The 144,179-nt window shown below is 34.8% G+C and overlaps 1 long non-coding RNA gene across 1 annotated transcript; it reads left to right on the top strand.

Annotated features, from left to right (window-relative positions):
* Positions 1-66,369: 66,369 nt before the first annotated feature.
* Positions 66,370-125,086, top strand: LOC113600795 (uncharacterized). The gene is made up of 4 exons (XR_003421887.2): positions 66,370-66,449; positions 114,560-114,631; positions 124,082-124,129; positions 124,775-125,086. It is a non-coding gene; the product is annotated as an uncharacterized LOC113600795 (long non-coding RNA).
* Positions 125,087-144,179: the final 19,093 nt, after the last annotated feature.

Genomic DNA, 144,179 nt, shown 5'->3' with positions numbered 1-144,179 from the left:
TGCAAAATTTGTATTTTTCATACCCCCAAAGCTGTAAATTTGGAGGCTCTCCGTCAATTTAAGATGGCAGGATATAGGCAGAGATGACTATTTTGGGAAACATTATTTCCCAATTATTCCCAATAATTTCCCAATTATTTCAAATTGATTACTTCTAGTCTGAGAGCAAATGTCTCTTAAAGGACTTGTTGAATTTGTTGATGAATCTACCTACACATTCCAAATTTTTTTTTTCCTATCATAGATTTTAGTACTACAGCCTTTCTCAGCCTATATTCTAAGACCCAAAGTATAGCAGTAACCGATAAAATGCTTCACCAGCACATAAAAAGGATACCAGTTTCTAGTTGGGGATGTCTATCTGTTCATTAACATTGTTGTATCATCTACATCCAATGAACTCAACATTATAGGTTTTGCAATTTGCTTCATTTCAGGTATGAAAATCGATCTTAACTTCCCTGCCTACAAGTTTTGAAAGGAGGTAATAAAAATCTCCATATAAGAGGATGGTTGTCAAGATTAAATGAATTTATCCGTATATATAGCCTTAAGACAGACCGTAACAAATGGACAGATAACCAACCATTTGTTATTCACTTGTATATTTAGAAATGTAGAGTTTCTACATTTAAATTGTTTAATTTTTAAACCATTAAAATATTGTTTAATGTATGTTCAAAAACAAATAGGTTAAATAATTTCTAATAATCAAGTGCTAACTGCACATCTCAAATAAAAAGTGTATGAATCAAGAAATCACTGAAGCAAGAATGTATCTAAATAATCTGTTTTACATATTTTTAAGAAAGTGTAATGCAAAAAAGTATTATTCACTAATAAATATTCACAGACTTAAATATAGCAACTGGAAGACACATAAATAATTATTTACTAACAACTTTTCTTGCTGGACTCTGAAATGACCTTGCCTTAGCAGGTTAAGCAGGGTATTTTTCTCATTTGGAGACATGGAATTTTGAGCCCTAACAAAGAGATCACATTAAAGTGAGGTCTAATGTCAATATTTATCCACTTAACATATATATTTTAACAATTGAATAGGAATATAGCACCAATTTTCATATTTTTAATATATTGTGAGATATAGTATACTATAGATTAGAGAATATCGTTTTTGACGTCCCAATTAAGAAATACAAATTGAAACATATAACCTCGTTATTAATCATCTTGGGAACAAAAGACAAAGGAAAGTCATTTCAAAAGGATACGTAGCAACAAGTTCACATTCCTGGTCCTGACAGTGGACAAACCTAGTTTTTGGAAACCTTGTAAGATCCATTTTTTTTGAACATCTATCTTCAGTTCTGCTTGAGCTTCTCAAGCATTTCAAAAAGTGAGAAATCATCAAGGAGGGTCTAAGAAATTAGAAAAAACAGGATCTGATTATCTCAATGTTACCTTGAATAGAAAATTAAGAAGGGCTTGTTGATAAACATTTTTGACAGCAGCTTAAATTCTGAACCTTTCCTTTAGTGCTCTATTTAAAAATAATCAAATAATTTAGGGCCTAATATTTGGCCAAAATGTCCTTTAAAAAATCATATTGTTTTCTACTCAGTGTACACAGGACTTTTAAAGTGTTGTTTGAGGGAAAAAATTGTTTTTTCCATTGAACTGTCTGTGCTTGAATAAACAGATTTATAGTCAAAATAAACTGGGAAGTATACAGATATTGATTCATTGTTCTTTGGCAAGTTACTATTTTTCCCCCACCTTACCTTTTATCTCAAAATCCTTACCACTTCTCACTACTGATTGGTCCCAGCTACACTGAAGGAAGAAAAACACTAATAACTATACATTGAGTTGTAGTGATACGATGTGTTATCTGTGTTAAACCTGGCAACAGTAAAATAAAAGAAGGGTAGTCAGTCTTATTGGTTTAGCTGTTTATTGAAACCATAATAAATCCATTAGAAATCTTCCCTGTATATAGTAGATATTAAAATATCCATAATTCAATAATGAATTGAAATACCAACAAAATAATATGTAAAGATAGTCGCAATTGGTGGATGTGATTGCTTATAAGAGTGAATACTCATTTTCCAATATGATATTGTGATAGACCAATAATTTATTCATCCATCATATGAACATCTAATGTGGGAATTTTTGGTACAGCAGTATCTCAATAGGGAGTATGATTTTGGGTAAAGACTATTTTCTAGGGCTTACCACATCTCATGTTCTGAATAGCCTGATCCCACATTTGGTAAAATTATTTCTTTACAAAATTGAATCAGTTATCAAAAATCTCCCAACAAATAAGAGTCCAGGACCAGATGGCTACCCTGGGGAATTCTTCCAGACATTTAAAGCAGACATAATACCTATCCTTCTCAAGCTATTCCAAAAAATGGAAAGAGAAGGGCAACTTCCAGACTCATTCTATGAAGCCAGTATTACTTTGATTCCTAAACCAGACAGAGACACAGTAAAAAAAAGAGAACTACAGGCCAATATCCCTGATGAATATGGATGCAAAAATTCTCTATAAGATACTAGCAAATCGAATTCAACAGCATATAAAAAGAATTATTCACCATGATCAAGTGGGATTCATTCCTGGGCTGCAGGGCTGGTTCAACATTCGCAAATCAATCAGCGTGATACATCACATTAATACAAGAAAAGATAAGAACCATATGATCCTGTCAATAGATGCAGAAAAGGCATTTGACAAAATTCAGCAACCTTTCTTAATAAAAACCCTCGAGAAAGTCAGGATAGAAGGAACATACTTAAAGATCATAAAGCCATTTATGAAAAGCCCACAGCTAACATCACCCTTAATGGGGAAAAACTGAGAGCTTTTTCCCTGAGATCAGGAACACGACAGGGATGCCCACTCTCACCGCTGTTGTTTAACATAGTGTTGGTAGTTCTAGCATCAGCAATCAGACAACAAAAGGAAATCAAAGGCATCAAAATTGGCAAAGATGAAGTCAAGCTTTCACTTTTTGCAGATGACATGATATTATACATGGAAAATCTGACAGACTCCACCAAAAGTCTGCTAGAACTGATACATGAATTCAGCAAAGTTGCAGGATACAAAATCAATGTACAGAAATCAGTTGCATTCTTATACACTAATAATGAAGCAACAGAAAGACAAATAAAGAAACTGATCCCATTCACAATTGCACCAAGAAGCATAAGATACCTAGGGATAAATCTAATCAAAGATATACAAGATCTGTATGCTGAAAACTATAGAAAGTTTATGAAGGAAATTGAAGAAGATATAAAGAAATGGAAAAACATTCCGTGCTCATGCATTGGAAGAATAAATATTGTTAAAATGTCAATACTACCCAGAGTTATCTACACATTCAATGCAATCCCAATCAAAATTGCACCAGCATTCTTCTCGAAGCTACAACAAGCAATCCTAAAATTCATATGGAACCACAAAAGGCCCCGAATAGCCAAAGTAATTTTGAAGAAGAAGACCAAAGCAGGAGGCATCACAATCCCAGACTTTAGCCTCTACTACAAAGCTGTCATCATCAAGACAGCATGGTATTGGCACAAAAACAGACACATAGACCAATGGAATAGAATAGAAACCCCAAAACTAGGCCCACAAAAGTATGGCCAACTAACCTTTGACAAAGCAGGAAAGAATATCCAATGGAAAAAAGACAGTCTCTTTAACAAATGGCGCTGGGATAATTGGACAGCAACATGCAGAAGAATGAAACTAGACCACTTTCTTACACCATTCAAAAATAAACTCAAAATGGATAAAGGACCTGAATGTGAGACAGGAAACCATCAAAACCCTAGAGGAGAAAGCAGGAAAAGACCTCTCTGACCTCAGCCGTAGCAATCTCTTACTTGACACACCCCCAGAGGCAAGGGAATTAAAAGCAAAAATGAACTACTGGGACCTTATGAAGATAAAAAGCTTCTGCACAGCAAAGGAAACAACCGACAAAACTAAAAGGCAACCAACGGAATGGGAAAAGATATTTGCAAATGACATATCAGACAAAGGGCTAGTATCCAAAATCTATGAAGAGCTCACCAAACTCCACACCTGAAAAACAAATAATCCAGTGAAGAAATGGGCAGAAACATGAATAGACACTTCTCTAAAGAAGACATCCGAATGGCCAACAGGCACATGAAAAGATGCTCAACATCGCTCCTCATCAGGGAAATAGAAATCAAAACCACACTCAGATATCACCTCACGCCAGTCAGAGTGGCCAAAATGAACAAATCAGGAGACTATAGATGCTGGCGAGGATGTGGAGAAACAGGAACCCTCTTGCACTGTTGGTGGGAATGCAAATTGGTGAAGCCGCTCTGGAAAGCAGTGTGGAGGTTCCTCAAAAAATTAAAAATAGACCTACCTTATGACCCAGCAGTAGCACTGCTAGGAATTTACCCAAGGGATACAGGAGTACTGATGCATAGGGACACATGTACCCCAATGTTTATAGCAGCACTCTCAACAATAGCCAAATTGTGGAAAAAGCCTAAATGTCCATCAACTGATGAATGGATAAAGAAATTGTGGTTTATATACACAATGGAATACTACGTGGCAATGAGAAAGAATGAAATATGGCCTTTTGTAGCAACGTGGATGGAACTGGAGAGTGTGATGCTAAGTGAAATAAGCCATACAGAGAAAGACAGATACCATATGGTTTCACTCTTATGTGGATCCTGAGAAACTTAACAGAAACCCATGGGGGAGGGGAAGGACAAAAAAAAAGAGGTTGGAGTGGGAGAGAGCCAAAGCATAAGAGACTCTTAAAAACTGAGAACAAACTGAGGGTTGATGCGGGGTGGGAGGGAGAGGAGGGTAGGTGATGGGCATTGAAGAGGGCATCTTTTGAGATGAGCACAGGGTGTCGTATGGAAACTAATTTGACAATAAATTTCATACATTAAAAAAAGTGATTTCTTTACAGAGGTAAAGAGTGAAATGCTACCTAGATGTAGCCATAGACGTATCTATATGTGGAATTCTTTCCTGGCATAGCAAGGCATTTTAGCATGAAAACAAAAAAAAAAAAAAATGATAAAAACAAATTAATTGTGGTGAATAGGATAGGTGAATTCCTGCTCTTCAGTATACTTAACTATGTATTTAAAATAATAAAAGTTAGATTGGTGTCATAATTGCTACTAAGATAGAGTCACTGTCTCCAAACTATAAGAAATGTGCACATTTCTCATCTCCTGCTATAATAGAGTCTATCTCCATTTTTTGATGGCTGATAAAGGCTTGAAGCTTCCTCTTTCCCTTCTGCCCCAAATCCAGGCAAGCTGACAAGAAAGCTGGAATGCAGCCTCTTCTGTTCCAAAAGGTTCAAACCATGAAATTTCATCCCCCTCACTCTTTCCGTACAGGAAGGGCCTTCACAATAGTCACATCAGTCTTCTTTCTCTGCTTTCTTTGCCATTTTCAGACCTGCTTTAGGGCTTCCCCTGTGCTGCCCAGAGAGTTTCATTATGTGAGTAATAACTCTCTTCACATTCTCTTGGTGCATACATGGCATTATTAGTTCCCATATCAAAATAAATTTTGCTAAATTTAGCTTACCAACAGTTTCACTAAGATGATGCTAACTAACTAGACCAAAATGGATCTGTGCTACATAGATACTTGAATGTCAAACCTGTATACTAGAATTGATAACAAGGATGTAAAGACACAAACAAAAAAAAATTTTTTTAAAGACACTATCTTTCGAAGTTTTCAAATCTTTATTTTTTTTTTCTTTGTAGAGCCTATCTTTGTTTTATATATAAAATGAGTGTTTATTGTAATGAAGTGTTTGGAGGCATAATTAAAGAAGGTGTTACTCTGGTTATCAGTTTATGTGCTTCTGTGAAAACATGACTGAGTCCAGAGAAAAATATTTTTCTATCATAACCTTATAAGACAACAGCTTTGCAAGTGAGAGCTAGATGCACAATTAGAGTCAGAGGAAAAATAACACAATCACTTTTGAATTTCAGAGAGCTAAAATAGAAGTTCATTTAACTACTTCAACGTGACAGTTATGAATTCCATGTTTTGAACACAGTTATAAGTTGGTGTTTTTTAAGAGTAGGATACAGAAAGTTGAGTGTACAGACCTACCTTGTAAAATCAGTATGTGTTTTTAAAGTTCAGTTTAGATGTTTTGGAAAAGAACATTTCATAGATACATAAATTCTTCAAAGAATGGTGTAGCAAGATTATCCTGTTACTCTAAGTTGATTCAGAACAATAGCTCTAAATATTATGATCACAGAGTAATTATGCCCGCAAATACTAGAATATGGTTTCTTAGATAATCAGAGTCTATTTCATCCAAAGCTTTCTTATTAGAAAACCAAATGAATCTGGGGGGGGGAAAGATGGTGGAACAGCATGGAAGTTTTTTGTGTGTCTCACATTCATAAAAAACAGACAAACCAACACTAAACCACCCTGCACACCTAGAAAACTGATTGGAGGATTAACACAACAATCTGCACAACCTGAACCACAGAATTCAGCAGGTACGCAGCACGGAGAGGTGAACTTGGGGAGAGAAGCTGCGGAGGGCAGAGAGGTACTTTTGCGGGAGGAGACAGGACGGAGATGGTGGGGAGAATACGGGAAAAGCACCCCCCCCCAAAGCAGCTGGAGAGAAAGTGGAAAATTGGAAACAGCTGCAGGGACGGAACTAAAAAGGGAGAAAGAGGAAAGGAGAAAGGAGAGGGTTTAAATTCCATTAAGACTGTAAACAAGGGGAGTACAAAGGCTGCAACTCCGCAGCTCCATACCTGGCGGTGCTCCGGTGGGAAGGAGGAATCTCCAGTAACAGAGTGGGGTCCGGGAGGTTCTCAGGCCACACGGGGAAAAGCAGTTCCACTGCTGGAAGGACATTTGGTAGAGACTGTTGAAGCCACCTGGTCCCAGCAGATTGCAGAAAATGACCACATTCGCTGGTGCTGGGGCAAGGTCGTTAAGGGTGAAGCCTGGTGCCAGATGTGTGTTGTGATTTTCCATAATCCCTGAAACGCTGCTGCTACACTTTCTCGAAAACATTTTCTGGGATGGGCTGGCACCAGGCTGCAGTCTCGGGGCACCGGCAGCAGCAGGGTCCATCAAGCGTTCCCGGGTGCAGCCAACATTCAGACATTGCTCATTCGGCCATTGCTGGGTGAGACCCTCCCGCAGAGGGGCGGAACGGGTCAAAGCCTCAGTCCTTCAGAAGTAAGGAGCCGGGGAAAACAGCCGCATCTGAGACAACACTTGGGAGAGACGTACTGCCTGGGGCCTGGTCACGGACAGTGAAAAACCGGGGAGTGGACGAAAGCTGAAGACAGAGGATGGGTACATGATTGCTGATATGAGGGAAAAGTTCCATGCGAGAGACTGGGTACCTAGGTGAGGTATTTCAACACTCCCGCGCATGTGCATACGCACCTAAAAGCACCAGGACAACCCACCTCAGTAGGCTAGCAGCGCCATCTAGTGGAGAATGGAGCCATTACACTAAGCCCACCCAACTGGACCAACCTCCCTCTTCAAGGACACAACTCTCACCGCCTGCTTAGTTTATGGACTATAAAGTGCTTGGTAGTCTGACTTCTAGGGGAAAACGAAGTAATTTCAGTCATATTTAAATCTGTTAGCAGTTCCATCTATTCAATTTCTTTTTCTCTTTTTCACTTCTTTTTTTTTTCCTGAATGCAGAAAGAGAAAAAAATCATTTTTATTTTCAGTTTTTATTAAAAATATTTTCTTTAATTTTTTACTATATTTTTTGCTTTTATGTAAATTTCTTCAAATTCTATTTTATTTCCATCATTTTATTTTAGTCTACTACAGTGTATTCACTTTTTCAAATTTTCAAGAATTTTTTTTCTTTTTTCTCTTTATCGTTTCTTTTCTTTTTCTTGAATACAGAAAGAAAAAAATTCCTTTTTATTTTTAATTTTTATTAAAATATTTTTCTTTGATTTTTTTCTACTATATTCTTTACTTTTGTGTAAATTTTTTCAAATTCTATTTTACTCCTGTCATCCCAATTTAATCTATATCAGTGTATTCATTTTTTCAAATTCTCAAACGATTTCCTTCCCCTCCCCCCTTTTTTCTCTAATCTGTCAAACCACTTTCAACACCCAGACTAAAACACACCTAGGATCTAGCATCATTTATTATTTGTGTGTGTGTGTTTAATTTTTTTAATATTTAAATTTTTTTTCTTAATTTTTATTTTTCTACCTCATTAATTCCTTTTCTCCCTCCAAAATGACAAAACAAAGGAATTCACCCCAAAAGAAAGAGCATGAAGAAACAAGAGCCAGGGATTTAACCAACACAGATACAAGCAAGACCTGTGAACCAAATTTAGAATCACAATAATAAGAATACGAGCTGGAATCGAAAATAGATTAGAATCCCTTTATGCAGAGATAAAAGAAGTAAACAATAGCCAGAATGAAATTAAAAATGCTATAACTGAGCTGCAATCACAGATGGATGCAGCAGCGGCAAGGATGGATGAGGTAGAACAGAGAATCAGCGATATACAGGAAAAACTTATAGAGAATAATGAAGCAGAAAAAAAGGGAAATTAAGACAAAAGAGCACGATGTAAGAATTAGAGAAATCAGTGACTCATGAAAAAGGAACAACATCAGAATCATAGGGGTCCCAGAGGAGGAAGAGAGAGAAATAGGGGTAGAAGGGTTATGTGAGCAAATCATAGCAGAAAACTTTCCAAACCTGGGGAAAGACACAGACATCAAAATCCAGGAAGCACAGAGGCGTCCCATTAGATTCAACAAAAATCGACCATCAACAAGGCATATCATACTCAAATTCACAAAATACTCAGGCAAAGAGAGAATCATGAAAGCAGCAAGGGAAAAAAAGTCCCTAACCTACACAGGAAGACAGATCAGGTTTGCAGCAGACATATTCACAGAAACTCGGCAGGCCACAAAGGAGTGACAGGATATATTCAATGTGCTGAATCAGAAAAATATGCAGCCAAGAATTTTTTATCCAGCAAAGCTGTCATTCAAAATAGAAGCAGAGATAAAAAGTTTCCCAGACAAACAAAAATTAAAGGAATTTGTGACCACTAAACCAGCCCTACAAGAAATTTTAAGGGGGAATTTCTGAGGGGAGAAAAGATGGAAAAAAAAAATACATACATATATACATACATCAAAACAACAAAGATTAGAAAGGACCAGAGAACACCACCAGAAAGTCCAACTCTACAAACATTATAATGGCAATAAATTCATATCTTTCAGTATTCACTCTAAACGTCAATGGACTCAATGCTCCAATCAAAAGACATAGGGTAACAGAATGGATAAGAAAACAAGATCCATCTATATGCTGTTTACGAGAGACCCACTTAAGACCTAAAGACACCTTCAGATTGAAAATAAGGGGATGGAGAACCATCTATCATGCTAATAGTCAACAAAAGAAAGCCAGAGTAGCCATACTTATATCAGACAATATAGACTTTAAAATAAAGACTGTATCAAGAGATGCAGAAGGGCATTATATCATAATCAAGGGGTTTATCCACCAAGAAGACCTAACAATTGTAAACATTTATGCACCAAATGTGGAACACCCAAATATATAAATCAATTAATCATAAACATAAAGAAACTCATCGATAGTATCACCATAATAGTAGGAGACTTCAAACCCTACTCACAGCAATGGACAGATCATCTAATCAAAAAATCAACAAGGAAACAATGGCTTTGCATGACACACTGGACCAGATGGACTTAACAGATATATTCAGAACATTTCATCCTAAAGCAGCAGAGTATACATTCTTCTCCAGTGCAGATGGAACATTCTCCACGTTCTCCCACATACTGGGACACAAATCAGCCCTAAGTAAGTACAAAAAGATCGAGATCATAGCATGCATATTTTCAGACTACAATGCTATGAAACTAGAAATCAGCCACAAGAAAAAAATTGGAAAGGTAACAAATACTTGGAGACTGAAGAACATCCTACTAAGGAATGAATGGGCTAACCAAGAAGTTAAAGACAAAATTTAAAAAGTATATGGAAGTCAGTGAAAAGGTAACACCACAACCCAAAACCTCTGGGACACAGCAAAGGCAGTCATAAAGGAAAGTATATAGCAATCCAGGCCTTCCTAAAGAAGGAAGAAAGATCTCAGATACACAACCTAACCTTACACCTTAAGGAGCTGGGAAAAGAACAGCAAATCAAACCCAAAACCAGCAGAAGACAGGAAATAATAAAGATTAGAGCAGAAATTAATGCTATCGAAACCAAAAAAACAAAAACAAAAACAAAACCACAGTAGAACAGATCAATGAAACCAGAAGCTGGTTCTTTGAAAGAATTAACAAAATTGACAAACCACTAGCCAGTTTGATCAAAAAGAAAAAGGAAAGGACCCAAATACATAAAATCAAGAATGAAAGAGGAGAGATCACAACCAACACACCAGAAATAAACACAATAATAAGAGAATATTATGAGCAATTTTATACCAATAAAATGAGCAATCTGGAAGAAACGGAAAAATTCCCAGAAACATATACACTACCAAAACTGAAACAGGAAGAAATAGAAAATTTGAACAGACCTATAACCGGTATGGAAACCAAACTAGTAGTCAAAAATCTGCCAAAAAACAAGAGTCCAGGGCCAGATGGCTTTCCAGGGGAATTCTATCAAACATTTAATGAAGAGTTAACACCTATTCTCTTGAAACTGTTCCAAAAAATAGAAATGGGAGGAAAACTTCCAAACTCTTTCAATGAAGCCAGCATTACCTTGATTCCAAAACCAGACAGAGACCCCACTAAAAAGGAGAACTATAGACCAAATGCCCTGATGAACATGGATGCAAAAATACTCAACAAGATATTAGCCAACCGGATCCAACAATACATGAAAAAAATTATTCACCACGACCAAGTGGGATTTATATCTGGGATGCAGGGCTGGTTCAATATCTGTAAAACAATTAACGTGATTCATCACATCAATAAAAGAAAGGACAAGAACCATATGATCTCTCAATAGATGTAGAGAAAGCATCTGACAAAATAGAGCATCCTTTCTTGATAAAAACCCTCAAGTAAGTAGGGATAGAAGGATCATGCCTCGAGATCGTAAAAGCCATATATGAACGACCCAATGCTAATATCATCCTCAATGGGGAAAAACTGAGCTTTCCCCCTAAAGTAAGGAACAAGACAGGGATGTCCACTCTCACCACTGTTTTTCAACATAGTATTGGAAGTCTTAGCCTCTGCAATCAGACAACACAAAGAAATAAAAGGCATCCAAATCGGCCAAAGGAGGTCAAACTTTCACTCTTCACAGAAGACATGATGCTATATATGGAAAACCCAAAAGATTCCACTAAAAAACTGCTAGAACTGATCCATGAATTCAGCAAAGTTGTTAGATATAATATCAACACACAGAAATCGGTTGCATTCCTATACACCAACAATGAAGTGACAGAAAGAGAAATTAAGAAATTGATCCCATTTACAGTTGCACCAAAACCCACAAAATACCTAGGAATAAATCTAACCAAAGAGGTGAAAAACCTATACACTGAAAACTATAGAAAGCTTATGAAAGAAATGGAAGAAGACACAAAAAAATGGAAAAAGATTCCATGCTCCTGGATAGGAAGAACAAATATTGTTAAAATGTCAATACTGCCCAAAGCAATCTACATATTCAATGCAACCCCTATCAAAATAACACCAGCATTCTTCACAGAGCTAGAACAAATGATCCTAAAATTTGTATGGAACCGGAAAAGACCCCAAAGAGTGAAAGCAGTCTTGAAAAAGAAAACCAAAGCAGGAGGCATCACAATCCCAGACTTCAAGCTATACTACAAAGCTGTAATCATCAAGACAGTGTGGTACTGACACAATAACAGACACTCAGATCAATGGAACAGAATAGAGAACCCAGAAATGGACCCACAAACCTATGGCCAACTAATCTTTGACAAAGCAGGAAAGAATATCCAATGGAATAAAGACAGTCTCTTCAGCAAGTGGTGCTGGGAAAACTGGACAGCGACATGCAGAAGAATGAACCTGGACCACTTGCTTACACCATACACAAAAATAAACAAAATGGATGAAAGGCCTCAATGTAAGACAGGAAGCCATCAAAATCCTTGAAGAGAAAGCAGGTAAAATCCTCTTTGACCTTAGCCGCAGCAACTTCTTACTCAACATGTCCCCAGAGGCAGGGAAACAACAGCAAAAATGAACTACTGGGACCTCATCAAAATAAAAAGCTTCTGCACAGCAAAGGAAACAAATCAACAAAACTAAAAGGCAACCGTCAGAATGGGAGAAGATATTCACAAATGACATATCAGATAAAGGGCTAGTATAGAAAATCTATAAAGAACTTATCAAACTCAACACCCAAAAAATAAATAACCCAGTGAAGAAATGGTCAAAAGACATGAATAGATACTTCACCAAAGAAAACATCCAGATGGCCAACCAACACATGAAAAAATGCTCCACATCACTGATCATCAGGGAAATACAAATCAAAACTTCAATGAGATACCACCTTACACTTGTCAGAATGGCTAACAGTAACAAGTCAGGCAACAACAGATGTTGGCGAGGATGAGGACAAAGAGGATCTCTTTTGCATTGTTGGTGGCAATGCAAGCTGGTGCAGCCACTCTGGAAAACAGTATGGAGGTTCCTGTAAAAACTAAAAATAGAACTACCCTATGACCCAGCAATTGCACTACTAGGCAGTTATCCACAGGATACAGGTGTGCTGTTTCGAAGGGACACATGCACTCCCACGTTTATAGCAACACTATCAACAGTAGCCAAAGTATGGAAAGAGCCCAAATGTCCCTCGATGGATGAATGGACAAAGAAGATGTGGTGTATATATATACAATGGAGTATTACTCAGCAATCAAAAAGAATGAAATCTTTCCATTTGCAACTACGTGGATGGAACTGGAAGGTATTATGCTAAATGAAATTAGTCAATCAGAGAAAGACAAAAATCATATGACTTCACTCATATGAGGACTTTAAGAGACAAAACAGATGAACATAAGGGAAGGGAAACAAAAATAATATAAAAACAGGGAGGGGGACAAAACAGAAGAGACTCATAAATATGGAGAACAAATTGAGGGTTACTGGAGGGGTTGTGGGAGGGGGGATGGGCTAAATGGGTCAGGGGCACTAAGGAATCTACTCCTGAAATCATTGTTACACTATATGCTAATTTAGATGTAAGTTAAAAAAAATTAAAATAAAGATTTATAGTGAGAAGAAAAAGAAAGCCAAATCTAATTAAGCTATAGGGCATGTACTATGGAGGGAACATCTTTTTATGTGCATATTTCACATATATTTTATATAACATATTTTATATTACATGTAATGTATATATTATATTTTATTAATTATTTTGGTTATTGTATATATGAATATATATGGTCAAGTGGTTGCATACATATAGTAAGGTACAATAATAATACCTTCATGAGCCACTGTAAACTAATAACGATCCTTTCCTGTGATATTTGAGTCATTTGGACAGAAGTAGCTAAGACATCATAGATTAGCGTCTGGGGTCATTACCCAAAGCAGCAAAATTGTTTGAATTTAAATGTTCTATATTTGATATCAGTAAAAATTAAAATATAGTCTATAATATGTCTGTGTAATGTAATATTTATTTAAATCATCACCAGAGGATTTTAGCCACATGTCCCCATGGTAAATTTTCAGAGATCATTCATTGACAATCTCATTTTTCTGAAATAGGCATCATTCATGAGAACTGATGCTAAATATCAGTGTTCCTTTTATTTTTGTTTTTTAAAAAAAATTTTTTTTAATATATTCTATCCCCAACATGGGGCTTGAACTCATGACCCTGAGATTAAGAGTCTCAAGCTCTATTGAGTAAGTCAGCCAGAAGCGCCATCACAGTGAGTGATTTTTAATCACTCATTGAAAATTAATTTTTAATTTTAAATAATACATATTTGCTTTCTGTTTCCTTAACTATAAACATTACACAGTATACCTTGATACCTGAAGGGAAGATTTAATGCCCCCATAATTTTTCTCTTCACCCCGTCTTTCACCAGCCACCTCAAAATACTACTTAATATATTATTTTTTTTAATATTCCTTTTTTGAAAGTTTGTTTGTTTATTTATTTATTTATTTATTTATTTATTTATTTATTTTAGAGTGGGGGAGGGGTAGAGAGAGAGGGAGAGAGAGAATCCCAGACAGAGTCCACACTGTCAATGCAGAACCTGACATGGGGCTCGAACTCAAGAACTGGGATGTCATGACCTGAGCCAAAGTGAGGAGTCAGATGCTTAACTGACTGAGCCACCCAGGAGCCCCTCATCAATACAGTATTAATTTTACATAATTAATATTAATGACATATTAGGTACCTTCTATACTTGTAATGTATACCATTTCAATATTTGATGTTAATAATTAATAATTAATTAAATTTCTATCATTTCAAGAGTTGAACACAGATGGCCAGATTGTATAATTGCCTAGGTATTAAATACTAGTCCTAGAAGAATCAAAAGGTATATTTGAATATAGATGAAGAGAAATATTCTACAACCTGTGTCACTAAAACTAGAATGTTTCATATAGAAATGGAGAAATGATTAGCAAGATGGAAGAGGGGTTAGTAAATTGCAACACACTTATTTGCTTTGTTATCCTTTTACTTCCTTAGATTATGCAGATTCTAGATATGTCACTTAGTACCTGAAATACATTTTCCCCCTTGTGATTTTTTTTTCTTTTCTCACAGCTTACAGATTTGCATCCTAATTTGAACTTTTGTCTTTTAGTCTAGAATTGGGTAATGCCAATTCCTGCTCGGTCAGTCATAACCTTTCTCTAAAGAGAATATATAAAAGGTCTTTAATTTGTTTTCAGATTGGGGAAATAGGCCACTGGACAAGCAAGGAGGACAAAAGTACTGTGAGGATGGCCAAAGAATATGGCCATTTTGAAGACAAAATTGTGTGTAATTTCACACTACTTTCTCTGACCTCAGTAACTCATCAGTATGGCCTCTGCCATGAACCACAGTTCACTCTGATAAATTCTGTGTTTCTCAGCTGTGGGCATCTTAGTTCTAAGGTATTTGTGTGGAATATCAGTATCATTCCAACTGCTTTCAGTCTTTGAGAATTTCACTAAAATAGTTCAGAGAATCTGACCCCCCCCCCCCATACACACACTATGGTCATCAGTATTTTTGTGAATATATTTGCATCTCTAATTCTATATTCTCATTTCAATGGCTTTTCAAAGGGAAGATAAATTATGTGTTCTCTTCTCACCATCCTCAAATAGATGTCTCTATTTTTAAGGGAGCTCTCATTCAAACTACACCTTCCCCTTGTAAGTCTTTTAGAAAACCTTAAATAGCAATTTTATGATATTCTATTTGCTTATCCCTGGTACTTAAATGTGTTTGTATGGTATTATGATGATCCCAGTCTTTTTTTTTTTTTGAACAGTGTTAAATTTACAGATAAATCACAAATAGTACAGAGAGTTCCCATACGCTTAGCACCGAATTTCTCCTATTTCCAACATCTTACATTATGATATATTTTTTTAAAATTAATGAAGTCAATACTGAAACCTTAGGATTAACTGAAGCCCATAATTTATTTAGTTACTTAGCTTTTATGTAATATTTTCTGTTCCAGGATCTTATGCACAATACCACATTACATTTACCTTCCTGAATCATTCTTAGGCTCCTTTTGGCTGTGACAGTTTACTCAGACTTGCCTTGTTTGGGATGGACTTGACTGTTTTGAAGAGTACTAGTCAGATGCTTTGTATAATGTTCCTCAGTGAGGATTTCTGTGATGTTTTTCTCATGATTAGACGAGAATTTTTGCTTTCACGGGATCCCAGTTTTAATGTTTATTTGTTTTTGAGAAACAGAGAGAGACAGAGCACAAGCAGGGGAGGGACAGGGAGAGTCGGAGACAACAGAATCTGAAGCAGGCTCCAGGCTCTGAGCTGTCAGCACAAAGCCCCACGCGGGACTCGAACCAACAAGCTGAGAGATGATGACCTGAGCTGAAGTCAGACTCTCAACTGAATGAGCCACCCAGGCACCCCTAGGGATCCCAGTTAAAACCATAGACCTATGTCAGTTTCTAATTTTTTTTTTTTTACTCTTCATTCTGTGTCTATAGTCTACTTGTATCAGTATGAAATTAACTAGTAACTTCTTTCAACTTAAGGCATTTTAAAACGTAACTAATTCTTCAACACTTGTTCTAAAACTTTACTTAAAATTTTAATCCTAAATTATATAAAATTTCTAGCTTTACTAATGCCTGAAGAGAATTATATTTTTGTGATTTAATATTTACTCTATAGTGATTTTTTTACAGCTGAAACTATGTAGATACAGCAAGTGTTCAAGAAGCAATTTTTTCCCATCCCTGATCCTACAAAATACTTTATATATTTTTCCCCCTTTAGGAAATGTCCACTCCAGGACAACTAAAGGTTACTGATGGAGGTTTCTAGCTTTGAGGGGAGCAAAAGGTGCCCTCATGTTGAGTGCTATCCTGTTCATTCCCATGGAATGTTCTAGTGGTTGCTGACTTACATTCTGCTCTCAAAATAACACTTTTAGAAATTATTTTAAATGCATATTTTTCTCATTATAAAAATGTGCATTCCTGTTTCTGTGAAAACATTTTGGAATATATGGAAAAGTTAGAGAAAATACAAATTATTTTAGCAATCAGATACGTAAACTGAATGCATATTTGAAAATTCACATGTATAAAAAACATACTTATACATATGAATATGTATATGTATATATATATATCAAACTGTATTCAAATGCACACTTGAATATATAATTATTATCATTTTCAATATAATTTTTAATACTTCTTTATCATATAACAGTATTTCATATATTTTCCTTTATTGAATATTATTCAAAAATACATTTTTACAATAATTGTATAATATACCATTGTAATGATGAGCTATTTTGTAGGACATTTTTGCATTCTCCATATTTTGAGATTTTAAATAATGCAGTGAATAGTATTCTTTTAGGTAAGTTTCTGGGATAGATTCCCAGAAGTGAGATTAACTTTTCAAAGTAAATAAAACTTCTAAGAACTTAAAACTTAAACTAATTTCATTTGACAAAAATTATACAAATTTATTCTATCATCAGAGTTGTCAAATTTTCTTTTTCATTGTTTTTCATCTTCAGTTTCTGATTATTTATAATTCCCCTCAGAATACAGTCATTCCCGAATGTTTTCATTTTAATGAGAAATAACTCCTTGACCTTAAACACACTTTGGCTATTTTTATTTATTTAATTAAAAAATATTTTCAGTGTTTATTTTTGAGAGAGAGAGACAGAGATCACGACCTGAGCAGAAGCTGGATGCTTAACCAACTGAGCCACCCACATGCCCCATAAACACACTTTAGCTGTTAACTCATTTGTTTACTGTCTCTCTGTCTCTGTCTCTTTCTGTCAGAGTGAGACTAAGATAAAATATCGCTTACTCTTTATTATATCTTTCCTTCTATTCTAAAAAAGTCTTATCAGACTTTAATTCTACTTCAAAAAAGGAATAGAAACTTCTTTTAAAGTCAGTAAATACAAAGATTACCTTTCTGTTCTTATCTTCCTTGACCTCTGAGTGGCATGTAACTAATTGATCATGTCTTCCATTTTGAAACACTTTGTCTTGTTTTGTATGACCACACACAACTCTGGAATGCTTCTAACACATTACCCAATATTTTGTGTCTCCTTTATTTGCCGTCATTCCTTGTTTGACCTCTAAATGTCAATCTCTGAATCTTCCCAACCTGAGCTTGTAGCATTCAGTATACAATTGGCTTATAACAAATTTTTTTTTTTTTTAACGTTTATTTTTGAGACAGAGACAGAGCATGAACGGGGGAGGGTCACAGAGAGAGGGAGACACAGAATCTGAAACAGGCTCCAGGCTTTGAGCTGTTGGCACAGAGCCCGACACGGGGCTCAAACCCACGGATCGTGAGATCATGACCTGAGCCGAAGTCGGACGCTTAACCGACCAAGCCACCCAGGCGCCCCATGCTTATACCAAAAATTTAACATCTCCACGATTCCTTGCTCTTATTCTCTCATCCCAAACATTTAATATTTCACCAGTTCCTTCTGTCTTTGCCTTCACCCAAACCAATGACCTTTTCTCCATCACAATTACTGCCACCCTAAGTAAGTCAGGACCACTGATCACTGGTTTTTTACTCTGCTCTGAAAATATACATGTATGGGGGCGCCTGGGTGGCTCAGTTGGTTAGGCATCCAACTTCAGCTCAGGTCATGATCACGCTGTTCGTGGGTTCGAGCCCTGTGGCGGGCTCTGTGCTGACAGCTCAGAGCCTGGAGCCTGCTTCAGATTCTGTGTCTCCCTCTCTCTCTGCCCCTCCTCTGCTCACACTCTGTCTCATTCTCTCTTAAAAATAAATAATAAAACATTATATAAATATATATAACATTTTATTATAACATTTCATTTTCAAATAACACTTTCATTTTGAAAACTCTCCATCACATTTAAGTAAAAGCTAACAGGTCCTGCTTAATTGCTCTCTTTCTGATCTCCTTTTCCATACTGAGCTCCAGCCCTGCTGGCCGTATTTCTGGGGATGCTCAAGTTGACACTTACTTAGATCCTGTGGTATAACTCCAGCTTTGGAAAACAACAGCAACAACTATTTTCTGTGCTTGCAAAAAAAAAAAAAAACCCACAAAAAATTCTTTCCTCAAGGCTGGTTTCTTGCCATTCACAACCCCCAAAATGTTGTCTCCTCAAAGAAGCTTTCACTGAGCACTCAATCCAAAGTAGCTCCTCCCAACTTAGTCGTTCTCTATTATACACTCTATTTAATTTTTGTTCATATAATTCTGATATTTCTGAATGCATTTTTATTGTTTATTTAGGTACTTGTTTTCTGTATCCTTTCACTAAAGTACAAATTCTACAAAAGCAAGTACTTTATCATGATAAGAGATGCACCTCTAAAATTTCAAGTGGGGCTACATAGAATGTACTCAAATATTTAACGGACAAAGAAATAAGCCATTTCTTCATCTTTTGTGTTTTTTATCAACCTTATATGGAAAATATGTGCCTGGTCTAGTTTGAATTTGTGTTACTCGTGGACTTGAATCATTTCTTATTTTTAAAAATTATGTGTATGTGTGTGTATGTATATATATGTATGTTTGTGTTTATGTTAATGTTTGGTTTAGTTTCGTCTTTTTCATTTTCCTTATATATCTGGTGGGTAAGAAGACAGATTAAAAACAAGCAAAGAAACTGTATGAAGACTCCCACTCACCCCACATATCACTAAATACAGCTGTTTTCCCCTCTAAATGTTTTTTTTATTTCCACTAAATACACTTTCTTTACTGATAAAATGTACATTTTGAAAATGGAAATTTTTTTATATTTATTGAAACCTCATACAGAAATTAGCTTAGATTGCCTTATCTGATGTACAAAAGGGGTATACTCTGATGATACTAAAATTTCTAATTAGACAATTTGCAGCATAGCCCTGGATGCCTCTCTTCATCATCAAAGTACCAGGATCGTGAGGAAGACAGTTGCTACTCAGTTAAATCAGTCAAAATCAAATTTATGCTTCAGTAGAAAATAAAAGCTAAATGAGGTGGTTTAGATAGAGACAGGAGACTGGTCTTCATTAAGCATCACAAAGAGGGTTGACACCAAGAAAGTAAAATTCTGAGTTTAAGAATTAGACTTTGCTGGGGCGCCTGGGTGGCTCAGTCGGTTGAGCGTCCGACTTTGGCTCAGGTCATGATCTCACGGTTCGTGGGTTCGAGCCCCGCGTCAGGCTCTGTGCTGACAGCTCAGAGCCTGGAGCCTGTTATGGATTGTGTGTCTCCCTCTCTCTCTGCCCCTCCCCCGTTCATGCTCTGTCTCTCTCTGTCTCAAAAAAATAAATAAACGTTAAAAAAAATTAAAAAAAAAAGAATTAGACTTTGCTGCCAATTTTTGGCTATCTCTGTTTGCTAAACCAAGTGACACTTCCACTGTGTCTGAGTCAAGGTGACGTTTTGATTGCTCTTAAATTTTCTCTTGGCACACTAGAAGAGCCATTGCTCAGAGACCAGCATCAATGCTGACAGCCACTTTACTATTCTCTTTTCATGGATATTGTCCCTGTTTAATATCCATCGCATTAAGAAGATATAACTGCAATGTTTTAATTACTTTATAATGCTAGATTTTAAAATAATAAATTACCAATGATATATTCCTTGTTGCTTCCTAACAAAAGAAAAGCATTCAGTCCAGGGATGCCTGGGTCGTTCAGTTGGTTAAGCTTCCTACTCTTGATTTTAGCTCAGGTCATGATCTCATGGTTCGTGACATTGAGCTCTGTGTTGGGCTCTGCGCTGATAGCGTGGAGCTTGTTGGGGATTCTTTCTCTCCCTGTCCCTCTGCCCCTACCCCCTCCAGCAATTAAATTTTAAAAAAAAGAAAAGAAATGCAGTCAGTCCAAATATGTGAGTTCAGAGAAGAAATGTTTATGCTCCAGATTTTTTCAGAGATTAATCAAAAAGTATGGCATTTCAAAAAGTGCAAAAGTGGTTTTATAGTGTTTCCCATGCTAAGGAAACCATACAAAGATGCATCTAATTTTAAGTACTGAAGCAAAACAGATAAAGTGTAGATCAACAATTATGATACGATATCGAATGCCTTAGTTTTGGGTAGTATAAACTGAAGATATATGCATCCATGAATATATACATACATACATATGTTCACATGTGTGTTTATGTGTTTATGTTTCTTAACCTTGGCTTCATGGAATTTTATGCAAAGAGTGTATATATATAAATGCATATATATATATATATGTATATATATATATATATATATATATATGATATATATATCATTTTAGTTGACCACAAATAACATTCCCAATATTCTCCAAGTAATTCATGAGCATACCTAAAAGCAAAAAAATCATATTTTTGAAGTTTCTGGCCCACCCAGAAAATTTTTACTCTATTGGTCATTTCTGTAATTTGAAGCTGTTCTGGAGGACATTGAGTTTTTTATGTTGTCATTAATTTTAGAAGAGAATAGAATGATAAGGAAGAAAGTTATCTTTTTGGATAGTTATCAGCATTAATTTAAATTTAATGTGTTCCTAACAATAATAAGAATATAACAACACAGATTTTAGCCACCACATTTCGAATGCTCACTATGTCCAGGAATTGCAGCTTGTGCTAGAATCTTAGCAGTTGAGTTTATTTAACTATCCTTATTTCACAAATATGGAAACTCAGAGAAGTTGGGTACTCTTCACAAGTTTACATCTGGTATACTGGCAGAGTACTTCATCTTTCATTTTCATAGGTAATGAATTCTGTAGAATGAATTCTGGCATTAAATCAAGGCCAATTTGCTGTCAGAAATTGTATATTTGGTTCAAAAATATCTTGGTGCTTCTAAATAAGGACAGCTAAGACATACATGATGGGTGTTGTTTATGAAGATCTTAAATATTACATAGTTTAATTTTACAGTAGACAGAAAACAATCAGTATGAAGTCTTTAATTCAAATTCCATTTAATAGTGTTCAGTTCTCAGAGCCATGCTGGGTTCCACTGGCAAGGTGAAGAGCCTCATCTCTCTGTTTCCCTGGACAAAACACTACTCTAACCCTATCAGAATATGTAGGAACTGGGAAGTACCTCTCTCTTCTAATAGATGGTGAGCTTGTACCACAGCAGGAAGTTTGTCATATTCATTTCTGTATTACCTCTGAGCACTACAGTGTCAGAGGCATCACAAAGTTTAATAATTAGTAGTTTAACTGATGTATTAATTGACATCAAATGCTGTAAGTTTTACATTTCTCATACATGTTAAATTCATTTGCTTAGGTGGAAATGTTATCCCATAAAAATATTTTGAAAGGATATTCCTACATAAGCATTTTAAAATACTGGTAGAGGGGTGCCTGGGTGGCTAAGTCAGTTAAGCGTCTAACTTTAGCTCAGGTCAGGATCTCATGGTTCAGTTTGTGAGTTTAAGCTCTGCATCAGGCTCTCTGCTGTCAGCACAAAGCCCACTTCGGATCCTCTGTCCCCTTCTCTGTGCCCCTCTCTTTATACCTTTCTCTCAAAAATAAATAAACATTTAAAAAATTTTAAGAAACCAAAAATAAAAATGCCAGTGGAAAAAAAGAGAACAAATCCAATGAAGAAAATCTGGATATTTACAAGCGCATTTATTTTTGCTTAATAAGAAGTTGACATTAAAAGTCTGCCATTTTGAGTGTCCTAAGCTAAATATTAGAATATTTTGCCTATGTGTTAAACATTTTTTAAAATTTAACATTTACAATTGCTGTTTTGTATTTTTATTCCTCAGTTATTAAGGCAAAAATATTAATTAAAGATCATAATAATAACAGAGTATTTACTGAATAACCCCCACATTTTAAATGATTCTAAGTGTAATATTCTAAGTGCTATATATATATATATATATTCTTCAGCAAGTCAGTGAGGTAGGTATTTCTCTAATTTTAGAGAATGGAAAAATGACATATAGCTCAGTGCCTCACCCAAAATCATACTGTTAATAAATATCAGAATGAAGAATTGAACCCAAGCAGAACGAATTTATATTTCTTGCTCTTCAACAAGCTATATTGCCTTTACATAAATAGTAAGTCCCATTTTATTCCAATATTTTTTCTAAAATTTTACTTTTATTATTCTTGATGGGTATATATTTTCATATGTTTTCTTACTCAAAGTATTCTGTTAATATTTAATTAAATTTCCCTGTGTTAGCTCTTATCAGTGATACATAAGAGTTAATTGCTTTAACTCATGGTATTAAACAGCTAATACATAATAATTTGTTTTCCTTTTCCTAGAGGATTCTAGCCAAGCATTTATTATCTAAGACTTAAAATCTTTTTATGGACCTACTATATAGGAGAGAGTTCATCAGTCTTTACAATTTAGATTGAAATAGATTTTTATTCTCATTTCACTGATTGTAAACAAATATCAGACTTTGAAAATTTCTTAATACAAAACTAATTCTAGGATATTTTTGTTTGTTTCTATCCCTCCTATTTCTTTCCTTCTTCACATCCATGCTGTCACCTAATCAGGGATAATGTATACTGGGTCAGCTCAACTTGAGAAGTTATTCTGACTCAATCCTGAGAGGTCTCTCAAGTATTTGGAGCAATGAACCAGTGTTCTAACAATCCTTATTGAACTTTATTGGTTCTATACTCTTCACATTTTCCCTAGCAAAATTGCTTTTTACAATTGGTACTTCACAGGATATAAAAATTTTATATGCTGGTATTTGTAGAATGTTACCCAGAAAAATGTTTACTGATTATAGCATACTGTATTTGTTTGTTTTCAACAGATTTAAAAAACTGAACTGTCCTTCAACTTCAGTATATGTATCATTGAACTTCAGGAACGTTGCAATGAGTAAAGTGAAGAACTGATAAAAAAAAAAAAACAAAGGAGAGAAGTCATTAATAAAATGAAAAGCAGTAACATTTTCTTTGATGATAAGTATCACAGCTCACTTCCCTCAACTTTTTCTCATATTTTTTGGAATGATTTTTCTATTCCAAACCCTTCACTGGTTTCCCTTTTTGTATGTATTACAGTCACATTAAAGTCCAAATATCTCATTATATATAGCCTACAGAAGTTCAAATTTTCAAAAACAGATGCAGAGACAAAGATTCAAATGCAAGTACTTATTTTTTAGGTTTATTTATTTTGAAAGAGAGAGAATGCAGGAGGGGCAGAGGGAGAGGTAAAAAGAGAGAATCCCAAGCAGACTGGTCACTGGGAGTACAGAGCCTATTGTAGGGTTTGAACTCCCAAACCTTGAGATCATGACCTGAGCTGAAACCAAGAGTTGGTCGCTTAAGTGACTGAGCCACCCAGGTACCCCTGCAAGTAATTTCTTAAGGAAGTACTACACAAAGAAACTGATGAGGGAGTGGAGGAAGCAGAAAAGGGAAAGGGAAGAAGTCAAGTGAGGATGCAATTTCAGTCAAAAACCCCTGTACAGCTAATCACACAAGGATCTCTGGAGCAGAAAATATATACTAATGTTTGTCCTACCTGAAGTTGAGGGTGCTACGCTTGGAGTGGGGAGGTACTTACAATCAGTATGAATGACACAAGGAATCAGATTGTCTAATTAGATGCATAGTAATCAAAGATCTTACCTGGTTGCAACATTTACTAATAATTTTAAGGATACATCAAGAGCTTTTGACCAAGTAGGGAGAACTCTGGGCTATCATAGATATCTACAAGGCATGCACCCTCTGGCACAGAAAAAGGGATGAAGTCTTTAAGGGAGGTTCCTGGTGTTATCTCACATAGAGAAGAAAACATTTAAATTATAAAACATCTAAGAGGCTGATAATTTATGTGACACTCATCAGGAAGGCATGCCTTATAGACTATAGTTCATTTACTATAAATAACCCTTATCTAAAGACATTCAACAGGGGTTGTCCTTCAAGCCTGGATGGCTCAGTTGGTTAAGCATCTGACTCTTGATTTCAGCTTAGGTCATGATCTCATGGATTGTGAATTCGAGCCTCATGGTAGGCTCTGTGCTGATGCTTGGGATTCTCTCTCTCTCTCTCTCTCTCTCTCTCTCTCTCTCTCTCCATCTCTGCCCCTCCCCTGACTGTGCTCTCTCTCTCTCTTAAAATACATAAAATAAATATTAAAAAATAAATAAATACATTCAATGGATAAGTCATTTTCCTCCTTGTAAACATCTTTAGTTTATTTACTTGGAAGGCTAATTGCCTAGAATAGTAGAACAGGTCACTTGCTTTTGTTCCTACCCCAGGGGTGAATGGATCACCACTCCCACCAGCAAATGGATCGTAGGCCAATTGCTTCAACTGCTCAGAATACAGGAGATCTAAAGATCTCCAAGAGATCTAGCAGAAACCAGTCCACAGCATGTCCAAAACCAATGTACAGTCCAGACTCTTTTCTCAAATACCTTTCTCCGTGCATTATGTTCCAATCCTAGCAAACCAGCTGAACTTCCCCAAATGAAATGTCTTTACACATATTTTCCTTTTTCCTCTTGAGTGTTTTTTGTCATTGTTTATTTGTTTGTTTTTGCAAATAGTATTGCATGGGGGAACTCCTACAGATTTCAGTGCCAGTATGATTTCCACTGTGGACTCCTCTTAAGACTCACAGAAGTGAGGTGGTAGTCAGCCCTCTTTGTATCATTGTCTTACATTATTTTTATTATATCACCTACCATGCTCTGATACAAATGTTTACTTACATGAAATTTAATTCTGAGTATATTAAGTTTTGGGGGTCACTGACTCCTTTCAGATTCTGAAAATTTTCATATGATACCATATGCCACAGATTTTTTTTTTTGCATTCAATTATATGGGGTCAAAGATCCTTGAATCCCAATTGTGGATACCAAATTGAGAAACCCTATAAAATATATGTTTACTGAGAATACATCCTTTTTTTCACCATTTCACATTTTGTTTTCACCTTAACACGATGAAATATATGTTGGATGTGGGAAGATTAATTTTTAAGACTTTTCATATCTCTTACATTGATCTCTCTCAGGCGTATAAACTACCCTCATTAGCAAACTTCCTACTTCCTCTTTGCTTTCTTCATTCACTCTCAAAAAATAGTTTATATTACTATATGCTGGGTACTGATCTCAGCATTTGACATATATTGGCCATACCAATTCTCACTGCAAACTGAAGAAGTATTTTCCATTATATCTCAATTTAAAAGTAAGAAACTTGGCACCTGGCTGGCTCAGTCGTTAAGCATCTGACTTCAGCTCAAGCCATGACCTCACAGTTTGTGAGTTTGAGTCCCACATCGGGTGAGTACAAACCCTGCATCAGGTGAACAGGATTCTTGCTTCAGGTAAAACATGAGCCCTGCTTTGGGTGAGCCTCACTTCTCTCTCTCTCTCTCTCTCTCTCTCTCTCTCTCTCTCTCCCCTTGTGGGATTCTTTCTTCTCTCTCTCTCTCTCTCTCTCTCTCTCTGTCCCTTGCTCACTTGTTCCCTCTGTCTCTCAAAAATAGATAGATAGATAGATAAATAAATAAATAAATGTAAGAAACTTGATGACCAGAGTGGGCAGGTGAATTGCTCAAGGTCACAAAATGACTGAATAGCAATATATAGGGATGCCACATAGGCATCTAGACTTCACTTTTTCTCAGCCTTTTATTTTTATTTTTTCATTCAAGTCATAATTGACATATAACACCATATTAGTTTCAGGTATAGAACATAATAATTTGATATTTGTATATATTGCAAAATGATCACCAGAACAAGTCTAGTTAACATCCATCACCTTACGTAGTTACAAATTTTTTTTCCTGTGATAAGAAATTCTAAGATCCACTCTTAGCAACCTTCAGATATGCAATACAGCATTATTAGCTATAGTCACCTTGCTGTATATTACATCTCCATGATTTATTTTATAACCTAATGTTTGTACCTTTGATGTTCTTCATCCACATCTACACTGCTAATTGCAATATCAAATTGACTCTGAGGGGTTGCTATACCTCTTTCAAAAATGGCACCTGACATTTTTGCAAATTCATTTCTCAAACAGCAATTTCTTGATGAGTGAAAAAAAAGAAAAGAAAAGAAAGAATTTCCTAGTTCTCCAAACACTTTGATTACTTTTTCGATGTCCTTTGAATGTTTCTAATCTTGGCCTATATCTTGGATATTGTACTTTCTCCTGAGTTTCAATCTTAGTCTTCATTTATCACTTTACATATTTTACTTACACAATCACTTTCATTCACTCACTTTAAAATGATGATTTCCAAATATACATTTCACAACATATTTCAAATAGACATTTAAACTAGCATTATATATATATACGTATATATATTATATATATATATACATATATATATGTATATATATACGTATATATATATTATATACGTGCCTGTGTCTCAAATGAATATGTTTAAAATTAAAACAAATATCTTTTCTCCTCATCTTATTTTGGTGAGTTTTGTCATTTACCTTATTTACAATAAAAACCAACCTTTCTCATCTTCCTTTCATTAATATCCTTTATCCAGTTGTTGTTAGAAGTTTGATAAATATAGTGCCTTAAAAATCCTTAGACATCTTACATCCTCTTTAAGCATGTTGATTCTTTCTCGGTCTAGATTCTCCTTAATTTAGCATGGGAAATACTACTTTCAGATACTTTTGTCCCCAGTCCAACATATTTCCTGGTAGTGCATAGATCCTTTTAAAACACAAAATCAATCATGCTATCTCATGGCTAAAAAATTTTAAATTACTCCTTACTTATTACACAGTAAGAACATGAAAGCCATACTATCATGCATCAGTTTTCCCAGAATATTAAAAGAAATATGTGCCAAAATAGTCCTTTATAGGTTAAATGAGTGACAAATGCCAAGAATATAGATTTTTTTTTTGTACTGGAAGATTTCCCAACTCTAAAAGCTAATGTATATTGGAAGTTTCTCAATGGAAAGCCAAGCTTTCTATTTTCCTTACATATCAGGACATCCCTCTCACTCTCTCAAGAAGTATTTATTTGCACTCATTGAAACTAGTTGCAATAGTCAGAGTCAGGGTCAGGTTCACCAGAGAAATAGAATATACATATACATATTTACACACACATGGAATATCTATTATTTATCCACTGAGAGAGATTGGGATTTATGATGAGGAATTTATTCGTGTGATTATGTATACTGAGAGGTCCCACAGTCTGTAGTCTGTAAGCTATAGACCAAAGAAAGTGGATGGTGTGGTCCAAGTTTAAAGGCCCAAGAGCCAGGAGGAAAAATGGTATGTGTTTTAGTCAAAATCTGAAGGTCTGAGAACCAAAGGACCAAAGGTGTAAAATCCATTCTGAGGTCTGGAGACCTATATTCAGCTCAAGCAGTAAGGTTGAGAGGCTGAATTTCTCCCTTCCTCTGCCTTTTTGTTCTATCAGGACTTGAGTGGATTGGATGATGCAAACTCTATTATGGAGGGTGATCTTTACCCAAGCTTTGAATTCAAATGCCAACTGCATCTGGAAATACCTGCATCTGGAAACGCAGACACACACGGAAATAGTCTTAACCAAGTATCTGGGCATCCCATGACTTAGTCAAGTTGTCTTATAATAAATCAGTCTCTCTCTCTCCCTTACTTTCTCCCTCCCTCCCTCTGTCCCCTCCTCCTTCCTACCTGTTGGTTCTATTTCTCTGGAGAACCCTGATATATCAGCTGAGGTCAAACAAGATATAACTCTGCTTCCTTATTTCAGCTTTCATATTGTAAGCAAGTATCTTTTGGTGGTCTACATAGTGCCACTTTTCTGCATTTTTGTGATCTTTGCTTGTGAGTTCACTGTTTAAAAGACCCCCAGGGGCAGAGCTGAAATCTATCTAGTGTTTCTAAGCGCAAGAAGCTGTGATGTGCCTTACAGAGAATATGTGTGTTAGACAGGCTTTGTTCAGCATGCTGTTGGACATGGTTCAATGTTAATTAGTTGACATATTAAATAAGATGTCGTTGAATAGAAATACACACAAAACAAGGTTATATATTGATCTGTTGATGGCAGCATGACTAGAAGTTCAGAGAAACTTAACCAAGTTTTCTCAAAGGAAATTTGTTAATTCAGTGTTTACATCAACTTTATAGAACATAACTACCAAGAATAATGAAAATTGCCTAAATGTTAATGTATGTATACTTTCACAAATACATATTTCAGAAATCTCAAGTTTACATCAATATCTCTAATTCTAATTCAGTTTTTTTCTAAATCTTCCTCTATCAAATATCTGTAACTCTCTTCCTCCAAACTGATAGCCCTGGCTCCCAACAATATTAGCAATTTATTTATTTGCTCAATCCTATAATATATCTAAAATAATTTCAATATAATATATATAAAATAATTTGAACATAACTTCATCTGTAAAACTAAATGTACATAGGGGAACTACTAAAAGAGTTGAGCATTTATTTGCAGTCTTCAAGTATTTCATCTTACTCAAAACTAAAGGAACATAGTCTATCACCATACTTATAAATTACTTTAATTAGTTCTTTTTTCTTTTTCTTCCCTATTCTTATTTTCATCACTGGAAACTCACTGTTCATTTTTAGGAAGTAGAATCATTTGTTTCAAGTTTTCTTCATAATTATGTTTTTGTTTTCCCCTCTCCATATCTTGTAATGTAATATATTTTTTGAATGTCTAGAACATTGAGCTGTTTCCAAAAGTTAACACTGTATAAACTGGTATTCTCAGAGAAATGTCATTTCCTTTATATCTCTTTCACTCCATTACTCAGCACCTGCAGTTAACCAACTTCATTGTTTTTCAGTTTATCCTTACTGTTTTTTGGTTGATCTGGACATGGAAAACTACAAAACATTGACTAAAGAAATTGAACAAGATACAAATAAATGAAAAGATATCCCATGTTCACTGATTAGGAGAATTAATTTTGTTGAAATGCCCATTTTACCCAAAATGACCTACAGATTCAATGCAATTGCTATCACAATTCTGATATTATTTTCACAGAGAGAGCAAAAAATCAAGCTGGAAGCACTACACTTCCTGATTTCAAAATATATTATAAAGCTATAGTAATTAAAATAGTATGATAGTGGCATAAAAGCAGACACATAGATCAATGGAACAGAATAGAGAGCCCCCCCTCCAAAAAAAAAAAACTTACATGTATACAGTCAAGAATTTTCAACAAAGGCACCAAAAATACACATGGGAAAAGGAAAGTCCCTTCAATAAACTGTGTTGGTGAAACTGGTTATCTACATGTAAAAGGATAAAGTTGGATCTTTTTGACATTAAAAAGCACAGGACATAAAAGCAAAGTAGATAGGTGAAATTATGTAAAACTAAAACATTTCTGCATAGCAATGGAAACGATAAAAAAAATGAAAAGGCAACCCATGAAATGGAAACAAAATTCTGTAAACCATAAAACAGATAAGGGGTGAATGTTAAAAATATATAAGAAACTAATACAAGAACATAATGGCAATAATAATAATAATAATAATAATAAATAACCCAATTAAAAATGGACAAAGGATCTGAAAAGACATTTTCCAAAGAAGATGTACAGATCCAGCAGGTATATAAAAAGATGCTCAACATTCCTAATCATCAGAGAAATGCTAATCAAAACTACAATGAAATATAACCTCATACTGTTAGCATGGCTTTTTATCAAAGAGTCAAAGATAATAAGTGCTGACATGGATGTGGAGAAAAAGGATCCCTTGTGCACTTTAGCAGGAATGTATATTGGTACATCATCATGTAAAATAGTATGGAAGTTCCTCAGAAAAACTGAAAATGAAATCACCATATGACTCAGAAACCCCACTTCTGAGTACATAGCCAAAGAATATAAAATCACTGCCTTGAAGAGATATCTACACTGACAAGTTTGTTGTAGCATCATTCTCCATAGCTGAGATATGAAAACAACTGAAGAGTGTATAAAGAAAATGTGGTTGAGATATATACAATGAAATGCTACTCACCCTTAAAAAGAGAGAAAATCTTATTATTTGCAACAACATAGATGAACCCAGAGAACATTATACTAAGTGAAATAATCCAGACACAGAAAGACAAATATTACATGATCTCCCTCATATGCAGACTCTTAAAAAAGGGGAATTCATAGTGACATAGAATAGAATGGTGGTCATGAGACGGGGTTGGGAAAAAAGGGGAGATGCTCATCAAGGATAAAAACATTCAGTTCTAAGATTAAGAAGTTCTGAAGCCCTAATGTACAGCCACGGTAATTAAAGTTAATTAAAATGCGTTTGAAATTTGCTAGGAGAATAGATCTCAAGTGTTCTCACTACAAAAGAAAAAATCAGGCAAATATGTCAGGTGATGGCTGTGTTAATTCATTTGTCTGTGGTCACCTTTCTGCAATGTATGCCTACATCAAAACATCGTATTTCACACTTTAAATGTACACAATTTTTACCTCTCAGTTATACCTCCATAAAGCTGGCAAAAATATTAACACCCCCCCACAAAAAGCTGTGTCATGGAATAAGATGCTGATGGAATGATTTAATTGGCAGAAGTTGAAAAACTTTAAGGGGCAATATAGTAAACATGTTAGGCTTTACAGGCCATATGTAGTCACTGTCACATATTCTTGTTCTTTTCCACAACCTTCTAAAAATATAAATTTATATTTAGCTCATAGTCTGTACAAAACCAGTCTGTGGGCCCTCAGCTAGTAGCTTGCCAACCCTTGGACTAGATAATTTCTGAATATTCTAGACTCTTAGAAATGGATAAACTCCAAATAAGACATGTTAGCTGAAGGCAAATTAAAAAGAGATAAAAGTAGCACATCCAAATAGTTCACATTCAGGTCTCTTTGCTTTGAAACAGAATTCCTCCCAAGAGAGAGAATAAAGTCTAAAGCAGATTTTTGTTTTTGTTTTTGTTTTTTTGGAACAACATCCTAACTTGCTTTACTAGGTAATACTCCAAGGAATTTCTAGAATTGCAGAGCAATGGAAGATGAAAATCTTTCTGATCAGGTAGTATTTGTGTTGAGCTGCGAGATACATCAAAGGTTTGCATTTTATTTGTAGAATAAAACTTACTCATAAGTAAATACCACGTCATTGTCTCCTACACTGAGGCAATAAAGTGCTAGTCTATCTCCTTTGAATTTGTACTTGAGGAACAGAAGTGGCAGCAAAGTTACCAGTACGCAAAAATTCCTGGACCTTTGTTGATAGCCTGTTTTTCATTGCATTCAATGTTGAGTTATTAAAATCCAGTGGCCTGTGAGTTATTCAAACCTAGTGGACTAGTAGCATGCCCAGCCGTCATCTACTATACTCAGTGCCTATGCTCAATGCCTGTAGTTCCATGTGGCACACACTGAAGTAAAACGGTGGAAGCCAGTCTTCCATCAAGAAGTGAATGAGTCTAAAAGAAGAGATATAGGTCCAGAGAAAAATATGAGAACCAGAAAATATACATGATGTGGCACACAATGCATATGGGTACCCATTACTTTGTCACAAGGCACACACATGCCCAAACATACAGATTAAATATATATTCAGGGCTAATCAGAGGAGGTGTTCTGGAAGTGTACATGTAAAGGTACCCATAAAAGCATGCATTCCATAATTTCCACATAGTAATAAATGATATATATCCCTTCAAGGACACAGAAGAGTATTCTATGTGACCTTGCCAGAATGGCTACTCAGACATTTTGCTGTTTTAGGAAATTGAATACTCTTGAGTAACTTGATAAAACACTGCCTTTCTAATATATTTCTGTGCCTTACACTTTGGCATCAGCACTCAACTTTTTTGTTGTTGTTCTTTAGTTTTCCTGTCTCTATAATGGAGATAATGTTAATTTTCCTCCCTTAGTTGCTGAAAATGTTGATTTATACTTGTAAAGCACTTTGAAGATGAAAAGCACTTGTGCTTATTATTAGCAGTAACATTGGCCAAAAGAAAGAGAAGAATCATTTGTCTGAAAAGGGCATTTACTTTAGAGCAGTGTGGGAGAAGTAGCAAGGGCAACAGTAGAGGAAGAATGGATTGAAGAAATAAATATAGGAAGAAAGCTTTTCAAAGATTGGTATTTTTCATGATTCAAATCTCCTAAAATGATTTGAGATTCTTTTTTCTTTTTTTTTTCTTTTTTTTTTTTTTACAGTGCTCGTAAGAGTAAGAGGCTTCCTAAAGTCAATATATAAGAGGGCAATTTCATTTTCTCCATTAAACCTAGAGAATCATTACCTTCAGCTGTAAGGAGGTTTCCTAGTTTTGGAAGTATCAGGTTCGATTGAGACTGAAAGAAACATTTAATTTTTCCAATGTGACTGTAGAAGAGCCTTCACTGAATTTAATTTAAAGCATATACATTACCTTTCATTGTGCTAAATTATTTAAACACTCAATGATTATAAACACAAATTACTAATTTCTCACTAAGACTAACAAAGTAAACAGAATTGAAACACCCATGATATGTACGGATTACATTTGCCAAAAATATCACCTATTAATCATACTCAGAGAAAATAACAATGGCAAAGTCAAGAGCCTGACATTTTATATCTTATATAATTTGTGTTATAAGTACTTGGCTACAGCAAAGGGAGCTGTCATTGTAGTTTCATAAATGCAGCATCTGATTGAATTCTTTATATAGTTCTACTGGTTTATTGTTCTGCTATTCTTTTTATTAGTAAGGAGGCAAGTTTATTTCTCTTAAAGTCATTGATCAATAAAAATAAATCTATTGTAGTAAAAACTTGATAGAATAGAATTCTATATTGAGCTCAGATGTAAAATTAAGCAGTAACAGAAAATTGCTTTCAGATAATAGTTATGCTCTATCTGTAAGAGAAAGCAAAACAGGAATTCAGCAATTGATCAGAGAACTTTATCCACAAAGACAGAAAAATAGAATATATTAAGCACTTAAGAACATTGAGGTATTTTTGTCAGGAAATTGTATTCACTTTCATTGTTGAATCTTCTAGTCTAAGAATCTAAATTCAGTAAATGTTGAGTATATGCAAATAAATTGATCCTATGGACTAAAAACATGGTGACAATTTTTAGGTTGATAAAAGTACTACTATTTCAGTGATAGTGATTTGCCATTTTACTTTAAAAAGAAAAAGAAAAAGAACATAAATTTCTTACCATGGCAGGTGGGTTAATGGCAATTTTTTCCATATGGTTAACAAACATGCTATAGGATGTGGAAAAACCACATGTACATGCCTTTGAGTTTATTGTGTTTATGTCTGGAATAAATTGGCTCTATACAGGAACAAAGGGATACTTCTCTTAACGTTCCATTTCGTTTTTGTTTTTGTTTTTTTCTTTTTAACTCTTCAACGAACTATTACAAGTGTTCTGAATAAATGGAATAACGACATCCTTGCTTAAAACATATGTAGCCAGTTGTATTCTTAATAATTAAAAAAGCCATTCAAAAAATTTTTTTTTATTTCCATGTTCTCTGACCTAAAAAATATCTGGGATCAGTAACTATGCACTTTCTACTGATCCTATTATTGATGGATATTCTACTGAGGAAAGTGAAGTAAGGGGTTATAGTAAATTGTAATAATTTAGAAGCATTTGGCAACCATTCAACTTGTAATAGATAAGATATTCCCATGAACATAAATTATGCATCTTCATTGACCATGTTGACAAGATAACTGCCAATTTTTATTTAGTGTTGACTCTAAAATTTACAGCATGATAAAGAACTGAATATAGATAAGTAAGGAAAGATATGACATATCAGATATACAAATATATATGATATATAATCAGCACTATATAAGATGTATAATCAGCAATGTATAATACATAATATATATAAATATATAATATACATAATTAGCAACAACCATCACAACACAATTACTAAACAATAATAAGAACAGTTTTCCTGTTCTATTCTATTCTAATAGCAAAATGCACAAAGGTAATTAAAAGATACAGACTTCCAGTTATAAAATAAATAAGTCCTGGGGATGTAATGTGCAGCATGGTGTTTATAATTAACAATATTATAGTGTATATTTTAATATTGCTAAAAGAGTAGATGTTAAAAGTTCCCATCACAAGAAAAAACTGTGTGACTTAATGTGGTGATCATTTTGCAACATACACATACATCAAATTATTATGTTATACACCTGAAACTAATATAATGCTATATGTCAATTATATATCAGTAAAAATTAATAGCCTTTCTTCCTAAAATTAGAAACATAGGTAACAAATTCACTGTTGTTAATATTATTTGCTTTATAGAGTCTGTCCACTTAGGTTTAGATATTTCTGTCTTGCCCTGTGTAACAATTAACTGGTTGGAAATCTATACTGGTATAATATAAATAAAAAGGTGTATTTTATGTATTATGGATTGAGGTTCATACTATAACCAAATTGCATGGTTTTCCTCATCTTTCTAAAATATAGCTTTTTCCTTTCTCTTCCTTCTACATACCTACCTCCTTTCCCCCTTCTCCCACAGTTATCTTCTATTGTAACTGCCATAATAGTGGATGTTGGGGGATTTTGCCATCATAAACAGAAACCTAATCTCCAAGTGAGAAAAAAATAGTTAATAGGCAATAATTAACTGCTATTTAGAAGAATTACAACCACCATCATCACAAAAATTTGAATGCTTCAAGTTATTTATTAGAAAAGAGTTAAAATGGCATGTGAACAAAGATATCCCAATCTGAGAAATCAATTGAATGAGTTTATTTCTTTCACGTTTTGAAAGAAAACTATTAGCAAAATATCTAAAATAAGACCTCTAACAAGATTAAATAAATTGAAGTATAATATTTATGTTAAATATATGAATTATAAAATAAAATTGTATTTCAGAAAATAATACTGTATATATGATCATCTTTTTAAAAGAGTAATATTGGTTTATCTTAAGAACTCATAATTGTTTTTACCCACAAGCTAAAGAACTGTATCCAGATTTTAATTAAACTACCTTGGTATTTTTGTTCTGTACTTATTTATTAAAATAACTCATCTGACATATTACAAAGGTTTACATAATTAAAATTTCATCATTTAACTAGAGGAGGAGAATGTATGCTATATTACCATAACGTAATACATTTTCAAAACGCCCTACTTACAAGTCAAAAAAGAAGTGTATGAGAACTCAAAAGAAAAAAAAAGGAAGAAAGAAAAGGTGTAAGTAATAGATGTATAAGTAGTTCCCCATTATATCTAATTTGACTTAATGAGAAATAGTTCTTAACTTTCAATCAACCTGAATATAGCATAATATTCAAAATAACTTTTAGAGGAATATTTTAAAGCTGGAATCATAGCTCTTTTGCATTTTATCCCCTTGATAATAGATTTTCTTATTTAGCTCTAAATTTTTGAGAAGTAATTATTAAAATACATGGCATGGAGTCCATTTTTTATTATAAAACTTTTATATTAACTAAGAGTTGTCTAGGTTGTCAAGGGAATTTACCAATTTATGTCAATCATTTGGGCTCATAATTAAACACAGTTCTTTTTTGAGATTTTTACATAAAACCTGCACCGTTTTCTATAATGGGAAAAGGGGAAACTAGGTCTTAGATACCTTAGATATCTTACATCACTAACTAACAAGAATCCTTACAAAATACTGTTAGAAGTATTTGTTTTATTATGAACTGTCTTCAAACATGCTGGCCAAGTAAGCCTTGTGATGCTAAATAGGAGAATATATTAATTATAGATACAAACCTCATTCATAGAAAATAAGCCCATTTAAGTTGGAATATTTTGTTCTCTCATAATAATTGCAAGTTCAGAAATAGGGTTGTGACAGCAAAGCAGAGGGAATCTAAGGTTACAAAGAGGAGTGGAGACAATGTGATGAGAAGGGCAAGTCACTTCTGCGATGTTCTCCATACAAATCCATAAATCCAGTGATTCATTAGAAAACAGCAGACAAACCCAAACAGAAAGACATGCAACAAAATACCTGACAACTAGTCTGTGAAAGTGTCGAGCTTATGAAACATAATTAAGTATGGAGAACTCGTAAATGGAGAACACTGAGAAAAAATGCAACATGGTATCACATAGTAAATGTTGGAACAGAAAAAAAAAACAAACAAGGAAATAATGGAAAAAGAAAACTGGTAAAATCTGAGTGAAAACTGTTGTTTTGTATCAGTGTTAACTTTCAAGTTGTGATTAAGTGTTATATAAGATGTCAACCTTAGAGGAAACTGAGTAAAGGGCAGGTAGGAAGTCACTGAACAATTTTTACAACTCTTCTGAAAATATAAAATTATTAAATAATAATTATAATATGAAACAAGAAAAATCAGCAAAAAAATGAATAAAAATAAGAAATGAGCGAATTTATAAGGAAACTGAAAATGAATCAGAGGGTACGAAAATACATGGACATCAGTTAAAACTGCATCATTGCCTACACACTTATTTCTTAATGATATTAAGCATTATATATGAAGATTATAGAAATTTATATCTGTATTGATCCTAAAGACATGGTATATATATTAAAACAATTTGGAGTTGTCATGAATTTTCTACATGTTTCTGAATTCAGACATTTCCAGGACGAAAAATAGTCTTTACTCTATAGCTCCTTAAGAAAGCTTGGAGGTATACAACGATATATTCTGCTAAAGTAGTCTTGCTTTAAAGTAACATAGTCAGGGCTAAGGGGAGGAAGTAAATACACTCTTCAAACTGCGTCCCTCGGGTTAGACTAACAGGGAGGATTACATGGGAGCAGAGATACAAGTCAAAGTTTTTTTTGTTGTTGTTACCAAATACTCATGACTCCAAAAGAATAGGAGACACCAGAGCAAATCGCTAAATAAGAACAACAATAAATCAAAAAAGATATCCTTCTGATTTCCACAACCAATAAGGCTGTAAACATCATCTGAGTTCAGAGAATGGATCCTGTAACCAAACACTGAGTAATATGAAAACAATCAGTGATGTGCAAACAGTGAATATTGAGGTAAAGTGTAAAATTTTCAAATCCTGTTTTACTGAAGATTTACTCACATCCTCAAAGATGGACGGGGGGAAAAACTTAATTAGTAAAAACATTTAGAAAAGATTGTTTTAAATTTTTTTTAATGTTTACTTATTTGTGAGAGACAGAGAGAGAGAGAGAGATAGCACAGTCAGAAGAGGACAGAGTGGTAGACACAGAATCCGAAGCAGGTTTCAGGCTTCAAGCTGTCAGCAAAGACCCAATGCAGGGCTCAAAGTCACGAGCTGCGAAATCAGGACCTAACCCGATGTCAGACACTTAACCGACTGAGCCACCCAGATGCCCCTTGTATGTTTTAAAGAAAGGTTAAACGGTTTCTTATTGAATACTCCTAGACTTTCAGATGACAATTGTTTTGTAAAGCTTGCTGCTGAAGGGGCTGGGCATCTGAAGGGGAAAAAAAAAATTAAATAAAATATTGTATTTATGAAATTATTTTGTGGACCAAATTTAGTTTTTTTTTCCTTTTTTCTAGGAAAAAAATAAATATTTATATATTTAAATAAAGATACACTGAACATTCACACAGCAATTGTATTTACTGTTACTTTAAATACATTTAGTGGGACTATTGCTTACATATTTGAGTCTTTGATTGCTGGATCTCTTAGCACTTTCATATTTCCGGTTCTCTGATTTCAATGCCTGCTAATACCCCTGGTTGCTAATCTAGAGAGGTCTTATGAGTTCTCTGGTTACTCTTAGGTAATGTAAGAACTCTACATCAATAATTAATATGTCCAAGTCAAAGAAATAAACCGAAGCATGTGTATAAACACACACATACACATGCACATACACATACACACACACACACACACACACACACATGCACGCACGTACGTACATGCACACACACATACATACCCTGAACTGAGAGTAAGTCCCCTTCCCCAGTCTGGACTACTGTAGGTAAGCCATCAGCAGGCAAGTGATGGGGATAACAGTAGGTTTTGGCCTCTTCCAGTCTGAATCGGAGAAGAGAGGACAAAAAAATTGCCGAGAGTATAGGAAAAAACTCTTTTTTTTTTTTCCGCTTAATAAAAATAAAACTTAGTAGCTCATATAAATGGAAATCCAGATGTAGGGCAGAATTCAAGGTTTGGTGATCTGTCAGCTTATTGTTATCTCAAAGAACTCAGTAGTTTTGTTTCTGTGCTGTGTCATCTGAGATGCCAGAGCAATTAGTCTCAGGGTTGTAGGACAGTGGCCAATAGCAATCAAATCTACAAGGTGCTTAATAACTATACAGTGAAAGAGAATACTTTTACCCAGAAGCCATTCTAAAATTCATCTTGATTGGCCCACATCTTTTCCCAAAACAACAGCTGTGTCTAGGAGAATGGATTACATTGATTGGTTTAAGCCTACAAAACTTGAACAATGAAGCAGGAGAGGGCTTGAAAGCAGTTTTGCCTGAAGGGAATGGGAGCTGTTATACAGTATTTGCTGTGCTGTTAACTTTCTGGTTTATATCAGGAATTTCTTTAATTCCCTGGATTTAGGTACTTTTTTTAAAGGTTTAAAGAGAGGATTAAATTAGACTTCCTCCAGGGAAGTTGGTGGAGTTGGAGCACCTCAAGCTCACCTCCTTCCATGGATACGACTAATTAACAGCCACCTCAGTGTAAATGATGCAGCAAACAAAAAGACTGGCAGAAAGAATTTTTCACAGCTAAATGTAAAGAAGAGGCCACATGGAAGAGGGCAGGAAGAGCAGAGATAATGGAGCTAAATGGACTGTCTACAGGAGAAAAGGGATGCCATGGGTACAGAGAGGGGGGACAGACTCTCATACCAGAGATCCTGATAGGGGAGACAAATCCCCATAACATCTGGCTCTGAAAAAGAGGGGCTGAATTTCACAAGTTCTTAAAATCAGCAGGGCTTAAAACCTGGAATTTAAAAAATCGATAGGCTCTGGGGAGACTCAGGAGGTCTAGAAGAAACTGAGTCCCTGCCCTTAAAGAGACACCACAACAAATGGCCCCACAAAGATACAGCATAGGAGTAGCAGTTTGAAAAATGCTTGGGACATATGGAAGGCAGATTTGTTTATTAATCTCAGAACTTGTGCTGGAGGGGCAGGGATTGTTGAGAGGTTTCTCCAGGAACAAAGCTGACAGGTACCATTTCCCTCCCCCACCCCCCAGCATAAACACAGAGACACATGTAGGAATCAGCATGGCTCCAACACTTGCTACCTAACTTGCTAATAGTGTGCCCCACCCACGTGCTTTCCCGTGCACATGCCCCCTCTGGCCGGCCCTCAGCTCTAGTTCTCCTCCCACAGCAGAGTAGCACAAATCTTGCTAACACCATATGTCCTGCCCCCTCATGACGCTGTGGCTCTGCCTCCTCCAACCCAGCCTGCCTGGGTCCCCAGTGGCTGCAGGTCCCCTCCTGCTGGCACAACCTTGCTGGTACTGAGGGGCCTGTCCCCACATTCTCTTGCAGTTCCATGCTACTTCATCTTTGGCAAATGCAGGTCTGACTCAACTCAAACCCAAGCAGCCCCAGACTGGCTCACTACCAACACAGGTAACAAATGCTGTCCACAAAAAGCAAAGATAGTCACTGCAGATGATGAGACTAAAGGCAAAAGCAGCTCAGCCAGGTGCACACACCACACATAGGAGACACCTCTGAAGTACCAGGTGCTGGGGAACAAGGGACATTGTACTACAGGGCACTACAGGACCTCTTTTTTATAAGGCCACTACTTTTAAAAGCTGGAGACAATTAAACCATCCCTACAAGAAATGTTAAAGATGACTTTTGAGTGGAAAGAAAAGACTATAAGTAGAAGAAAGAAAAGTAGGGACAGAAAGGCAGTAAAAATAAGTATATCTATAAAAATCAGTCAAGGGATTCACAAAATAAAAGGACACAAAATGCAATACCATATACCTAAAATATTGGAAGAGAGGAGTAAAGAATGGGTTCAAATTTAAATGATTATCAGCTTAATGTAGACTACTTATATGCATAAGATATTTATTCAAACCCAGTGGTAACCACAAATCAAAAACCAGTGATAGATATATAAAAACTAAAGAGAAAGGAATCAAAGTATATCACTGAAAAAAGCCAACAAATCATGAGAGATGAGAGCAAGAGAAGAAAGAAACAAAAAAAAAACAAAAAATAAGTGACAAAATGGCAGTAAGTATATACTATAATTATTACTTTAAATATAAATGGACTAAAAGCTCCAATCAAGACAAAGGGTGATGTAATAGGTAAAAAAAAAAAAAAAAAACCAAAAAACAAAAATATAATCCAACAAAATATATAATAATTATAAATATTTATAAACCAAATATGGGAGCACTCAAGTACATAAAACAGCCAATAACAAACATAAAGGAAGTAATTGATAGTAGTACAATAAGAGTAGGTGACATCAACACCCTATTTACATCAATGGATAGATCATTCAAACATAAAATTTACAAAGAAATAGTGGCTTTGAATGACACATATTACCAGATGGATCTATATATTCAGAACATTCCATCCTAAAACAGTGCACATGGAACATTCTCCAGAATAGATCACATATTAGGCCACAAAACAAATCTCAACAAATTTGAAATGACTTAAGTCATACCATGCATCTTTTCTGATCACAATGCTATGAAACTAGAAATCAACCACAAGAAAAAGTCTGGAAAGAACACATATATATGGAGGTTAAATAACATGCTATTAAGCAATAAATGGGTCAACCAAGATATCAAAGAGGAAATAAAAAAAATAGAGATAAATGAAAATGGAAACACAATGGTCCAAAACTGTGGGATGCAGCAAGAATTCTTCTAAGAGGAAGTTTATGGCAATACGGTCCTACCTCAAGAACAAGAAAAATATCAAATAAACAACTTAACCTTACACCTAATGGAGCTAGAAGAAGAACAAAAAACAAAACTCAAAACCAATAGAAGGGAGGAAATAATAAAGATTGGAGCAGAAATAAACAAAATAAAAAAACAATAAGACAGATTAATGAAACCAGGAGTGGGTTCTTTGAAAGATCAACAAAATTGACTACTCTTGAGCCAGACTCATAAAAGAGAGAGACAGAGAAAAGACTCAAATAATCAAAATCAAAATTGAAAGAGGAAAAATAAAAACTAACACCACAGAACACAGAAATACAAAGGATTGTAAAAATATTATGAAAAACTATATGCCAGAAATTTGGACAATGTAGAAGAAATGGATAAATTACTAGAAATATATAACTCCCCAAGACTGAATCTGGAAGAAATAGAAAATTTGAACAGACCAAATACTGGTAATTAAATTGAATCAGTAATTAAAAAAAAAAAAAAAAAATCAGCAACCGAAAATCCAGGACCAGGTGGCTTCACTGGTGAATTCTACCAAACATTTCAAGAATAGTTAATACTTATTCTTCTCAAACTATTCCAAAAAATAGATGAGGGAGAAAAAACTTCAAATTCATTTTATGAGGTCAGCATTACATAGATACCAAAACTAGACAAAGACATTACAAAAAAAGAAAATACAGGTCAGTATCTCTGATGAACATAGACGCAAAAATCCCCAGCAAAACAAACCAACAATGCATTAAAAAAATATTCACCACCATCAAGTGAGATTTATTCCTGGGATACAAGTGTGGCTCAATATTCACAAATCAATCATGTGGTACATGACGAGAGAAAGAAAAAAACATATGATCATTTCAATAGATTCAGAAAAAGCACTTGACATGGTACAACATCCATTCATGACAAAAACCTTCCACAAAGCAGATTTAGAGGGAACATATTTCAACATAATAAAGGCCATATATGAAAAACCTGCAGCTAACATCATTCCTTGTAAGGGACAAGACAAGGATATCTACCTTCACTACTTTTTTCAATATAGTACTGGAATTGTTAGCCACAGCAATCAGACACAAAAAAATGACAGATATCCAAACTGGTAAGAAAGAGGTAAGGTTTCACTATTTGCAGGTGACAGGGACTAATATATAGAAAATTCTAAAGAGACCACCAGAAAACTACTAGAACCGGTAGATAAATCCAGTAATTTTGCAGGATACATAGTCAACATACAGAAATCCATTGCCTTTCTATACATGAATAACAAAGTTGGAGAAAGAGATTAAGAAAATAATCCTATTTACAATTGCACCAAAAATAATAAAATACCTAGGAATGAATTTAACCAAAGATGTGAAAGACCTGTGCTCTGAAAACTATAAAACATTGATGAAAAAAATTGAAGGCAACTCAAAGAAATGGAAAGATATTTTATGCTCATGGATTCAAAGAAGAAAAAAATTGTGAAAATGTCCATACTACATAAAGCAATCTACAGATTTAATACAATCTCTATCAAAACACCAATAGCATTTTCACAGAACCAAAACAAATAATCCTAAAAACTGTATGGAACCACAAAAGACCTTAAGTAGCCAAGGCAATCTTGAAAAAGAAGAACAGAACTGAAGGTATCGCAATCCCAGATTTCAAGACATACTACAAAGCTACAGTAATCAAAACAGTACGATACAGGCACAAAAAGACAGACACAGATTGATACAGAATAGAAAACCCAGAGATAAACTCACAATTATATATATGGTCAATTAATCTTTGACGAAGGAGGCAAGAATATGCAATGGGAAAAAGTCTCTTCAACAAATGGTGTTGAAAAAACTATACAGCTACATGCAAAAGAATGAAACTGGACCATTTTCTTATACCATACCCAAAAATTAACTCGAAATGGGTTAAGGACCTAAATATGAGATCTGAAAGAAAGAAAGAAAGAAAGAAAGAAGCCTGAATCTATAAAAATCCTAGAGGAGGGCAAAGCAATAATTTCTCTAACATGGGCCATAGCAACATTTTTCTAGATAATGTCCCCTGAGGCAAGGGAAACAAAAGCAAAGATAAACTATTGGGACTACATCAAAATAAAAAGCTTCTGTACAGCAAAAGAAACAATCAACAAAACTAAAAGACAACCTACTGAATGGGAGAAGAGATTTTCAAATGATATATCCAATAAAGTGTTAGTGTCCAAAGTATATAAAAAACTTATACAACACTCAAAACCAAATAATCCAATTAAAAAGTGGGCAGAAGACATGAATAGACATTTCTCCAAAGAAGAACTGCAGACGACCAAAAGACACATGAAAAGATGCTCAACATCCACTCATCATTAGGGAAATGCAAATCAAAACCCTATCATCTCATACCTCTCAGAATGGCTAAAACCAAAACCACAAGAAACAATATGTGTTGGTGAGGATGTGGAGAATTCTCATGCACTGCAGGTGGGAGTACAAACTGGTGCAGACTGGTGCAGCCACTGTGAAAAACACTATGTAGTGTTCTCTAAAAGTTAAAAATAAAACTGCTCCATGATTTGGTAATTTCACTACCAGGTATTTACCCAAAGAATACAAAAACACTAATTTGAAGGGATACATGCAGCCCTATGTTCACTGAGGCATTATTTACAATAGCCAAATTATGGAACCAGCCCAAGTGTCTGTCTGTCTATATATATATATATATATATATATATATATATATATATACACACACACACACATACATATATATGAAATAAGTTAGAGAAAGACAAATCTCATATGATTTTCCTCATATGTGGAATTTAAGAAACAAAACAAATTAACAAAGAAAAAAAGAAAGAAACCAAGAAACAGACTCTTAACTACAGAGAACAAACTGATGGTTACCAGAGAGGAGGTGGGTGAGGAGATGGGTAAAATAGGTGATGGGGATTAAGAGTATACTTATCAAGATGAGCACTGAGTAATGTATAGAATTGCTGCATCACTATATGGTAAACCTGAAACTAATATAACACTATATTTTAATTATACTGGAATTAAGATTGAAAAAAGAGATAGTATTAAGTAACTTTAAAAATCTTTTAAAAGAATGATGCTGAAAACTCAGCTTCAGAGTGATTTCAGAATTTTATCCAACAACTTAACATTTTTTACCATTATTATGTGATAGATACTGTTGTAATATCTGGGTAATTAATGTTCATAAAGGCAAACGCTTTATTGTTTTATGGAACTGACTTCTCAGTGGAGGAGAAAGAAAATAAATAAGAGGGATTAGGTTTGTAGTAAACTGCTAGTGATATAGGCACTAAGTCAAAAAAGAGAGCAGGGTAAGAGATTAAGAAATGTCGGAGAGAGATTTTGTAATTGTGGCCAATTATCTCATTCAAGAGTTCACATGCGAACAAATATTTTGAAGATCATGGTGTGTTCAAGGGATTTCTTAATTGAGAATGAGTGGTCAATAAAGCAGGAGGGAAACCGAGGTTTTGGTATCATAAAAGACAAGGGATGACTGTGCACTGGGACAGAGAGAGAGAAACAGAGATGTACTTGAAATCAGAGGTAATAGGGGTACAGAGCTTTCAAGGCCTTACAGGTCATTTTAAAGCTTCTGGTAAATCTAGGTCTTAGAGAAAGCCCGTCAGAATTAATGAATGAGAACGATCCCTCTTGTTTCAATGTTCAGCCACTACAGGTTCAATCCTATGTTAGGTCTCAGGAAAAGAGGCAGGAATTAACAGTAAAGGATGACATTTCATTGAAATCTATGCATCTGTTTAGAGTGTTGAAATTTTCTGTTGTTCGTGATGCTGATAAAACTATATAATGAATTTTATATGTTACATTTATTAAGCACTCAATTAAGGACAGTGGCTTTTAAGCTGCTTTTGGTTAAAAGAGTGTACTAGCATTAACAGAATTCAAACATATATCAAAAAAAATACATATTCCGAGCATTTCTGTCAAGACTGCCACTTCATGAGGTACAAATATTTTTGTCTCGAAAATGCAATGCATAATTGCCAAATGCACTAGGTGTTTGAAATTTATGCTGCAGAGTATCATGATTATCTGATGCTGAAATATCCAGGGAGAATTCAGTTCGTTCTATACTCAAATCAGTGTGAATCTCTTACAAATTTTATACAAAATGAGGCCATTTATGCTACAGTACATTCATATGTGGCTTCAGTATATGATGCGATTCTTTAGTGTAGCTTGAAATGAATTTTAACTAAAGGTATCAAGCCTTATTTGAGTTACTTTTATTCATCAATTGTCCATTTAAATAGAATGAGATAATTCTTCTCTTAGAAAATTTTATTACTTCAAAGAACAGAATATTGCTAATAATCATAAATTTAACTTTAAATGAAAACATGTTTTTTAGAGTTATTTTTCAGCAAGCACAGACCTCAGGAGATTTTTTGCTCTGCTCACAATTTCCCCAGTATATCCATTAATTAATTAATTAACAAAGTATCCATAGTGTATATTCAGTATACACAGTCTTAGTTTTATTTTATTCAAATCAGATTACTAGTGTGAGGGAATAGGACTATAAATCAGAAATTATGGTCACCTTTTTCAGATTTAAATTTTCATAGAAAAACTGTGAGCTGGTAAAGAATAATACTGCTAAGAATTTAGTTCCTGGCTTTCTTCAATTCTACTTTTTAAAGTCATGGTGTTTTCAAATAAATATAAATTATTATTCTAATTCCCTGTTCTTTTAGCTCCTTGAAACTGTTTTCTCCTATGATCTTGTTTGCCACCATAACTCAGCCTCTCACTCCCATGGTCACTACCAAGATCTTGCTATTACCAATAATTCCATACATACGCTATAATGTCAATGTGTTCCATTCTATGACCAGTTATATTTTATCATTTAATTTTTTAATTTTTAAGTTTACTTATTTTTTTTATTTTAAGAGAGAGAGAGCAAGAAGCGAAGGGGAAGAGCCGAGCAGGCTCCTTGCTGTCAGCGCAGAGCCCAACGGGGGGGCTCAGTCTCAGGAACCATGAGATCATGATGTGAGCCAAAAGCAAGAGTTGAAAGCTTAACAACTGAACCATGCAGGCACCCCCCTGCCTTTTTAAAAAGTTTATTTATCATTTTAGCTATAATCTTCAGCTACCCTGAACCCAGCAATCTTTCCATTCCAACTAGACCACGATCCTACTATGTTTTCATCCTCTAAACCTCTTCAAGTCCAGATCCCGCTCTTGCACACTTTATATTTCATGGCCAATCACTGTAATCACTCTGCCTGAAAACTTTAACTTCCCTTGCCCATCTCTCTGTTGTAAAATCACAGCACTAGTCAGTTGTAACTTGCTACCCTCTTTGCACTGCACTCATTCAGCTGAATGAGGAACAGGGCTTTGCTGCTGTCAGGCAGTCATGTTCTACACCCTTTATTCCTCACATCTCCAGATGACTATTTTACATGCTTTCCTATCTCCTGAAACCTCCAATACTTCCTCACCTGATCTGCATTCTCTGATGATGGTATTACTGACCAATTAACTGAGAACATTGAGGTAATCTGAAGAAAAATTCTAGAAATTACCAACATGGTATTCACTCACCTGAAATCTTCATCCATAAGATCTCTCTTTCCATCTTTTCCTTAAGCCGATTTTCCATTTATACACAAGATGCTATCTCCTCCCACCTATCTAATGATTATCTGTGAATTCTGTGAATAATTCTTCCCTCTCTTTTCTACATCATGCCTTCCATACTCTATCATTCCCCTCAGCATAAAAATAGCCTATTATTTTCCCCATTTCTTTTACAGTTCTTCCTCGATCAGCTACTTTTTGTTACCATTCTTCCTCCATCAGCTACTTTTTTTTTTTTTTTTTACCATTCTTCCTCCATCAGCTACGACCCCACTTCTTCACTCTCCTTTCTAACAAAGCATCTCAAAGGAGTTGTCTTTTTTCACTGTCTGTAATCTTTTTAAAAACAGTCCACTTGATGTGTTTGTTAAAGTCACCTTATGTCTACCATATTGGTAAACATATTTTCAATTTCTAGTGCTCAACTCAATCAATGCTCAGCTTTTATCAGCAGGATTTTACACAGTTAACCCCTTTTTCCTCCTCAGTGCACTTTCTTCCCTCTGCTTTTATGACACCAAACACTCAGTTTCCCTCCTGCTTATTGACCATTCATTCTTAATCTTTCCTGATGGTTCTTTCTTTCCTCCCTAACCTCCTCAGTTTGAAGTGTCCCGGGGCTCAGACTTCTTTTCAGTAGCTGTAATATTTTCCAATCTTGTCTACACACCTACCTTTTATTACCTGCTAACACTTCTAGTTCAGAACATTCTACTGAACTCCATATTCATAGGTATATTATGCTGCCTGCTTGACATTTCCACTTGGATGTATGCACAATAGAGATTTTAGTTGTTTCAAACAGTTTAAAATTGCATTTTTGCTCCCCCCCCAACCTACTCTCCTCACAGTGTGTCCTTTCTCAACCAATGACGACTGTGCCACTACAGCTTGCTAGAGTAAAAAGAAAAAGGAAAATCACAGAACCATTCTTGACATTCTTTATTTCCCTATATTAAATCTTTTAGAGAACCTGTGGTCTCTATCTTCAAAATACACCCAGAATCATTAGTTCTTTCCAACTCCCCTATTCCAACACGTCCCTGGTTAGTGCAACGTGCATCTCTAGCCTGATTTACTGCAATCGTCTCCTAACAGATCTTCCTTCCTACTTCTATCTTAACACCCGGGAATCTCTTCTTAATACAGCAGTCAGAAGGTTCATTTAAAATGTAATTCACATCATCTCACTACTCTGCTCAAAACTATTCAGTGATTCCCATTTCACAAAAGCAAAACCTACAGGAATCTATAAGACCCCACGTGATCTCCCTCAGTTACATTTTTAAATCCAAGGTCATTCCTATCCTTCTCTCTCTACTTCATTCATACAAGCCTTCTTTCCAGGACCTGAATATAGCAGGCATCTTCTGCCACAAAGCTTTCCCACAGATTGAGTGTTCTACCTCAAATCCTTTTTCCCTGGATATCTGCATGGCACACATTTGGGTTTTTACACACAAACTGCCATGTCACTAACCCTCCTTTGACTAGCGTGTTTAAAATCGCAAACCAAGGGTGCCTGGGTGACTCAGCCAGTTAAACATCCAGACTCTTGATTTTGGCTCAGGTCATGATCTCACAGTTAGGGGATTCAAGCCCCACCTCAAGCTCTGGGCTGACAGTGTGGAGCCTGCTTGGGATTTTTTGTCTCTCTTCCTTCTCTCTCTGCCCCTCCCTGCCTCTCTCTCTTTTTCTTTTTCTCAAAATAAAGAAACTTAAAAATAAATTTTAAATTGCAACCTGTACCATCCCTGGCCCTCTCAACACCCTCAGTCTTCTCTATGCTTTTCCCCTATAGCTCTAACTTACATTCTAACTTACTTATTTGCTTTTAAATTATGCTTTTAGTGTCATTTCTATTTTTTCTAATAGAGTTTAGCAGGGAAGCAGGAATATTTGCTTTACTAATGTATCTTAATTATATACAGGTTTCTTGACATGTGATAGGCACTTACTTCTTTTTACTAAATGAAATAGCAATAGCTAATATTTAATGAGCATTTAATATCTGTCAGACACTGTATTAAGTGCCTTACATGTACTACATGCCTATGTACATGTACCACTAACGTGTACATGGGTACTACTATATTTTCTGTTTCGTCAGAGGAGAAAACTAAAGTACAGAGAATTCTGTAACTTGCTTAAGGTTACATAGATAATAAATTGGGAAGCTGGTATTCACATCCAGGCAGTCCAGCTCTGGCATCCAAGATTGTAACCACATATATACTCTCACACTAGAAAGTAGGAAAGCTGAGATTGGAAGACAAGCAGTCTGATTCCAGAGCCCACATTATGACCAACATATATTTCATTCACTCCTAGGCCCTTAGCAATAAATGAGGGCCCAGTGGCCACCTGAATATGCTCTTTTTCAGTTCTATTAAGTTGTCAACAGGCACTAGAAAGAAAGAGTAGAATGCTATAAATGTATTTAATGTTCTCAATGACTTTGAGATATCAGGACCTCAATTAACATCCTATGCTTTATGAAGCCATTAAATCTATGTCTGCACTGAATGCTACTCTAAGTGACATGTAAGCATTAACAAGTATGTGTATGAACATAAGCATGTCACTTAACTGCTCTAGGCTGTATGAGTTATTTCATCAACATGTGACAAACCTGAATTCTAAGAATTTAAAATTTCCAATCTTAAAATGTTATGGTCACAGGTGACAACAATGAATTTACACAATACCTCTACCTTTCCTTTAATTTACTTTATACCTTTATTTTTTCCAAAGTAACAAGAATAATGTAAAGCAAAATTTACTTTTACATTGTCATCATAATCTTCATTATCATCATTATCATCATCATCATCATCATCATCATCACCATGGACACCTGTTTCTCATGAATCCACATACTAAATGTGAAACTTACATCATCATTCATATGCTAATAAATATATTCACAAATGATAATGATAAGAGGGAATGAATTTGTAGCAAGAATTTCAATAAATTCTATTTGCAATTTTTCCTCTTTTGGGACTATGATTATAATTTCTCCTTTAGAGCTTATCTCATTAGGAAAAATCACAATACATTGCTGAAATTTGTTAAATATATCCATAACAGTTGCAAACTGTATGTTTATGGACTTTGAAGATGCACAGATATGTTGTTTTTAAGTGAACACCTTCAAGTCCTAATTTCTTTATAAGTTTTATGAGAAAGTTCTGTAAAAGTGTCAGATAATGAAGGAAGTAAAATCTACCATAGAAAAAAGAGATTCATGAAAACATCTGCTAAGAATTTTGCATGGATATTTAAGGAGCTTACACTGAACATTTTCAGGGCATGCTTTTGTTTATCAAGGCTATCTATGCAGGTTCACTCATAAATAATTGAAATTTAATTTTCCTTTCCAGCATAGTCCCAATTTAGATTTAAGTGTCCCAAACAATGTAACTCAGGGTTTTCTTCCTGACAAGAGTACACTTCAAAAGCAGCTGCTGTCATTTGGAAGAAAACTTGAGCATAACTACACATTTTATCTTTCATTTTATGTTTCCTAGTGGAGGCAGAAATTCGAACAGAAGCTGCCTTCACACAAATATAAATTATAAAATGATCATGAGATTTTGATCAGCATTTTTGAAACATATGACTGATACTTACTATAGAGCTTATCATAGAATTTGACATTCATGGTGCGTAATAGTCTTTAATATTCTCAGTCATTGTTTATTTACCGAAGTATATGAGAAATGTGTTGGTTGCTACATTTTAAAATGGACACTAACAAATTTTTTTAATATAATTTGTGTTCCCATTCTTGAAAGGTTATTTTCATTTAAAAAGTTCATATGGATATAAATGCATACACACCTATAAATTATATTTTTATAGGTCAAAATTGGTCAAATATTATACATATATTTGTATATACATGATGTTTGGGGTTTGGGAATGGTTTTAGAGGAACCACATTTTTACAAAATGATTTTATCGAACTTTACCCAAGATTAAATAGTATTGAAACTGGACAATACAAAAATCACAGAATTTAGACTTATATTTCACTCTGTCCTATATTAAAATCAGATCTGCATATTCACTTTCCAAATAAGAATGTAATATATGTATAAAGACTATTGAATAGTGTGAGGATATGAATGATTCACAGTATGGTAGTTATATTGAGCTAATAGAAAACATTGAATTGTCAGGTCAAACTCTCAGAAATCAGACATCTTTGCAGAATATTAAGCTTTACTTGTAAATACAAGGACATATATCTAGATCTAGATCTAGTCAAAAGGCAGAGGCAAAACAGGAGATATTGGGATATGTGAGGTGGTTCTCTAGGTACTTTTTTTTTTCCACATTAGACATGTACTTTCCCTAATTTTTACATTCTCTATGTCAAGTAGACTGGTCATTTTATATGACAGGGATCATTTAGATTTTGAAACATCTCCACATTATACCTCAGATGTTCAACTAGCTTATGTGACATTTTCAAGGTCCACTCACAGAGGAAGGATCATATATACCCTATATTTGAGTGTGTCTGAATTGGGAATAAGTGTCTTTGGTGTTCACCCAGTTGAACTATCCTAACATCAATTCCTACAATTTTTTAAATTGTCTTCCATTTCTCTCACTGAGTCTCAGACACTTCCTGAGCCAAACTAGTGCCTGGAATCATAATAACATAAACTGCTCTATTTCACCCCCTTTTCCCACATAGTGGATGTTGGCTCCAAAGTAATCTTCTCACCAAGTTGTAGTCTGTCGAACTGTTCCTAACAAAGAACTAGCAAGAAACACACTGTTATCAACCACCTAAATATTGCCTTTTCCTGGAAGTTTCTGTTGATATTACCCCTTCCCCTAGCCTCTTCCCAAATCAGATTCCCTAAAAACTCAATGCAGCAAACCAGACCAGCCTTCTGTTTCCATGACATTTTATACACTGCTCTCCTGTTTCAATCTCTTCCCTTGGGGGCCAGATTTATGGCCATGATCATTTTTCTGGCCCTTACAGTTTCTCTATTATTTCCCCACGTTGAACCAATCCTGCTAGGAATTCCCAACTTAATGTAGTCTTAATAAACGACCTATGTTTCTAAAATTAGAAATACTTTTGATATATATACCAGTCGCTATTAACCAAAGATAATAGAATTACCGAGGAGGTATACTTTAGTTAGAATAGTAAAAAAGATATCCAGTCCACTCTTTACATTGCTTACTTAGAAGTGCGGAAGACAACTTCATCTCAAGGAATACTGAAAAATTTATACACAAAAAATTATATGCACATATAAATGCATATATACGTCTATGCAAGACACTGTTTTAGGTGCTGTGAGTGATAGAAAGAATGAAAGGACATGATTGCCATTTTGATACCCTGAAAATAACAACTGTAACACTCTGAATTCCATATTTGCATTCATTCATTGAAAGAGAAACAAAAATAGAAAGTATTGATATTTTTAGTTGACGTTTGATATATAGTAAGTAATACTGGAAAATAATTTGTGAAATAAGATCTGTTTCAAATACCCCTTTTTAATAGCCACAAGGAGTGTTACTATGACACGTACTTCTACTATAATCTTCCAAAGATCAAGTTTAAGATCATCATAAAATCACTAAAACCAGACAAAATTTATAATGTTTTAAAAACCAGTATATTTGTGCTCCCCTTCTTAAAAAAATAAGACCTCTTGTATTTTTCAGGAAAACATTTGTCCTTTTGAGTTTGTCTGAAAAGATTCAGACACACTTGATGATTCAGACCCTCGAAGCAGGGAAGCTCCTGTATCCAGGGAAACCAGTCTGGGTTGCCAGGTCCTAACGTTAAGACAGGAGGAGCCCTGCTGTCTGGGATGTAAGGAAGCAATCTGCTATCCATCTCTTTTAGTGGAGGCTTCTTTGTGCCTGTGATGCCTCCTGACCCATCTGGTAACACAACTGTGCCCCTTGTCATGTTTGTTATAGACCACCTCACTGCCTACCTACAATCCACCCATGGAGATGATGGTCATAATCAAAAGCCAACTTTTTCAGATCTGTGCTGATGTCTGGGGCACCACATGCAAAGCAAGGAAACAACAGCAGGAACAGCAGTTGTGTCTTTTGAATCATAGTGAGAAACTTCTACACTCTTCACTTAGCAGCTGCTTTCTTGGAGTCACTGAGCCAAAAGCACTGGCCTGGGTTCAATACAGTGTGAGAACTTAAGCTCTAGAATCAGAACGATGGTGTTTTGAAGTCTGACTGTGTCATTTGCCACCCGTCAGATCTTAGTGAATTACTTAGCCATGTTGAAGCTCCGTGATCTTCTCCCATAAGTGAGGGTAAACATAGAGGCTAATTTATAGTAATTCTGGGTGGATTACATAAGACAGTGTATCTAAGGGGCTTATTATAATGCAGGAATGAATAATAAGTACTTTGTAAGGACATCTGCTAATATTTTTGTGGTGTGCTCACCCCTTCACTTTTCTTTCACTTCTGAGTACACAAAAAACTGTAAGTAGCCAACTATAGTGGAGAATATGATTTAGGACCAAGGCTAAAAATGTATTTTCATGATGCCATGCAAATCTCAGGCATGGGATCTGCAATCTCTGATGTGTATACAGAAAAACAGAGCAAGATAACTGGGTCTTCAGAACAAATTCCAAGCCTGTTCACATGGACCTAGAATGAGGCTGTGGGCTTGACTCTCTCACTGAGGTTTGGCCTGATGGAGATACTTGACTCTCTCACTCAGGTTTGGTACAGATGGAGATAAATGATTGATCCCAAATACTTAGCTCCTGTCTGGCCTTACTTACCTAGATTATGACTGGGGAAACAGTCTGTGCCTATTCTCTTTTGAGAGAAGAATGAACAGAGAGGTATGACTCTGTCTTGTAAAGGAAAGATCCTGATTTTTATTAATCCATGAAGCAAAAAGAGCAAAAAGAATGAAGGAGAGGAAAGAAGTGTTGTGTTTTAATGCTAATTGATGTCTAAAAATGCGGACCCTCTAATAAATCAGTGGAATCAGACTCTAGACCTTTCATTCCTTTATAGAGGTGAAGATAAGCGAGGAAGGAGATGACAGCTTCCTTCCTAATATTCTCTGCATAGGGAAAGATTTCTTTTTTTTTGGGGGGGGGAAAGATTTCTTTAATTAGATAGACCAAGACACCTTCATAAGCAAAGAGGCATAGTGTCTTCTTTCCATTAATCACATGTTACATAGATTGATGAAGAAATAGATTTCATAATCATTATCATCTCATGATTATAATTATTACCTTTAAAATATTTACCCAATTAACAGAGATCTTTGCTCACTTTGATCTTTCATTTCAGGACAATTCTGAAAAAGAACAGAATTTCATCTAGGACAGTAAAAAAATGACAAAAATTAGAGTCACTGGTAGCCAGAGTTCCTTCCTCGATATTCTATGAAACATTCCATGATTGATATCAACGTGGACCTTGCAGGCACAATATGGTCCCAGCAACCACCTGTCACTCTCTTTGTGCACTCAGACAGAGGGAGTCTAGCTGGCTTTGCTCTCATGAAGCACCCATATCCTGTTTATTATTGCCACTATAAAGTAAACACACATCTGAAATATAAACAATGTTTTATTATCTAATAAAGGAGAACCTCCCAGAAATGAAAGATGGCATGAATTGTAAAATGCACCCTTATTTTATATCATGTTAAAAAGCTTCCAATCAAAAATATGTCAATTAAAATACTACCCAATACCTCCTAATCATATCAACTGTGAGATTTAAAGTTAAGGTTTTAAGATGTGTGAAAAAAATCTATCTTGGAATTAATGAGATGCAGTTCATCATATAGTACATAATATGCATGGTTATATCTGGCTTGTGCATGTCATTATTACTATATGAATATAACTTAATATTAGTCCCCATCTATTTAAGTAATACAAACACTAACTGCGGACCCACAATTCACTAGCACTGTGCCACATTTTGCAGAATGAATAGCAACATGTCAATGTAAATTATCATTGTAGGGGTCCTTCTCCTATTTGAGGAAACATTCCAATAAAATGACAGCCTAAGGAAAATCGAAAATGTGTGGTTGGTGACATTACAATAGTTCATGCAGTGCAAAAGCTGTTGGAAACAATCAAGAAAATAAAATAGATAAAGCAGGTGAAGAGAAAAGCACCATTTTTTTTTCAACAATGATGTTTACTGAATTTCAATATTTGGTTGTAGAATGCACTGACCTTAAATGCAGTAATTATTCTACTACTATGTTCGTTACAGGCATTTTGTATGCCCTGTTTTGTTCTTCCATTTTGGTGAGAGGAGGTGAAATACTTCTTTTATGACTAGGCAGTAGAATATCTGTTAATCCCTGAACTTTGTCCTTGCTTAATATAATTTTTTTTAAGTTTTACTTAAGGTAACTTACCTCAACCAAATTTTATTTGGTTTGCATTTAAAAAAATTATTGTTTGAAACATCTTACCAAAGTTATGGACTGACACATGTTTGTAAATTGAACAGGAGTAAGTAAAGTTTGTTCCAATTTTTAAATACATAATATGTTTAACAAGATGGGTCTAGTTAAATAATAGTCATATGAAATTAAGAATCAAGAAGTCAACTAATGCATGTGGTGAAGGGTGCAGTTAATGAATTTTACAAAGTTCTTGGTCTTGAACTTATAGGAATGGGATTTCAGCATTTTTATGTCTAGGGCCAGGGACATGTTAGGCCCGATTTAATTTGCTTTTATAAGCCAGGCTTTTTTTTTAAATTAATTAATTAATTAATTTATTTATTTATTTTTGTTCTATGAGAACAGCATTGGTTTAGATTACCCAGGTGGTAACTTTTGGTCTAAAAATTTGAAAAATCCATAGACTCTCTGATGGTTTTCTATAAGAAAAATAACAGAGCTAGCTAAAGAAAACTCCTGATTTTTATTCCATATTATATGAGTTTGGAGTTTGAATTATTTATTGTTAGCAAGATTTCTCTCTCCATTTTGACCATGTGGCACATATAAAAATTTCCCCAATAAGATGACTTACCAAACTAAAACTCTATCTAGTACCTTGTTTGTTCTAAAAACATCTTTTGTGTATGCATTTATATACATTTGTATCATAAAAATTAGTATAAACCCATTTAAATAATCAATTTGAACACAGACACATGTGTGTATATCAAATGATTTTCATACTTTGCATTTGGCAATGGAAACTAAAGGTTGTCTTTGGAGTTCTCCAAAATAGGTGAGTCACCAAGTGTCCTATGGTCCATGAATTCTGGACTCCATTTAGATAGTGCCCACAACTCTTAAAGTAAACTAAAATGAAAAAATAAAAGAAACTAAGTAATTAAAAGCTTGGTTAGAAGGAGATTGTCCAGTTTTAACATTAATTGTAGTTAATATTAATTGCATTTTATTTATAAGGCTTAACACTCAAGATAACTGTATATATTAGGTGCCTATTTCCCTTATTTTATAGAAGAGCGAACTAAGTCATGTAGGTAGACAGTATTCGAGGCTATATGTCAAACCTATATATTTTAGCTTTAAAGATTATCCTCTTCCCTACTAGAATATCTTGGCTTTATATGCTTAGAAAGCATATGAAATAATAAGTCACCACTGTATTTTTGCCCATGACAACTCTATACAGAGTCCTCAGATAGCTTACACATATAACAATATCCCCTTAACCGTACTTAGATAGCACTCAATTAAATTATAGGCACCATTAAAAATATTTTTTTGGCTCATTGGGCTGCCTGGGTGGCTCACTTGGTTAAGCCTCAGACTTCAGCTCAGGTCATGATCTCATAGTTCTTGAGATCGATCCCTGCCTCAGGCTCTGTGCTCACAGCTGGGAGCCTGGAGCCTGCTTTGGAGTCTGTGTCTCCCTCTCTCTACTCCTCTCCCACTCACACTCTGTCTCCCTCTCAAAAATAAATAAGCATTAAAAAATGTTTTAAATAAAAAAAACATTTTTGGCTCACCATTTCAAATTATACTCAAAATAAAGCTTTCCCATTTGCTTGTCTTCCCTAAATATGATATTTTAATTTTCCTACATCAGAATAATAATCTTTCTATAATCATTGCACTTAGAGATGGCCATCTGATTTCTAGCTGATTTATCTTGCTTGTATGTAATTACTGTGTGCCAGGATAATTTCCAGGATATTTTTTAAGGCAAGGGTAATTAAGTCACAAAACTTACAAGTCAAATTGTTTTTTAAACACTGTGTTACAACAGTAAAAGATCTTTTAAAAAGTGATAACAAAACTGCTCTTATTTGTAACTCCTTTAGCCCAGGAAGAGTGAATTTTTAATTTTCCATTTTGTTTTCTAAATTCTATTCTTTACAAAAATGTTCTTTCATTTTTGTGTCATTGCAAAACTACCTTAAATATAGCAGTCATGTCACTATATTCAGGGATTTTCATCAGTTGTCACCACCCTAGGGTCTCTAGACATTTTACTCTTCTACTCAGCTTTTCTGGCTTCATAATTTGTGGTGTGTTCTAATTGCAACATTACTGGGTCAGCGGTACAACCGACTTATTCCAAAATACCAAAATGACTTTCTAACATTAGCCATTTATATAAACTTTGTATATTCAGTTCTATCTGCCAATAATACTTTGTTTCCTTGCACGTCAGGACTGTCAGTAGAGAATGAGTCCTCTGAGAGAAGAGATCATATCTTATTTGCATTTATTTTTCAACTGCTCTATGCTTCAACTTCTAATCATTTTTATACTTACTCAAACAAAGTTTTTAAAAAAATCCTCAACACTTCACGTATATGTATATACACACAGACATAAAGAGAAAAAGGAAATATATCACTAGAATTCAAACACACACACACACACACACACACACACACACACACACACACAATCTATCACATACTAAAACTTCAGAGGAATAGTCTCCTAAATAAAATACTAAGGGATCTGGATAAAGAAATACCTTCCATGAATGGAAAATTTCTGCTTCAATAAAGATAATCTGACTGGGAAAGAAGTAAGAGGTGTTCTTGGCTGATTCCCACAGATAACTTCAAACTCAGATAAGATAAAGCTATACTAATCTGAGAAGCATTTGTGTTTGTGAATTAGCAGCACTGAGATTTTGTGAAAAATGTAAAGAGAAAACAGTTGAATATTTGGTTATCGCAGGTCAGTTCATGTAGAAAGGCAGATAAAAAAAGAAAATGTAATGGAAAATAAATAAGACAAGAGATTAGCACTACCTCTACCTAATATTAGATGTATTATACCACTACAAAATGCTAGAGGTACTAGCATAAGAAAAGATCAAATGATGAAACAGACTTGAAAACACAACAATAGTTCATATCACTTTCAAGAATTACATTAAATAAAGAACTATAGATCAATTAAGAGGAGATATTGAGTGAATAAGCTTGCGATAAATATATCCAATATAATCTAAACACCTCAAATAACACAGATCAGTCATGTTAAAAGTGAATAAAAATTCAAAAAATCATCAGTAAAATCTTTTGAATGATTAATTTAAAGTCTGAAGAATGAGAGAGTGACATCAGCAAGATGGTGGAAAAAGAAGTCACAAACCCTCTTCCCTACCATGGAGATACCAATTCAATAATAGAGAGACCTATTTCTTTTGTGAGAAGTCTAGAATAGAGTTAAAAGTTTCTTGCATCTGGGATGAATTTGAAACCAGTTATACTGAATCTGGCAGGAAAATCTGTGGCACACTCTCACCATAGTCCCTCCCTCTGGCACAGTGCCATGTGATGAAGAGAAAAACAACTCTCTTCTTCCTGGGGAGGAAAAGAGAAGTTTGGGCTGTATATCCAATGTTCTGACATTTTTAGGTGGCTATCTGAAGCACTAGCTCTGTCTCATGGCTCACAGTGATGTGGTTTTGGAGTGAGACAAGGGGTCTGGCGCTGATGGCCAAGAAGGAATTCTTAATACGTCTTGGTGCAACGATGTCTTTGGTGATTCTATTAAAGCATGGGGACAGGGCCCATAAGCAGAAAGAGCTGCACTGGGGGTGTGATGGGTGACTGATTATATACTGTGGAGTTGGAGGAGATAAAGGCAAAAGGAAAGTTTCCAAAAGGACTTTCATATGCTAAAGAGGACTCATAAGATACCAGAAGCCTTGCTCTTATGAGACTAAGGTTGTTTTCTCTCTAGTAAGGCATTAAGACAAGACAGTTGGCAGTTTACTGAAGGATTGTTGTACTCTGCCTGTCTCAAATATTTGCCGATGGGCCACAGGTTATAAAAAAAAATTTGATTTTATATATATTTTTGTCTTGCCTTTGTTTCCCACATCACCATGGAGGGGAAGGTGATATTAGGGCTCCAGGAAATTGAGTCTATGGGTTTCTGGAGGTTAGGCTATTGATAAGATTACTTTTTTCCTGTAATTTACTAAGACATTTGTAAACTGATAGAGACTCACATCCTACATGACTATGATCTCCATTGGTTAGCCATTGGTTATTCCCCTTTCCTTTGTTCTTGGGCAGCCAGGAGCACCTAGAAATGTCACATATCCCCCCTGGTGTGTGTGTGTGTGTGTGTGTGTGTGTGTGTGTATGTGTGTGTGTTGGGGGGGGAGAGGGGTGTTGTTAGCTTGCCTTATGCTCCCTCATCAAAAGTACCAGGAGATCAGGAATTCCCTAGATACATGGAGACCAGTGAGAACAAAAAAGAGGTGGGCACCATAATGCTGCACACAGACACTGATAAAGCCCACAAGCCCTCCCATGAGGGAGAAAGACATGAGCAGAGCATGTATTCAATGCTCCCACTTTCTGAGGGGATTCCTGAGGAATTGGTTTCCATGCAGCCCGACTTGGGGTGCAGATGAGGCCCAGCATAGTCTGGATACCTGGGGGCCACTGAGAATAAAAGAAAAAAAAAACTGAGCAGCATACTCATAAAATGAGAAACATATTAAATGATATTTTATATAATTTAATCTCAGTAAGACTTTTTTTCTTATTAGAATTAGAAAGAAACACAAAAGAACATAGCTATTTTGGATCGGAGACTTTAGATACCTTTACTATATGTGCTGTCGAAGCAAGGACAAACTTTAGATCCTTTAAAGACTCATTATTCTTCCAAATATTTTTCAAATGTTGGCAAATAAGCATATCTTACATTCAAACAGGAAAATAAGCAAAATAAAATATAAGAAAAATCATTTATATGTTATAAAATAAATTATATGCTTTAGCTATAGATCTTTCCCATTGTATTTGGAAATACCATTTCATGTTATCTGCATATCTCCAACATAATAGTGGAAGTGCTAAAACATATTTGTAAATTCCTTGATATAACATTCATTAAGAAATGAAGTCTGTACCCCTTCTTTTTGAATTTAGTGACTTCCTTGTACCTAGTAGAAAGCAGCAGAAGTTACAATCTGTGACTTCTGAACATGTCCCTTAGGATGCTTACTCTGGAGGCAGCAGCCATTGTGTAAGAAGTCTGGCCACCTTGAGATTGTCAGGCTGGGAAGGCCATATTTTGGCACTCACATCGACAGCCCCAAATGAGCTCTCAGCAGACAGTCACTATTAATCCCCAGACAAGTGAGTGAGCCATTTTTGTATGCCTGCAGTCCCAATCAACATCTGAGTGCAACTGTGTAAAATGCTTCAAGTTACCATTGCCCAGTTGAGTCATTATGGAAGCCTGGGGCAAAATAAAATCATAATTTGAGACACTAAATTTTGGTGTGATTTGTTATACAACAATAGTTGAGACACAATATTTTCACATAGGTAGTAATTAATCTAGTTGGTACATATACAACAGTATTGAAAGGACTACAACATCAAAAGGTCATGGTGAATAATCAGGTATTCAACAAACATAGGTAATAAAAATATCTTAATCTGCTTTATCCACATTAACTCTACTTGTTTTAATAAGCAGTTTTAGCAATCGTCATTTGTATTAATAAACAATCACTATTCCACAATGTGCTTTCTTGTCCCAAACACAATATGTGTTTTAAAATAAGACCTTCTTTTGGAGGCACCTAGGTGGCTCAGTCGGTTGAGCATCTGACTGTTGATCTGGGCACATGAGGTCATGATCTCATGGTTTGTGAGTTCGATGGAGACTGCTTGGGATTCTGTCTTTCCTCCATCTGCCCCTCCCCTGCTAACACTCTCTCTGTCTCTCTCAAAATCAATAATAAACTCAAAAAAAAATAAAGAAAATAAGATAAAGAAAATAAAATTAGACCTTCTTTTAAACTCTAGCTTACCACTTACTACTAATATTACTCTGGGATAGTTATTTAACCATTTTCAGGGAACTGGTTCCTTATATAGAAATTGATGAGGAAGCATGGCGCAAACTGAGGGCAGGCTGGCACACCCCCACACCCAGATGGAATATGTGTGATATTCCTCGGACATTCCTGGCTACCCAAAAACAAAGAAAAGGGGTTTAAGTGCTTGCCACGGTGATGTGGGCAAATGAGGCAAATGAAAAATTATATTCTCTTACTGCCTACAGCCCATTGACGAGTCCTTGAAACAGGCAATGTGACCTCCCTCTAGGACCTTAGCTGCCTGGATGATGACACTTTGCTAGGGCAAAAGAGAATCTCAGCTTAACAGTATCCCAACGTTATCCTGTAAGTCTACTTCCTTTATCTCAACTGCCCCAAGATATATGCTGGCAATCAGACTCCAAGCTTATGGCTCTGCGATATACATCTGAAGGGTCTTATGACTGGAGTTTTATTAAACGTTAATAAATGGCATTTCCCTAGCAACAGCTAGCCACTCAAGGTCCTGGAAACCTTGCTTTCAAAATTTCTTACAGACTTACTCTATCCCTGACCCTCTCCCAACCTGAAGGTATATAATAAGTTACCCGTCACAACCTCAATGCAGCTCTTTCTACCCACGGGCCCTGTCCCTGTGCTTTAATAAAATCGCCTTTTTGCACCCAAGACATCTTCAAGAATTCTTTCTTGGCCGTCAGCTCCAACCCCCCCCCATCACCCCAAAACTTCACAGAAATCATTGAAAGTTGTTGTAAGGATTAAGTAAAATTTTGTATATGAAGCAGTTAGTGTGACTACAATATAGAATATATTCACTGTGAATTATAAGGATGAAAATACTTCCTTACTGATTCAATGTAGTATATTTTAATGATGTTTTCAAGAGATGCAGCAAACGGCAACCTTTTGGATTAAGTAAATTAGTCACATCAGTGGTTCTGTAAAGAACTGATTTCTTTAAATTGTATTAATCTATACTATTTCTAATTATATTTCAAAACCATATGACTTTGTTAAATTATATCTAGTTGTTCTTTTCTTTTCTTTGTTTAACACGAAGAGCATATTGTATGAACACTGCCATCAGTGATTCTCTAATGGGGTAAAGTGCTGCCTTTAATGAAATAAAAGCAAAAACATCTAACTCATAACTGCGTGAAATCCTTTCAAGTTTTAAGGCATTTGCCATTTATTAGTTTAAAACTGGAACAGCTTAATAGATGAAGTTTTTTTTAATAGATTTTATTTTTACTGTTTTTATTGAAGCACTTTTATGAATGAGATTTTTTTTGTAATTTATTTTTCTGTCAACACAGATGATTTTCTCACAGACAAGCATGGACTCCTCATCACTATCACACACAAATTTAGGATTTAGTCAGCAAAGGTACTGTAATAAAGCTCTATTAGCTATATTTAAATTAGATTATTTTTTCAAATAAGTGCAATTCTTAGATTTTTATTTTCAATTATCTGAAGTTGTTCTTCTAGTCCTATATTTAATATGAGTAAAATTCATTCGTTGTGATACCTGTTTATGTTCACCCACTTCAGAGTAAAATAATTCTGTTAACAAAAATCTGTTTTTATCATTTTTGTTACCTATCCACAGATCTTACATTAACGACTCTATTCCACAATTTTTTTCTATGTATTTATTATTTATTTATTCATTTATTTATTTAAAGATTTTATTTATTTTTTTAAGTAATCTCTACACCCAATGCAGGGCTTGAACTCACAACCCCAAGATCAAGAGTCCCATGCTCCACCTACTGAACCAGCCAGACACCTCAGTTTTTTCTTTTTAAAATGAATGTAATAATATTTATTTTGTGATGTTAGGGTATTAAAATAATTAAGCTCTTTAAAATACTTAAAACAATAGCTGGTAAAGGGTGTGAACACTTCAAAAGTGAAGCTTTGATTAGTATTATGAATATGTATATACACGTGTTAAAAATTATATTGCTATGTTATACACATTAAGGGCTCTTTGGAATAAAAGCCCATTTTAATATTATTATATATATAAGTATATACAGTCAACTATGCTCATGTATGTATTAGGTTACATAGGTGATACTACATTCTACATACTATTTGTTCTATGCATAAAAATATATTACATGTGTATAGTATCTATAATAAATATCCATACTATTATCTATCTATCTATCTATCCCATTCATGAAGCCCTATTATCATTTTATGGTAAAGTATTGACCAAAATGGCCTTAACATTTCCCTCAGCTTGATCAAACTTTAGATAAGCTTCTTTCTGCCAGTAAACCTGTGACCTTTCTCCAATCCTTCACCTTTACAGAATCTACCCCTAAACACAAAGGCCTCTGACCTCCCTTTGCTTTAAGCATCATTTACTTCAGAAAAGTTGTAACTGCAAATTTTTTCTCTTTCCTTTGAGATGTAAATCTTTTTAAAAACTTCTTGCCAGTTTTACCAGGCAGAAATGTTTTTCTCAGGGACCTGGGAGGCACAGCTTTGAAATGTAATCATCAAGGAAGACAGCACCTTTTTCTTGCAGTATCTGTAGGAGAGTAGGAGCTGGATTTCAGGCACCTTTCTCCAAATTGTGAAACTATATTCTGTCACCAAGTTATGAGAAAGGTTGCTTTACTTTTGGGTAAAGCCAATTAGCAAACACAGAAGGCCTTTGAACCACAAGCCTTAGCTCTTAAAAACTGATTTTTTTTTGCTTTGACAATATTTTGTTAATGAAAAGAAAGAGAAAAGGAAAAATTACATTCCTATAATATACATAGTAAAAGATCTTTGGGATTAAAGCCCCATTACAATCTTATCAGTTCTTTGTTTGAAAATTATAACTGAATAAGTAATTACTTCGGATCTGCATTGCACAGAATTATGGCCAATTTTATCTAGAACTTATAATAAAAATCACAATTATTTAGCGAACAGGACATCCATGCAGAGTATGTTGCTAACCATGAAATTAATGACCATTCCTGAGCACACTACCTAAGAAAAACCTACCTTCTACCCAAAGGCTTGTACTGATCTGCAAGTGTCCTGTTTCCTTATATATGCATCTTGTTGTTTGTTTACTGTCTCCCTCATAGTCAGGCAGATTCCCTGGAGGCAGGGCCACTGTCTTTTTTGTTTATCATGATATCCTCAAGACCAGGCTCAATAGACACATTAAGTAAATATGAATTAATGCATAAATGACCGAGGGAAGAGAATCTGGAAAGTCAGTAATCAAGTATCTAGACAGCTTCTGTTTCTCATTTACTCTTTCTTTCTTACATCCTATTGGATTCTCAGCTTTCTTTCTCTTTAAGTTGATTTCACTTCCTCTGTGTGCACATAGCCTGAAATAGTCTCTGCAAAATTCCTGAGTTTATATAAACTTTCAATCCACTTTCAAAGATGATGGACTATATCTCAGACCCAATTTCAAACTCCAAGAGGAGAGAATCTGATGAACTTATTTTGGGTCAGTATTCATCCACAGAGCCTGCCAAATAAATAAAACCAAGTGTTAGCAGCCTAATTATTGGGGAAATCTATCCCTATTGGATTAGAGAATGTCTCAGCAATATATTTTACATTTGTTGATGATGAGGGAGTGTTGGGCAAGCAGAGGGCAAAGTACAGGCTAACAGCATCTCCCCACCCCCAGGGTGGGATAAGTGTGATACTCCTCTGACACTCCTGGCTATCCAAGAACAAAGGAAAGGGGTTTAAGTGCTTGCCATGGTGATGTGGAAAACTAAGGCAAATGAAAAATTAAATTTCCTTAATGTCTACAGCCCATTGACAAGTCCTTGAAATAGGCCTCCTAAGAAGTCCAGCTGCCTCAGTGTTGACACTTTGCTAGGGGCAAAAGGGAATCTTGACTTAACATTATCCTGACCCTTCAGGATCCTGTAAGTCTACTTTAACATGTAAAATTTTTTGAAAACTTGCTTTATCTTAACTCCCCCAAGGTATATGCTGGCAATCATACTCCAAGTTTATGGCCCCCTGATATACATCTTAAGGGTCTCATGACTGAGGTTTTACTAAACAGTAATAAATGACATTTTCCTAACAGCAGCTAGCCCCTCAAGATCCTAGAGAGCTTGCTTCCAAAATACCTTGGGGACTTAATCTATCCCTAACCTTCTCCTAACCTGAAGGTATATAATGTGTTACGTGTCACAAACCCAGGGCAGCTCTCTCTGCCCATGGGTCCTGTCCCTGAGCATTAATAAAATTGCCTTTTTGCACCAAAGACATCTTCAAGAATTCCTGAAAAATTTCTTGGCCATCAGCTCTGAACCCCCACCATCACTCCCAAAACCCCATCAGCTGATAAACGATTAACACCACTATACTAGAATTTAAACGTGGCTGTCCAGAGTGTTGATAATGAAATTAAAAGGAAAGTTTTAGCATGGCCCCATTTTGTCCCCCATACCCATTCAGCCAGAATGAGATATATGTTCCCTCCCCTTGTATCTGGTCTTTGTAACTGCTTGACCAATAGAATAAAGCATTTGTGACGTTAGGTCAGATTATGAGTTCAGACCTTAAGGAACTGACATCGTCCATGTTCTGTCCCTTAGGATTCTTGCTCCTGAACCCCAGCAATGAGGAAGAACAAGTGACCCCATAGACAAGCCCATGTGAAAAGAAACAACCATCCAACAACTTGCTACCCATGTGAGTGAACCATCTTGGAAGTGCATTCTTTAGCCCCAGTTGAGCTGTTTTAACTGACACAGATGAGTCCTATCCAAATTGCAGATTCATGAGAAAAATAAGTATTTTTTAAGCCAATGAAGATGAGTTGATTTGTTTCACCGCAGTAAATAACCATAACAATCCTAAACATTGCCCTGTTCTATGCTCAATTATTAATTGTATATATATAATAGAATCTACCTGGATTTAATTCTCATTTAACCTCTGATTTTACTTTATTCAGTTAAACAGTTAATCACCTTAACTGTATCTTGCTATAATTATTAATTTGAATTTAGGTGTTGGGTGAAGGAAAAACTAGATGTTGGGTTTTTTTGGTTTTTTGGTTTTTTTGCAAAGATCTCAAAAAATGCAACCAATAATTTTCTGTGTTATGTTTTGGGACATGCTCATTGGTAACAAAAAGTGCTTAACTGTGTCTTTTACATAATGATAATTCCTGATAATGACTGGTACAGCAGGGTTTTTTAAATTATATTTCAAGCAGAGTTCTGAAAGCAGAATAATCATTCAGATTGACGGATTGATTTTTATAGGTATCTTAATGCAGTTGCTTCTTACAATCTATAAAGTGAAGGTCAGCAACACTTCAAACACATGGAGCAAAAACAGAAAGGAACTCCAGCCTTATTTAATAAAAGTAACTAAGAAAAATTGGGGAATGGTGTCAACCTTTGGTGGGTGGAAGTGGGAGGTATTTGGTTTATGAAATCTCTGTCATTACAGGTGAACAGTAAGAGGGAGACAATATCATTTCTATCAGCAAAGCACAAAAGCTGAGAATCTTGTCCCTTACATGTCAAAATGATTAATTAAGATGTTTTAAATTCACTATTTCCTACCACATTGCATGACTCTGAATATATAATTAATATTTACAGAAAACATTATATAATTGTACTTTTTATAGTATTCCATTTCAAACTTTTATGAGAGGAGAGAGAAACATTGGTTTGCTGTTTTATAACAGACTTCCACATTCACTTGCCTACATGAGCTGGGCCTATTTTTAAATGGACATTTGCAAAATGACAGTTCTCTTCACTTTTCAAATATTGATGTTTCTATGTCTCATAAATTGAATGGACCACAAGATTGCAGATACAGTCTTATTTACTTATTGTGATTGTTCTGTTTGTTGAGGTTGGTAAGAATAAACACAACACTTAAAGACCAGCAGGAGTCATAATCAGAAATCAGCTCAGATAAGTTTACAATTTTCCCTATTCCAATTGGAAACTAATATAATGAGGAAAATAACATTTTTCATTAGGACAGATACAAATACAATCTTCCCTATAAATAGAGCATTGTGCCCTTCACTAAAAACCAGAAATAACCAAATCAGAATTGTAGAAGCTGGGTATATTCTAAGGAGAAACTATGGAGAGAAAACTGTACAAGTAAATAAACACTACTGTAATGGATTCTAATAGACTTTTTAACAACTCTGTGCTCTTAGAGAAAAAAAAAAAAAGACCAAAATGGAATTTAATTGTTTATCACAATACATAAAAAAGCAAAAAATAAAGGGTAGGATTTTATACATAAATGAGACCCTTTTATAGATTTTAATGCCTTTGAAAGATCATGAATTGATGTATTTCCTAGCATTCATAAGTCTATTTAAATACAGGTTGGTTTAGGTCTACAAAGACAATGTGAACTTAATGTTCATGCAGGTGAAATAAATGGTAAAGTATTTACATTAAAAGTAAAACTTCAAAATATTTTCTGAATAAATTGGTTCTGTGTAATGTTTTTAATCTTATTGTGTTAGCATAATATTTAAATTACATTTGGGGACAGGTAATGCATGAAACATAAGGAGGTTTGTAATAAGGTAATAAATTTAAATCTGTTTCTGTTTCAGGGGTTAATAATGGACCCCCAGCTTACGTTGACAAAATGATAAAAAAATTTTCTCTACCTTCCATAGTAATGCTATGGCTTTGTACGTAATTAAATTTACTGAATATGTCAATCTTATTTTGTGATATTCAATTAGATATATGTATTTATTTTCCATACATTTGTATTTATTTTTGTTTTTTATAATTTTCCTCCCCAAGAAATTTGAGGTTTTATTTATAAACATTATAATAAAATTATTGAATTGTTTCTTCATTTTTAAAGAAATCACAAAGATTTGGACATAATTAGGATTTTTTTTTAAAAAAAATAATGTTTATTTATTTTTGAGAGAGAGAGAACCAGGAAGGGGCAGAGAGAGAGAGAGAGAGACAGAGACAGAGACAGAGACAGAGGATCTGAAGCAGGCTCTGTGCTGTCAGTCCAGAGCTCAATGTGGGCCTCAAATTCAGAAATGGTGAGATCATGACCTGAGCCTAAGTAGGACACTTAAACAACTGAGCTACCCAGGTGCCCCATGGACATATCTAGGCTTGAACTGAGATTATTAGGAAAATATCGACAAAGTGAATTATAAATATTTTGTAATTGGCCAATAGAGCAAAAGGTAGCTTGGATATGGCATGCTGTGATTTTAACGTTCTATTTGACATAGTCATATTTTTAAAAATTTTTTTAATGTTTATTTATTTTTGAGAGACAGACAAGAGTGTGAGCAGGGGAGGGACAGAGAGAGAGGGAGACACAGAATCCAAAGCAGGCTCCAGGCTCTGAGCTGTCAGCACAGAGCCCGATGGGGGGCTTGAACTCACCAACTGTGAGATTATGCTCTGAGCTGAAGCCAGATGCTTAACCGACTGAACCACCCAGGTGTCATTGACATAGTCATTTTCATGACCTGATACTATATATGGACTAATATTATCTGAATGAAAGTGGACTTAAGTATCTTTTTGAATAAAGAAAATAACATAATGTTATTTTATAAAACAAAAGCAGTCAAGGAGGAAGTCTTAAGCAAGATGCACAGAATTCTGTTTTTATCTAGATCCTATAAAGCATATATTATTAAATATTTGGATGAAGATATAGTAGACAAGTTCTCATATCTTCCAGATAGCACCAACCTAAATGGGTTCTTAGGTAAATAATTAAGTTAAAAATCATCTTTCCATGAGGAAGTGATAGGTTAGAAAAATAGAAACTTGGCTCTCATAAGGATAAATCTAAAGTCTTATAATCTTAATCTTCAATAACGAAGCTCCAGTAGTTCATCAAAATATACTGCATATATATTTCTCTAAGGTGTTAATATATGTACCTCAAAAACAAAATGACAACTCTCATTTGCCATGAAATGACAACTCTCATTTTCTCTTCTCTTGGTAACCACTATTCTGCCTTCTGTTTCTATGATATTGACTACTTAGATACTCCATCGGTAATTAATAACATTTTATAAGTTCTGTTTTCTAGAAACCTGTTAACACAGTATCTCTCGTATATATTTTATAACAGAACTGATGTCCCATAAACATATCTAAATATCACTTGTGGAACATAACCCTGTGGAACAGTATTTTGAGAAACACTCAACTACTATTTTTTATAGCAAAAGTAGTAAAATTTCTACTGCATTCTGCCATTTTTTTAAGGAGAATACTTGAAGAGTAAAATTTATAAGCTAGACAAATATAAGAGGAGACAAACAGAATTATGAAATAATTGAATTGGTGTGCTGTGGGAAGAATATTTGATATTTGATTTGAGAAGAGAAGATGTGGGATCCAGAGTAGAAGTTTATTTTATTATTTTATTTTATTTTATTTTATTTTATTTTAAAAGTTTATTTATTTTGAGAAAGAGAGCATGTGAGAGTGGGGGACGAGCAGAGAAAGAGGGAGAGAGAATCCCAAGCAGGCTCTGCACTGTCAGCACAGAGCCCGACATGGAGCTCAATCCCACAAACTGTGAGATCATGACCTGAGCTGAAATCAAGAGGCAGACACTTAACCACCTAAGCCACCCAGGCACCCCCAGATTATAAATTCATATTGATTATTTACAGCGATATAATTTTTAGTAAAAAACTGAGTGGATATATAAATCTAATGTTTATATCAGACATTAGATATTAGTGGATATATCAAACTAATGTTAAGTCAGCCAGGAAGATTTCATATTAAAAAAAGAAGTAACAGGTTATAAAATAATTTGGCTATCTTTTACCAGAAGTTTGAAGTGCAAGATTATACAACTTACTGTATGAAATATTAATTAAAAAAAAGATTCCTGATGAGATACAAAGGTAGACCAAATGCCTGTTGAGTTTGTCTACTGTTATTACACATAAGCCTAGATTCTAAATTAAAAAACAACAACAACAATTATTCCTTTTAAACTGAAACGGGATATGTATTGGATGATTTTTCCTTAAAAACATTTAGCTAATTTTCTCCATTACACTTTTCAACAACTTCTGCAAATATGATACACATTAATGTGATCTAATTAAGTAATGTGATTTTTGAATCAAAAATTCTGAAAATTCATGTAGTCCTTTCAAACTTCATATTAAACTTAACTGAGAATGATAAACACCTACCACTGTGAAAAATCTCAAGATCTGCTCCCAGTGGGTTTAGGCAATGCTCATGTTCCTCTTCGCAGGCTATATTTATCTCTCCCTAAACATTATTATAGTCGGTATAATCTGTTGATGACCAAATGTTTCCTGGGGAGCTTCAGTTTTCTGAATAAATTCGTTTTGTTAAGTGTTAATTGTAGGAATGTCTTTGTAGACCCAAGAGAATACAGTAAAGAATACTGAATGCTTCCTTTAGTGAAATCTGACTTTCTGCTTATTTGGTATTTATGGGTTCCTAAATGATACGCAACCAGTAAATGTGTCCCAGAAACCCGCTTTCTTATTTGTTTTCCTCTAGGAAGTAGGAATCATATCCTTTATAACAACGTAAAACTTTAAATATACAAAAACTAAAAAATTTTTAAAAAGTGCTTAGCACAATCATCTCTGATATTTTTATAAATACACACTGTCTTCACCATATATATCTTAATTAAAGTGCCATGTTCAATTCAAACATTATGTTAAGTCTCTCAAATATGGGGGCTGGTATTCTGTTCAGTCACAGAAGAAATCAAATGTCTCCAATAGTTGAAATACTAAAAGTGAAGACACTTGATGTATTTTTTTTACTTGTATTTGAAAGCTCTGCTTTTACATATATTTTGCTTTTTATGTACATATTATGATAAACATCTTTGAGAAAAATGTTATGTGTTTGATCTTTTTCCTTTCAGTTTATGTGTCCTTGAATAAAGTATGATAAAGGAAGCTGTCATGGTAACACTGTAGCACATGGATAGATTGTGACAGAAGACTAGTGGGAAACAGAAAAGCACCCTTGCACTTGGCAGTGCTCTCTGAACATTTCCCATGCAAGTAACAAAATCATAAAGCCTTTTATTTGGCAGTTGTGCAGAGCGAGAGACTGATTTGACTCTTCTACAAAAATGCTCTGTGTTGCTTGGAATCATTGCCTATATCTCAATTATATCCTGTGGGGGAGAAATGAATTTGGCTATTATTTTAACTGACATAAAAGGGTAGAACTGAAGAGTTCCATCTTTTCACTAGCTCCTATGGATAGTGAAATGGGAAAATGAGTGGCTAGAATTTACAACCTCTTCCTTTAACAGGCTGTGACTGTTGCAAGGACAGAGTGGTAATATAATGGGTTTGTCAGGAGTCTGCAGCTGAGAATACCAATATCTAATCCCCTCCATTGAGAGAAAAGACATTTTAGGAAACTAGGAAGCTTTATTTGCATTTAAAAAGCTATGTTGTGTAAACTCAAAGTAAGTTTGTTGCAAAGACCATGTAAGAAAGTGTTTAGAGTGATTAATGATTCCATTTCATCTATAAATGCCATGTAGAGAAATATAAAACCAGCAATTGTATCAAAGTGCAAGGTCAGAGTACATAAAAGAGTGGAAACATTCAAGATAAATACTCTTAATGTTGATTACTTAAGATGCTGAACGTTTTTGTTCAAGCATGGGTCACATTCCATAAAATAATAAAATACATTTGCAACAACCTCAGCATATAGTGTACTTTACATGGCTTTAGAGACGACATCACAGTGATTTTACTTTATAAAGTGTTTTTATATAACTGTGGTGAAGTTGTCAACTGGTTCTTGAAAATCCTATTCCTGCTTTAGTACTCATTCTGTTGTTAGTATATTTCACCCACCAGGCTCTGTTAGAATTTAACCTCTATACTATAAATTTTTTCTGAGTCACATTTTGATAAAACATGGTAAACATTTGAGGTTTAATAAATTAATGAAAATCTTTCTGTCATTTGTTCCTGATACCCTTCCTTTGAATAATGTGCTACACTCATAAAAAAGGAATGAATGATGGGGTTGTTAATTAATTGTCTCTTATAATTGATGTATTTATTTTGATAAATGTTGGAATAATTACTTATAATTACTTCAAATACTCTATCAACTTTTAAAAAGAGCAAATTAGAAAATTGGCTTCTTATATGCAGAATTTTAAGTAAGTAACAGCTATAAAAATACACCTGTAAACGTACCATCTGGCACAGTGGTGGGAAAGCAAAGTCAAAAGCAGAATCTAACATGAGTTTTTCACTGATTCTGAGCTTGTTGCTCAAAAGGTTGTGATCCGAACCATTCAGTGGGGTCAGAATGCAGTTGGGATGGCTGGTTTTAGATTCTGTTCTTTCTTTATCATTTAGAAACAGCTTTATCAAGATATCATTTTCAATTCTTCACATACTCCAATATATATGCTTAACAATAAATGGACCACTACGGAGATGCAAAGTTTATGGCAAGCATTTGTTTCTCTACAATGTGTTTCTAGAACTTTTTACCAGAATTGGAAAACTTAGACTAAGGCAGGGGACCTTAAGGGGCTTCTCTGTTGCAGCTGTCCTAAATTCACTTTTGTTTGTCTTGTAGCCTTGGAACAACTCCAGTGCTAGGAATTAGAGACAAATCATCCTTTCTTACATATCTTGTTTTTTGTCCTTTGACTGAACTCAAATCTCTCTTGTGTCTTACATCCTTTGAGCTACACAAATAGCTTGAGCACAAACTTAATTGGGAAAGTAAATAGTCATTTGCTGTGTGACTAAACACGGAACATGTGAAAAGGAAAATTTCCAAGCCTATCATGAGCATTGAGCATATAGAAAATAGTCTTCTAGAGTTATTTATCTGTCCACTCTATATAGTTTTCCCCATTTAAAAAATGAATTCAGCATTCATGGAAAATGCCAAGTTGAGAAGTCTTCTATTTTTATATATAATAACTGTAGCATTATCTACTCCATTCTGAAACAATGCCTCAGGCCTGAGCTTGAGGAACCACCTATGGGGATCAGGATATTTTCATCCCTGCTGCCTTAGTTCAGATAGCAGAGGGTGCCAATCATGTCAATTTTTGTCCAGAAGATACACTGAGTCTTTTGTGTAGACCTCTGAGAATACTGGTGGGATATGAAATGGATACCTAGATCTTCAGCTAGATAGACACTGGAGATACGCAAAAGAATGTCTAGCTTCCATTTCTAACTTTAAACTCCAGGTTTGCTTTTTTATATCTCCATGAGTTTTGGAAAGATTTTTTTCAGTCTTTCTGTAATCAATATTCACAAAGCTTCAGCAGGGTTAAAAGACATATATAGAATATATTAAATATGAGGCATGCAGTGGGCTAAAATTCTTATAGAAAAAGTACCCTATACATACATATAGATAGATAGATATACTATATATACACTATATATCTCTCTCTATAGGAAAATACATATCTACAGTCATATATATATATACATATATATGTGTATATAAATATATGACATTTATTCAAGATCATTGCATACTAGAAGTGGGTAAGCTTGCTGAATCATTTTCTTAATTCAGTTCTGGAAAATGGCAAGTATCTGAGGCTTAAAGTAGCTCTTTAAGCAGGAGTAGAGTTTATGATGATACTTTAAAAATAGATATGATGATCTGTGTTATTGATAGATTGAGTGACTGAACAGAGACATTTTACATTCTAACCGGAAGATGAATCTCTCATTAAACATTTACATCACATGAATGCACAAGATAGATAGTGAGGGAAACATGTTTTTAATACACACATTTCAAACATTTCACATAACTGAAACAAGAGGCCAGAGAGAGAAAAATGATCTGAAATTCAGAATAAGATGAGAATGCTCATATAGTACCTATTACTGAAGTCAGCTCTTCTTAATGAGTGAACACAGCATCGTGTGTAAGGAAGTTGAATCACTATGTTGTACACCTGAAACTAATGTAACATTGTCAACTACACTCAAATCAAAAGAAAAAAAAATTAGAAGAATGGATATTTATAAATATACAGATAGTAGAAAATAAAAATAAGTGAAAGACATTTCTGATCAAAAATTTTTTGACTAAAAGGATTTAAAAACTAAAAAAAATAAATAAAATTAAAAAAAGTGTTAAAATGGAATTATTTTAAATATTTATACCTAATGAAGATTTGGTTCATTTAACTAGGATTTTAATTTTTTTCCTAATGTTTCTTTATTTTTGAGAGAGACAGAGCATGAGCAAGGGAAGGGCTGAGAGAGAGGGAGACACAGACTCTGAAGCAGGCTCCAGGCTCCCAGCTGTCAGCACAGAGCCCAATGCAGGGCTCAAACTCAGGAACCATGAGATCATGATCTTAGCCGAAGTTGGATGCATAGCAGACTCAGCCACCCAGGTGCCCCTAACTAGGATTTTAAATTAGACAAAGGAGCCACTCCCAGAGTAAAAGAAAACAAAACAAAACTAGACTCAGAAAATGAGAGTGGACCTTAATATAAGGAATTTGTACTTTAACAAAGATAAGTACCTGCATTTTAAGATGCTATTTTTAAGACTACTGCTATATATTTTTAGTTAGAATCTCAGGGCGTAAGAAATAGAAACTCATTCAGGTTTATTGTGTTAACAAAACTTTATTTTAAGAATATATACGGCAGTGTGAAGAACAAGGGTATTAGTAGCACCACCACACGTAACAGTAATTGGAAAACTGTTCAAGGTACTTCAGTAGGTCCAGTCACCTTGGAGTCCCTGTGAAGACCCTACGACAGCAGCATTAGCAGTCTGCTTCTGACCCCCTCCTCCCAAGTAAGAGTGCCTGGTTTCCCACATTACATTGTCACCCAGAAGTAAGAGCTTCGGCTCCTGAATCAACTATGTTTGAATTAAACTGTCAATTTGTAGCCCAATGAACTTGGAAATGTTACTTAACCTTTCTAATTCTCATAGGTAAAAAAGAAGATAATGATACCTACCAAATAGAAGTGAACTTTAATAAGTTAAATATCTATTAACCACTAGTATTTAGCCATTTCATCATAATCATGATTCACTTTTCTATTTTTGAGTTCCCCTACTTTTCCTTAATTCTACTTTCTCATGACTTGTTTTCTCCAGTTTTATCTCTCCCTACTCTCACAGACTCACCAGGTATACCTCTATTTTAAGGAAATTATCTTTAAACACATGAACGTATACCTTGGAATACGCAGAACCATTACAATAGATATGACTATTTAGGAATAGTTTTAAGGGCTTGAATATTCTAGATCCTAATACGTCTCAGGTTCCATTCCCTCTATTTGCTCTATCAGTCATTCACCCTGCATAATTTAGTACAGGTATGGTGGGAACTTAGTCTAAATTATTTTGCTATAAGTCTTAGAAATCATATGGGAGAAAAAACAGCATCAAAACTGAATTAAATGTATCACATATGAAAATATCTGAGAAATCTGGCTTATTTCAAACTATGTGCAAATACTTACAAACAGACAAAACAAGCAGAACTGGTATGAAGTGTCCTAACAATCTACAAGGTTTATGTAATAAGATTTGGGGGTCAGAGTATCAGAAGCCAGAAATTAGCAGTAAATATTCAAGTCCAGAAGGCAAGGACCTCATTCTGAGTAGAAACTATGGTAACAGTAACAGAACATTGAGGACATACAATATGTATGAATATAGATGATTATATATATATATATATATATATATATATGTGTGTGTGTGTGTGTGTGTGTATACACAAATATATATATACACACGTATATTTGTGTGTACACTGAAATTATGTACTGAAAATATGTGTATATATGTATATGTGTGCTTATATAAAACTTTAAACACTCCTTTGGGCAACAATGCATATTGATCAGGTCACTTAGAAAATAGAAAAGATTATGTAGGCAAGGATTTCTCCATAGCAACATATTTATATAACTTCTTTCATTTTTTGAAAGCTGTAAAAAAATTGCCTCACTCATAAGAAAGTCTCAGGAGAAAAAAGAAAATACATATTAATACCATATAGAATGCCCAAATGTGTTTTATTTTCCACATGTTAAACATGAGGAATTATTCTCAGTCATTCTTAAGCAACCTTGAGCAACCAACTCAGTATTGTTAAGATATGCTGATTGTTTAAATCTACAGCAGTGTTTTTCAAAACTACCAATTTAGTTTTGAGATATATACATATATATACAACACACACATATATGTGTACATATATGTAATATATGCATTACATATATATGTATATACCTTACATATATATTTAAAATATATGTATATATGTATTTGATATATGTTTGACATATATTTGAATTGGTAGTATGTATGTGCATACACACCCACAATTTTGGCTAAAACTATTTAAGACATTACCTAGTTTCTTTCGATTTCAGTATGTATTATCCAATAAAACATGTGAAGATATTTTATATCATTCTACAATATATTTATTGCAAATAATCTATCCTATCTTAATCCATATTGTAAATGCTTGTTTCTGTTTCTCATATTTTAAAAATAAAATTATATTCCATTTGCCTGATCGATTATTTTAGCCAAAAAAGAAAAAAGACAAACAAATGACTATAAAATTGTATGAACCGTAAAGTTGTAACTCACAGTTACCTGAAGCAAGTGTATGACATAACCCAAGAAAGAAAAGGGCCATGTTACTAATGATATTTTAGAAGGTGACCAGATGTTTCATTACCATATTTAATTTCCTTCCCCTTCAACTTTAAAATAAGTGATTACCTGAAGCATTGATATAGTAGTTACAAATTGTGTATCAGTTAAAAAGAGATAATGGGTTGGGGTGGCCGGCTACAGCTCCTAAGGATTTTACTCATTATGACTCTTGACAGGGGTATGGAAAATGAGAAGAGAATATGTTAAAATACATTTTTCATACATATCTTTCATGATTATATAAATATTAATGATTATATGGTCTTCTCATATTACACATTCTCTAAGACTTCACCTTTCCTAACCTAACTTTTAATTGAGTAACTGTGCTCATACAGGAAATAATGTCTTTCAACACATTTTAAATATATCAGTTTTCTTTTTCAGAACTGTTTCCAAATTTTGTATTGTATATTTTATAGTTTCATAGGATGCTGAATACACCTTTTAAGAATAATATTTTTAGTTTTTCATTCAACAATCATTTGGTAATATTAACACCTATATAAGTCTTGGTTTGCCACTTGGCAGTCCCACTGGAATGTTTTCAGGGAGTATTTTGCAAGCAATTATCATCCAATAATTTTGAGTATTATGGAAGGTCAAAAACTCTTGTAAGGTAAGGTAGGATTCCAAACACAATGAGTTTACAATGTTAACTAATGATAATTTTCTTCCAAAACATTTTCAAACTTATATTTCAACAAGCTCTTTTTCTTTTCTTTTCTTTCCTTGTTTTTACTATTCATTGACATCACATTAACTCCATATAATTATATCTTCTACATGTGTACAACTCAGAATCTAAATTTTTGTTTCTATATACACTAAATTTTGTATGTTGAAGTCACTCTTAGACTTCTACATAATTACAATGAGCCCCCTCTTTTAAATACAGACTGGAGTTTTTCTCATTATATATTCTCTATATAGTAAATCACTTACACTGACTCACTTACACTGAGGTTAGGTATACCTAACACTCATGCAGTTTCAGTCTTAACTCTACTGCTTGTGAGTAGGAAAACAGTGGAGCATTTTTCTATCCATAACTGTTTAGCATTCTTTGAAAATTAGAATTTTGAAGTTTGCTTTCATCTGCAACACAGTAAGAACAATACCAGGTACTTTATTCTTTGGGATCTAAACACTCTGATTACATGGTCTTCAAATGGTCTTCAAAATGCTAAATTATTGTTAGACATGTCTTATCAAATACTAAAGGACCACATATTACATGTTAATAAAATACATAAATTGAGATTCTGGTTTTCTAGATTGGAGTGAGAAGTAGTATTTTTTTAGAAGAACTGACTGGGTCCTGTACCTTGTGAGATTCACTTCCTTAAAACTCCCATCATAATTGCACTCTCATCACCATGTAGCCTTAGAGAATCTTGTCCTAAAAACAACCAAATTTAAATTTGTGCCCCTTCTTTTTCCGTGATTATACATAAGGTAAATCTGTAACATTTTAACAAAAAGTATGGGCAGTGAAGGGTGGCCTGGGTGGCTTAGCTGGTTAAGTGTCTGACTCTTGATTTTGGCTAAGGTCATGATACTAGGGTCATGGGATCGAGCTCCACATCAGGCTCTGTGCAGAGCTTGGAGCCTGATTAAGATTCTCAATCTCTCTCTCTCTGCCCCTGCCCCTCTCCCCCCACTCACGCTCTCTCTTAAATGAATGAATGAATGAATAAATAAATAAATAAATAAATAAATAAATAAAATGGGATCTTTAAGTATGGCTTCTGTGGAGTTAAATGATTCCTTTTCTAAAAGTGACCAAATAAAAAGTTTTGAAAAATTAGACTTAAATAGGGGACTCAAAGTCAAAAGTCTAGATAAGCTATACATGGAAAATGATGTTTGTACCAAGTAACTAAACAAGTACTATGGTAACAAGTAACTGAGATCAAAATTCAATGGTCAATAACATCAGAGTCCAACTTACTGGGACAAGAGGACTACAGTTAAAATGTACTCTACTATATTCAATTTCTCATAGACACAGTCTCCCTGAATCTTGGCCTCACTATTCTCAACAAAAGACCATCAAATTAGCCATGGAAGAGGAAGGAAAAGGAGATTCATAGATTGGAGATGTTTTCTGCATGCATCTGGCCTGGAAGTGGCTCAACACTATCACTCAATTTCCATTGGTTGGAAGTTATCTCATGACCCCACATAGACATCAAGTACCAGGGATATATATCCTCCTTTGAGCCCTGGGAGAAAAATGAAATAGTTTACTGAACACAGCATTGTCTCTTCTACACAGCTGTTACCTGATTTCACCATATTTTTCTCTACTACCCATCAAAGCTATAGTTATCAAATTCTTTATTTTCTGATTCTCCCTTCTGTCTAAAAATGTTCTCTTACAAGGGACATGCTTTGTCATACGAATGGGTTGTGCTGAGGCTTTGAGGGAAACTAAGGGAAATGGAAACACACAAAAAAATTAGATTTGAATACTGATGTCATAGGTGGGAGACTTTCCTGATTAAGACAAAATAAAATATACATTTTACATATACATCATTGAACATATACAGTTCTAATTAAAAGACATTTCAAAGTGAAAGGATTACAAAAGAGACTATGGAGAAATTTATACTCAGACAAGGATTTTTTGAGTTGTAAAACACAAATTATCTTGTGCCAGAATGTTCCCTACGATAAAGATTTTTACTTTAAAACACTATTCTCTTTTTAAAAACTCCTTTTGAATCACGTATTTCCAAATTAAATGTGATTTCAGAATGATAAGTATGGAAACTGCAAAAGCTCTCATTATTTGGCCTGGTTTAAAGATGGAACTTGAGATTTGTATTAATAAATATAAATTAATCCCAGATTATTTCCAAGTAGGTATTTTGAGTGTGCTAACAATGTCTAAACAGCAATTTAGAGTTCATTTAAAAGCCGTAAGCAGTGTTTTATGTTGGCTTATTCACAAGTTTAAAGGTGTGAATGTCTTTTCCTGAAGGATCCTCTAACATAGCACCTGCCGCAAATGTTCACTTTATCACTCTTGCCAGTGGCTGTACACGCAAGAAACTAATTTTTAAAATTTATTTCTAAATCCACATTAGAGACATTATCTCACTAAGCTTCCCCCAAATCCCTATTATATTTATATTACTGATGAGGTAAGTAACACAGAGAGCACTAAAGGACTTTTCCAAGGTTATATGTATAAAAATGGTGCAGGGACCATCCCCCATACCTTCAGATGCCTGGTATAGCAATCCTATCTCTTAGCTTTGCTTTAGTTATTTTGCCCAAAGGAAAAGGTGTCCTTTTATAACAGACACCTAAACTTTTCCCAGGAGGGGAAACACTTTAATAGCATCATTTTTTAAAATACTGGAGCTTTCAAATCCAACCTTCTCCATATCCTCCAGGAGAATACATTATCAAATGTCTAATCTCTCTCTCCTGCCATCAATCACTCTTCTGACCCTCGGCCTTTGATCCCATTTTAAACAAACAATGTTCCATTCTAAACAAAATAACTACCAAAACTTCCCTTTGATCCAGTTAGCCTTTATATATAGCATTACTTCTTCCTACCATTCCAAAAAGGAAATGAACATGTAGTTGAAGTATACACTATATATGTTTATCACTCTTATTCCTTGACGTCTTGTATTGAAATGGTCTTCTAGGTTGAGTCTGAAATCTCTTTTGGAAGCTACTATTAACCTCTTAATAACCAGCATCCAAAGTTTCTATCCATTTTTTTTATTTTTTCTTTCCATTCTCTTTCCTTTCTTGTTCCTCCTCTCCCTCCTCTTCATTATCTCATTCTCTTCCTTCTCTCCATTTATTTCTTTCTTGAATGACCTTCCTTAAATTTGGAAACATAATACTTGGACACAATGGAAATAAAATATTCAACCATTTATATTAATATTTGTCAGATGGGTATTACCATAATTTTAGGTAATATGGTTAACCTCTATCAATTTTTGTGATGTATGATTTAGTCCTGATTGGAAAACAGATATCACTCTAGATATTTCAAGGAGGGAATTAAGTATACAGAATTGGAGGGGCACTTGTGGTTTGGGGTCCAACATATGAGGTGCTTAGTAGTTGTCATCCATGCACACAACAAGAAAAAAAGAGATGAACAAACTGAAAATATGCAACTCTTCTTTGATCTGTAAGAGAATTGAGATCAGGGAAAACTTCTGTCCCCAGAGTTGAAGAGACAGACAGACAGAAAGAAAGAAGATAACAATTTATGGAGGTTTTCTGTTTCATGGGAACTAGGACCAGGGAAAGAACACCTAAACTATAATTGGTGAATTGCTAGAGGCTCAGTGTGGACACGTTTGAGAATCAAAGTCTCCAAAAAGTCCCAGTTTTAAAGAGGCATTTGTACTGGCAGCCAGCCCAGGCCCCTGTGGCTGCTCAAATGGAAGACACCAGCCTATAAACCCCCAGGCCTGACCCCACTGCCATGTGCGCGCTTGAGGTGAACTCTTCTAGCTGTGTACTTGAATATTACTGGCATGGCTCCTATCACTAGCTTCTACTACCATGGGCATGCCCATGTGAGATACTGCAGCCACTGAAGTGTGAACCTGCAGTCTAAGCCCCTACAGCTGTGTATGGGCTCAGATTCAGTCTTATGTCCATTTACTGGCCTGCACCACTGGGCTAACCTATAGCTAGCCCTTTAGCTGTGCATCTTGCACAGTCCAGCCCAGCTCCCAACACCAGCCTCTACTGCTGAACACAAACCCAAGGGGAGACCCTGCAGCCACAAGAGTACACACTGACTGCTAGGGCCTCCAATCTGATTGTGGCCTGGATCTGGCCTTGGCCCTTGTGACTGCTTGCACCACTAAGCTCCCCTCCAGCTCGTCTCCCAGCTGTGCATCCAGCACAGTCAGACCCCCATCACTTACATACACACTACAATGTTCCTATGGGAAGACTATGCTGCCACAGGAGTGCACCGACATCCACGGTTTCCACAGCCGCCTGTGGGCTCAGAGACAGCCCTATCTCCTCTCACTGGCCTGCATCATTAGGCTTCCTCCCAATTAACCCCTCCAACTATGCATCTGTACATCACTGGCCTGACCCCTTTCACTGGCCTCCACTGCCATGTGTGTGTTCATGGGGAGACCCTGCAGCCACAAAAGTGCACAAACACAGCAAGGGACCGCACAGCTGCCAGCACACCCATAACTGATCCTAGCTCCACCGCCGGCTCTGGCCTTCACCACTTTGTGTGTGTCTGCAAACAGTCTCTAACACTACAAAGGCACCTGCAGCTGGCCCCTCACAGCTGAATATATGCACACCACCAGCTCCTGCCACCACCACTGCCTGTCCTTATCCCTAGCACCTCATCCTAAAGATGCCACTGAACACCCCAACAGCCCTTGAAGCCACTGTGGGTCTCCCAAAGAAGTCACAAAGGATTGAGCAGTTGTCACTGTGGTGAATATATACAGTGGGATATAATGCCATTAAAATGGGGAATAAATTGCCATTTGTGACAACACGGATACATCTCGCAGGCATTATGCTAAGTGAAATAAGTTAAACAGGGAAACACAAATACTGCCTGATCTCAATTATATGTGGATCTACAAACATCAAACTCACAGAAACGAAGAGTAAAATGATAGCTCCTAGGGGCTGATGGGTGAAGGAAATGAGGAAATGTTGGTCAAAGGGTATAAACATTCAATCATAAGATAAATAAGTTCCATGGTTCTAAAGTGCAGCATAGTGAGTACTGCTGACAATGCTGTATTGTATACGTGAAAGGATGAGAATAGAGCTTTAATTTTCTCACCATAACAACAACAAAATTGTAATTATGTTAGGTGAAGGATGTGTTGATGAACTATATTGCGCTAAGCATTTTGCATTATATATGTGTATAAAATCATCACATTATATACCTTAACATTACACAATGTTATATGTCAATTATATTTCAATAAAACTGGAAAAAAAATTTTTTAAATCTACTGTGCAGAAACTGATGCAATCCTAATATAGTCTTTAGCTTATTTAATCATATTATACCAATGTTGATTTCTTAGTTTTGATAAATGTACATGGTTATGTAAAATGTTAACATTAGTGGTAGCTAGGTAGAGAGTATACAAGAACTCAATTATATTTCCAGCTCTTCTCTAAATATAAATTATTTATAAAAAATAAATATCAACCCAAAATTAAAAAGAAAAAAAAAGAAAGCAAAACAAAACAAGAGTTCTCTAGGGACACCCAAAGATAACAAGAGAGACAGAAACCACAAGAGCAAATTTTACCCTCTTATACCACAGTTGCAGCAAACAATAAACACAGCATAACTCTGAGCGAGATAAATGTAAAACCGCACACTAAACCTTTTTATCTAAGTGTTTAGCCCAGTAGATTCCATCCCACTTTCAACAACAACAACAGAATTACAAGGCATACTAAAAGGCAAAACACACAATTTGAAGAGACAGTGTGAACATTAGAGTTGTATATAAACCCGTTTTTAAGTTTAAAGGATAAAGGAGAGGAAAGTAGGCTGGATAATTTACAAAAAAGAAAAGAGGCAATACAAGGATTTGGCTGCTACTGATACCCATGAAATCTACAGCAGCTGCTGCACTATATAAATGCTTTTGCAACTACTATTTGAAATGGTACTGGGAGTTTTAGCCAGTGCAAGTAGACAAGGCAACTGGAGAGATAATAATCAGAATGGAAAAGTTATAAAGTTTGGTGGCAATGAATAAACTGAACTTTGGGGAAATGCAAAAAGTACATGAGGAAATTACTGCAAATAATAACAGAATTTAGTTACATAATAGGAAATACAATTACCAAGCAGATAAGGCAAAAAAAGTGTGAACCTCAGTCCATAGTTTTATTGTTAAAAGTTGTATTTGTATTTAAAAATATATATCCTTCATATATTTAAATGTATATACAGATAAAGCAAATTAATAATTTTATTAATGCTCTTCAGAACCAAGAAATGAGTGTAACAGAAGAAAAAACTAAAGTATAAAACCATAATTTAACTAAATCCCTTACATTTAAAACTTTAAATACCATTAGAGACTCATTTTCTTTTAAAAAATAAATGTTTACTTTTGCCCACGTAAAGACCAAATAGTTCTGCAGAAACAAGCGTGACTAATGCCTAGACCTAGTGTCTACATATATTCTCCACTTAAAGGACACAAGGCTTCTAAATGAAATGACAAACCCTGGGTCTTGTCGAGATGTATGAAATGAAACTGTAATGTCTTATGCCACAAAAGCAAATAAGCTTTCAAAGACAGATTGAAGTGTTCACTTGGCCAAAGAAGAGGTAATTGGGGCACTAAAAAAATGACTAACATTGATTCAAACTGATTGAATATGTAAAAATCCAGTTTTACCAGGGTCAGCAATTAGGTCACCAACATCATTTAAAATGCCAAGCAAAGGGAAATAATTAAAAGTTAATCTTGTATTTTCTGAAATAACTATTACTGGACTGGAAATAACTATTACTATAACAACTATGTTGTTACATAGCCCTCTCTGATGAGAGAAATTCCTTTCTACAGAAGTCCACCTAATAATTGTGGAAAGAATTAGAAAATCATAATTTTGGAATCCCTAATGAAAAACTAATTCAAACAAGTCTTCTTAATGTGCAACTATTTTATAAAATGCTTATAAAAACTTTATAATTCCAATAATCAAACAACATCACTAAAAGTGAAATAATCTATTATTATCTGGGATATGACAAAATATCAGTACATGCCACAACTTCTAAAGTGTTCCTAGCAACAACATTTGAACCAAAATCTAATTCAACAATTAGAAGTAACTTTTAATTCTTACTCAGGTGGATAGGGTGAATAGAATTGCAAGTTAACACCTCAAGGGGTCAGATAAACAATTGAAATTCTCACACAAACAAATCAAAATATGAAATTTGTAACCATTTTGTATTTTGTAACCATTGGGAAATTTACATAAAGTAGATATCAAATGATGCTAAGGAGTTATTTTTAATTTTGTTATGGTGATATCACTGGTTCTATGTAATGGCCATTTTTTAAGAGATGTCAACGAATATAGAAGGGCAATGACATGCAGGAGATTTGCTCTAAAATATTTCAGCAGCAAAAAAGCTAACAAACACCAAAAAAAAAAAAAAAAGTAGCTAAAGCTAAAGCACCAAATTACTGATATGAGTTGATCAGTTTGGGTGATGAGTCTTTAGAAGTTCAAAACCTTCTCTCTAGTCTTGCATGTTTGTAATATTTCATAGATAAGAAATTAAAAGCAGTGAATAAATAGATGAATGGCTTAAAAAAGAAAAAAAATAGGCTGGCAGAGAAAATAGAACAAAGAGTCACTATTCAAAATAAGCTTTGGAGAAAACAAATACAGAATAAGATCAATGCCAGGAATCCTAAAGCTTACATTCAACTAATAAAAAATAGCAATAACAAAGTCTGGAGCAAGATAAAAGGAAATTTTATTAATGCAATACAACCAGCTGCCCACTGGACTTCCTATGCTGAGAAGAAGTAACAATGATAATTTCCAACAGGTTAGAAAAGTATAAAGCTGCTGTCTGGATAGTTCTCTTGCCAGGATCCAGGTGCTGCAGAATAGATCCTGAAGTATCTCCAGATAACCCCAGGAGACCAGAGGAAGACAAAATTGTAAATGGAAAGCATCAACTCCAGTGTAAGCCTCAGGATAAATTCCTAAGTATAGGTCACAGAAATTGGAACTATGAGAGAAGAAATAGCCTATCTGGGACAAGATTCATGACAATGACACTAGTTGAACGATAACATCTAATAGGAACTTGGAATCTAAAGGCTTTGAGATCCAGAAAAGTGGAGATACAGACCAACTGCCATGCATCCATTCACCCTCCATAGTCAGCAGAGGAAGACTACTTCTCCTAGTCTTAGGTGGACCATGTTTCTCCAAAGATGAAATCAAGTGAAGATTTATTTTTCATAGCATTTAAACAAGCTAACAATAGAAGTAAAACAATACCAAGAATTAAAAATCCTTTCCAGCTACCCTTGACACAATTAAAGAAGGATTCAAGGTCCATCAGATCAAGAGACAATAAAGGGAGATACTTCCAATATTCCAGGCAAAGTGTTGAGCAGGAGATGGTGACCAGGTGTGGATCCTGTAGGTCCCAGAGGACTTGAGTTGACATCTTCTAGTGAGGGGGGTATTACAACTCTACAATGGGATTCCCAAACATGCAGGTGTAACAACAACTTCACTTACTAGAGATACTAAATGTCAGTTCAAACTGCTTCAGAAATATATATGGTGATGTTGTTATTTTTTCTGTTTAAAGCAGTATATTTTATTGTTTTGTCTTCAAGTTTATTGAGGTATAATTGACAAAACTGTAAGATATTTAAAGTGTAGAATGTGATGGTTTGACATATATAGTGTCAAAGGATTCCCCCCACCAAGTTAATGCACGTATATAAGCTGACGTTCTTAAAGGTCCAAGTAACTGTAGGTGTCATAATTTCCAGGTACATACTTTGGATTCAAAGTGTGATCTACGGTCCCAGCATTGGTATCACCTGGGGATTTTTTAGAAATAATGATCCCTTTATAGAACTATTGAATCAGCAACTGCATTTTAAGAATATTCAGAGACAGTCTGTAGATACATCAAAATTTGAAAAGAACTGTTGTAGAAATCTGTGGAATTAGGAGCTAGATTACTCTTTGTAAAAACAATTTACCAATCCTATTAAAATAAGTTAATTAAACCAAATACACTCTTAGTTTTCAAACACAGAATTTATACCCAGGTATATACATGTAGCACATTACAAATAAGTTGTATTACCATATTTTTACTTTAAATTCTTCAGGTTCCAACTAACGACTGACCAAAGAGAAAATCTCACTGTCGAATAGCATTTGATTTGGAGTCTAGGACCCAAAATTAATTTGTAAATTGGGATCCTAAATACTTTACTACGTATACCATAACTAGCATATAAATATACTATTAAATATACTACTGCAATAAAATCTTACATTTCAGAATAAGAAAACACAAATTTTCAAATGCAAAAAGAGAAGGAGAGAAGAGAGAGAAAGAAAGAGAGAGAGAATGAGAGAACAGGAAATTAGGCATTTTGAAAAACCAAATGAATTTAGTACAAAAACTAAATAGAAAATCTGATAGTCTCAACTGAGAAATTAAACACTTAAAAAATTATAGTGTCTCTAATATCCATAAAATAAGAAAAAAGACATTATGTGGTAGGAATAAACAGATTTGTGAAATTTTAATATATTTTTCTAAATTTGGGAGAAAAATTCAACTAATGAACTGAGTAATACTATGAACATAGATAACAATAGAAATTTGAATCTGAGGACAGAAACTGAATATTCTTCCAAAATGCAGGTGATATGAGCCAAAACGGAAAGTGGTAACGAAAACGTAAAATGCTTGATGATTCAAAATTTCTCTTATCCTTCTTTACAGGTATTTCACAGGGAGAAAAGTGAGATACCTGAGATGCTATAAAAATAAAATAAAATTGTAACTGAAAATCTTCCAAAGCAGAAGAAAATAAATCAATTAAAATAAAAATCGAAAACAGCAACAAGTATAGAAATGTTTACAGGAAGAGGAAAATAGTTACCCACAAAGGAAAAAAGAGTCCAGTTGGCATCAAAATTTTCAGAAGCAACTCTGGACACAAAAAAACAGTATCAATTTCGAGTTATTTTTTGCAAGCTATAGAGGCTAACAAATGGGGGATTGCTCGGAGTGCTGCTACAAGTGGATCATATAACTAATATCAGTATAGATGAGTAGGTTCAGAAATTTAAAAAAATAAATAAAGACATTTCACAGCTCACACTGCAGAGATAATTTGGTCAGGAAACTACTGTTACCACTACTGGGTGCTGCCCTTGCTGAGGGCAGACATGAACAGGGAGTTCCAGCTTCTCTGTCATCTCGCCTTCAACCTCTCTCTCAATCTCTGTCTCTGTCTCTGTCTCCCTAGCTTCAGTGCTTTAGGAAAAACAATGTACTTGACTGATGCTTCTTCTGACGCTTTTACCTTAACTATTAGTGGCTGATGAGAAGAAAAATTCCTCTCATTATGATCCTACAGGTATGATGCAACAAAGCATCACACTAACATTATGAAACTTGGAAAGCTACCCCAAATACCAAGAATTGCCTTTTATCACTTGATGTTGTGATACGAGTAGAACCTCAGGAATCCCTATCGTCCATTCTTCTGTGTCCACAAGCTCAGTGCATGACAGAAATCTTAACTCCTCTCTCACCACCAGAATTAGTCATCTCAGAGAGTCAGGTAACTGCATATCTTGCGTAGGACTCAGTCACGAGGATCTTCAAATACACAGGAGGCAGGCTGACCTTCCAACAATAGTGGAAGCATGTTGATTCATAATGAGAGCACTTCATTCATAATGAAAGTATATTGTGATTCATAATGAAAGTACTTCTCTTTGGGGTTCTCACAGCATGATATCAGATTCCATAATCACAGGGGAAAATGGTAAAAATTACCTAGTAAATATTAGTGTATATTAGTGTCAGCCCCACTTCTAATATTTGTTCTCAAATCTATGAAATTTGAAAATGGGAAGAACAGTAATCTAGTTTATTAGGTCAAAAAGTATACAATATCCTAAGGAACAGTTACTCTTCTGAACTGTAGACTGTAGTCTTCTAGCATTTCAATAAAATAGAAGGCTGTATTTTCTGGCTGATACAGCGTTATGATAAGACAGGTATATCACATGGCATCAACTCTTTATTTCTTTCACTGCAAAAAGAGTTTTTCTTCAGGAACACAGTTGTACGGTTTAATAAGTTTTAACAGATCCAGTAAACATACCGATACAATTAATAATAGAAATATGATGGGTAGGATAATGTGTCCTATGTCTGATCCTGCTGCCCCCACTGTTATAGGAAAAGTCCAAGGCAATTAATTTGTTTTCCATCTATTCTTCTTCTCCCCAATATTTAGTACCTGGAATGACAGTAGCCCGGTCCTCAACTAATTTCTGCTTTAGGAAAAAACTATAGGAGTCAACTCTTTATGTGAATGTGCTAGAAAACGTGAAGTGTAGGTTATTAAGATAGAAGGCCATCTCACTTCTGTCTGATATGACAGACTCAGCAGAGGCTATGTTTCTGTCACTGACCCTAGGTTCCTTCTTTTAGTCATTCATGGACCCAGCCTGGTCCAGTGATGGCTGTGTGAATGCTGAAAATTTAAAACTGTGGGCAATATTGAATAAGGTTGAGGATACTGAAGTATAGGTTACCGCTAGTAAAACAGGAGATAACAAAAATAAAACAATGCATATGAGAAAACAAGATTAAGGGGTCAGATAATTTTTTTTTTTTTTTACTTTTTAACAATGTTTATTTATTTTTGAGAGTGAGAGAGCAACAGAGAGTGAGTGAGTGGGGAGGAGCAGAGAGAGGGGGAGACACAGAATCTAAAGCAGGCTGCAGGCTCTGAGCTGTCAACACAGAGCCCCATGTGGGGCTCGAACCCATCAACCACCAGATCATGACTCCAGCTGAAGTTGGACGCTTAACTGACTGAGCCACCCAGGCACCACTCGATAATTTTCTTTAAGCAATAGTTCTTATGTTGGCCTGAAAGGTGGCATCTTCCTTGATGGGTAATTATGTTTTATACCATTCACTGTGGCGTCCCTAAACAGAGCCTGATCCTCTATCCTTTTCAACAACATTGTAAATACACAAGATTTTATAACTAAATATATTCTAATTTACAACAATTAAAATTAGTTGCATTTATTGTTCTGAATTTAGAACTCATACAGTAGATGATATCAAAAGTGAGTTAAAATGTATGGAACTGACTAGTTGTCAGTGGCAGAAGGCAAAGAACTCTAGTTATTTGTTAATCTGTGGCAAAATATTTCACAAAACTGTAACCTGTGTTATTCTCAGTGGCGGCTCATGTTGCCAAGAACCTGAGCATTACTAGAACCATCCCGTAAATCTCAAAATGTAACTGTGTGTTGGATGCTGCTTTTGCCTTTTACCAAATTATTGCAAGAACTGAGGCTCATTATAACAGGTGGTTGTGAAGACGCAGCCTTAGCAGGAAGTAAGACTGAAAAAATTTTCCCAAGAGACTCAGTAGAAGCCTGCCAAATCAAACAGCCAACTATCAGATATCAGATGCTACCTTTCCACCACAGCCTGTAATTTCGATGCCCTCAAGTTTGCTACCATAAATCTAAGAGAGAGGAAAGGGCTCAGCAAAAATGCATTGATAATAGACAAAGTCAGATTCAGTGCTTTGTCTAGACAAGGTTTTCCATGTGTTCCCTTGCCCATCTAACTGACTGAAAGAAAACATATCCAAAGCCAAATCAGTTTCTAGTGATTTATATTGCCAAAGATACCACAAACCTGGCCTGAAAAGCACAGTGGCTGTTTGATTCCTAAGGCAAACTCTGGGCTTCAAACCTGTACCAGATGGAAGCTGGCCGTGAAAGCCATACAGTCACAGTAGACATTGAGCAGGGAGACTATCCCCAGTGAGCAGAGCCAGAGTCTACAGAACACAATGAGACAGGAGTCAACCCAGAGAGTAAAACTAGTGTTTCTACAAGTAATTTACAACACTGCCAACATAGGCATTTTTCAAAAATCTTGCTCAACAATATTTTATAACTCCTGTGGATCAGGGACTGCCTGGAATCTCTGATTCTTTTGTTTTCTTTTCTTCTTCTTCTTCTTCTCCTTCTTCTTTTTATTGTAGTGTAGTTGACACACAATGCTACATTAATTTTGGGTGTACAACATACTGATTTGACAAGTTTAAACATGATGCTATGCTCACCACAAGTGTAGCTACCATCTGTCACCGTACAATGCTATTGCAATACATTGACTATATTCCTTATGTTGTGCTTTTTATCCCCAAGACTAATTCATTCCTTAACTGGAAGCCTGTATCTCCTGCTTGCCTTTACTTATCTTGACCATCTCCCCATCCCCCACCCCTCTGGCAACCATTTGTTCTCTGTGCTGACAGGTCTGATTATGCTTTTGTCTTGCTGTTTATTCATTTGTTTTGTTTTTTAGATTCCACATATAAGTAAATTCATATGGTATTTATCCAATAATTCCACTACTGGGTATTTACCTAAAGAAAACAAAACACTAATTTAAAAGCCTATATATATATATATATATATATATATATATATATAGGCTTTTATGCTGCTCATACAGCACCAATGGATACTGGCTGTGAATTGTTAAGATATTTTTTTGTTAGATTATAGGTCACCAGACCACAAAATGCTACATCCAAAATGATAAAGTCTACACCACACTTAGAAATTGTAGACCTGGATATGGATGTGATAACTATTAGACTTGAGTTGCTTCATTTCAGGGAAGTTGGAGTTTGTGTTACTGCTAGAGGCAAGTCTAAGCATTGCTATGCCACATGTAATGTCCTCTTTTTCAGAGTACAGATGCAAAAGCATCTCTGAGTTTTAGGTATGTTACTGAGGTCAAGTTTTTGGGAGTCAGATTTTTGGGCCCAACCACGACAGAACCAAGGCCAGACCTGAACGTCAAAGCACAGTCGAGGCTTTATTGGGGCAATAGCACTAGCTGAAGGGAGACACAACACCAACAGAAAGTAGGCCTCCCCAAACAAAGAGGAGGTCCTGCTTATATAGAGGAAGTCCCCACTCAGTTTCCACCCTAGCACAATGCTAATAAGGGACAGAAAAGTGACTTGTTCTGATTGGTCGATATTGGCAGGTGAACTCAAGGAGCTCATTGTTTTTTAAAGCTAAGGTCTTTGAGGTTTGTGGAGCCTTTGTTTCTTCCATGAACAAGATATGGCTGTGGCTGTTGTTTGTAAGTCTTGCTTATATATTGGCCACAACCTGGTTTTGCTTGGTAAGAGAAGAGGTTCAGCAAAAACAGCCAAGAGGAAGTGTCCCAGGTATATAATGTTTTTCCTTAGGGGCCTGTTCCCATGGTCCCTGGCTGTTTAGGGAAGGCATATGGTGACCAAGGTAGGCAAGACATGCTTTCTCCACTTGAAGCTAAAGATGTCAGTGTGATAAGTACTTGATAATGAGGATGTAAACAAAAATGATAGTTTTAACATTACTGTGAGAATTTACGTGACAGAGATACAATTATACTTTTATCTCATTCTTCATCAATGATATGATAATACTACATGTATTTACTCTTAATTCAAAACATCCTTGAAATGTTTTTTTAATGACTCTCCTTTCAAATTTTGCAGGTATAAAACTGTATGTCAGCAAAAAGTGACTGACAAGAAGAAAAGAGTTAAACCTGAGAGACCTAATGCATAAGAGAATGTTGGAGAGATTTTATTTTCCTTTGTCACAGATGGGAGAAATTTGAAGAGGACTAATGGTTTAGAGAACATTCCTATATACTATAAAATCTGGAGACCTGCCCATTAGAATCTGTATCTGTGCCCATAAAAGATCTACATCTTGAAATCAGAGCATCTGTCTTATATTTGTGTTTTATTTACGTAGATTAATCCAGCTAATAAGCTAGATCTAACTAGAAAACTCTTATATATGCCTTTCTTTGTTCTTAATAGATGGAAAGGTAGAGGACTTTCTATGACAATATTATGTCGGGAACATAAAGTATGCATCTTTGAAACTGGACGTTCCTTGCAAGGATAAATGTCTTTTTAAAATCTTATCTTTGCAAAAATGCAAAAGGAAAAGTCATTTTTAACATCTTTTTAAAGGTGTTTTGAATTTAGAGTAAATGCAATGAAGTATCTCCATAGCCCTGATCAAGGAGAGGGATGAAAGTACAGGCATATGTCTGTCACTTAGCAAATTCTCATAACAGTGTCAAACCTAAATCTGGTGTAAAAAGGACTTGTATTTATGGTAGGAACTCTGCAAACCATTAACTGTTTTGTGTATATGTATAAGCAGCTCAAAGTAATTTGTGGTAAAAGCACTAATGTTAATAATTTTCCATATCTTAAAAGACTTACTGCCGGTAAATTTGTGGAGCCACTTAAAAAATTTCAACCTAAAGACAGTTTTATCTTCTCCTTACTTGTTTTCTCTTTTTCTCTCTATTTCTGAGCTTAGAATATTTACTGTTTTGCTTCTTCTCAACTCAGCCTCTATTTCTGCAGACGGCCTAATGAATACATAAGCACCACATAACTATGAAAAGTTAAAATGGAGGAGCCAAAACCAGGCTAGTGAGCAAGGCAATTGTACTAAATCTACCTTTTCTGTAATATTCTGGCAGCTCAAAAATTTCCCGACTGGAATATTTCTTTGAATATATGCTAATTTTCATAGAATGATATGCACTTTAGAGGATGTAAAAACAAAGTTTGCTCGTATTGTAGGTAGATACTCCAAGTGTGCACATATCGGTCTGTTAAGTATCTGCACAGAGACCTGTTATTAAGACCAAATTTGCAAGGAAACTTTGTTATATGCTTGGGCATAATAAGAATTCAGACACTTTTTTACCTATTATGGAAAAATATATACAAACGTAAAAAAATATAAAATGGTACTGTACCAAAATAAAAAACAAGTCTCTGAAATGATCCTGTGACTCCTAGATCTCTTCCTAAAGGAAAACTCTTTTCTGATTGGAGTATTCACTTCCTTAAGTGATCACTCCATAATATACATTATATGAATTTATATCTACTTTTCATGTAAATGTTTTTTTACTCTCTAATGTCTTTCCATTTTGGAAATTAAAAGTTTAACTCACTCATGCCATTTTACTATTGCTCACTTTTTTTTTTAATGTTTATTTTTTATTCATTTTTGAGAGAAGAGAGAGAGAGAGAGAGCAAGGGAAAGGTAGAGAGAAAGAGGGACAGAGAGAATCTCAAGCAGGTTCTGCACTGTCAGCACAGAGCCCGATGTGGGGCTTGAACCCACGAACTGTGAGATCATGACCTGAGAGAAAATCAAGGGTTGGACACTTAACCAACTGAACCACCCAGGCGCCCCTATGGCTCACTTTCTATATTCATATTATTAACTTTATTTAGGTAGAAACTAATTCAAGTCAGTTAGTTAGTTTAAATTAGCATACTTTTATATTGCCTGGTTTCAAATCCTGACTAAAACTCTCTCAAAAAATATATACCTATATTAGCATATATTCATTTTGAGAAAGTTACATGACTTTTATGTTTCTTAGCTTTATAATCTATAATGTCAAGACAACTGGCCATATTGGAGGCAGTTATGTGATTATGTGAGAGAATGCATATAAATTAGTTAGAATAATACCTGGCACTTTTAACTACATAATAAAATTATCTAACATTGTAATCATTTTGCCATTAAACCTATAGAAGTATACAAATATTTCCATGATAGGTACATTCCCACCTTTTGTTACATATATGTTAGACAGTATGATAAGCCATTGCTAACATCTTTTGCCTTTTCCACCTAATCTCTGTGTCAGACAAGATGGTTTCCAGTTACATTCAAGTATAAAATAACTTTTTCAATTATCAAAGTATAGTAATTTAATATTTATTTCTATAGACATAATTAGATCCTCCATGCTTTCCAGATAAATTAACCCTCAAAACTGAAAATCTTTGAAAATATTATGTTTACAGCATTATGGCTATGCTAACAATGTTGAATACACAAACCAAATTGGGAGTTAGAATTACATTATCTTCATCATGGCTTCATTGCCTTCATTCCTGCTGAGTTGAAGACAAAACATCTAAAATCATAATTTTAAATACATTATTTTTAAATTTTCCCTTATTCAAAATCAGGTCCCAATTTGCCTCATAAATGGGCCATACTCCTTTTAAATATTCTCATTTGATATTACTGGTATTCTTTCTTTTGTTTTTGCATATACAATGAACAAAGGTCTTTATCCTAAACACATTGGCATTCCTCTATATTAAACTATAATATCCAGAGACTTTTACCCTCCTGCTTTTCTCTGCTACAGCTGCTTTCTAGGACTGTGTTACAGCTAAATCCTGGGAGTTTATTCATTGCACTTCAGTCATAGGTCAGTATTTGATTTATATATGCATCGTATGCCTTAAGTTTCTTGATTGTCTTCACATTTTGCCTTATTTGCCTTCACAATTGATTCCTATTTTGGTTGTGTTGAATTAAAATTTCCAAATCAGGGATACCCGGCTGGATCAGTTGGTAGAGCATGTGACTCTTGATCTAGGGGTTGTGAGTTCAAGCCCCACATTAAGTGTGGAGTTTAGTTAAAAATAAAATCTTAAAAAATAATAAAATAAAAAAATAAAAATTCTAAATCATTCTGTATTAGAAAGTTGAGGCATTTCTCCATTTAGTTATAGAAAACATGTAGACAATCTGATTTGCATTTTGTGGTGGTTAAATATATTCTTCTACAAATCTTTAAAGCTTATAATTTTATTCTTATAGTTTTGAAATCTCCATGAGAATATGCTTTTCTATGGGCATTTTAAATATAAGCAGCTTGACATTCTATGAGCTATTTTCGTTCGGACACTTATGCCTAATTGCAATGCTAGAGTGTTATCTACTGTTATCAATTCAAAATTGCCTTTCCCACTGTTTAGTCAACTCTTTTTTTCTTTCAAAACTATTATTAACATTAACTTCTCTGACATTAATTTTTGACATTTTACTGAGGTGCAATTGACACCCAAATTCACCCAAATTCACACAGGTCGTACAAGTTGTACAACATGTATGTTTCTGTGTGTGTCCATGGAATATCACCACAAAGTAATGAATTTATCTATGACCCACAAAATTCTCCTTTCTGTCATTATAAACTAGTTTCCCTTTTCTATATTATTATATAATTACAGTTGCATTGTACACGTTCTTTTATTGTCTGGCTACTTTCCTCAACATAATTGACTTTCATTCATGTAGTCCTGCAATCAGTAGTCATTTGACTTTTTTGCTAATATCATCCCACTGAATAAGATTCCACAAATTGTTCATATATATAGCTGTCAATTTCCATCTGGGTTGTTTCCAGTTTTAACAATTACAGATACAGCTTTTCTGAATATTCATGCATATGTTTTCATACAGACATGATTTATTTAGTCTTGAGAAAATAACTAAAGTAGATATGTTAACTTTTTAAGAAACAGACTATTTTCCAAAGTCATTATAACCCTTTTCTATTTTTTCCCTTCATTCTTTCATTCTTTCCTCCTTCTTTTACTCTTCCTCTTCCTTCTCCTCCTCTTTCTTCTTCTTCCTTCTCCTCTCCCTTTTCTCTCCCTACCCTATCTCTCTGTCTCTCTGTCTTTGTCTCTACTTCTCTCTCTCTCTTTTCCTTTTTGGTGGTTATTGCCTCAGCTTAACTTTCCAGTCCTACAACTTACATCCTATTGCCATCTTAATGACAAAAGTTTTAATCATAAATAGTTTTGTTATTCTCAGATAGTGGTGTTGTTTCATGGTACTTGGTTCTTATGTGAAATGTGTGCATGTGTGTGTTGGAAGGACTAAATGACTTCTCAAATTCCAGTATATACATTTATTATTTATGAATGCTATTCTACTCCTTCATTCCCTCATTTACCCAGTGTTCACTTCCTATAAGTTTATTTTTGTCATTCTTTGATTTCTTTCCTCCCTTCCTCCCTTTCTTCCTTCCATCCTTCCTTCCTCCTTTCCTTTCTTTCCCTAAAGAAATGGAGCTGTAGTGTGTTTTTGTCCGATAATAACATCTTTACCCAAAATTGATTTCTTTTGATTATCCTTATATGATTTATTAATTTTATTTTATACTCATACTCAATAAAGAAGAATTGAGTTAATAAAAACAAGTAGTCTTTTTGTAGTAAGTATGTAGCACTTTTTTCTTTATTTCTGAGCAACAATAATGATATTATTTCTCAATTAATTAGGATTTAAAATATACAGATTGAAGTAAAAGCAATGTTAAATGGTTGAGTCTAAGAGGTAGAAGAAAGGTATTTGCTATCTGGAGTAATAAAGTTCAATTTTATATAAACTACAAGGATAACAAAAAAGGGGTACTTAAGTAACAAAGCGAAACAGTATCTACTTCCAAATTCTATCAAGGATCTTATCATTATTTATAAGTGTTTTGATGGACTCAATACTATCAATAATATTAAAATTCTAGGAAACATAAACTGATAGTAGTTACCTTTCACTGGTAGTCTCATAAAAAAAGCAGAAAATATGTTTTTGGTAAAAGGTATCCTGAAAATATCTCCTATACTGCTATGCTGCTGGAGCTAATATGCATTGTTTGATGTTAACACAATGATCTTACTCCTAGCTGTTCAGGAGGTTTATTTGTGGGTCTTTCCAACAAAGAAACACTATGCAACTACCAATCAAAAATAGCTCAAAGAAAAACATAAATGTCTTTATATGTTAAAAAGTTTCATGGCTGGATTTTGTTGCCTAGTTACAGGTAAAAATAACTGTCAAGAAGAACTGTCTTAAGTACAAATACTGCTGTGTCACCAATAACCTGCATTTTAGGGGCACAAAAAATCAAAATGCAAATTTCATTATGCTCCAAGGTTTCGTGCATGAAGAATTTTGATAAGTCATATTGGTGATGTCTTCTCTGCTCCATGATATCTGGAGCTTCAGCTGATAAGACTTGAATGACAGGAGGTACTTCAAGAAGCTAGGTGATGGAGAAAGGGGAAGTCTCTTATACAGTTGATGGGAGTACAAACTGATGCAACCATGCTAGAGAGCAGTATGGAGGTTCTCAAAAAGTTAAAAATAGAACTACCCTACAGGCAGTGATTGCACCACTAGGTATTTACCCAAAGGATACAAAAATACAGATTTGAAGGGGTACGTGCACCCCAATGTATATAGCAGCATTATCAACACTAGCAAAACTTGGAAAGAGCCCAAATGTCCATCAACTGATGAATGGATAAGGAAGAGGTGGCATATATATACACAATAGAATACTACTCAGCTATCAAAAAGAATGGAACCTTGTCATTTGTAACATGAATAGAGCTAGAGTGTATTATGCTAAGTGAAATAAGTCAGAGACAAATACTATATGATTTCACTCATATGTGGAAATTAAGAGAAAAAAACAGATGAACATAGAGGAAGGAAAAAAAAAAGAGAGAGGGAAGCAAACCATAAGAGACTCTTAACTACAGCAAATAAATTGAGGGTTGATAGAGGCAGGTGGATGGGGGAAGGGTTAAATGGGTGCTGGGTATTAAGGAGGGTACTTGTAATGAGCACTGGATGTTACATATAACCAACGAATCACTAAATTTTACACTTGAAATCAATTTTACCATACATGTTAACTCACCAGAATTTAAATAAAAACTTGAAAATAAAAAAATAAATTAAAAAGAAGCTAGGGGATGCATTAGACTGGAGGCATCTTTACTCTCCTTTGCATGGTACCAGAGTTGTGATGACTCCAAGGCTAGAATCAAATAGCTCTTTCAAAAGGCATTCTATATGCAGGTTTTATATTTGGTTTGTACTTCTCTAAGCGTAGTACTAGAGTCCAGATAGAACATCCCAAGAGGCAGCAACCAAATACCAAGGGTTGTGATGGAACAATGCACGGACTTTTCTGACTTAGGTTCAGAATTTACATGTTAAGTTCTATTCTCTTGGTTAGGAGTAAGTTACAAAAGCCAACCAACACTTAAGAAGATTAAGAGAATTAGACTTCATTTCTTAATAGGAGAATGACAAGACCACGCAGTAAAATTAGAGCCCATGGGATGGCTAATGTTATTGTGTACATCTTTGCAAAATAACATTTCCCACAATATTTCAGAAACATTTGACTGTTTAAGAAGAAATACATAATTCACAATACAGTTAAATATGTATTTATTATTACTTCTCATAATAGCTGATTATAGGAAATTTAATAAAGAACTATACCCATGAATAAAATGCAATAAATAAAATTTGCCTGTGTAAATTGTGGTAGGTAAGCAAAATCTTTGATTATTCTACATTCATGGATGGACCTTGAGGGCATTATGTTAAGTGAAATAAGTCAGACAGAGAAAGACAAATGCCATGTGATCTCATATGTAGAATCAAAGAAGAACAAACTCATAGAAACAGAACAATTGATGGTTATCAGAAGCAGAAGGTGAGGGAAATGGGTGAAGATGATCAAAAGGTATAAACTCTAGTTAAAAGACAAATAAATTCTTTGGATATAATGTATAGCATGGTGACAATGCTGTATTGTATACTGAAAAACTGTGAAGAGAGGGGATCTGAAAGTTCTCATTACACACAAAAATATTATAACTATATGAGGTGATAGATAAACTAAATTCATTGTGGTGATCATTGTGTAATAGATACATATATCAAATCATTGTTATACACTTTCAAACAGTAAGTGTTACATATCAATTATATCTCAATAAAACTGGAATTGTTTTATTATAGAAAGCAAAGCATATCATAAACATTTGGATAAGTTCAGATATGCTTATAATAAAAGATATAATAATCAATTGTTTTAATTAGTCTGTAGCACCAACATAATAAAAATGAATTAAACTTAAATTTCAGTAGTAAAAATAACTCTAATGGAAACCAAATATCATAGGAATAGGGAGTTATTAAATATAAACACAAAAATGATTAACTAGAAAACTGTTATTTTGACAAAATAATCTAAAAGTTATTGGTTTGTGGGGCACCTGGGTGGCTCAGTCAGTTAAGCGTCCAACTTCGGCTCAGGTCGTGATCTCATGGTTCGTGAGTTCGAGCCCCGCATCAGGCTCTGTGCTGACAGCTCGGAGCCTGGAGCCTTCTTCGGATTCTGTGTCTCCCTCTCTCTCTGCCCCTCCCCCAGAATGCTCTGTCATTCTCTCTCAATAATAAATAAACATTAAAAAAAGTCCTTTTAAAAGTTATTGGCTTGTAACGATAAAATACATACAAATTTAATGAAGAAAATATCCACAAATAGACAAAAAATTACAATGAGAAAGACACATAACCACATTTATAAGATTAATTTAATAACTTCAAGAGATAATTTACTTCAAAATAATTCACTTCAAAAACTTTGAAGGTTTCATTCTAATTATCTTAGTTATTTGAGAAAATATAAATAGAGAAATAATTCAAGAACAAACTGTAAGTGTCCAAGAACACTAATAACTATAAACATTAAGAAAGCTTCCAAAAATACTTTCAGGGATAGGTAGTACCTATGCCATTTTAACTTTTCCAAAGTAATAAGGAGAAGGAAACTTGCCAATGGCACTTACTGAGTTAGCGTTACCTGAAACAGTAACAAAATGGAGATAGCACACAGTGGTATTACACACATTAATTTCATTTATACATATTGATGCAAAAGTTCTAAGCATGATATTACCTCATAGAGGCTATCGCATGCTAAAGGAGTTATGGCCATTCTATTAAGAAGTGGGTTCATTCATGGATAATAGATTTGTAGATTTGTTAACACTAAGACTGTTGTTCATACATTTCACTATGCTAAATAAAAAAAGAGAACATATATTTTGATATGTGTTGAAAAGTCTGTTTCACAAACACTTCTCTGTCTCTTTTGCTTTCTTTCTCCATCTTTTATCCCTTACACTCGTTTTTAACATTATTCATAATATAAAGAGGCAGTAAGATACCTGTCATCAATATTTTAACATTGCTCTTAGAAAAGTAAAACAATAAAATATGATATTAAAATAGGAAATAATAGAAATTTGGTGACACAATGATAATTATTTGCAAATGAATAGGACTTTCTACCAAAAATATCAGAGGCAATCAACTGCAAAGCCATTAGAGATGATAAGACACTTTATTAAGATACATGCTGAATATGATTAAATTTAAATATGCTTCTCTGCAATAGCTATGTTTGAAAATGTATTTTATTTTTAGCTATATAACAGATTGTATGTTCAGAAAAAAAACTACCTAACATGGATAACTAAAATGATAACTATTTAATACTGTTGGAAAGCCTTTTATTCAAATGCATGGTTGAGACAGAAAGAAAATAAGATGATCCAAAGTATTGTTCTATTTGATTAAATGTGGGTATTTGTAATTGGGAGTGAATTATTATTATCTAAAATAGACAAATAGGCATGGTCACTGTTTTGTGTGAGTGACATATTTACCAAAAAAATCAAAATACAAAATATAGAAAAAAATCATTTCTTCAAGCATAGTGTAGTCTAAATTACTCAAAATTTAGAAATAAATTGGGAATAATTATACGGTGTTAATATCCTAAAATTACACACACACACACACACACACACACACACTGAAATCTATCAATTAAAAAAAAAGACATGAGAGATTTCCCATGAAATTAGAGGTAATTACCTAGTGTAACATTAATGCCAATACCACACAAATTAATGTATTATTTTAATGAAATAGCAAGCAAAATAACAAAGTAATTTTTTACTTCTAATTTGGTAAAAAATACCATGAAAATTTTCAAATGGGGGATAAAATACATTAAAGCCCACAATATGTTTGAAAACTGTTCCACTTGATATCTAATACACAAAAAAATCTCTGAATGAATATAAATGTCAGTTGCTAAACAACTGAAGAAGAGAGGTAGATACAGTTTTCTATTAGTGTGAGCCCTGGATAAAGAGTTTCCTCAGAAATATAAATTCCCTGTGATGTGCTTTTAAACACAATAGCAGAATTTTGAAAGACAATAGTTGACATTAATAATTCATCAAAAACACCATGTAAAATATATTTTGCTTTGTTTTCTTATTCACAATATTTAGAATTCGCATTTTTAATAAAAATGAATGGTATACTTAAAACCACTTCACCATCTGTTGCCAGAAGGATTAGACTACAGTTAGCTGTTTTCTTTGAAGGAAGAGTCTGGGGATAGCAGGACAGAATGCCCTAGGGCAGAGCATCTTAAATTTTATCAAGGTAGTATCTCTAAATCTGGAGAAAAGTTTGCTTCACACTTGGCCTATAGCCTAAAGGCACTTTCAACAAGCATGAACTTTATCTCAGAATTCCCCATTTTACCTAACATTTTAGGGGAAATCCTACCTTTTTGTCATATAATATGTATATATAGTGGTATAAATCTTTTAAAATATTTTCCATGAAATAAAATAAATGCTACCTAACTTGCACATGCAACCTTCCAAATTTTAAGTATTAGCTGATAGGAAAGAAAGAAAAAGAAAAAATTATTTTATAGGCAAGTAAGAGAATACCATGAACTGGTCAACTGGTATTTAGAATAAACATTTCTGGCTTTCAATTAGAATTGGTCCAAACCTTAGAAATATGTGTTCATCCACAAAATAAGAAATGTGTTCATCCACAAAATAATAATGTGGTCTCCAGTTACAAAGTGAAATGATGATGCTATGGTTTATATGTTATCTACTATACAATAGGTTTATAAAATTTTATAGTTCAATCAATTATGCAGATCAAATGCAACAAAACAAAATCTATAGTTTTATTTATTTATTAAAAAAAATTTAATACTTATTTATTTTGAGAGAGAGAGAGAGAGCACAAGCAGGGAGAGGGGTAGAGAGAGGGAGACAGACAATCCCAAGCAGGCTCCATGCTGTCAGCGTAGAGCCCAATGTGGGACTCGAAATCACAAACCTAGAGACCACGACCTGAGCTGAAATCAGGAGTCGGTTGATTAACCAAGTGAGCCACCCAGGCACCCCCACAAAATCTGTAGTGTTAAAGGATTAAAACTTGTACTTCTCCCTTCCTATAACTATCACCTTTCTCACATATTATTATATTTCCTCTCATTTCTGCTGTATTTCAATGTTTGGATCTTGTAGCCCATCTGTATTCTTTTACTGGGAAGAGAGACAAGTGAAATAGAATGTATGCATACCATAAAATATTATTTATCGGAAGCAACAAATTTGTTGTTCATATATGGTCATAAATGATCTTGAAGACATACTGCTAAGTTAAAAAAACATTAACAGACTTACTGTAGATCCATGACAGAGTTTTATCCATGTCATGAAAGGTGAGTGCTTTCAAAACCACCTTTATTTCACCAGATAATTGTCAAACTAAAAATACAGACATTCTTTTCCTGTGAGGTTATACAAATTTAAAAATTTCTCCTAACTAAAGCACTTCTTTTGTTGCATCTCTGCTCACGTCCATTATCATCCCACCTCTCTTATTCTTGAGTTGTATTCTTCACAGTGCACTTGGAATTCATTATCACCAATTCTTTTATTTTGTACCTGTATTAGTTATAATAATGTTAAAGCACAGCAACAAACAGACTGAAAACTTCTAACATATATAAAAGGGCAACTGTTGTAACTCACAGTTCATAGCAGTACTTTCATATAACAAGGGCTTTGTTCTACATGGTAATTTAGGGATCTAGTCTCCTTCCAACCTTTGCATCTATCCAACGTGTTATAAAATTGTACCGCACCCCAGAATTGCCTAGAGGACATACTAAAACAAAGATTGTTTTGACTGCTCAGACCCTTTTTATCCCTGTATTTCTTATTTACAAAGTCAGAAGTAAGCCTGGGAACTTGATTCACCTATGTTTCCAGATACTTCTGATGCTGCTGCACACTTTTGAGAATCCCTGTCCTGAGGTGTTGTCTCTGTTTACATACAGCTGGGGGAGATCGGAGATAGAGAAAGCACAATCATTCCTTATATCCAGGCTCTGAAGTAATAATATTTGCCGATGTTATTCACATAACACAGGCAAAAAAGTTTCCATTGTGAGATGCAAGGAAGTCTCAGAAATGGCGTGTCTGTCTTGCAAGGCACTTCTAGGCAGTAACTGTACAATATAGAAAATGGAGGAAACCGTGGGTGAGTCTCTCACTCTGGTCACCAAACCTATATACTTCTTCACACAGAAGAACAAAATCTCCATCTCTTATGCAAGCTCAACTCAAGTCTCATTTTGTTACAGTATTCCTCTCATCCCACTGTCTATGGGTGATGCTTAATCATCTCCATCCAGTTCAGAAGTGGTTCATTGTGATTCAGCCATGTATTTTTATATGAGAAAGGAAAAATTATGTGATTAAATCAGTCAACTTCATGTTCAGTGCCCACTTACCAGTGCTCAAATTTCACGACCAGTGCTAAAGGGACACTGAGTGATGCTGAAACATACTGAATGGCAAGAAGTTATAAAGACATTAAATAGAGCATAATGTCCCTATAGACAAAAACTGATAGGCAGCAAAAGGAGTGCTACTTAACCTACCCAACTGTAAAAGGTAGGAAGGCAAGAATTGAAGACAAGATTCTGTCCTTTAGTCAGTACTCACATCTGAGCCAATTTTTAATCCAGAACTCATTGGCATAAGAAGATGTTAGCTCCCTAAAAGGAAAAACCCTATCAACATAGCAATTATACACTATAATGATTTTCCCAGTCTCACCAGAAGTAGCTATAGTCATTTACTCAGTAGATTCTACACTAGGCACAAAATAGGTATTTTGAGGACTATTGGGGATGAGTTCTGGTTGACACTGCTACTCAGAGACACGAATTGTGTTATAGATACCTTGTTAGCATGGGGACTTAGGGAGAACAGATAGTAAATGGGGCTGGGGCCCTGGCTAGGCTAGCTCGTGGTGGGCTCAATGAGCCCATAGCCCCACCTATTGTCCATTTCTCTACTCACCAACTACTACTACAGTGGCCAATTGGAGTAACTTCTATGTTGATTCCTTGGTGAAGTGAGAGCTATCACATTGGGAAAGCCAAACGAAACTCTGAAACTACCCACTCCTTAAAAAACATAACATCTGAAGCAGAGGTTTATACACCTTTTGAGAAATAGCTCCTGGCATGTCACTGAGCCCTAATAGAGACAGAACACCTAACCATGGAGCAACAAGTAACAATGCATCTGGAACTTCCCATTATGAGCTGTGTTTTGCTGAACCCACCACATTATAATTTTACAGAGTCCCATAGGTGGTCATAATTTGGGAATGTTTACCCTAGATTGAGCTTAAGGAGTCTAAGAGGGCACTGAGAAGCTTGCATGAGTGGGTAGCCTAGACTTTCATGTCAGCACTAAGTTACACAAACTTTTCACAGCTCACCTTTTTGTTTATATGCGTGTTCCTGTATGTTCAATTGAAGGAGAAAGAATAATCCTCAGGCTTCATTTATAGTTGAGTTGGCTCACTATGTGGGTGCAAGCTGAAAATGGGTGCCATCAGCATTACAGTCATGTTCAGAGTGGCTACAAATGAAAGTGGGAAGAAAATATTTCCCAAAGGGTAGAACTGCTGACAGTGAAGCTGGCCATCTACTTTATGTGGTAGCAGAACCAGCACATGGATGGATGGCACATGGAAGTGGACACCAAGTGTGAAGATATCTGTGTCACACGCTGATGCCCATCATAAAGCATCCACCATGAAAACAGTATGGGATAACCAAGCAGATAAAATGACTTGGACATCTGATGTTAGCCAAACTTCATGTGCCATTTTGGGAGTGCCATGATAGGGACACAAATGGAATAATGGTTATGTTGTGAAGGTTAATTATAGCAAGCTTGGAATTAGCTTGAACTGTCTTGCTGAAGTTTGTGCACGGCAATGACCCTTAGTCTAGGCATGAAATATTCTGATTAATAGTGTTGCTTTATAACCATGGGTCTAAAGAGTTTCCAGCCCATTTGTTCCAGCTCGTCAGCACTGTTTATTGATAACAATGAGATTGATGATTCACACCTGGTCTCTGTGAGACCCTGGAGGACTCTGCTGTTAAAGCTGGTTATGTAGCAGAAATATGTTACATGGCCAGCAAAAAATAAAAAAAATAAAAATCTCCAGCCAAGATCCCTTTTTGAGCTCCCTAATTCCAAGGTGTTCCATGCACACACTGGTGGTTCCTGATCCAAGAAAAAAAGTGCATCCATCCATGGCCCTTAGAAATGGATTACAATAGGAGCCTGCACCTGATGTCTCTGGACCCCTGGCTGTGAGACAGACTTTGGCTGTAATGCATTTGCGTACTTTAATGCTGTCATTGATATATTATGTCTGTTTGTGGTGATAAACTGTAGATTTGTACATATTTCATCTTGGATTTCGTGAATCTATTTCAGCAATCAAACCCTGCTTAACATCGACTGCTAGTGCAGTGAGTGGCAGAAATTGAGGCTATGAATTGACTCAGAGACATGGACTTGTACTTATCAAGGCTAATCTAGCTACCACCTCTTTGCAATGCCTAACCTGCCAGACAGACCTATTCTGAGCCCGAAATACTACACTACTCCTCAAGTATAAGCAACTTGGTGCCAAATCTCACTTTTCTTGAAGAGCCAGAATTTATACTGAAACATATTCCAGGTATAGGGTTGGCTTTCCCACCTACAGAGCCTTAGCCAACACTACTGCATGAGGGCTTACAGATATCTATCCCACATGTATGGAATCTATACAGGTTTTATATTGCTTCACTACAAATTATCACAAACTTGGCGGATTAAAACAAAATACATTTATTATTTCTCAGTTTCTGTGTATCAGAAATCCAGGTACAGGTTAGCTGGATTCTCTGCTCAGAATCTTAAAAATTAAGAAGTTAGTTGTGTTCTTTCGTGGAGCACTTCAGGGTCTTTGTCAAGCTTATGTGGTCATTGGTACAATTCAGTTCCTTGTAGTTGTGGGATGGAGATCTCCGGCTGTCAGCAGAGGACAACTCTCAGCTCTGACTGGATGCTTACCATTTCTTGCCACATGCCTTTTAATGACATGACATTTTCTTTTGTAAGGCCAATAGAAGATAATCTTCTATAGCTTCAAATATCTCTGATTTATTCTGTCTCTAATCTCTGGATCCTCTTTTTAAAAGGCTCACCTGATTAGGTAGGGCCACCCACACTAAAGGGGAGGATATACTTGCCAGTTGGAGTAACTCTTACATTGATTCCTTGGCCTGTGGAGAAAGAGCTCTCATAGTGGGTAAAGCCAAATTAAACTCTGAAACCATCCTCATTCCCAGTAAGAACAAAAAATCTCCAGCAGAGATTAACATGTCTTTTCAGAAACAGTTCATGGTATGTCACTGAGCTTTGGTAGAGGTAGAACACTCGACCACGGAACAACAAGTGACCAAGTATCTGAAATTTCTCATTATGAGCTATAGTCTTCCAGACCTATCAAGTTATAAGTTCAGCAGTGCTTATAGGCAGCCATAAAAAGAGAGTGATATATAGTGGGTTATACAGTGTATACATATCAAGGGATGGGAATCTTGGGGACCACTCTAGAACTATCCTTACCACAGGATTCCAGGCAATAATGCATGCAACTAGGAGACTCACTTCATTGCAAAAGTGTGAGTGTGGAGGCATAACCAGGGAATCCACTTGCTGTATCACCAGTGTACTACTTAGAAATAGCTGGTCTCACAGAGGGCTGGAACACCCTTCAAAAAGCAAAGATGAAACACTAGCTTAGAGGCAGTCCTTTAAAAGGATAAATTGCCATGCTTCAGGATGCAGAATATGCTTTAACTCAGAAGTCTCTGCATCGCAGGGGCGCCTGGGTGGCTCAGTCGGTTAGGCATCCAGCTTCAGCCCAGGTCATGATCTCATGGTTAGTGAATTCAAGCCCCACATAGGGCTCTCTGCTGTCAGCACAGATTCCACTTTGGATACTCTCTCCCTCTCTCTCTCTCTCTCTCTCTCTCTCTCTCTCTCTCTCTCAAAAACAAAAGTCTCTGTGTCCCAAATAGGTCTGGAAACCAAGTGATAGAAGTAGGAGTGGCCCCGTTTGACATTATTCTCAGCGATGCACAAGAGTATTTTGTGCTTCCCATTCCTGAAACTCTGAGCTCTGCAGGGTTGAAGGTGTTTTCCCTAATATGGCTCGTTCTTGCCACAGGACACAGTACACAGTACACGTTCCATTGAACTACAACTGCCACCTGAGCATTTTGAACTCCTTATGTCCAGAGACCATCAGACTAGTAGAAATGGCAACATTACAGTTAAGTGTAATTGACTACAATCAGCAGGAGGAGGTAGGATTGCTTTTGCCTGAAGAGGTCAGGGTAATCTATATGTGGAACTCAGGCAATCCACTGGGTACCTCCAGTATTCCTTGCCTCATGATTGTTGAGTGGACCCTTACAGTAATTCAACTTGGAAAAGGCGTGATTTCCAAGGACGAATATTGCACAGGAATACATTTGGGTCACATCAGTGGGTAATATACCAACACATGCAAGGAAATAGAGGAAGGTGAAGGAAATTTAAGATGGATAATCAAAGGAGAGGATGACTACTAGTTATGGCCCTAACATCAACAGCAACAAAATAGTTTGTTCCCCTGACCTGCTTTTTCTAAGCTTCCTCTCAGGAGGAGAGGCCCAAGGAACCCGTGGAGGAACTGCTCCTGGAAACTGTAGTGTACGTCACTACAACCACTCCTACTCAACAAGTGGTAGACTGTTAAGATGATGAAAATAAGACTCTCATAGCTCCTACGGAAAGCATATTAATGGATGGCTGATATACCCCTATTCTGTATCCATCCCCACATTTGTGCTGAGGCCACATTTCCATGGGTTCCTCCTAACCAAACACTGAACAAGGAAGTACTATGATGAGCAAAGTGGTGGTACCATGCAGGACCATTCCTACAAGATGCAGAATTCTTTAAATAGGCAATTTTAGCCCTAGGATGCTCCCAATGACCTGGCTGAAACTTTCTTAGAAGACACGGTTGTAGTCTGAGAATCTTTCTACCTAATCCTTTTTACTTCATTCTCTCCACTGGATCCAGACAGTTGGAAATTGGAAGACGCTCCTGGCTGACTCTAGATTACTCTTCTGTTTTGTTCATCCAGTGCATCTCTTGCACGTGTAATCTCATGTTGGCATCTGACCTGCCACTTTGCTTTTTTTTTCCTATGGAGGTATAATTGACATATAACATTAAATTACCTTCAGATGTACACAATAATGATGTGATATTTGTATATATTGCAAAATGGTGACCACAGTAAGTCTATTTAACATCTGTCACCATACATAGTTACAAAAATATCTCTTCTTGTGATGAGGACTTGTAAGATTTACTCTCTTAGCAACTTTCAAATATGCAGTATAGTATTATCTATGGTCACACTGCTGTACATTTCATCCCCATGACTTATTTATTTTATTACTAGAGGTTTTACCTTTAACCCCCTTTACCCATTGTATGTGATCCCCATCCCCTGCCTCCAGCAAATATCAATTTGTTCTCTGAATCTATCTATCTATCTATCTATCTATCTATCTATCTATCTATCATGCCTTCTTTATTCATTCATCCACTGATGGACAGTTAGATTGTTTTTATATCCTGGCTATTGTAAATAATGCCACAGTAAGTATGGGAGTATACATCTTTTCAAATTAGTGTTTTTGTTTTCTTCAAATAAATACCAAAAAGTGGAAATTTCTGGATCATATGGCAGTTCTTTTTCTAATTTTTTGAGGAAGCTTCATATAGTTTTCCATACTGTTTGTACCAATTTACATTCCTGGGCATCTACTTCTTGAAAAAGAGAACTGATACCTCAGGTTTCCCCCAACAGAGTTTAAAGTTTACTTGACTTTGAGAACAAATAATAGACAGAAGTGATACTTCCTGTACAGCAAGAGTAGAGCAAAAGCCTCATGGATTCCAGATGTAGCTGCTGATGTTCTCAGATTGCACAGCTTTCGGGACACATGTGATCACTGACACAATGGCAGGTGAATTATGATTAACTTAAAACAGAAACACCATCAACTATGAGATCTCTTCAGTTGAAAAAGTTTCCTAGTCAAGTAGGACCCAAAACTGTGTATGAAAGGTTCCTATTCTCTGGTGCTGCTACATGTCATCAATTACCATGTATTAATTGGTTATAGATTAGGCAAAAAAAAAAATGTTCACAGTAAGGTACAGTGTGAAGTCAATGTATAGCAATCTGAGTAGTTCCCTCGATGCTGGTATAAATATCCCAAGTTAGGATTAAAGGAAGATTAGAATAAAAAGCAAGTCCTCAGGCATCCCTGAGCCTGGAGAAAAGACCTGTTAATCCCTTCATCCCAAATTTAACACTTAATTGCTTTTTAAAAAAATTTTTTTTAATGTTTATTTATTTTTGAGACAGGGAGAGACAGAGCATGAATGGGGGAGGGTCAGAGAGAGAGGGAGACACAGAATCTGAAACAGGCTCCAGGTTCTGAGCTGTCAGCACAGAGCCCGATGCGGGGCTCCAACTCACGGACCGTGAGATCATGACCTGAGCTGAAGTCGGATGCTTAACCAACTGAGCCACCCAGGCGCTCTCTTAATTGCTTTTAAAAGCACTATTTATTATCTGAGATTTTCCCACAACTTACAAGTTTCTGAATTCTCTAATTTGATTTATCTCTTGTTTCACCTTGTTTCTTAAACTCATATTTTGGCCAAAATGTTTGTAATCTTTAGCCATGATTGCTTTCCTTTTTGTTTTGTTTTGTTTTTTTTTTTCCTTCTTGTCATCTTAATCATTTGTTCCTAATTTGGGGGATAGTGTTTCATATCAACTCTTTTCCCATCAGAGTTATATATCTATTGGGGTCCCTTCCCGAGTCCAGTTGGAAACAAATGTTTTTCTTTCCCCCTGCAGCGATGTCAATATGTGACTTCCTGTCTTTACTGGGAAAAACATTATATATTTTGGATTCTATATCTTATACTGCTTTGAGTTAGTATCTCATTTTGATGAAGTACAGCCTAAAGAATTTCCTAAAATATTTGGAAGAGGTAAAGTTTGTGATTTCTTGTGATTCCAAGGTTGATAAACAGTTGAATGTTAACACTAGTTTAAAAGCCCTTTCCTGCAGAAATTTAAAGCATTACTTTGTTGTCTTCTAACAACCAGGGGTGCTGGTAAGTTTGATGCTGGTTCTTACCCCATAACTTATTCCACCAGCATCATTGCTGTTTTACTACAAATATTTAACTCATTTTCTTTCTTTTTATATGCTGATTTAAATAAGATAGTATTTCAATAACAGAACAAGACAATTACTTGTTTTAAATGAGCGTTTAAGTCAATCCATCATTTTCTCTTCATGACATTAAGCAGACTGCTTACTTATTTACTTAGAAGTAACTTCTATATTATCAATAATTTTATAGAAATTATCAGTTGTTTACTGTACCATAGGGACATTTAATATAAGACATGGCCAGTGATTCAAGGAAAATTTTAAAAAGGTAAACTTCAAAATTCACTCATAGTACACTTAAATCATCTCCAAATACAAGTGTATATATACTTTAAAGTCCTAAGTAGAAATGAAACACATCTGGTCAAGGTTGATGTAAAAACCTTCCTTCGTATAAGGCTTATCTCCAAAACACAAAAGAGAATTGTTTAACCACAACTTTGGCATAAGTATGCTGCACAGAAGAGAAATGATCTGTTTGCTTTAAATATAGATATAGAAGAAATTATAATTCTCAATCCAGTGTCATTCAGAAACTGATTCTTGATTAAATTTCACTGTTCTGAAATTTTTAAATTTTTTGTAAATATTCATTTTAATACTAATGATGAACATGTTACGGAAATCACACTTGGAATTTAGAACTTTGTTTTGCAGTTGTCTTATACAAACAATGCTAACTGCTTTTATATGGTAATGTTCAGCCTATATTAGATTTTTTACATTAGGGAGCTTCAGAAAGACTGACCTTGAACAATTTACATTAGAGAAGCTGCCATATAGATATAACACAGACCATATGGTATGTGATAGTTTTCTACTTTGTAGTCAAAGACTGTGAAAAAGGTTCTAGTACTTGAGAATGATTACATCCATATTTACATCACATCTGCTATGCATGTTTAGAACTAATTCTACCAAATTTCCTTGAGTTTTAGGATTTTCTAAATTGGTACATATAATTTGACCTACTGTACTTTAAGCAATCATATCGTTAGAGTAAGTAGCTTAGCTAATTGAAAAAAGAACTGAACTGGAATAAAGAGATAAAGGTTTTTTTGTGTGTCAACAACATTATCCATTATTTGAAAACCTCTCAATATAACCTACTAGATACTCAAAATATATTTGTTGAATTAATTTATGAATTTAAAATTAAATTAGTTAAAATAAATAAGTTCTGAAGATGTACTATACAGCTGGTGACTATATTTAACAACATTGTACTGTATATTTGAAATATGCCACTTGTAGCAAGTAATTAATATGATCCTATTAAACTACAGGCTTGATATTGATGGCCTCTGGTTGATTAGGCTTCATCAAAAGAGTGATTTCTTTAAGAATTCTTGTTTAGGGAAAGCAATTTGGCCAACATAGTTTGGGAAAAGCAGCTGTAGGATTTCATTATAAGATTTTAGTTTTAGAAACAATTAGAAGAGAATAATTTTTTTTAATTTCATATTTTCTTAATACCTTTTTAAGTTTATTTATCCATTTTGAGAGAGAGAGAGAAAGCGTGCATAAGTGGGGGAGGAACAGAGAGACAGAGGGAGAGAGAGAGAATCCCAAGCAGGCTCTGCACTGTCAGCACAGAGCCTGTCCAGGGGCTTGAACTCACAAACCATGAGATCATGACCTGAGCCAAAATCAAGAGTAGGAGGCTTAACCGACAGAGCCACGCAGGTGCTCCTTCCCCTATATTATCTTTGGAATTAAATTTTGTAGGGGCGTCTGGGTGGCTCAGTCGGTTAAGTTGTCCGACTTTGGCTCAGGTCATGATCTCACCGTTCATGGGTTTGAGCCCCGCGTTGGGCTCTGTGCTGACAGCTCAGAGCCTGGAGCCTGCTTTGGATTCTGTGTCTCCCCCTCTCTCTGTCCCTCTCCTGCTCATGCTCTGTCTCACTGTGTCTCAAAAATAAAGAAATGTAATTTAAAAAAATTTAAAAAAAAACTTGTGAATGGTATGGAGCAGGTATCCAATCTCTTCTCATGTGGACAGTTGTTTCAACACCAGCTAGATAGCCCATCCTTTTACAGTGATCTGTAATACTGCTTTTTGTGTGTCCCAGTGTCTATTTGTCTTTATTGTGTCCAGTACCACTCTGACTTTATTACTTTAGATCATATAAATCTTGGTAGCTATCAATGCAAGTTTGTCCAATTGTTTTCTTCTTCATGAGGCACGTGGCTATAAATTTTTTTTACCTCCATTAACATTTTGAATCAACATCACAAGTTATCTCGAAAAATGATTAGAAAAAAACCCAGTATTATTTACCAGCAAGAATGGAACCATGTAGAAGTGAAACTTGTTAGCTTTGGAATCATGTAAGATATATGAAGTCATACCCCTTTTTTTACCATGTTCAATATGTGTGTCTCTGGACATGTTACTTAGCCTCTTTAGGCTTAATTCTTCTTCTGTAAAATGGGCACATTCATAGTTGTTAGAATTGAATGAGCTAATGTGAAGTGATTAGCAGAATGCCCGAAAGATAGTGTTACTAAATTTTAGCTATTATTAATAGTATTAATGATCTTAGATGCGATGGTAGTAGTTGTGTTAGTACTAACAAAAGTGATGGTTTTAAAAAATCTAGTGGAGTATCCCTGAAAATAGTAGCTGAATGAATAATAAATTAATTAGATGCAGGCAACAATAAATCATACCACTGCTACATTTCAGCTATCATGAAGTACTTTTGCCAAGAAAAATGAACACATGGCATCCTTTTTGATAGCGTCTTCCTCCTGTGGTGTGGTAGGTGATGAGCTTGGTCCACAGAATCACAAGTAGGAGTATGCAAATGGCACTGAGACTATCTGCTTGTGTGAGGGGGGTGGTTTGGCAAGGTCATCTTCTCCCTACTCAACAGTAAGCATATGCTTCCAGGTTTCTCTAATCCGTTATATTTCTTACTCTGTGCAGGCAGCTAAGACAACCAAAGAGTGGGAGCCTTCCCATGAGGAACAAGGACTATGGTGGAGAGCTGCCACTAAGGTAGCGAACTGACGTCAGATCTTGTTTATCATTTTTGCACTGCTTATTTGTTATTTTACGAATGGCATGGAGGAAAAGTAGCTTAGCTGAATCCTTATTACCACTTTCAAATCTGACCTGGCCACTTCAAATGTTTATGCCACTTTTTGGTAGTTGACCAATAAGTACACAAAATAAATTACCAGCAGAAAAATTCTTTAAAAATGCATGAGAAATATAAATCAGAATTCTTACCAACATTTAGCTGGGGTGCTACACAATTGGAATTGACTAAATACTCTGTCCAGTTTCTTCACAAAGAACGGTAGCAAAATTATTACATACCTGGGTCTCTGAAATCTTTTTTTGAACCAACACAATTCTAATCATTATTTGTATTTAAAATGTCAAAAACCTTGGAAAGGATGATGCTTTTATTTATTATCTCTCACATAAAGCCCTATGTAAATAAAAGTGTGTGATTGATAGAAAGTGTGGAGTTGGAGAGGGTAATTTGAGAATATGGAAGTTTTAGAAAAAGCAGACAATGTTAGGATTGAAAGAATGAAGCAATAGTAGCATCAAGCTAGACATATGTCAAATAGTTTATTATTTTGCATAGAACTTTTTGTGTATCTTTTACCATACGAAACACATGACTTAACCAGTGATGAAATCTGCACATGCCAAGGGGAGGACCGGTCCTGAGAGAATTTAGTTCTTTTTTTTTTTTTTAACATTTATTTATTTTTGAGAGAGAGAGAGAGAAAGACAGAACATGACTGAGGGAGGGGCAGAGAGAGAGAGAGGGAGACACAGAATCTGAAGCAGCCTCCAGGCCCCGGCTGTCAGCACAGAGACTGATGCGGGGCTCGAAGTCACTGACCGTGAGATCGACCTGAGCTGAAGTGGGACGCCTAACCAATGGAGCCACCCTGGTGCCCCAATGGACCTGAGAGAATTTATAAAACAGTAGTTCATAAATAGTTTCATCTCATGATTCCTTGTGAGACATAGGATTCTTTCACAATGAAGAATCAGTTCTTCTCTTTCATTGATTGGGAGAAAAATCTAAATGTTGGCATTCGTTTCTTTAACATCTGCTCATATAAGAATTATTTAGTGAAAGCAAAGATGAGCTGAGGGTAAAGCCTTCAACTTCCAACTTTTTCTCTGTGTTCTGACTCCAATTGTTGAGCTCTCCCTTTCATTGTACATTGCACTCATTCCAATGATTGTAAAGTTTGGGTTGAAGGTATGCTTGGATGAACATAGGCTTTTTTCCTTTAGTATAGTCCCAGCCTTCAATACCACCCAGAAGCTTCTACATAGGCTAAATTCTGCGGCTCAGCAACTAAGTGGTACAAGCCACAGGGAGTGCATAATACCAATTTTCCACAGCCTGCACTGCCTACCCATTTGCTTAAAATTGCAATTCAAAGATGTAGACTTTACTCTATAAAGCTCTAAATAGTTTGGGCTCTGGCTCCCTCAGAAATCCCTTCTCTCCCTCTGCTATATAATGACAATTGAAGCCAGGCAGTATACTCCTGATGAGAGTTCCCAAATTTAAGGCATATGGAGCTTTATTTAAAATGGGAAGAGCACTTCACACGGTCATCGCTTTCTTAGGTATCCCTGTGTTACAAAAGCTTAACACAGTCTCATTATGTCGACCTCTTGGGCATTTCTTTCTTATGACCTTTAATTACGATACTTACATGTAACAATGTCATGAATTGTTTCTAATATTTCTGGAATATTTCTGGAAACTCCTACTTATTTAATATTTTCATTTTTGTTGTAATTTTGTATTTTTATTTTCTATGTTGTGATTGTTACAAGTGTGATAAAGGGTACAATTTAAATATATTATTTAAATTAATTATCTTTAAATTTGTCTAAAATCAGCATAATGGGAAGATTTAGCACAAGTAAAGAATATTTTAAGACCTTTTTGGGGGAAAGTAATTGGAGTGGTGTTTTAGAAAAATGTTATGACTGAAATGTAAAGAGAATCATCGAAACATATCACTGAGGGCTGAAAACATTGTGAAATCTTTTGATATACACCGAGACTGCACATACATATATTTTTTGTCCTGTGAACAATTTATTTTAATTAGAATATAATTGCTTGAAAGAAACTAATTTATTGGTGACACAGTTTGCTTTTTCTTATACATATAAACTCCATTTCAATATATCCTTTTAATAATCCATATTAAATTTAATTGAAAATAGATTTTCAGACTCAAATTTAGCAACTAAAATATTCTAAGAGCAAAAAAACCAATAACTATATAACCATAAATTACTCTTAAATTGCATTGATTTTTTCTTTTTTTTCTTTTTTTCTTTTATATTTATAATCCACTCTACATGCAATGAAGTTACCAAAATTCTTACTTTATATTTATTTTAAAATATGAAGTTTAAAACTAAAACAATATACTCATTTGGGATAGTAGATTTTAGCTTTAATTGAAAAGGGCTGATATTTAGATTCAAAAATCAAGTGTATGAAATGAATATTAAAATACATAATTTTTAGATGGTCCATAATATTTCATACCCCAAATGGTACAACAGGGAAAGTACTCCAGCTAGTTTTAAGGACATTTGAGGAAATACTGAAATTTCCTTATTTTTGAGAAATTCTAGGAATCTATGTAGCTATACTGAGGCTATGCATTTGCTGGTATATCATCTTAATATTTCCTTATACTTAAATGTTACACCCTCCCATGTTTGTTCTTGGAAATTCACTTAGTTCTGTCTTTTACCTATACATTTCTACCAACTATCTTGCCGCATAGCTCTACCATTTTTCTACAGAAACCAGTGATTCTTCCCCTACGCCCCACCCTCTTCAATCACTTCTGCCATTGGATTCCACTCTCAAGTTATTCTGATCACACGATTGTTGTCAGGCAATTTCCAAGTTCAACAATCTAGTAAGACTCCAATATCTTTGTATTTTCTATCACATAAGGCTTATATCTTCTGTTTCTCAGGATTCCCAAATCTCCTTAATTAAGGTGTGAGTAAGACTTCTAGAGTGTCTGGGGGAAATTCCATTTCTTGTCTTCTTCCAGCTTCTGATGGCTGTTGGCATTCCTTGGTTTGTGGTTATGTTACTCCATTTTCTGCTCCTATCTCATGGCCATCTCCTCTTCAGTCAATGTGCATCTGCCCACTCTTATGCCACTTATTATTGGATTTAGAGCTCACTTTAGTAATCCAGGATAAGCTCCTCCTCCCAAAACCTATAGGTTGATCACTTCTTTTACTCTATAAGCTAATGTTTACTCTCTTACCACATAAGGCAATATTCACAGTTTCTGGAAATTAGGATATGAATTAATCATTTATGGGTTCTCCACTCAGCTGATGACATCTGGTTACATGCAATACTATTTGCTCTTATCTCCACATAGCTTAGTAGAGTGTATGATGTAGAGTAAGCACACACACACACACACACACACACACACATTTTTGAAAAAAAAATAAATGGTAGATTTCATAAAAGCTCTTTAGCTTATGAAATTCTTAAGCTTATGTTACCATACTGTACGTACATGTGAAAGCGTATTTTTCTAAATATATTTCTCCTAATAGTAGAATTTAAAATGGACATTTCGGTCTTTATAATTCTAGACAATATTAAAATTATTAGCATGAAAACTTTACTATTTAAACTGTGGATCGCCTGGCCAATATGATTTTAACACTGTGCTCTCATAATGCTAACTCTTATGCTTAATTTGATTGAAAAGATATGATCAACTCAAACCAAGCTTAGCCAAACAATTCACTTTTGAGTTTTAAAAATTACATATAAACAGAGAGCAAGACATTAGGATTTCATATAGCAAAATAGAAACTCTCCAAGCTTCTTTACTGTCCGTGAGAATGGGGATTAACATACTTACGTTTCCTAGTGGACAAAACAGTGAATCGTATAACCTTCTTTGAGGAATAAATGTATTGAGAACCTTCCACTGCAAGGCAATGAACTCTGCTTTAAGGATAAATTGATGATTATCAGGCAACCATTGATATGTAAGAATTTAGGATTTAAAGTAGTTACATTTAGATACTATTTCATAATTCATGAATTAGTAAAATGATTAAAATTTAACACAGAGGACAAAGTTTTCATGAAAGCACAGGTGTGAAAGACTCCTTTGTTATCTTGCTTAATCTATATGATTTAAATACTTACATTTAGACTCCTTGTACAGAAGTTCAGGTAAAAAACTCTTTTCATAAATAATAACCTCAATGTCAATGCTCAAAGAAGTTAACAGTATCTTCCAAATCATAGAACTGGTAAAGGACAGAGTTAGGACGAGAATCTGATTAGACTTGCTATCTGAGTCTCAGACTAGTACAAATTTCCAGGATAGAAAACTGTTATACAGAAAGATATTTAATTTTTTTTCTTTCCTGTGATTTATACTAAGATCAAAACCTAGGAGAGACACACTCTGAATACATCTTCTAAAAGGTGTGTAGATCTCCACTATCATGTGATAGTTTCTATTTATTAATTTATTTGTATATACAACATTCTTTACATGTTAATGTTGTAGTTTAAGTTTTATAGGTTTCCAAAGCCAATGGAACTACTAAACTTTTTTTTTTTTGGTTCCTGTGACAAATGGTGGTACTCAGGTAACTCAGAATTTAGTAAATCACAGTTAACAAAAATAGCAACTTCTAAACGTAAAAGGGATATTAAACATTTTAGAAATTATGATTTTAAGGCAATAATTTTGTGATTATCTGGGAAAGTTTTAGGCACAATAAAAGCAAAATTTGCAAAATATGTCAAATAAAATCATCTACTCAATGAACAGGCACATTATCTCTGAAAGAAAAAAGTTCACTTAGAAATTTTGTTTAGTACATTCAAACTTTGAATATTCTATTTAAAAAATCTTAGACCTTTCACATCTTTAGGGAAACTCAATTTAATTTTTTTCTTAACTAAAATTCTGATATAGGCATATAAAAGATATGAGTAAACAACTGATCTATTTTAAGTGATCATTTTATTACTTGTCAAATTCACCAGTATGTTCTACAAAATAAAATCCTACAACTGCTAATTGTTAAAGTAAACTTGGAAATACTAGAGGAATCTAACACCTAGCACATGTGTAATAAAAATTTAAGTACAAAAAACTATGGTATTGTATTTCTCTAGCTAACTAAAAACTGAACAAATTAAATGTGTCATTTCATATTTGCAAGCAGGACTGGTTGCATTAACTTGAAGATCAAATATGAAATGCAGGGTCCCTTGCTCAAAAATTATTAAGGATATCAAGTGACAGAAGATAGCATAAACCAAGCCTGGAACCCTTCTAGTAAGCCCAAAGCACTGATGATTTCACAGGTCACATGCTCATGACCATGAAGCTGGCTCTATTAATTTAGTGTTATGGTGTCATTTAGCAATTGTGCTACATATGGTATTCCAACATTGGTATCTGATCGTTAACCATCCTATGTCTCTCCTCTTCTGGAGATTACTATTTCACCACTTAACAATGGCCCATTCTCATTACAATAGGATTTTTGTTGCAAAGATATTCCAGATCCTAGACGTTTTTAGTAACTCATGTTTTGATGTTACTGTGGCTCCAAGTCTGTAGTTGTTGAACATATTTTATTCTGGGAAAATATGACTTTCCTATCTCCTATTGTGGGTTCCTTTTTACCTTAAATCTTCTATCTGACGTTTATTGAATTCCTACCATGATCTAGACTCAATGATTATGGTGAATAAAACAGACAAAAGTCCTTCCCTCAAGGATTGTATTTTGTGAGGAACACAAGCCGTAGGCAAATCTATGTAGTATGATTACACAAAATAAGTGAGTGCCTTGCAAAACTTGAAGGAGATTAAGAATATACAGGGGTCATCGGAATATTTGTTAAAGAATATTAAGTAATTTCTAATATAAGAGATATGAAAGTCCCCTTCATTGTTAATGCATTTCTATCAGTGAGTAAGGAGGAAAAAGTCGATGCAGAAGAGAGAGGGTATCCATTCAAGGACAAATTTCTTAAGTAGGTGAGAGAAAATACCATGCAAAAAATGAAATGTTTGACCTTAGTAGCTAGTACAGAGTCATCATTTTAACTGGAAGTAAAGCAGAAAATAAGGGCACAAGATCGAATACATGAATAGATTTTGTAGGGTGAAGATGAAATAACTCATTCTGTTCACTTTGCTTCTGTGAATTAAGAATTTAGGTCACCAGCCAGAAAAATCTTAATTTGTGTGTGTGTGTGTGTGTGTGTGTGTGTGTGTGTGTTGGAGCTTTTAGTACTCTGGTAGACACCTCACAAGTTCACAAAATAATATACATAAGATGACAAAGGAAATCAGTTATACTCAAAAATTATTGAGTGGTTTGAAATGTTAATAGCGACAGATTTTATATAATAATGAATTCATTTTTAAATTAATGTATGAAGTTATGGAGCTGAGCATTAGATTTTAAGACTTACTTTGAAGTAGTGATAAAGAAATACATAATTCAAGACATTTGCAACAACTGTAGTGTAACATTAAATAAATGCATTTTCTTTTTCTTTAGTTTTTTTTTTTTAACATTTATTTATTTTTGAGAGACAGAGAAAGAACACAGGCAGGGGAGGGGCAGAGAGATTGGGAGACACAGAATCTGAAGCAGGTTCCAGGCTCTGACCTGTCAGCACAGAGTCTGACGAGGGGCTTGAACCCACAGACTGTGAAAACATGACCTGAGGTGAAGTTGGATACTTAACCCCCAAGCCACCTAGGCGCCCCTAAATATATGCATTTTCTATTGATGACAAGGTCCAGAGACTTTGTTAAAACAACAGTGGTTTGTTGTGTATATTTAAAGCTAAAGGAAAAGTTTCAGTTAGTTGTCAGTCAACATTTCCTATTCTATTTTCTCATTTAAGTTTATGAAAACCTAACTTTTCTTCACTGACTCCAGAAGGCTCTGTGAATGCCAGATTTAAAAACCTCTGCAGTATGAGGAAGCAGAGGGGTATAGAAATCTTTAGGAAGACAAAAAAAAAGTGGAAAAAATTCTATTTTAAAATTGACAGATGAAATCCACTTGGCAATATATCAAGTGTGACCAGTTTGGGAATTATGGGAAATGTGTTAGATAAAGTTCAGTAACTTACTGAAGTATGTATTCTGCTCCAGACAGGTTTAGCTGTTTGTGTGAACACAGGATAGGTGAAGCACTGGGATTAAAAATAGTGCAATTTTACCATATAGTGTGGCAGAGGGTGTCATAAGAGAGATGAGAATTATTAATGATGCACCATGGAACGTAATCCAGGTGACGAAGAAATTGAGAACATGAAGATTATGGGCAAAGAAAAACTGGTAGTATCAATTGGCTGGAACTCCCCATAGGATGAGGAATAACTGCAGTATAGTTTGTGGAATAAGTCACTTGAAAAGACGAAAGATGGAGAGAGACTAGGATGTGTAATTTGAGATTTCGGGAAAATATATATATATATATACACACACACACACACACACACACACACACATAATTATATATACATATACACATATATAGATATATACATATAATTATATACATATAAATATGTATATATTATACATATACATGTATATATTATATACATATATACACATATACTTATATATACATATACATATATATTTAAATTCACTAACATTTTCTGGATTCAGAGACAGATATTTGATATTATTCATCCTTTTTAAATGTCAACTTTATTAATTTTATAAGTTAATCTCTTAACACTGATTTAAATATTAAAACTTTCTCCAAATAGTTACAGTAATTACCCAGAGTTCATGAAATCTTATGGATTTAGATAATTACATTACCACAAATCTTTAATAATTGTTTCTAAAATATAAAATCACAACTCATATGTGTATATATCAGATTTCTATGTGATCAATGGACAAAGTATACAAAATTGCATAAATTTAAAAAATAAGTGCAGATAGAGTCAAATGGATGGAAAGTCTTACTACATGTATTTAAATATATTTCTTCATTAATCTTCTTAATTCTTTTCTTTACTTAAAAAAATTTTTATCTATTTCTTTTGAAAGAGAGAGAGATAGCACATGCGTGCAAGTGGAGAGGGGCAGACAGAGAGAGAGAGAGAGAGAGAGAGAGAGAATCCCAAGCAGGCTCCATGCTGTCAGCACCGAGCCTGATGCAGCGCTCCATCCAACGTGAGATCACCCTCAGCCAAAATCAGAGTCAGAGGTTTAACAGACTGAGCCACCCAGTGCCTCTCTTTTCTTTACTTTTATACTTGTTAAGGCTACCTTTTAGATTTAAAGGATAATTTACCAGATGAAAGCTTTGCATTTTGATAAGATCTTATTTAAGCCAAACCTAAAAGTAAAAGGGAGAAAGAAAGAAAGGTAGGGAGGGAGGAAGAAAATGGAGGGAAGAAGGAAATGAGAGAAAGAGAGAGAGAATGGACAGAAGGAAAAAGGGAGGGAGGAAGGAAGGAAGGCAAGGAAAGAAAGAAGGAAGGGGGGGGGGGGAAGAAGAAGGAAATAGTCTCAAACCGACCGAGGTATCAGGATCTGAGTTTTTGTCAGTTGATTCTTGGTCTGTTCATAATATTTATTTTTGCTATTGAAGATCATTTAAAGCAGAGTGTAATTTCCTTTTATAATAAAGTTTTATTTGTTTTATCACCGGTGTTTTAAGTTTTTTACTTTCATATAGATTTTATTTTTTTTTTTTTTTAGTCTTGGTAGATTTCCCAGAAAGGATGTTTTCTCCAAATTTGTGAGACCAGAAGTACCTAACCTATTGTTCTGTCATTGTGATATACTGACCTAGTTATATTGTTACATTGTTATAATTGGAAACTTATGTATATCTTAGCAATACCTCTCTAAAATTAGTCCAGTCATCTAGAAATTTTATTTCAAGGGATAATGACGGCACTGGTAACTCTTCCTTTTGGGATTTATAACTAATACATCATCTTGGAGCATACTGGTTACAGCTGCTATTCACTGATATCTTTGATTCCCTAATAATTGTTTTCCTTCCTCTTTCTTATTAGTACATAAATTAATAAATATACATATATACTCATTTATATTCTCACATACCTATATCTTCACACTCAATGTAACAACAAAATAAAATCTTCACAAATAGACATAAACATTTTATTGAAATTAAAAATAAATTAAACACATAATAATGTTGTCTCCATAATTCTGTTACTTCAGGTGTGTTTTGACCACTTCATAGTGACTTATTTTTGTAGGCATCACCATTAAATCATGGCCTTTCATAGACTCAACATGTTAGAATTAAACATGGTATATTTCTCTTTCCCTTGAAAATAAAATTATCAAAAATTGAAGAGCATGATCTTCTTCAATATGGATCTTTTTTGTTTCAGCCTTAACTCCTGACAATTTTGAAAATCTCCACTTTCCAGAAACAAAAGGTATTTTAAAACTGCCCAAAGACATATAATTAATTAACTATTCTCCAATTTTTCCTTTTTCTTTTTTCTTAAAAAGTGAATTACTTTAAGACATTATCAGTTTAATTGTTGTTCTAGATATTAGTCTCTTACTAATTATACTCATTATAATTATATTTTCCTATTATATCTTTAGTATTTTATTTTTCTATAATATTCTTCTTTGAACAGAATGTCTGAATTAATCAGGTTTTTGTTTGTTTGCTGACCATTTTGTTTGCATTATGACTTTGATGGATTGGATCAAAGATATTCTCCTAAACTTATTTTCATCAGTTTTATAATTTTATCTTTCATAACTCCACCATTAAACCTCTGGTTTTTCTCTGTAATTTTATAATGATTTTTGTGCTAGTCTCACTATCTTTTTTCCCTCATTGTTCCTGACATTGTTCTTAGTGAATTTTCCATTTATGTACATTAGGTTTCAATGGGTCAAATCTGGCCAATGGCCCGTTGTAACCAGAATTTTATTGCAACACAGCCACACTCATTTGCTTATGTATTGCCTACGAAGCTTTCATGCTATTATGACAGAGTTAAGTATTTATGACAAAGTTGTACAGTCCACACAGCTTTAAATATCTATTATCTGGTCCTTTACAGAAACAAGTTTGTCAAACCATTTCTAGAGGAATTCCTGCAAATCAACAGGAGAAGACAAGAATTCTCATTAAAAAAAAATAATAATAAAGATAATATAGGAAACATCTATAGAAGAAAGAACCAAGAAAGTTAATAAGAATACTCAGAGACGCTGAAAACCATTACTAAGCAGAGAGTGGCACTTAAAAGAGCAGTAAGATACCACATTTCACCTGTTTGATAGATATAAATCATAAAGCAATGTCAAGTGCTCCAGGAACACTGGGGTGTGAGATCTTTTATACCCCTGCTAGTGTGAGTGTAAGACAGCATAGCCACCTAGGGCGAATAGTTTTTAGCATACTAAATATACATAACTCCTATCACTTAGTGATGCCATTACTGAATATTATTAGGGGAAAAGAGTCTCATATACATAGATCACAATGAAACACAAGTGAAGATATTTTTCACAGCATTACTTCTGATATCAAGTTGTTAGACTGGATAGGAAAATATATGGAGGATGAACATCATGGAGTTCTAGCCTTCAGTTATATATAATAAATCAGATCTAGACATAGACATGAAAATTTTATAACCATGATGATGCTGACTGAAAACAAAATTATGAGAGAGAATGATATCTATAATCTAATACATTCATATAAATTAAAATGACTGTATGCAATCAAATACATTCTACCAGAGAACACCCATTAGACATATTTGGGCTGTTATAGGAGTTAGTGGATAGCAAGAAAAGAAAGGGAGATGGAAAGAAGAGAAGGGAAGAAGAAAAATGGAAAAAAAATAAGGTAATACCTATATTTTTGAGTCATGGAAGTTTTATTATTTTACTTTTATTTATTTTAGTGTTTATTTTTAATTGAGGTCTAATTGACATACAATGTTATGTTAATTTCAGATGTGCAACATAGTGATTCGACATTTATATACATTGTGGAATGCTCACCATGGTATTTTAGTAGCCAACAATCGATTATGAAACAACTCCATACAACTACACTTAATTTTTTTCCTAAACTCCATAGGTATCAAATTATGTTTCTTCAATAAAGAAGATACAATAAAATCACTATTCTTTTTGTCATGAAATTTGTGATGAATAAATACTTTTTTCAATATATTGGGTTTCACTTGAGTGCAATAGCATGAAATTCCCTGATCTCACACAGCATCTATCTATTGCCACTTCAATGTGGGGGGGTGGAGGATAATCTGAGTATCTCCCATACTATAAAAATCTAACTCTTCACTCAGCAATGTATCTTAATAAAATTTAAAGTATTTTTCTAAAACATATAGATTTATATAAATTTAAATATTGTATAAGGAAAAAAGGTTTTGAATAGAATTGTATTTATTGTTGTTTGCTTTCTTATTATTTGAATTTGTTGTGAATGTAATAGATGCCTTCAGCACTAAACAGGCCGTGGCTGTGGAAGGAGCCAAACATTGAAACCATGACCTGTTTGGGCCTTATCCAGATTTGCATTTTCTGTACTTAGAAGCACGTCACATTTTCTGAAGACATCATAAAACAAGGGATGTGAACTAAATATATTTTATACTCTGAGAAGCTAAGATTTTCCACAACTCGGATTCAGATCAGGATTCTGAAAGGCACTTTGAATGAAATGAAGCTCAGTCAATGTGTTGCACATGATTAAGAGGATAAGCAGAGTCATTAACTAAACTGACTAATGGGCTACAGAGCTCTAAAACTCCCAAATGCCATCATGATGAAAGGAAGGCATTTACTTATTAATTTTCCTGCATAGATCTTATTTTGGTAGCAAGAGATTGGATTCATTGCTTTACAGCTTCCCTGACTTGGTGTCATTGGTTTAGAGTGATATTGCCCTCCTTATCATATAAAAAGCCCATCATTTGCACGTTCCAGGTATAATTTCAGACAACCAGTCATATCTGTTCTTTTTCAGCAGACACAACTTCATAAAGACTTCAGATCCGTCAACAACAGATAACATTCTCTAATTTTTATAACAGGATTCATTAAATTGTGTAAGGTCCCATTAGACTGAGCAACAAATAGATGTAATCACACAAACACGGGACTTTATTTATAAAATACAAAAGGGGTCCACAAAACAAGTTGTTCTGTTTTAAAATCTAAAATTTAGGGGTGCCTGGGTGGCTCAGTTGGTCAAGCATCTGACTTGAGCTTGGGTCATAATCTCAGAGTTAGTGAGTTCGAGACCTGTGTCAGGCTCTGTGCTGACAGCTCAGAGCCTGGAGCCTACTTCAGTTTCTGTGTCTCCCTCTCTCTCTCTGTCCCTCCCCTACTCATGCTCTGTCTCTCTCAAAAAAATAAATAAATAAACATCAAAAAAATTAAAAAAAATAAAATATAGATTTGGGGAATTATATATTTTGCAGCTCCTATGTTTCTTTCACAGCATCTTTCTTTACACCATAAATCCAACAGAGTAAATAAATTTGTTTGAATACTATTGTATTGTTGTAAGACACTGAAAGAGACTCCCCGCCAAAAAAGTGTAGAAAAGCTTCATATATGCATATATATATTAATGCTATCATATGTATAATTGATATCATTTACATATACACACACATATATATAATTGATAAGGAAATTAAATGTAGTTGTGGAGATGCACAGCATATTAGCTCATTGATGAGTTATAGATGTAGAAGAGTCCTATTTTTATAGAGGATGCTGCAGGCTAGAAGACTTTTGACACCCCTGAGAAGACAAGTACTACTGGATTCCGGATGAGGTGGCTGGAATATAAAATAAATGGATGTGAGGTAAGCATTAACAAGTCTCTGGAGACTTTATAAATAGAAAGATGTTGACCTGGTTCATAAAGTGGATAAAACCTATTGGAAATAAGTATGTAAGGATGACAATAATGAGTTGTGGAGAGAATTTTTGTTAGTCAATGAAGGTAAGAGTTAAAAAGGGCATTGACACTCTTGCTAAGGAGGAAAAAAACTCTAAGTACTGTACTGTTATAAAGGGAGAACAGAGTTAGGAGCCAGAGGACCTAAGATTTACCACAATCTCCACCCCTTTCTAGCTCTGTGACCTTTGCTAACTGGCTGAACTCCACTAGGTCTGTTTCTGCATGAGTGAAATAGTCAGAGTAAGAACTGCCCTTACAAGATTGTTGTTATAATTAAGTGATATAAGCAATACAAAGAGATTTGTAACGGGAAGTACTCAGTGATTATGACTTAAATTTATTCATAATAAATTAGAGTTTCATAGAATAAGAAATCTATAGTTATTCACTGCACATGTACAGATATATACACACAATTATGTACATGTTTAGTAATTTGATGAAATCACTAAAGTAATTAACATAGTAACTGACACATGGGAATTTGTCTACTCCATTGTTACTTATGTACCATAAGAGCCAATATTTCTTTGCTGATATTTAAAATACTATGACAGTTAACTAATATATAAAGATAACTAAAACAGCCTACGAAGACTAAAGGCTACAGAAACATATGAGAATTTCATCCAGGATAGAAGCAAGAAAAATGCCCAGTGTTATAATCAATGAAGAGACAGAAAAATTGTACTTTAAAAGTGATATTTATTAATACTTAGCAGAGACAGAGAAGGCATCATCTGTACTTCTGTAGGGATCACTGAATAGATAAAGATCATTTTATTCACAAAACTTTTAGGTTTCTTAATAATATCATTCCAACAGGTGATAGGTGGCAACTAAATGCAAAAACTTCACGTACATTATTTCCTCTCTATGATTTCACTTTGTTATCTAATATTGCATATAAGCAGTATATATTTATTTATGGTGCTATCCTTGAAGCATAATGACTCATCTGTTCACTGAGACACTGGGGCATACTGACAACATTTTCTGTTATTTGACTATCAGACTATTCCCTGAAGTTCCATTGTTTTCTTTAATTGATTATTTATATGTAATATTAATATATGTAATAACTTCTAGTTACATTTGACAATGGCTTTTATTTTAACGACAAATCACTCATTCTAGTTCTCTTATATTTGGTTACAGGAGCTACCTAAATTCCATTAAGTTTGCGGAAAAAAAAAACAACAAAGAACATACATGTATCTTCACATTTAGATTATACTTCAGTTTGATTTTTAAGGATTACTGAGTTTCAGATTCCTAAGAAATAATAAAAAATAAGAAGTCTGAACTGGTCAAAAGTCAAGTGCATTTCTAAAGAATGGGATTTCACAGAATTAATGCTGCAACTTCCTAATTTAACTTTCAGCAAATAATCAGATAAACGTGTGCCTGTCATTACAAACTGTCATTACATACTTTCTTGAAAAATTGAGGTTGATCTTATTTTAAAGACTGGAAATTTAGAAAATGAAGTTAAGAAACATGATCATGTCTTGATGGAAGAATTCAGACAAAAAGCTCTAACTATTCAATCTCTAAAACTTCGAGCTACACATGCTGTTTGTTTCCACTTGCAAAGAAGAGGACACATTAAAACGTGAAAAGAGTATAACGTCACTGAATGAAACATATTCAGGAAAGTAATTACAGTTTATATGTTATCATTTTTATGTTTACCTTAAACCTTATTTATATTTTTACTTTTTTTTCTTTAAACCTTTATTTATTATATTTTGAGAGAGAGAGGGAGACAGAGCAGGGAAGAGGCAGAGAGAGAGGAAGAGGGAGAGAATCCCAAGCAGGCTCCTCACTGTCAGTGCAGAGCCCTATGTCAGGCTCCAGCTCATGAACTATGGGATCATAAGCTGAGCAGATACCAAGAGTTGGATGCTTAACCCACTGAGCCACCTAGGTGTCCCTACACTCTTTCTTTTCAATTACCCTCTTTATGACACTTCATAACTTATATTTCTAGGTTGTTTTCAATATAAAAATTCTTCAACATTGGTGTTTATGACTAAAATCCAGATACAAACTGTTCTCTCTTCCAGAGTTTTAACTTTCTTCTATTGGATTCAGGAATTATAACATAAAAAGACAAATTTCTAAATTATAATTTATCTGTGGAAGTTAGCTAAATGGCAACTTCTATCATAGCAATAGATATATATTTTTTAATTTGAATATATGCTTCTTAATTCATTATATCTATCTGAATGCTATGAAGTAATACATTGTGCTCCCTGAAACCATGCCCATATATCATGACACTGCTGAATAATTTGGCTTATTTATTATTTTTTAAACAGTCATTGAATACAGTGTGCTGACATGTTTTATTTCCCAAGCTACTTGGACATGGTGTGTGGTTTTTACATTAATCCACAGTAACCAGAAGTTATTTTCCATAGGAAACAATAACAAATGCAATTGACAAATTGTGTTTGCTAGTGGAAACAACATTGCATTATTTTCTAATAATGAGACAGTGAGCATATCCTTACTGATCAAAGCTTACAAATTAAAAAAAAAAAACCCACAGTAGTGGAGTATATTTGTTATGACTCGAGCTGGATAATTGTCAGGACACACACACAAAACTTAAATTCACTTGTAATAAGCCCCAGAATGACACAGCTCTGTGTAAGTCTGATGCATTCAGCAGAAAGGTCAGTCAGGCAGCAAAAGACAATTATTTTCCTATGGTTGGGCCCATATTGATTTTTATACCCAAGTTTGTTTAGTAGGTGGTCCATGAATATCTACAGAATTCATTTTCATCTGGTTCCTATCTGTAGTAGAACAGATATAGAAACAAACTGTCAACCTACAATGTCCATGAATATTTCTTTAAAAATGGAAAAATGGAAGTGGCTTTTTTCCCAAAAGGACCCATTAGAAATCAGAGCCAGAGATAGATCATGTAACAAGACATGGAATTTTCAGACCACAAAAACCTCTAATATTGTCATGAGATAAGTTCCTTTTCCTTTTCTGTCTGATATACTTGTAAGCCATAAAAGATGTGCATAGTTATGACATTAAGCCTATAAAAGAATTACCAAAACACTCTATGCTGTCATGTCGTAATTAAGAAAATTAACACAAAATTATGTAGTACAAAAGGAAACAAGTTTCTTAAAGACCATCTTGGCCACCAGTCTCCTACCCCAATTTCACAGATGAAGTAAATGAGACAAGAACCACAATGCCAATTTGCAGAAAATATTAAGCAAAAGATAAAACAAAGTCAAGAATCAGTTTAGATCCGTGGACACCGCACAGTGTGTGGTCATTGATCTGTGTGCGCATATGTGTGCTGATATGTGCATGAGTGTTTATGGCTATGTGTGTGTATGTGTATGTGTGACAAATAGACAGAAACAAATATATGTCACAAGTAAATAAATGGTCTCCAGAATTTATTCAGGTAATGATACAGCAAGGTCTGGTACCTGTTCAGTATAGTTCAGTAGACACGGAAGAGTGTGTATGTTTATTCACCTGTGTGTACATGCAAATATGCATGGGTGTTTGTGTCTCTGTGTGTGCATGCCTGTGTATAAGAAAAATAAATAAATATATATCATGAAAGAATGTGGTTTAATGAGTATAACTTTTCAGTTGCCTACATGCACCTATGAAACAAGACATTCTGCTACTTCTTTAGTAGCTTTCATTCATCTTGGTTGTATCAGAAAGGAATCAAATAAAGTAAAACAAATAAAAAAGAAGGAAAATAAAAAGACATCAAGATATGTTTGTAAATTGAAATATTATTAAAGAATTTATGTCTCCATTTTGTGCCCTGAAATATGATCTTATTTAGAAATGTATAATCCTTAGAAAAAAATAGATGAATTCATGGCACCTTATAATATCATTCTTTGTAAGATTATGTGCATAGAAGTTAAGAGCACAGGCTCATGACCAATTTTCTGGGACTCTAATTTACAAAGTGTTGGACCATAGTTAAGTTATATAAAATTTCTGGACCTCAGTTTATTCACCAGTAAAACAGGTATATTAACAATATCTATCTTATATTATTGTATTAAGGAACAGTGCCTGGGAAAATGTGTCTAAAAGTATTAGCTATTATTTCTAAATTTTTGTATGTTTGAATGGAAATTTGGGATATTTTTAATTCTCCAAAAGTTTTACTTAAAACATGATACATCATTGCCCCAAAGAGACAATGAATCAACAATAAGGAAATGTCTTGCATCTGAAAGTATAAATAATATGCAATTGCCGCAAAACCATAAGATACCTGGCAATAAACCTAGCCAAAGAGGTGAAAGACCTGTACTCTGAAAACTATAAAACACTAATGAAAGAAACTGAAGATGGAAAAAAGAAACGGAAAAGCATTCTACACACAGGGATTGGAATAACAAATATTACTTTTGTTTTTAGTTTATTTATTTATTTTGAGAGAGAGAGAGAATGGGGGGGTGTGCAGAGAGAGAAAGAGTAAGAGAGAATTCCAAGCAGACTCCACACTGTCAGTGCAGAGTCCAAAGCGGGGCTCAAACTCACAAACCGTGAGATCACAACTGAGCCAAAATCAAGAGTCAGATACTTGGGGCACCTGGGTGGCTCAGATGGTTAAGCGTCCGACTTTGGCTCAGGTCATGATCTCATGATTTGTGACTTTGAGCCCTGCATTGGGCTCTATGCTAACAGTTCAGAGCCTGAAGCCTGCTTCAGATTCTGTGTCTCCTTCTCTCTCTGCCCCTCCCTCACTTGCACTCTGTCTCTCTTTCGCTGTCTCAAAAATAAACATTAAAAAAAAAAAAGTAGGATGCTTAATCAACTGAGCCACCCAGGCACTTCAGAACAAATATTTTAAAAATTTTAATACTACCTAAAGCAATCTACACATTTAATGCAATCTCTATCAAAATACCACCAGCATTTTTCACAGAACTAGAACTAACAATCCTAAAATTTGTATGGAATCAAAAAAACCCTGAATAGCCAAGGCAAACTTGAAAGAGAAGAACAAAGCTTGAAGCATCACAATTCCAGACTTCAAGTTATATTACAAGGCTGTAGTAATATACAGCTCTCTTCTCCCCCGCTGCATTCTCTCTCTCTCTCTCAAAGCAGTATGGTACTGGCATTAAAAACAGACACATAGATCAACGGAATACAATAAAAAATCTAGAAAGAAACCCCAAACTATACAGTCAACTAATCTTCAACAAAGCAGGAAAGAATATCCAATGGAAAAAAGACAGTCTCTTTAATAAATGGTGTTGGGAAAATTAAACAATATGCAAAAGAGTGAAACTAGACTACTTTCTTACACCAAACACAAAAACCAACTCAAAATGGATTAAAGACCTAAATATGAGACGTGAAACCAAAATCCTAGAAGAGAACACAGGCAGTAACCTCTCTGACATCGGCCATAGCAACTTCTTTCTAGATATGTCTCCTGAGACAAGGAAAACAGAAGCAAAAATAAACTATTGGGACTTTATCAAAATAAAAAGCTTTTGTACAACAAAGGAAACAATCAACGAAACTATAGGGCAACCTAGAGAATGGAAGAAGATACTTACAAATGACATATCTGATAAAGGTTTTGTATCCAAAGTATATAAAGAACTTATGAAATTCAACATTTGAAATACAAATAATCCAACTAAAAACTGGGCACAGGACATGAATAGACATTTTTCCAAATAAGCCATCCAGATGGCCCAGGGAAACACATGTCAAAACTACAATGAGATACCACGTTATACCTGAGAGAAAGGCTAAAATCAACAACACAATAAACAACAGGTGTTGGCAAGGATGTCGGGCGGGGGGGGGGGGAAGGATCCTGCACTGTTGGTGGGATTGGTGGAAATGCAAACTGCTGTAGCCACAGTGGAAAATAGTTTGGAGGGTCCTCAAAACGTTAAAAACAAAACTATTCTATGATCCAGCAATTGCACTACTATAATTTACCCAAAGAATACAAAAATACTAATTCAAAGGATATATGCACCCTGATGTTTATAGCAGCATTATCTATAATAGCCAAATTAGGGAAAGAGCCCAAGTGTGCATCTAATGATGAATGGATAAAGAAGAGGTGATATATACATACAATGAAATATTACTCAGCCATCAAAAAGAATGAAATCTCGCCATTTGACAACAACATGGATGGAGCTAGAGACTATTATGGTAAGTGAAATAAGGCAGTCAGAGAAAGACAAATACCACATGATTTCATTCATATATGGAATTTAAGAAACAAAACAAACAAGCAAATGGAAAAAAGAGAGAGAGGAGGCAAGCCAAGAAACAGAACTATAGAGAACAAACTGATGGTCACCAGAGGGGAGGTGGCTGGGAGGATAGGTTACATAGGTGATGGGAATTAAGGAGACACTCGTTGTGATGAGCACCGGGTGTTGTACGGAATTGTTGCATCGCTAGGTTGCACACCTGAAACTAATATTACACTGTGTGTTAACTAACTGGAATTTAAATAAAAGCTTGAAAAAAATAAAAGTATAAGTAATCAAGAGATATATTTAAAGCAGATCCTAAAATTAAATTCAACTAATCAACTTTGTAATGAAGTTGTTAATAAGCAAAAATATAATTCTCTTTGTGGTTGTAACTTATTTTATGCAAATATTCTTTCTGGAAAAGGTAAGTGATAATTTCAGTATGTGTATCCTTATGCTAATTAATATTCAGGGAGACTATCATGACTATTGTCACCTATTTAATGGTTCATTGAATTTAGTGTCCATACCAGTTTCCCCTTTTACATTTTCACAAAAATAGATATAATAAAATCTAGTAATAAGAATTAGAGAATGTGCATAAATGATGACAGGCCAGCTGTTCACTGTGCATGAGTTTAAATAATTTTACAACCTCAAATTTGTAATTCATGTATTTGGCTTCACATTTTTTATATTAAATATTTATGCATTGAGACATTTAAGGAAAGTTTTCACATGTATTCCCAGCTCTATAGAGAAATAATGTAACCATTTCACATAATTACTTTATATTAGAAATTAGATTTAACAAAATAATTAATGTCTTTTTTATCAAAGAAATGTAGATATTAAGTTGTCTTTAACCTTTTTTTAAATTTTTAAAAAATTTTTTCATGTTTATTTTATTTTTGAGAGAGAGAGAGATAGAGTGCACGAGCAGGGGAGGGGCAGAGACAGAGGGAGACACAGAATCTGAAGCGGGCTCCAGGCTCTGAGCTGTCAGCACAGAACCCGATGCGGGGCTGGAACTCAGGAGCCGTGAGACCATGATCTGAGCCAAAGTCAGATGCTCAACCGACTTAGCCAACCAGGCCCCACGTTGTCTTTAACCTTAAACACAAATTTCCATAGTTTAAAAAAAAAGCCTCTCAAACACTGTCCGTTTATTCATTAGAACAGGGGTTGACAAACTAGAGTCTGTCAGCCAAATATGACCCACAGCCTCCTTTTGTGTTAAAAAAAAAAAAAAAGTTTTATCTGTACAGCTATAGTCATTTGTTAACATTTTTTTTCTATTTCTATGACTGCTTCCACGCTATCACAGCAGAGGTACAGAGGGTGTCTAGTATAAAATATCTATGATCAAGCTCCCTATAGAAAAAGTTAAGAACATAGAACTTTTTTAATAAACTTCAAATTATTGCAGTCTAGTCCATCCAATTTACAGTAATTTCCCCCTGTATTTTTGTAATATCATTCTAACTAGTTGATCCAAATATACATTTTTCTCTCATCTATTATCCAAAAGGCAAAATGACCATGGCATCTGTCTCCTCACAAATATCCAATGGCTGGGGTGCCTGGTTGGCTCAGTAGGTGGGACAAGGCAGCTGTTGTTCTCAGGGTTGTGGATTCAAGCCCCACACTGGGTATAGAGATTACTTAAAAGTAAATAAAATCTTTAAACCAAACCAACCAAACAAAAAAATATCTAATGGCTTTCCATGAATTGTGTGACAAAGTTAAAGTTCTTTGCCTTTTTCTACAGGATCCAGGAGGTTTAGACCTTCCAACCTTCCCGTCTCATTTTGCATTGCGCTCCCCTTTCCTGCCTGGCCTGCTTTGCACACATTGGTCTTTCTGCCCTATTCCTCCATTTTCATATTTTCTCTAGTTAATGTCTTTTTACTCTTTAAATCACAGATCTTTCTTCTCTTCACTATCACTCAGGTTCCCTCCTGCAAACATATTCATAGCACAGTTTACCTCCTTTATCATAGCACTTACTAAAAATAATTATACATGTATTCATTTTGTGGCTGGAGTAAGCATTTACCCTAGTAAAATTAAATTACGTGAGGGCAGAAATCCTTGTCTGCGTGTCTCCGCCTTGCATCTGTAATACCTAGTGCAGTGGTGGGTATCAGTTACACAGTATTTGCTGATGAAAGAAACAGATACTAAATTTCAGTTTTACAAATTTATACCCAAAATAATCAAACCAACCTGATGTTTCTTAAAGTGCTGAAAATAATCAAAACACATCATTCCTAGAACTTTCTCAGGGAAACCTAACTTTAAGTGTGTTTGAAATCGTCTAAATATACAAATTACACGTTATTTCAGATGAGTAAAACTAACTGAAGCCAGAGGTAGTAGGTGACATGAATGTTTTTTACAAGGACCTAAAAGGAGGAAAAGAAAACTCAGGGATTATGTCAAGTGCTATGGCTAGTTGAAACTCTGATTTATTCTTCAAGAAAAAAAAATTATGTCAAACAATTCACTTAATACTGGAGTATCTCATTATATATTGTATATTCTGCAATGAAAAGGGAATTTTAAGCACTCGAAGTGCTCTTTCCCAAATTCCCTTGGACGTGTTGTTTTGATAGGTCTTTAAGCTAGAAAAGGATGTCAGAGATTCCCAGGATGTAATGACACATTGAAATGAGAAACCAGAATTTCTAGCATAAAGAATTGGCGGTAAAAGTTAAGGAAGGAGGGAAATACAACATCATGGCATGAGCTTTAACGATGGCCTCTGGCAATGAGTGTGTGGTAGTATGGGGGAAGCCACCAAGGTGCCTCTACAGCTACTAACTACAGCACACTCTTACTTACCTTGATGGAGGGTGTGGCAACATTGTAGTAAACAAAATCCTGAAAAACTGTACCAGTATCTCATAAATTGGAAATAAGTGGATATTCTGAACATCTCAGGGGAAAGACAGAAATAAACCTTCAAAGTAAATGCCATTCCATGCCACCCCTGTATCTCAGGAGTAGTTGTTTTAGAAACAAATAACTACCTAAAGACAAAAACGATGAGGACTCACCATTTTGGAATTTTCTCCGCTTGAAGGAACCTGAAAGAAAGAATTATGATAATTACTTAAGCTTAATTATCTTCAGGAATAAATGGAATTTTATTCAGTAGAATAAAAAAAAATCCTCACAGAAATATACTAAAAGAAGGGGAGAAAAAGAAATGAGACAACTCAAGTTGCAGGTGGGAGCAGGGAATGGGTGGGGTGCAGGTAAGGTGACTTCTTTTGCTTTATTCTGATAGATGTTCTTACATAGGAGAGAAGAAATTTAATCTCAGCAGTGACCTTCCAATAAATGTAGGTTTTCTCTGCCAGGGGTCAGGGCTGAATAAAGAGCATATGTACAATTCAGAAGGGCCTGGAGTCTGGACAAACTAGATGTCAATCTCTGCATGTTATGTACCAGCAGTACACTCCTAGGCAAAGTATTTTACTTCTCTGACTCAGTTTTGCTTTTCATCTGACTCCTAGCACAACATTACACAAACATGTTCTGAATATGTGACTGCAGATTTAGAAATAAATCAGATTTGAAATTATGGGAACAAACTGCCTTTCATTCTTGTGTTAACTTGCCCTGGCATTGAGGATAAAATTTGTTTCAGATGATAGTTTATGTGGAACCTATTAGAGATAAGTTAAAAAGAGAATTTTATCCTTCCTCAAATATGTTATGAGCATTAGTTCCATAGTTAACAAAACTATGTTCTTTGACCTAGAACTATAGATTCTTTAAATGTATGTTTTCCTTCTTAAACATTCTATGTCTTAGCATTTTCAAGGAAATTTAATAAATCAAGAGAGTCAAAGGTAAAGTGTCCAATTACATAAAGATTAAATATCAATTACTATAATGTATGGATTAATTATGAATTATTAAAATGATGAGTCTGCTATTAACTTGATCCATAATGATATAAAAAATCATGAGTTTGAAATTTTATGGTTCTAAATCTCCCACGAATATTTTAGAAATGTAAAGTTCAACCCTAAGGCAATCAGCCTAGAGATACCATAAAGAAATGCTTCTCTAGCCATTCCTCATTTATCTGCTGATTCCATTTTGAGTTGTGTTACTTGCCGAGGTATGGGAAAGATGGTGTTTTCAGTGGGTTGGCATTCACAGAACCTTCTGGTAACTTAATGTTAAGTGCAAAGTGTTATTTTGAAGGACGAACAAAAAAGAATTGATTGGGAGAATTTAGGGGCAAAAGGAAAGGGCTATTACTATTAGCATGGAGTGTGGTCAGAGGCTTGTACTTTGATGGATAGAAAGTACTTTAAAGAAGGATAACTCTGTCTTTCTGTTCTTCCAAGATTTGCAGACTTTCTTGTCAACAGCTACAGAACAAGACACGATCTCACTGATTCTTGATCACACACTACTATCCACTCACATAATACTGAAAATTAATATTAAATCTCATTCCAGGGTCCCATTTTTAGCTATTCTCAATAAAGTGATCGTAAATATTAACCTATTTTAAAAATAAAATAGGTAGACAAAGAAATGACCACTTAAACGCGTGTCTAGAAAATGGCATATGATTCTAGATTAAAATGCACAATTTGCCTGTGTAGATAAAAATATTTATTCATCTTTCTACAAATATAATTACACATTAATTTTTAATAAATTGGGATTCACACTGTTATAAATACTTTTTACGGGAGACACAAATAGGATAGAAAAGCAGATTCCTATAAAACACAATTTCATGCCTAGTTTCTTTTCATCATGCTAAGAATTTTATGACTTTATGAACCCCTCATAAGAGAACTTTTACAAACATGGGGCTGGTTTGTGTGATAATGGCCTAGCCTACTAACATTGATGATTTGATTTGAATGACTTAAAAAATAAAATGTTTTTATTGTTATAGTAGTTCTATCAATAAATATCAATTTCTGCTAAACAATAGTATTAAATTTCCCTTACGTTTCTATGACTAGGATATTGAATACTTCTAGTAGATTGGTCATGTGATATTTTTAAAACCATTTGTGTGATTCAGAAGAGATGTGGGATTAACTATTTTTTTAAAAGAGAAATGCTTAATGTATTTTCATTAAAAATTATTGCATTTCCAAGTGGATGTTTATGAGGGAATCGCTTCTTGCTCTCTAGGATCAGAGGGCTAAAATGCAGAGAATATCTTGAGTTTTTGCCCTAAGTTTGTGAAATCATTATGTTTCATAAAGAGGGGATCCAGAGGCATTCAACAACAGAAATGCCACACCTGAGGTGTTTGTTAGGAGCACTTCATAGTGAATGTTTTTCAAATTGTAATGTCACCCCAATCTGATCCTGGAAGAGGACAGTTTTTATGATGATCAACTGAGGTATGTGGAGAAAGTAGTGATATCTCCTGAGATTATTTCTATAAAATACAGTGATTTTCAATTTTACTAACATTTGATATAACATATAAACATTTTTAAGCTTATTTATTTTGAGAGTGAGAGAGAGTGAGCAGAAGAGGGACAGAGAGAATCCCAAGTATGCTCCACACTGTCAGCACAGAGCCCAACTTGGGGCTCGAACTCATGAACCGTGAGATCATGACCTCAGCCGAAACCAAGAGACGCCCAACCGACAGAGCCACCCAGCCACCTGTAACATTTGATACAACATTTGATGTAAGTACTCTCAATCAGTATATTTGACAGACTGCCATGGGTCATGTGCCTTACTAGAGGTGGCCTGAGTTTAAGGAGAAAGTGTAGTATTTAGTGATGTTAATAGTTACTCTTATTCAATTTCTACATATCAGGAAGGATGTTAGTGGATTCTACTATTTTGAACAAATTAAACTCATCTTTCACAGATAAACAAGGATTTTTTTTTTAAACATTTCTATAAAGGGGGCACCTGGGTGGCTCAGTCGGTTGAGCGTCCGACTTCAGCTCAGGTCATGATCTCACGCTCTGTGAGTTCGAGCCCCGCATCGGGCTCTGTGCTGACGGCTCAGAGCCTGGAGCCCGCTTCAGATTCTGTGTCTCCCCCTCTCTCTGCCTCTCCCCTGCTCATGCTCTGTCTCTCTATGTCTCAAAAATAAATGAAAACATTAAAAAAATTTCTAAAAAACAAAACACCATTTCAGAATAATAATAAAAATACAACAAAAGTGATCAAGAAGATGGCAGAACTAAGATTTTTCCAAGCAGAAATTTTATACTCGGTAACAGAAAAGATAGTGATAATTCATCTGAAAAGAAATGAAAAAAATAATAAGGCAAAAATGTCCATGAAATTATGTAAAATATATGTAACAGGTTTAAACTTAGCATGTCTCACTCCTTATTGCTTCTATTTCCCTTGTTGCTGTGACTTCTGCTTACCTTGCATGTAGGCATGTTATAGCTTAGATGTACAAAGACTGCTTTTTATCCAAAACCTACCTCACCTGAGGAGATAAGGAAGTACATACAGAAATGATTATGCTATGTCTAGATTTTCAGAAATGACATGACCAGATTCCTGTATGAAAAGATCAACTGACAAAGGACAAAGAAGTTACACAACCTTCTTTTGATGTCTACAGATGTCAGCCATCTTTTGACTCCAATCTCCTTTTTTCTCCTTTGCTAACATAAAAGAAGCTCAAATTTCATGCCCAGGGAGATGGTTCTTTAGGAAAGTAGTCCGCCATCTCCTTGGTTTGCTAGTTTTCTGAATAAAGTTGCCTTCCTTACCCCAGGATCTTTTCTCTTGACTTATTGGCCTGTTGTGTGGGGCACAGAATGAGCTTAGACTCATAACACATAGAGTTGGATCAATTGACATCAGTGATGAGCCTTATCTATACTCTATTGTGTCTTGAGATAATGGATAATGATACTATAGGAATTGATTGATAAATAGCAATTTTTAAAACATTCAAAATATGAAGGCCATTTAAACATTTTTTTTCTGCAATGATTAAAGTCATGTAAAAAAAACTTAAAAAGCATTTCAGTAAATATTATGGTAATGTTTAGAATGCTCTTAATAAGATTCATATTTAATAGCTACAGGAAGTAAATGCCACATTACACTAACTACACTTTTTTTGGGAAGCTACTTTTGAGAATATTTACCTGAAAGTAAGAATATTCTCATTCTTCTTTGCTTGTTAAAAAACAAAAAGCTTCAGGGGTGCCTCGGTGGCTCAGTTGGTTGAGCATCCGACTTGATTTCAGCTCTCAGGTCATGATCCCAGGGGCATGAGATCAAGCCCTGCATCAGTCTCTGCACTGAGCATAGAGCCTGCTTAAGATATTCTCTCTCTTTCTCTCTCTCTTCCCTGCTCATGCTTTCTCTCTCTCTCTCTCTCTCTCTCTCTCACTCTCACTCTCCCTGCCTCCCTCCCTCTAAAACATAGAAAAATTTCAATTAATACATGGAAAATAACATGGCAGAGAAAATAATGTTTATTTTTAAGTAAATACATTTTGGGAGAGGATAAATAGAAAATACCTTGAGTGATTAGAATAGTCAAGTGTTAAAAAAATCACATAGCATGGTAGATGTTTCATAGTGTTGGGTATAAGTACAGACATTTCCAATTAGCCAGACCATGGTATTTAAAAATTTCCATGTCAGGGGTGCCCTGGGTGGCTCAGTTGGTTAAGTGTCAGACTTCTGTTCAGGTCATGATCTCAGGGATCGTGAGTTCGTGGGTTCAAGCCCCACATCAGGCTCTGTGGTGACAGCTCAGAGCCTAAAGCTTGCTTCAGATTCCATGTCTCCCTCTCTCTCTGCCCTTCCTCTGCTCATGCTCTGTCTCTCTCTCTCAAAAAATGATTAAAACATTTTTTTAATTTCCATGTGAATAAAACGGTACTTAAAAAATTGGGTGGATGAGTCATTCAATGAAAGACACATTAAGAAAGATGTATTTCTAACAGTAAATCATTTCAAAAAGTCAATGTCTTATGGCAAAGCCAAGTGTATAAAGAGTGTGGGGGGAAATTTTTTCGGTTATAATGTTTAAAAAACACAGTGATGTTGTATAGCCAACATTCTAGATAAAATTTAGCTACTGTTCACTAACAAACAAACAATTCATAAAGAACCTGTATCTGTAAGTACATTAGTGTCTATAGGGCATCTTTTTGTAGTTGATTATTATCTTAGGGAAGGAGAGAGGGGAGGCAGGAGGGAAATATCTTATAGACTACCTGACTGGGTAAGGGTTTAAATTTCTCCCATCTCTCTGTTCTTTTTCCATTTTTGATTATTAAAATTATCGGCAGTGTTAACATATCTCAACCGTTTATGTAGATTTAATTATTGTAATACTTTCAAATTTTTATTACTGTCATTAATTTCATTCAGAGTGCCAGTAAATCTATACTTAGCAAAAAAAAAAAAAAGGAAAAAATTAAGATTTTGCCTTCCTTGCTCTGTTTCAGCTGTAGTTATTATGTAAATAGAAAGTGAAATGAGAAGTGAATTAGCCAAGTTGTTAGCAATAGCAAAGTAGACAAGGAAACAAAAGCTGCTGTGATCATTCGTAATTTGACATTTCAAAGGGACAACATAGTAAAACCGAACTTTTTATCTCTTCTAATTTTTTCTTGATACCATAGTAAACATGTTTTTGTGATGACTAGTTTTTTCCCATCCCCACAATTTGCAAAGTATCTTCATTTATCTTTCATGTAATTGTCCACAAGCTGACTGCTTCCTTATATTATACTTGCCTATTAGATTATAAAGGATTTTTAATACTGACATAAATTCTTGTATCTACAATTTATTTCTTTTGTGGAGTAAAGTAAGTCTTCCAGTATTTCAAAGTGTTTATTTCCTCACTTGTTAAATTAGGATAAAGCTGCTTTATGGCTTTCATGAGTGTGACAAAGGAATTAAATGAAGCATGTAGGTGATAAAGCTTCATTAAAAAAGTAAAGCAATCCACAAATATGGCTGGCTGCCTACCTTGACAGATAGATAGATAGATAGATAGATAGATAGATAGATAGATAGATAAAGTGATGCGAAATGACTAACTTGTGTCTGATGAAATGGGCATCTGAAGTAGCCTTTACTCAAAATCCTCTGAAACATCTGTCATCTTGGGACACCTAAGCCTAAATGGTTGACCTCACAGACTGATTCTGTCTGATGTCAAAATGGAGGCATGGAATTTTCCTCTTTTCTAGTTTTTCATCTTTTTCTTTGATCTGTAGTTCCCATATATGTAATTGAAACTCATCTGTGGTTCATCTAGCCTCTGTCATTTCAACTTCATGAAAAGCCAGGCAGACCTCAACATCCCTTTCTTTCATTATAATTAACCCATATGAGTTAGGTGGGTTTAGCATTTCTCTCTATTTTTAAAAAGGGATAAGATTTATGTGATTTTAGTTTGCAAGTCTAGGATTTCATTTATCCACTTAATTTCCATTGATATCAATTCTTCTTTTCTGCACATATTGTACCCATACTATCTCTGCTTACTAATCAAGGTGCATTAAAATACAATCTTCTATCCCTTGTTCCTTCAAGGCTTCTCTTCTGATAAGTCTGGCAATATAGGCATTCCCCCTTTTCGCAAAATATAGATTAACGTTTATGTCTATCCCTGGTTTATTAATGCGTGTGTGTGTGTGTGTGTGTGTGTGTGTGTGTGTGTTTTAATTACCAAAATTTCAACTGAAACCAGGTAGGACTTGGTGTCCATCAGAAAACAAAGAGTCCTATGATACTGCCCTTGGGAATCTAGGATTTGTCATAACTTTGTCTGTGGCTGTTATATTCCTTTCTCATGAAAATATATACTTATTTTCAGGTGCAATCACACAGATACATAGCCAACTTGTTACATACTTCTTCAATTCCATTAAAATGAATTTGGCGTTTTTATAAATACACTTTCTTCATTTGATAAGACAATGAGTAACTAGAAAATATTTTCTGTCTTTCAAATTGTTTCATTTACTTCTGAAAAATAATATACTACTTGGCAGTATCTAACATATTCAACATCTGGCACAGTATCATAGATGTTACAGTTTTCTCTGCACTAAGAAAGTGATTAGTTGCATCATTTTGAAAGCAGCTTCACTTAGAATGGCTGGTATACTTTAGAGACAATCTTTCTAAGTAAGCATAATGGATCCAAGTATCCTCTCTTTATATTTGTATATTTCTCTGCTTGGTTTGTATGGGTAGCAAATATATAATGTGGTCAAAATCAGAATGGAAGTTGGT

Source organism: Acinonyx jubatus, chromosome A1, assembly GCF_027475565.1.
Source record: "Acinonyx jubatus isolate Ajub_Pintada_27869175 chromosome A1, VMU_Ajub_asm_v1.0, whole genome shotgun sequence".
NCBI lineage: Eukaryota > Metazoa > Chordata > Mammalia > Carnivora > Felidae > Acinonyx > Acinonyx jubatus.
Note: the sequence above shows the minus strand (reverse complement) of the source record. Positions and strands in the feature narration are given on the sequence as shown.